The 109,566-nt window shown below is 34.0% G+C and overlaps 11 protein-coding genes across 15 annotated transcripts; 4 read left to right on the top strand and 7 right to left on the bottom strand.

Moving 5' to 3' along the window:
* Window positions 1-11,474: 11,474 nt before the first annotated feature.
* LOC146951725 (uncharacterized) lies at window positions 11,475-15,583 on the top strand. 4 transcript variants are annotated; one of them, XM_085754569.1, is made up of 8 exons: window positions 11,475-12,191; window positions 12,916-13,013; window positions 13,142-13,235; window positions 13,420-13,551; window positions 14,632-14,750; window positions 14,842-15,018; window positions 15,105-15,173; window positions 15,270-15,583. In XM_085754569.1, exons 4-8 carry the CDS (start codon window positions 13,491-13,493, stop codon window positions 15,333-15,335), a joined length of 492 nt encoding a protein of 163 aa, XP_085610695.1. In that variant the 5' UTR covers window positions 11,475-12,191; window positions 12,916-13,013; window positions 13,142-13,235; window positions 13,420-13,490; the 3' UTR covers window positions 15,336-15,583. The 4 variants fall into 4 exon arrangements, 3 of the variants coding, with proteins under 3 accessions (XP_085610695.1, XP_085610708.1, XP_085610702.1); XM_085754582.1 differs by having other exon boundaries at window positions 15,256-15,583; XR_015032172.1 differs by having other exon boundaries at window positions 14,847-15,018; window positions 15,105-15,583.
* Window positions 15,584-24,284: 8,701 nt separating this feature from the next.
* LOC146951724 (uncharacterized) lies at window positions 24,285-25,856 on the top strand. Its single transcript, XM_085741436.1, has one exon. It carries the CDS (start codon window positions 24,285-24,287, stop codon window positions 25,854-25,856), a length of 1,572 nt encoding a protein of 523 aa, XP_085597562.1.
* A 17,706-nt stretch (window positions 25,857-43,562) lies between these two features.
* Window positions 43,563-49,665, bottom strand: LOC146951723 (Transcription elongation factor (TFIIS) family protein). The gene is made up of 2 exons (XM_085754559.1): window positions 49,366-49,665; window positions 43,563-47,232 (listed from the first exon to the last, which is right to left on the bottom strand). The coding sequence occupies exon 2, from the start codon at window positions 47,113-47,115 to the stop codon at window positions 44,053-44,055; it is 3,063 nt and encodes a 1,020-aa protein (XP_085610685.1). The 5' UTR covers window positions 47,116-47,232; window positions 49,366-49,665; the 3' UTR covers window positions 43,563-44,052.
* A 4,398-nt stretch (window positions 49,666-54,063) lies between these two features.
* On the bottom strand, window positions 54,064-55,074 carry LOC146951722 (uncharacterized). The gene is made up of 2 exons (XM_085741434.1): window positions 55,070-55,074; window positions 54,064-54,469 (listed from the first exon to the last, which is right to left on the bottom strand). Exons 1-2 carry the CDS (start codon window positions 55,072-55,074, stop codon window positions 54,064-54,066), a joined length of 411 nt encoding a protein of 136 aa, XP_085597560.1.
* Window positions 55,075-56,624: 1,550 nt separating this feature from the next.
* Window positions 56,625-60,517, bottom strand: LOC146951721 (synaptotagmin-2-like). The gene is made up of 12 exons (XM_085754549.1): window positions 60,271-60,517; window positions 59,884-59,982; window positions 59,746-59,796; window positions 59,524-59,647; window positions 59,308-59,426; window positions 59,087-59,188; window positions 58,922-58,996; window positions 58,587-58,663; window positions 58,244-58,490; window positions 57,572-57,913; window positions 57,016-57,147; window positions 56,625-56,934 (listed from the first exon to the last, which is right to left on the bottom strand). The coding sequence occupies exons 1-12, from the start codon at window positions 60,379-60,381 to the stop codon at window positions 56,806-56,808; spliced, it is 1,608 nt and encodes a 535-aa protein (XP_085610675.1). The 5' UTR covers window positions 60,382-60,517; the 3' UTR covers window positions 56,625-56,805.
* A 2,446-nt stretch (window positions 60,518-62,963) lies between these two features.
* On the top strand, window positions 62,964-68,810 carry LOC146951720 (ABC transporter B family member 13-like). Its single transcript, XM_085754536.1, has 9 exons — window positions 62,964-63,261; window positions 63,530-63,584; window positions 63,909-64,084; window positions 64,208-64,668; window positions 65,089-65,402; window positions 65,637-65,860; window positions 65,963-66,713; window positions 66,959-67,200; window positions 67,323-68,810. Exons 1-9 carry the CDS (start codon window positions 62,965-62,967, stop codon window positions 68,544-68,546), a joined length of 3,744 nt encoding a protein of 1,247 aa, XP_085610662.1. The 5' UTR covers window position 62,964; the 3' UTR covers window positions 68,547-68,810.
* A 247-nt stretch (window positions 68,811-69,057) lies between these two features.
* LOC146951719 (uncharacterized) lies at window positions 69,058-71,860 on the bottom strand. The gene is made up of 3 exons (XM_085741433.1): window positions 71,768-71,860; window positions 70,070-70,219; window positions 69,058-69,525 (listed from the first exon to the last, which is right to left on the bottom strand). Exons 1-3 carry the CDS (start codon window positions 71,858-71,860, stop codon window positions 69,355-69,357), a joined length of 414 nt encoding a protein of 137 aa, XP_085597559.1. The 3' UTR covers window positions 69,058-69,354.
* Window positions 71,861-72,141: 281 nt separating this feature from the next.
* On the bottom strand, window positions 72,142-74,138 carry LOC146951718 (uncharacterized). Its single transcript, XM_085754520.1, has 3 exons — window positions 73,087-74,138; window positions 72,705-72,833; window positions 72,142-72,553 (listed from the first exon to the last, which is right to left on the bottom strand). Exons 1-3 carry the CDS (start codon window positions 73,159-73,161, stop codon window positions 72,281-72,283), a joined length of 477 nt encoding a protein of 158 aa, XP_085610646.1. The 5' UTR covers window positions 73,162-74,138; the 3' UTR covers window positions 72,142-72,280.
* A 1,616-nt stretch (window positions 74,139-75,754) lies between these two features.
* On the bottom strand, window positions 75,755-85,119 carry LOC146951717 (vacuolar protein sorting-associated protein 35B-like). Of its 2 annotated transcripts, none has more exons than XM_085754498.1 (22): window positions 84,911-85,119; window positions 84,715-84,811; window positions 84,068-84,191; window positions 83,286-83,474; window positions 82,966-83,056; window positions 82,703-82,759; window positions 82,520-82,609; window positions 82,299-82,421; window positions 81,359-81,433; window positions 81,232-81,291; window positions 80,580-80,696; window positions 80,233-80,472; window positions 80,095-80,160; window positions 79,798-79,887; window positions 79,619-79,708; window positions 79,061-79,150; window positions 78,759-78,827; window positions 77,458-77,538; window positions 77,264-77,371; window positions 76,746-76,849; window positions 76,377-76,490; window positions 75,755-76,295 (listed from the first exon to the last, which is right to left on the bottom strand). In XM_085754498.1, exons 1-22 carry the CDS (start codon window positions 85,001-85,003, stop codon window positions 76,085-76,087), a joined length of 2,379 nt encoding a protein of 792 aa, XP_085610624.1. In that variant the 5' UTR covers window positions 85,004-85,119; the 3' UTR covers window positions 75,755-76,084. The 2 variants fall into 2 exon arrangements, with proteins under 2 accessions (XP_085610624.1, XP_085610632.1); XM_085754506.1 differs by having other exon boundaries at window positions 82,966-83,053.
* Window positions 85,120-86,672: 1,553 nt separating this feature from the next.
* LOC146951716 (uncharacterized) lies at window positions 86,673-89,117 on the bottom strand. The gene is made up of 3 exons (XM_085754485.1): window positions 88,907-89,117; window positions 87,516-87,930; window positions 86,673-87,425 (listed from the first exon to the last, which is right to left on the bottom strand). The coding sequence occupies exons 1-3, from the start codon at window positions 88,982-88,984 to the stop codon at window positions 86,827-86,829; spliced, it is 1,092 nt and encodes a 363-aa protein (XP_085610611.1). The 5' UTR covers window positions 88,985-89,117; the 3' UTR covers window positions 86,673-86,826.
* Window positions 89,118-105,316: 16,199 nt separating this feature from the next.
* On the top strand, window positions 105,317-109,251 carry LOC146951715 (uncharacterized). Its single transcript, XM_085752058.1, has 6 exons — window positions 105,317-105,529; window positions 107,687-107,786; window positions 107,963-108,074; window positions 108,302-108,402; window positions 108,742-108,806; window positions 108,919-109,251. The coding sequence occupies exons 1-6, from the start codon at window positions 105,369-105,371 to the stop codon at window positions 108,998-109,000; spliced, it is 621 nt and encodes a 206-aa protein (XP_085608184.1). The 5' UTR covers window positions 105,317-105,368; the 3' UTR covers window positions 109,001-109,251.
* The last annotated feature ends 315 nt before the right edge of the window (window positions 109,252-109,566 follow it).

The raw sequence follows: 109,566 nt of genomic DNA, 5'->3' as shown, positions 1-109,566 counted from the left end.
TAACTTAGAATATAGATATCAAAGAACCAGAGAACAGAAAAAAGAAGAACTATATTTTGTGATTGTTGTGTACTCGTATCAAAAGTGCTACTATTTATATAGAAAAATAGTACCATAACAGTTAATATCAATTAATTAATAATTTGACCGTTTTAAAATTAATATTATCAACGTCGTTAATATTATAAAATGTGCATTAAATGATTAAATTATATTTCATGTAACCTAAAAAAATTAACTTTGTAACATTTGAAATTTAATAATATCTTATTAATATTAAGTAATATAATTTTGTAACGAATAAAAATTAATTATATAACCTTAAAAACTAATTACTACAATTAAATTTTTAATTAGTAGGTTAATGTCATAGTGTAACGGACCAAAATTCAAAATATAATTTATTCAAGTTATTTATTATAATTTTGTAACCTAACAAATTTTTAATGTACCGTATAAATGTTAATCTAATAATAATTATATTAATAATTATTTGATTGTAACATACCAATTTTTTAATGTAAGATATAAATTTTAATTGAAACAATAATTATATTAATAATTATTTGATTGTAACCAACTATGTATTTTATGTACAATTTAATGTTAAATAAAAAATGGTTTTTAATAATAATTATAATTATTAAGCTTGTATTAAAAATTAGGAGAGATTTTTGGAACAAATGCCAAGTAGGAATATGATGATGTGGACATCTTTAGAGGAGAGGATTTTGGAATAGGCTATTTCTAAAAACTCTAAATCTTATATAATAAAGCTTAACCCCTATAGCTATTTCTAACCCTAATATTTTCCCCCTATTTTTCCCCCCACTTTTCTGAGCCATTGGATCTTGCACATTTAGGCGTCATTCAATTTTAGTCATTGATCATCTTACTTAATTAATGTCAGCCGAATTTTGTTATCAAGTTTGCTATAATTTTGGCCAGCCGAATCCTTATTTTTTAACCTAACAAATTTCATTCATATCCTCCTTTTTTTTTTGGATCAAATATTTTCTACACATTTAGGTTTGCAATTATTTAACATAACAAATTCCATCTAGCATCGCACCAATTTTATTCCTATCCTCTTGCCTTTTTTTTATGAAGCAAATATCTTAATTACTAAAGCTTAACCCTTCAAGCTATTGTTGCCCTAATATTTTCCCCCCATTTTTCCCTCCACTTTTTTGAGCCATTGGATCTTGCACATTTAGGCTGACTTTTGTTATTCAAACTATACCTTAAACAATTTTGTTTGTTACATTTGAAATTCATAAATATTTATGCTTATAATTTTAATCTATATAAACTTTTTTATATAAAATATCGTTCATAATCTATATGTGTTAGCGTAATAAAAAAACGAAAAGACGGCTATGTGAATGCCCGTCTTTCCACACGTTGACATAATGTAAATCAATATTTTTTTAAATTAAAAATAAATCAAATTATTACGTGGTATATCCCGTGAAAATAAAACTATATATTTTCAAAATATATTTTTTAAAAATTGTTTTGCAAGGAATTGAACCAACTACCTATAACAACACCTTAGAGCTTTTACCACTAGACCACTAACATTTTTATTGAAATATAGTTGCTTCTAAAATGGATATGTAATCTTAAAGACCTTTTTTTTAAGCCACTAACACTCATTTTTATTGTGTTTATTTTCATGTTTGATTAATTTCACATTATTTAATTTATGACTTTTATTCCATGTTCATTTTTGTTGATGCAAACTAATGTTATAATTTTATTTTTTGAGATTTTGCATGTCGATCACTCTCAAACATCACTTAATTTCATTGTTTCTATTACTTTGAATGTAACTCTAAAATTAATAATATAGTCACTTTGATGCTTATATAAAAAACTCTACAAAACCCGTACATCGTACGGGTTAGAGTCTAGTTGTTAGTATAAAGATGTCTTATCGGCCATGTTCATCTTGTGGAGAGATTTAGTTATTAATAGATATTTAGTATATCATAAGGCAATAATGTGATTGGTTGAACTTAAATGCTTAATGAGTTTCATTAAGAATTGAGTATCCATGGTTGATCTCTAACAAAATTAGTTATTTATCAAACTTTACTTATCTTTAAATTGAACTCTCCATGACATTATGAACATCAATTTTGTGGGAATTTTGGTTTAAGGCCAACAAATTATGTATGGAGGTATATGTACTTTGTTGTCAATGGGTTTTTATACATTGTCTAAGAAACTACAAGACTTGAGTTCATACTACAACATTCATACTACAATATTTTATTTTTTTGAGAGAATTCATACTACAATATTTATAATGTCGTATGACATGAATTGAATTCATACCAAATAGATCATACTATATATGTGAAGTATATTTACAAAAGATTATGATAATTTTAAATAATTTATAAAAGGCTAAAATGTGTATTTGGTCCATGCAAATATGATTCGTTTGAGTTTTGGTCCATCCAAAAAAATACTTTTGAAAAACATCCTTGACTCAGGTCCTGGATAGGACTCTTAATAATTAATAACTAACCAGTAATAATAGATAGACAGCAAGGTTTATTGGTGTGATCCATTCACATTTTAGAACAGAAAAGTAGTGATATCAAGCAAAAGCAACACCTGATCAAGGAACAAATAAAAACTGGTATGCTTCCATAAACAATCATTTTAATATTGGTGGATTCTTATTTTCGTGATAAACCTATGGATTAAATATTAAATGTTTTTTTACTTCAATGTGACTAATTCTTGGTCATCTTTATGTTGTTTCATCAAAAAGTCTTGCATTGTGGCAAGGTTTATTTTGTCATAAAATGGTGATGTTACACTCTCCCCGCCTTTTAAAAATTTTGTCCTCAAAATTTGCATACTCCTCTTAAAGTAAGAGGACATATGAATACCTCAAAAACATATATAAATCTAACGGTGCAAGCAACAACTACTTGAGCAAGACTAGAGGAATATCATTATATCAAAACAACAATCAATTTAAATCAAGAATAAACAATACTCAAGTGAAAAATATTTTGAGGCATTATCAAAAACAATACTCAAAATATTTTATTTTGTCATTCAATAAAAAAAATTATATATTATTGATCTTATTGAAAAAGATAAAAATAATTTATTACATTATAAAATGTAAAAATATCTAAACTTATAATTTAATCAAAATTAAAATAATTTTAATCAAAATTTTATAAAAACTAGTTTATACGAACTAGCTTATAAACATTAGTAATAAATAGAGAGGTTCCCTGTCTATACTATGCAAGTGTTGAGCCTTAGAAATTTTATATAACCAACAAAAAAATCGTTACCAAAAAAAAGCGCAGTAAAAGCGTTGGACGCAAGTTGAGGTTTGAAATAAAGTATGGAGGAAAGAACATCAACAACAGAGAGAAAGGACGATGATGTTTGGTGCAGAGAAACAGGGTAATATAGGAAGATATATTACTCATTGTTTTTGTTAATATAGGAAGATGTATTATCATGATTAGAAAAGAACAAATAGTAACAATAAGGTTGATTTTGACATTTATGATTGAAATGTTTCTACCAACTGAACTTATATATGTTCATGATATCTACTACATTCCTTTAGCAAGCAAAACACCTAAACACATTCTTAAAATATAAGACATGTGTGAGTAATTTCAAATATAGGATCTCCAAACTCATTCAAGGACAAGTAGCAACAAGAAAGCGGATTTAATTACAACACACCATATATGTTGTGCAGAGATATACTGCGTAATGGGTTCGTCCTCATAATCAATTCAAAAATATAAAAACACTAAGATTTATAGTTAAAATCATAAAATAAATTGTCACAAGCAGACCTATCAAATCTTATTTTTAAGACATATATTCATAATATCAACAGACATTGCACTCAGCCAAAGCACTCCCAAATTGTCAACACATATGCTCGGAACAACTTGACAGCCACCACTTCCTAGAAACCTCTCCAATTGTAGGCAGCAGCATTATGCAAAAGCAAAACCCCTCCCTACATGATAGAACCATAGCTACACAACAAAGGGCCGAGAACTACGTCAAAATTAGAAGCTAAACACCATTATTGATTTCATTATTAATTTTCAAATAGTGGTTAAAATGACCAAATCTGTAGAAGGAAAGACATTACCTTTCAGGTTCTTCCGGGTCCAATTCCCTTTGTGTTGGTTGCATCTCAACTTCTCCAACCCTTTCAGGTGTACCCTCTATTAGCTTAAAGATGCAGAATACGACAATTGAAAACAGAAGCCCACAAATCTCTTCAGCAACATTAATCACCAACCAGTACTTCAACTTACTAATAATCCTGAGAATAAAAGGCATGATTATGGAAAAAAAACCCATATATGACATAACCATTATTCCAAACAACATTAATCTGTTCTTGAGGTTTCCAAAAAACTTATAGGCCAAAATACAATGCACATTATAGCACCGCAACACAGAATATCAATAGACACAAACACCATATATTATATTTCTTACAATTGGTAAATAATGTCTATATTAAATATTTTTTCAACACACATGACGCACGCGCACACACACATATATATTAAAAAGGTCACACACTAAACCATGCACACTCCTACCCCTTGTTCACCAGATCAAATAAATATTTAACCCAGTCAACTAGGTTAGGCACGTTAATCTTCACTCAACCTAAACACCACTTCTTTATGTACGCGTTATCAGTCTCAAGGGTCGTTAGCTTTTCAAAATAAATTTAGAGAACTATCTCAAAATGAAGAGATTTTATACAATATTTTGTTAAGGTTAATTAAATTTATTTTTCACTCTATAAAATGTGAATATCAAGGTTGTGAGTCTAATATTTTCAAATTATACAAATAATCTTATATATATGTTTCAATTTTACTTTACATCTTAGTACTTATTTACTTTACAAATTAGTCCCTGTATTTTAAGAAAATCACAAATTAATCTTATACATTTTGAAGTTTGCATGGAAAGAATTCTTGAACAGTCATGATAAAAAAAATTGGGACAGGCATGAGCTATCCATCAAAGAGGTCTCATGAGGTTTTGGCTGCATTTCTAAAGACATTCGCAAAGGATGATGATTTGAAGGTAAATACTTTTTCAATGTAATTTAGATGGGGTTTTCTGGAAAATGGATCCAATGGATTATGATGTGTGTAGAAACAGTTGATTATTCTGTCATCTTGAACAAAGAGATGGTAGGACCTATCATTCCAGGTCGTGGGTTAAGGCAAGGTGATCCGTTGTCACCATACTTATTTATTCTTTGTGCTGAAGGTTTATCGGCGCTAATCAGAAATGCGGAAGCTAGTGGGGTTCTTCATGGTGTACGTGTTTGTCGTATGGCCCCGAGAGTATCCCATTTACTCTTTGTTGATGATTGTTTCTTGTTCTTTCAAGCAGAGGAAAGTCAGGCAATTGTGATGAAGCAGATTCTAAACCAGTACGAGGAAGCGTCTGGTCAAGCTATTAGCCTCCCTAAATCTGAAACGTTCAAGAACCGCTACAGCAAGCTATCACTAACATCCTAGGTGTGCGTGCTGTATTAGGTACTGGTAAGTATCTTGGTTTACCATCTATGGTTGGTCGCAGCAAAAAGGCGACTTTTAGTTTCATTAAGGATAGGGTGTGACAGAAGATTAGCAGTTGGAGCAGTAAGTGTAAATCCAAAGCAGGAAGGGAGGTCATGATCAAATCGGTTCTTCAAGCAATCCCTTCATATGTTATGAGCATATTCAGGTTACCTAACTCACTCCTGGACGAAATTGAAAAGATGATGAACGCCTTCTGGTGGGGTCATGGAGGCACTAGTAACAAAGGCTTGCATTGGTTATCTTGGGAGCAACTTTCTGTTCACAAAAATCATGGAGGAATGGGTTTCAAAGATCTGGCGGCTTTTAATGTAGCAATGCTTGGCAAACAAGGATGGCAACTTCAAACGAATGTGGATAGTCTTGTTTCAAGAATTTTTAAAGCTCGGTATTACCCGAATAGCAGTTACCTGGATGCTAAGTTGGGACATAATCCAAGCTTCGTCTGGCGTAGTATCTTTAGCGCCAAGGTGGTTGTTCGACAAGGTGCTCGATGGAAAATTGGTTCTGGTTTCAACATTCCTATTGTTAGTGAGCCTTGGATTGGGTCAGGATCTAGTCTCTCTCCGGCTGAGCCTGACATGATGGCTCTCCAAAATTATTCTGTGGGACATCTTATTGATCAAAATGAGAAAGTCTGGAATGAGCAGCTGATTCATCAGATCTTTGCAAATGAAACAACCCAAAATATTATAAACACTCCTCTACACAAGCAGGTTGAGATGGATAAGTTAGTCTGGAAGGCGGAGAAGAATGGGTGTTACTCTGTCAGGAGTGCTTATCGTATCTGCATTGAAGATGTTATAAACGATGATCACTTGCGCAAACCTGGTTATTGGAGTGGGATTTGGAGACTCAAAGTGCCTCCTAAAGTCAAGAATTTAGTGTGGAGAATATGCAGAGATTGCTTTCCGACGCGAGTAAAGTTGCGAAGCAGGGGTGTTAACTGTCCACCAAATTGTGTTATGTGTGATGACCCTCATGAGGATAGCTACCACATCCTCTTTCACTGTCCGACAACCATTGATGTCTGGACCGCAGCAAATGTGTGGCATCTGATTTCTCCGTCACTGAGTGAGTTTGATAATGCTCCAGATATCATTTTCAACTTACTACAGAAATTGTCCTCAGCACAGATTGAAATCATCGTCACTATAATGTGGAGTATCTGGGAAGCTAGAAATTTCAAGCTTTGGCAACAGGTATCATATACGAGTATTACAGTTCTAGAAAGAGCTAAACACATGTTAGAAGAGTGGAGGAATGCGAATCGCAAGCAAAATCCCACAAGTCAAAGTAATCTTCTTGGTTTGCCAAGCACTTCCCACAGTAATAGGGATGAAAATCTCAAATGGAGGAAACCCAGGAGGGGAAGATACAAATGTTGTTGATGCCTCTTTCTCATGTTCTAACAATAAGGTGGGATTTGGAATGTGTATTCGAGATTCAGATGGGAACCATGTCCGCTCTAAAACAATGTGGTTTAATCCAGTTTGATCTGTCGATGTTGGGGAGGCACTGGGTTTATATCATGCAATTCGGTGGATACATGAACTTCAACTTACAAATGTTGATTTCGAGGTTGACTCAAAAAGAGTAGCTGATTATTTCAACAAAGGTCGTGGAGATGTCACCGAATTTGGTTCTATTAAGGATTGTAGCATCCAGTTATGTAGAAATTATTTAACAAACTCTCATGTCGAGTTTATTAGGAGGCAAGCGAATGAGGTTGCACATGTATTAGCTAGGGCAGCCACTTCTAGTACTAGCTTCCACGTCTTTGATGATGTTCCAGCATGTATCACTGATTTAATTCTTAATGAAATGATATAAGTTATTTCCTCTCAAAAAAAGTTTGACAAAAATATTAGGTTAGTAAGTTTTTTAAATTTTAAATAGGCTTTTTTAAGTTTTAAATAGACCCTTTAAATGATTTTTAAGATTCAAATATAATGACATATTTAAAACTCAAAAAACTTAAAAACTAACCTCGCATTTTTGTCGAACATAAATGGCTTTTGCCTTTATATCCTTTCCTAAAGATGAAACTAATATCCCTCAAGAGGAGTCTTAACCATTTTCTTCTTGTGCTCAGTTTTGTAACATTGCGGTAATTATATAAAAAATAATTAAATTGTTAATATTATTAAATGTTTAAAGATACTAAATGAAAATTATCAGTATTAATATAATGTTTCTATTAAATAGTTGGAAAATGCTAACAAGTGCCCTAAGAGCATTGTTTAAGCATCTAAAAGTGGCAATTTTTGCGTTGAAAATTGTACGGTTATGACTTTTAAAAGTGTTTGACTTGTATTTTCAAGACAGGCACGGATCTAGTGTGGGGGCAATGGGGTCAAGCGACCCCACTTGCCTCCACACGTGTATTGTATTTTTAACCCAAATTTAAATATATACCTAGTTTGACCCCTCTTTATATAATATTATTGTCTTTACATACTCTATTTATTACATATAAAATATTACAAAACTAAGAAGGATCCTAACGAGTGTTCTAAGAGCACTAGTTAATAAATCATAATAAGTAGTTTTTTTTATAAAAAGTTGTTATAATTATTATATCAATACAAATAATGCTTATTTTTAAGATAAAATTTTCTTTTATGAAATCTTTAACCAATTATCTCAGAGCATATAGTTAGCAAGACCATACAACTATTATTATAATATAAACTATTCTTATATTTGTTGAAAAAGGTTGTGACTGACGCTACGTTGATGGTGAAAAAATAATTAATTATGGTTATATTATTTAAACCCTGCTAGAAATGGACAAATATTTTAAAAAAATCAACATTTTAGGGCAATTATAAATATAACTTGTATAATTTTCGCACGCTTACGCGTTTATAAATTTTTTATGATATAACTTGACCCCACTTATCAAAATTTCTGGATCCGTCACTGTTTCAAGACATAGTTTCTTTTTTTGGGTTCCTTAAACAATTCCCTTAGGGCACTTGTTAGCAAGACCCTAAATAGTTTTATCTTATAGATACAAAAATTTATTAAATAATTTAATCACGTCATTTGTAGATTTTATTTAGTTATATATGCGAAAACAAATTAAGAAAAAAAACATTATAAAATTTTGTTGGATTTTGATTTTTATATAATGCTAGTAGACATTATTCAAATCAATACACGTTTCATGATTCGTGCAGGTATGTTTTCATAATGATTGTTCTGCTGAAGATTAGGATGATTTTTGCACCGAAACCTTCTTTTCTAGATTCGATTTTACCATGATTGACTTAAATATTTTTTGAAGAGGACCATTGACTTAAATATTGATAAGCATTTTATTATATTTTTGTATTTTATTTTATGAGTAAATTACACTCCATTCCCTTCAAAGATGTTTGAATTACCTTCAATTTCATTTCTCTCTTATGTTAAAATATACATTTTTCTCCTCTCTTGTTCAAAACATATTAGAAAATATTTCACTCCCCTCCTTTGAGAGAAGTTTGAATTACATTCCCCTCCCCTCTTATATTAAAATCTACGTTTTTTTCCCTAAATAATTATTTTTTTATTTTTAATAATAGAGCAAAAAAATAATCTAACACACTTCGAAGAAAAATAGTATTGCGGATCCATTTTTATATAATCAAATTTTGAATACATATTTTTCACTATTTTTTATTCACTATTCCATTAAGATGTAGTTTTAAACCCTATTATAAAATATGAGACAACCCAAAATAAAATTAAAATATATGAAAAATTACTAAAGTCGATAAAGTAGGGTTATTTAAAAGTGAATTTTATACTCCAAATTATAAAATTAATAAAAAAATATTTAAATTTAATTATTGTTAACAATTAAATTATAAAGAAACGAATTTATTTTTTCTAAATGGTGATTCAAAATTAGTATATATTATAAAAATATTTATTTATGTTAAAATAAATTAAAAGGTAGGGCATATTTAATTATTAAGGGGGGATTGTCATTCAAGCATCTCATAGAGGAGCGAGTATACATTCTACTTTTTAAAGAAGTGAAGTGTATATTTCAACATAAAAGGGGAGATGAGTGCAATTCAAACTTCTTTTAGAATAGAGGGTGTAATTTACTCTTATTTATTAAGGACTTATTTATTTTTCTTCCCATTAAAGCGGCTGCAGGTGTCTTTGGCTCTCCTCAACCATTTTGTCCTTAAGTAATTTAACATTTTATGAAATTTATAATGGCTCTCACATCTTTATTACTTTTTTAAAAATACTATTTACCTGTACCTTATGCATTATTTTTAAAAAATACTAGTTCCATTGTTATATAATTTTACGATTTTTTGCTTTCCTGCCATATAAAAATTGACTTACACGTTGAATATGTCTTCTTGCTGCAACACTTTGAATATAGAACCTAAAATTGAAGAGACTACAACTTATGATTCTCTAGACATGTTGTGAACTGCGAATTAGTAGTTGCGTACCGATATGTAGTACTCTTGTGAATTGGTTAACACAAATTCCTTTTTAATCCGTGGAAACCTTCAAAGATGATATATCATATCAATGCAAAATTACTTAATTCATTGTCTAAAGAGAACATTCAGTTAGTTATACAAAGGAGTTGATAAGTTTTGTTGAGGCTGATAAAAGGTTTTCACTTGTCCTAACATCGTAAGTTTTTTAATGAAGCTTAAAAATCCTATTATGGATACTAACGAAAAACATACCTTCTTTTTATTGTGCTAACGTTTTCAAGAACGTTTTTTTTTTTTTTATGAAAATTTGATTTTGAAAGAAATAAAAAAATTATCATAAACATTTTGGATTATATTTTTATATGACATAAACAATTTCAAATTAGATTTGGATGCCTTAAGCAACAAACAACGAAGGATAGAGGCAGAAAAGACAGTGCAGGACTTGTCCTCTGTAGCTCAGAATAGTGCTGTAAGCAAATTGTAATTTGTAAATAAAGTTTTGTTGTAGCATATCAGAACAAATTTATTCATATTTGGCAAGCGTTTTTAAGCTTTTATAAAAAATGGGACTAGGCAGAGCTGGTCTTGCACCGCACTATGATAACATTATCAATCAGATTAATAACATGAATGAATTGTAAATTTGGTTAGAAATGATGTAATAGCATTAGCAGAATGAAGCATGCAACGTAAGTTTATTGAAATTTGAATAGAAAACAGAAAGACTTAATAAAAGAAACAAAGCAATCATCTATCTAACCATGATCTTCTTGTTTTTAATAATGTAGTCATATGCCGAACCACAAAATCTGCCGTAATCGCCGTCATTAAAAACATCTGCGTGCAGCGCTAGGTTTAGGTTGTGTAAATAACATTCGAGTAGAGTTGGTTTTGGTATGTGTTCATTTAAACATCCAGCGTGATCATGTTGGATCACAGGGCCTTTGTCTGTTGCGAAGGTTGCTACTATGGCATCGGCGATCTGGAAGAAGGGAATTAACAGTAGTGGTGTGTTGATGGCGATGACCAATAAGAGAACTAACCTCATGCGACGATGATCTCGATCCATGGATTGACAGAAAGAAAGAAAGAAAGAAAGTGAATCAATCAATGGTAGTATGAAGAATACATATTGGAGGATTCTGATGATGATGATATATAGGTGTTGGTTTGTTAGGGTCATGAAGTTGGGTCGGGTATTTTTTTAGCGGAATATAATATAAAATGATTGCCCTGCCCAGCCCAACTTTCAATTTGCATGGACTTAACTAACATTAAAAAACACATAACATTTCTTTTTAGCCCCCTATCTCTAACACCCCTTCGATTTTCCCTTATTCACACGTCCGATAGATACATACTGGATAGTTATCTATCGGATTATCCTTTATATCTAATCCTAGCAAACATGCTTACCCTAATTTTCAAACCTAAACCTACTTTTTTGGCTCCAATCTATCCAGACCGTTAGATCATTGTAATTAGGGGAGGTTAGCACATCAGCCGTTGATCAAATCTCACTCCTTGAAAATTGATAGGGAAACAAAACAGCTGCTCATAACAAAACACAACACACGCGTTTTCTCTTTCCCAACACAAGCACACGTTTCTTCTTCTTTCTCTTATCATCATCACCACCGCCAACCCTCTACCCCCATCCATCGGAGACCAAGCATCTCACCATCTCCTCTTCACACTCCACCCAAACAGATTCCTTCACCGCCTCCTCTTCACCCAAAACTGCTTCGGCTTCTTCACACAACCCTCTAATTGTTATCATCCTCTCTCTCTGCGTGTAATAGCTTCTTCGCTCAGCTTCTTCTTCGTCGCTTTCAGATTCCATTGGTTTTGTAGCCGACGACGGTGACGGAATTATATATTGGAATTTTTATGGTGGTTGCTGGTTACGGAGGTGGTGCCGAAGCCGGAAGTGGAACTATGGCAGATGGTCGGTGGTTATGGTGGTGGTCGGCAGTTACGGTGGTTACGGAAGTAGAGAATGACTGCATTCCTCTATTTTATCTATATTGAAATCTGATTGTGTACCTTTATAGCTCTACTGCCACCATTACGCTTTGATTCTAAACCCTAAGATGATATCTAGGTAACCAATGATTCTAAACCCTAAGTTGAAATCTGAGTTTTATTTTTTGTTTTGCTTCATATTTTATGAGTCTTACTAACCTAATTTGAATTCCATTGGTTTTGCTTCAATTTTATTTCAATTTTGCATTGTTTATCTGGCAAAAATTCATTGATTTTATTACCCTTCAACAAAAAATTTGACTTTGCAACTCCATGTACACTTTTTTTTTTTTTTTTTTTTTATGTTTGTAAAACTCAATTTCCTTTGTGTAATGATTAAAGCATATGTACTCTGAAGAGCATTCTTAGTATTCAAGAGCCATGTCAATTAATTCATTTCAAGTCATGTATTTTTTTTTTCAAACATCCAATTTGCAGATATGGATTTTTTTCCTTGATTTTTTTTTTAACATCCAATTTGTATTTCAATAGATTACATGTAAATGTCATCTTTTGTCTATGTGCATGCTACTGTGAAGCTGCTTCGTCTTCTAGGTGTTCTGTCATATCACAGTTCAATGACATCTCTTTTATGTACTTCAAACCTTTTATACTTAAGTGTTATTTGGATGCTCCCATTCTTCTTCTCCTACTTAATATATCAGTTTGTTTTTATAATTGAAATTTTGAAATCTATCCCAATTGATATGGTATTTTTGTTCTTTTTCTGATCGATTTTATAAAAATAAAAGGCATGATTTTAATGTATGACGAAACTGAACAATTTGATATTTTTTTTTTAGTTATAATCAAATGAGATTGGAGGCCTATTAGGACAAATTAAAGGCGAGTTATTATTTTAACCGTGTATACCAGTAACTCTATATTTAATGGTTTAAAGGTGAGTTAGGATGATTTAAATCTAATTTGGATAAGACTAACTGTATTCTATATTGAATGGTTTTATATTGTGTAGTCAGATTTATATAAACTGCATTTTGATTTTTCACATTGATTTTTTCATCATAGTGTTAAAAATGGATATCTATAAACTATCAGCAAGGCAGCTATATGTAGTGCAACGAGAATATAGAAGACTGTGATGTCCTTGATAATAACCATGGTATGTATTCGCATCCTTGCACTTTTTATTTCATCTGAATGGTATGTCTTTTTGGTAAATAGTTGGATTACATCTGAAAAAAATACTCCTATTCTATAAGTTGTTTGCTAAAAAAATTCATGCTAGATATATTTGCTTCACTTGAAGTTTTTCTTCTAATTCTGTTCTTTTTCCATGTGATTAGGACCATAATATTGGGAACATGCCGAAACCCCAGTGTAGCCATGAAAGAAGTCAGCAAAAACAGTAGGGGAAATGCACAAACTAGAAATAGAACCAGCCTCTGCAGAGCTTGAAAAAACAACATCTGAAACAGGTATGCAGCTACAATCAAAGATGTTGCATTCGAAAAACCATTGATGAAACAACCACAAAAATAAAAACCAACCATTTTGATTAACATTAATTTTGAGAAGTTTGATTAGTTATATATTTCTATTTTGTTATTTGAAGTGTTCTTCTAATCATGTCTTATTTTACATGGTGTTTTGCATTGAAAATTAAATATTCATGTATGCTTTGATGTTGTTGGTTGCTATAAGCTAATTAGCATTGTCTTAAGTTTACGTAAGTATTAAACAACACTGTCATTGTTGAAGTTAAAGCATATTTCTCATGAATCATTGAATTCTTCTGCTTACAAATAGGTTTAATTATAGAGGAAAAAAAAGTTTTATTTGTAGTCAAAAAAAGTTTTATTGAAGGATCTATTGCAATCAAGAATGACAATGGCAAAGCTGGATGATAATAACAGATACTCTGCATATATGTACTATGTAGGTCTTTACTGCTAAATAGACTTTGATGAAGTGGCTTATAAATTGCTTTTTTTAGGGGTGTTATTTATTGCTAGGAAAAAATTAGGGTAATAATAATGAACTTTTAAAATTTCGGCCTTTAAATCAAAATCTCTAAACTTAGTTAACACTGGAAGCTTAAGTAAAGGAATGTAGTGCATTACTAATGTGTAGGATTCACCAAAAGTTCTTGCTCTTTGTTATTAAAGATATGCAACCCCTAAAAGTTTTGAAAGTGTGCATCTCTTTTTTATCTATCCTGATTCAACAAAAAATTGAAAAAGTCATGCTCAAAATAAATATAGCCTGTTCCATTAGCATGCTCAGCGCAGGTTTCTAAAGCAAGTGAACTGTGACACATATTTCAGCTCTATATATAAAGTACATAAGTCAAATTTTTGGACAAATAATTGTTACAAATGCTCCTGTGCTACTCTTAATTGTTGCGGTTTCAATTGCATTTTGCAGTCAGACTTTCTGTCTGTGTTTTACTGCACAATAACATTTTCTGGCAATGCAAATTTCTGCATATTTGATATTTCAATTTTGCATTGTTTATCTGCGTTTATACTTCAATTTTGCATTGTTTATCTGTCTAGACAACACTAGCTACATCTTCAGCAAGCTAACATCGTTGTGTAAAGTTGCTGGCACACTTGGTTTATGCTTTGATGTCTACAAACCTTTGTCTACTAAGCTAATTGATGCTCAGGGGCAGGTGATATAACTAAACAAATTTGATCATGTATTAACCTTGCCAGTTCGTGGTATGGTTTTTGAGCTCTGATGATTATCTGCTTACACTACAGGCCAGCAATTCTCTTGGTTACACCAAAGAACTGGGGCTGTTGGTTGGTAAACAGATGTTGTTTAAAGTTGAGATCACTGATTGGAATTTGGTACACAATTGGAAAAATTATGGTGTCAAGAGGACTTCGGATGATGCTGACTTGATTAAAAGGTTTATTGAGAAACATAATATTAAGGTGGTAATTTTTTATAAGACTCTATTACGTAAATTAAATTAGATCATTCACTTTAAGATTAAAAAATCAAAATGTATTGTTTTCAGATTGCTGAAGAGGATGATTCTTGCAATAACAATGTTCCGCTAACACAAATTGGTGAAACACAATTGGAGGTATAAACGGTTCAGATTGCACTTTTTAAACGTTTTTTTAAATATTTTGAACCATGGGAAACATTAAATCTGGAGGGAAAAGGTCTGCTGATGCAGAGGATTCTGCTATACTTAGCACCGAAGAGATTGGAGAAAGATCAGTTAACAAGCCGCAGAAGATGATATGTGTCAAGGTTGAGAAACTGAACTAATGGGGAGGATAAAGTCCATAATTTTAAATTTATGTTTTGTCTGATACCAGATTCTGTGTTGGTGCTGGATCAATATGTTACGTTTATTTGCTTTAGACTATTTCCCATTTTGGTGTAATGTTTTTTGAACCTTAGGCCTTACAGCCTTTTGCCCGTTTATCTTTCTGTCAACTGTTTTGTCTGAATCAATCCAATTATTTCCTCCTATTGATGTTTCAATTGTTTGAGGTTTTACATTTATCAGTCTAAGTATTTTAGATACGTAATGTGTTTATTCTGGCTGTTTTTGTAAGCCTATTAGCTTAAACACATGTTATTTTTTTTGAAGACAAAACACGTGATATTATTACAAAGCTATTTGTGCAGATGTTTCTGAATTTCATCTTTTTACCATATGCACATGATATTTGAGATGAATTTTGGCAATTTGTTAATAGTTTTTAGCAAATTGTTATGTTTGGTTACGTTTCAAGCATACTTTTGGCCCGTCAGTTTGTGAATGGTCATCTCCAATGATCACAAATAATCATTTTGATAAATGGAACCTTGCATTTTGAAAAATATTAAATTAGTTTATCTAGGTCCATTAACTGATTTTTTTTTTTTAGAGTTTATGACCATATATTATAAGTATTTCATAATTTATATAGTCATTTATATGACAATTATAAATTGATAAACATTTGACAACACGTTTTTTTTTTGAAGGAATTTGACAACACGTTAAAAATCATTATATTCCTAAATTAAATCATTCTACATAAGTATAAAAATGTTAAGGACTATATACTTAATATTATCATATAGTGGTTAGGTAAAAAAAGTTTTGATCAAAGTATGATAACTTACAACTTCAATATTAATGTATATTAAATATACTTTGATTACTGTCACATGATAAACTATAGTTTGGGAAGCCTTAAGGACCTCCATGGATTGTAGAGGCTAAGCATGTAAACTACAAGTTGTATATGAGAGCGTCTAATTAAGCTGTATATGGATTGTTAATACAAATTAGTCTGCTTAAATGCAACAGGACACATGTTTGGCGTTTTTAAATTTCTTGCTGAGTTATTGTGCTTCATCAAGCGAATTTATTTAAAAGCAATGTATCCAATACCTCCGCGTCTTGATCGTACTTTTATCAAACTCAACGTTAAAATAATTGTGTTCTGTTATAAAAAACAATCACTGTCGTTTATATTTCATCAAATTACGTTTTTAACTATATATGACCCGTGCGGCAGCACGGGTAGACGATCTAGTCCATTTTAAATTATCATAAACAAGTGATTGTATTGAAATGACAAAAACTTATGTAAAAATGTTTCTATTCAATTGAAGAATTTCTCTGTATCTTTGCAATGATGATTATATAGCTATACAAAAGAGAGGGGAAGTCATTTAAATCTAATTGACTATACAATCAAATAAAGTAAACCAAAATAAATCAGAATAACTCCAATTCATTGACACAATCTGCCACAAATGAACAGTAAATCTTACACAATAAAATACAGCTCATTACTCTCCCTCAAGTTGGAGATTGAGGATGATGAGATCCCAACTTGATTGATAGTTCTCGAAATTGTTTTGTTCACAAAGATTTTGTGAAGATGTCTGCTTGTTGTGATTTTGTTGGTATGTGCACAGTAGAAATAACTTCCTTTACAACAAATTTTCTAATGAAGTGACAATCTACTTTAATGTGTTTTGTTCTTTTAAGGAAAACCGGATTCAAAGCTAAATGTATAGCAGCATGATTGTCGCAATGTAGAACTGTAGGAGAATCACATCTTACTTGTAAGTGCGCAAGTAATCTTCGTAACCATATGACTTCACTTGTGGCGTGAGCCATTTCTCTGTACTCTGCTTCACTTGAGGACATTGATACAATAGTTTTCTTTTTTGGTGTTCTTTCGGTGGACCGGAGGTTGCGTGGTGGTGGAAGCAGATTGATTTTTGGAAAATGAGTTTCTTCAAATGTGGCTTGGTGTTGGTGATGAGAACTGGTTTCTTTACAAGGGTGTTCTTTTGAGGTGAGTAATGGCGACGAGTGTTATGGATGTCGTTTTTTCAGTGGTCGGTAAGTATATGAGTCAGGTTTAGGGGGTGATGTTTATTTTGGTGGGTGTTGCCCTTATGGGGTGTTGATCTCATGGTGTCTTTGTTGGTAATTGTTTTCGGGTGTTCCGCATATATACGACGCCTTTAGTTTGTACTTTCTGTAACACCGATCTCTGTTCATCTTATGCAGAGACCTGGTTTTTAATACAATTTTGCTGATTCAAAAAAAAAAAAAGAAGTTTGCTTCTTGGTTTTCCATGATATGGGAGTTGCTCCCAACTTCATTACATAGCCTGATATTGATCTCCGGGTTACTGGACATGACGCATAATCTGAATCACAATGTGCAACTAGTCTGAGATCATTATCTCTTGGAATGATAATTTCCTGCCCCGGTGAAGACTTCAAGTACCTCAAAACAAGCATGGTTGCATCCCAATGTCCCTGGTGAGGTTCCTGCATAAACTAACTTAGAATACGGACAATATACATTAATTCTAGTCTAGTGATTGTAAGGTAAATAGGTCGTCCTACCAACCCACGGTACTGTGAAGGATTTTCATATAAAGGACTTGATTAATCCAATGTTAACTTATGGTTTAGTTCAAGAGGAATGGATGAAGGCTTGCAAGCTAGCATTCCACATTCATTTAGAATGTCCAAAGCATACTTTCTTTGACATACAAATAGTCAAGATGAGCCACGGGCCAATTCTAGACCAAGAAAATATTTCAACTCTCCCAAGTCCTTCATGTGAAAACACTTGTTCAGATATTGCTTGAATTTTACACATGACTCTGCATCATTCCCAGTCACAACTAGATCATTGAACCATGTGAGTATGTAAACAAACTATGATCAGCCTCACATTCTTGGAAGTGATATTTTACCAATGCTTGGGACAATTTTGAATACCAATTCCGTGAGGCTTGCCTAAGACCATATAATGACTTCCTTAGGTGACACACCATCTCTTATAGGAAACTTTGTAACCTGATGGACCTCCATATATACTTCCTCATCTAATTCTCCGTGTAGGAAAGCATTACTTACATCCATTTGGTGAAAGTTCTCATCCTTTGGCCACTGCAACAGTAAGCAAACACCTCACGATGGTCATTTTTGCAACGGGTGCAAAGGTTTCATAGAAGTCATCTGTAACACCCCAAATTAAGCTGTGACAATTACCCCAAAAAAAAGTAGGGTTAATTAAGTTTTTAGTCCCTATAAATATTCACTGTTTTGTTTTTAGTCCCTACAAAATAAAATTACACTTTTTAGTCCCTATAAAATTTTTCATCAGACAAGTGAGAATAAAAACTGAGATGGGTCGGGATCGGCTTCGGCGTCGGCGTCAATGGCATGTCATGTGGTTACTTCTCTTCTTGGTCATCGTCACCGCCATACCAATATTGTTAATGGGATTCTTCATGATCGCCGATGCCATAGTAGCAACCGCCGCAACAGACGACGGCCCTGTGATCCCACAAGTAGTAGTAAGCGATCACGCTGGATGTCTAAGTTCTGATCCATTCATACCGCCACCAACTCTACTCGAATGTTATTTACACACCCTAAACCTAGCGCTTCACGCAGATGTTTTTAAGGAAGGCCATTACCGCGAACCGTGTGGTCCGGCATATGACCACATTAAAAAGAAAATTCTTCTCCCCAAGATCAGACCTCTTCTCTTGCGCCTTCCTCTCGACCAATGACTATTCTTTTTTTGGTTTGTAAGAAATTTCTTTATAGTAGAATTTTATTGAGTGTGCCAATAATTACATTGTTATTGTATTTGCATTCATTGCAATTTGCTTATGTCTGTTTTCATGTTGCATTAGATTGCTTTTCAATCTCATTTGAATGTTTAGATTGCTATTTGTCTTTGAATCTTTCATGGAAAGAAATAATGAATGAATCAAGTTATTAATTAAGGAACAAGAGAATTTTAGATATAGAAATCTTTTTGGTTGTGAGTATTGTTATATAATATGGTTAATGATAATTTGAAATGGTAAATGGAGTTCTTAAAGGGAAAAGATGTAAGAGGATGGCAGAGCCCAAAAAGTTCTTAAACAAAATATGACAATTTTTCACCAGATTAGCCGATTCATCCATTGAATATACCGAAAAGTTACAAATGATTTCATCGAATTTAATTTCTTCAACCCTTGCTGTGAACATTACTACTTCGACACATCTTTTAAGTCCCCATAGAAATGTCTAAGGAGTGTAAAAGTGTGTTGAAGCTTAAAAAAATATTAAAAAAATTGGGACACTTGTCTTGTCTGACAACGTGTCGTACGGGTATCGGACACCGGACACACCTAATGTAAGAGATGTCTATGGTTCAGAGATGTATACAAAAATAAGTTGTGGATCCTTTACGCTTAAAGTCTCATTCATACTGAATACACCATCAAAGAAAGGTTAGAAAGTCATGAGCATTGACTTCTGCAAGACATCTTCAAACAAAAAAGACAATGGCTAGAGGTACACTATTTAACTGCTTTTTTGCTTGTGCTACTGCATAAGTGAAATTTAGATCATTTGGAAGGAAAATTAGAAGACAGTCAAGTAAATAATAAATGATAGTAATAGGTATATACACATCAGTAATAAATGATAAAACCTTGCTCTGCTCCAATCTCATGGAAAAACAAAGAAACTAGTGAGCTGAATGCAATGGCTCATGCTACTAGTGAAATACTTTGGCCGCACAATCTGTTTGCAAGTCTTCAAGTCCCTTGCACTAAATCCACACTTTTGCATTGTGATAATCAAACAGCTCTTCATTTTGCCGCAAACCCAATTCCACGAAAGAACTGAACACATTGTAGTCGATTGTCATTTCATCAGTGAGCATATACATTCAGGGACCATAACCACAACTTACTTGCCAACCAAGCAACATCAAGCTGACATTTGGGCGTTCATAAGTCATAACCCTCCCCCTCCAACTTGAGGGGGAGTATTAGAGAATATGATCAGAGATAGAGTTTCTTAGTAGTTTTCCCTATTATTTACCTCTATCTCCAATTTTGTTACATAATGTGATCAGAGATAGAGTTTCTTAGTAGTTTTCCCTATTATTTAGCTATTAGAAATTTTCCATTCACTTTCTGTTATCAACATTACAAGGTCTTCATTCAAACTCCCTAAATTCTAATCCCCTTTTGAAATTCATATCCGAAAAATCGAAATTTCTGACCTGATCAATTGATAAGGATTTTCTGTTATTTCAAAACTTTGCAGAAGCGTGTTCTTGAAGGATAACACTTCAAATTTGAAAGTTTTATGATTTAAATATTAAATGAATAAAAATTAATTTATAGAGGTTATAAAATGTTATCTGCTATACATTATAGCCAAAACACCCTCACTGTTTACTGATTTGATTCCACTGTATAATTACTGCAATGAAATTTTGTGTCTGTTGTAACTTGTAATGATGAAAGGATGAAATTGAAAAGGAGAGGCAAACTCTTACACATATTTCCCCTCACCTGCATTCTTTGTCAATCTGCAGGCATGCTTTATAGTTTATACATATTTATGTTTAACCAGTCCTTCAAAAGTAGATTGATATGATGTCATCAAGAACTGAAGACAAGAAGTAATATTTGTTACACTTTTTGTTGTAAAAGAATTTGCATTTATTTGTGTCAGTGTTGTTTCACTATGGAAAAAGAGACGCAACGAAGTAAAAGATTGAAAGAAAAAACTGCTCCAAGTTTTTTAAGAAAATAGTTCAGTAGAGTAAAAGAAATCAAGGCAAGTTTCAGGACTTGCTCATTACACATTACAGTTAATGCATGCAACGTATAACAAGTTCAAAGTAGAGAAACAAACAAGTTATTATACGGACCATATATTTCTCGAAGGCATCTCTCAAATTCATTCTTCTACACCAATTTAGGTATTTGAACACATGGCTTATCAAATGGACGGTCACCTGATTCTTCTTCTACACCAACTCAATGAAACCTTTCTTCCTGATTCTTTCCATAAATTCTTCTCCAAGACGATCCTCAAGCCTGCCTTCAGATCATAGCGGGTAGAGAGGTCGGCGACTGTTTTCATGTCATGATACTTTAAAGCATAAAATATTCAGATCAGTTTCAACATAGCTACATACTTTCTAAGAAATATATGGACATTATTATTGTCCTTTGCATACTTGAATCCCTGCTGCCCATTTTATAGTGAAGTCCGAAAAAAGCATGCATGATCAATAGAAGATCTTCCCAAGTTTTAGAAAGGGAAGAAATAGTGTTACACTTACACCTTAACAAAAATATGCAGAACTTAACAAGTGTTCAGTCTGTCTCATATTGAGTGATACTTTAAGTTATTTCACATAGATTAAAAAAAGTTAGTTCTCTTCTTCGTCATCGCCAATGTAAAACAAAATTTATCAAGATATCTAGTCCAATGCAGGACAATCCTAATCTTTTACTAAATAATTCTAACATGTAAATAATTAAAACTTGATAAGAAATTAAGTACGAAAACCTTACAATAATCGCAAGAAGTTCATGAGAAATTGATGATTTTGTTAGGACTTGTGCAAGAACTGATGCCATCATCTTCATGATTTCATCCTTTGTCTTGTTCTCATTTTTCAATTTATCAATTTCATTTTTAATATCTTGAATAACACATGGTTCATTGGTAAAAGTAGAAATATAGAATCGCAAGTTGCTCGATTCAAACACCTGGTTCATCTTAGGTTGTCTAGGTTTATCTATTCCCATGTGTTAGTTTTGCTAGAGTCAGTTTGCTTTCTTTATTCTCTAGTACCTAAAAAATCCTTTTTATTCTCATGTTTATGGATTAAATTGTGGAAGATGGTAAAATAATGTTGGGGCGTAGCGTACCAACATCCAAAGTTGGTACAATTGTTTTTATTTTTTAATTTGAAAAGTGAACTTAATTACATACACAATCCTTTGTTTACGCTTAAACCATGACATAAACATATCACCACCCGGATTTATTACATAGAATGAGCCCACAAACATGTGTTGATATAAGTGATGAGGAATCAACAATGGATCGAACCAAGTGTTAAGGGATTTATACTTCTTAAATATCTTGCAAGAGTTTCGATCTCTAACTCTTGTGTGTGAAAAAAATTATTAGCTGGAATGAGAGAAACTCTTATAACACAATAACCCAAATAAATAAAAACGATGAAGATACTTCTAGATTTAGCGCAAATGATTGATGTGTATGATTGTAAATTTTGAGATATTAAATTCAATTCCTATCAATAAACAAAATATATGGGATGAAACAAGGCCGACCCAAGGACCTAGCAAACCACCAAACTAAGATTTTAAGGTTCAAAATTTTGGATAAGAAAAAGGCTCATTTTATTTTTTATTTATTTATAAGCGTGTGTGGTTATAGATATTTTTCCAACACAGTTAGTCAAATTAAAATAATAATCTTATATATTTTTGACATAAGTTTGAATCTTGAACTCAACAAAACTAGATTTTATCTTTATAAACCTTGTGTTATCTCGTTGTAGAATTTGCTTTAAGCTTCTAAATATGTTGTACTGATCTACCGTAGCAAGTTTATAGTATTTCTTACCATTGGGAGAGTTTTTATCAATGTAATATATCCACTTTAACTAGACTACAACAATTAAATGTGGTAAAGAAAGAACAATATATATACACGAATGAGACAGTGTGATAGTGCCAACTAAGAAAAGACAAGGCAGCAAATATTGTTAGGCCAAATTGGTGGCGTTTACAATGGGAAAGTGGAAAACTTTCCCACCATGGTGCACTTAGATTGTGACCCGCAGGTGGCAGTCTAGCCAGTTTTATAACCATATTTTAATTTCTTCAATTGTCCAAACAAATTATAATACAATAGAATGGCATTCCTAATACACCTCCCGTTTTTCAAAATCATGTTAGCTACCGGACAAAAAACCAACACTGTTTCCATTTTCATTTTTACGTATGACTAGTGATATTTTGACAGCCATTTTGGTACAACCTTTGAGACAACTTTGTTGTTCTCTCTTCTTATTGGTCAAAAACAATAGAGAGAGAAAAAGGAAGAGAGAGAATAAAAGCATAATGTGAGTATGAGAGATAAAGTTGTACAAAAGTTGTACCAAAATGGTTGTATAAATATCATTTCTCTTTACGTATCCTAAAAAGCTACATCATCTCCGTCTCATTTTAATTGTCATTTTAAAATTGTAAGCAGTTTCTAAAAAATGATTAGTTACGTTGATTTAAAAAATAAAATTAGTATAATTTAAAATATCTTTATTAATTAGTTGGTGGAGTAGTTAACTAAAGTGAAAATTCAATAAATAATAGTATATTATTGTAAATAATAATAAATGTTGCATCAATATTCTAAAATGATAATTATTTTAAAACATTAAAAAATTCTAAAGTGACAGTTAAAATAAGACGAAGAGAACACCTTATTTCATTAATATAATAAATTATTCTAAAGTGACATTGTATTAAGGTAAAAATATAAATTATTTTAGAATTTTTTAATAATATATTAGAATTATTCTCGTTTCTATTTAGAATATATATATATATATATATAAAAATTAACAAAATCAAACTTACTGCAGAGTTAAATTTCCGTGTTTATAAAACTGGGATTAAAAAAAATTGACAAAAAAAAAACTAGAATTAAGAAAAAAATCTGGAACCAAAATATTTAGTTTGTATCGAATTTATACTGGCACTTAACAAATACATATAACCAACTATTGTGGGGCCTGTTTTTATTTTATTGTTTTAAGTGTATCAACAAAAAGTTAAGATACAACTAGTTGATCTTGAAGGGGAGCCAGAAAATGAGAGCTAGAGAGAGAAAGAGTGGCGGCTATCCTAGGGCATACCTACGACAACCGCGTCGGAGCTTTTCTCTGGCAGAGAGATACACTGGGGGGGATCGGGGTCCAGCCAGGGTGGCAGAAATTGGGGGGGATAGGGGAGATTGGTCTATGGTGCGGTCTCGGAAGAGGAAAGCGACGGAACCGGAGCTCAGAGGACAGGACAGGTTACAGGAAACGGATCGGCAAGGAGGAGCAGCAAGGGTTACGGGACAGGATCGACGACAGGGTTCAGATAGGGTTTCCATTGCATCAGAGAGGTTTCGACATCAGCATGATGGGTTCACTAACGCTAGGGCTTCCCACATTTTTGGAGGTCGTATTTCATCATCTGAATGGCATAGCTCGACTGTTGTTACATCTGAAGGTGTCAAAGGTACCAAGGCAACATTCTATGTCACAAACTTCCCTGATAACACGCCTTTGTTTCGACTTCGACAAGCTTTCGAAATGTGTGGAATGCTGACGGATGTTTATGTAGCACGGTATCGGAATGCTCGTGGACAGGAATTTGGCTTCGTTAGGTACATTAATGTAAAAAATAAGGAGAAATTCGCTCAAGCATTGAATAACGTATGGCTTGATCAATGTTGTGTTTGGGCCCGCGAAGCTAAATTCGATAGATTTGCGCATAATGACGTGGTACCTACGGGTCCTGCTAAAATGGTGAAGAAGACGGTGGTGCAGGAACAACTTGTCGTAAAGAATAGAGGTGAGGGAGAAAAACATGTGAGGTGCGGTGACAAGGTGTTCGAGGAGCAAGGTGAGGGAGGAAACACTTTGACGATAGAGAAGGTTGAGGTGCGTGTAGGCGATGAGGGAGTGAAGAAGAAGGTACGGTTGGGGGAGGGAGATGGTAGAGAGTCTGGGAGTACGGTGGGGGAAGGGAAGGGTGCAGTGGTGAAGGCAAGGGCAGTGAAGGTTGTTGAGGGAAAGAAAACTTTGATTCGAAACGCCGAAGGTTCAAAGAAAGGAACAAAACAAATGGTACAACATATACCGGTGTTTAAATCAAGGGAGGAGGATCGGGTTTGGGCTGGTTCAGGTATGGTGGCATCGGTGCTCGAGGGTGATTCGGCGTTGGCCCTTCAACAGAGAGTGGAGGACGCTGGTTTCCATCAAGTCACTGTAACTCCATTGGGAGGGGGCCGTGTGTTTTTACATTGTGATGGGGGAGAAGATATATGGCAGATTTTTAATAATGCGCTGCATTTCTTTGGCATGTTGTTTTCCAATATTCACAAGTGGACGGATGCTGATGCTAGGTACGAACGGGGAGCCTGGTTGAGAGTATACGGTGTCCCCGTTCATGCTTGGAATGAGGAATTTTTCAGGCTTTGTATGTCGGGAATTGGACGGTTTATTCGATCGGATGTTTGTACAGCTGACAAAGCTCGGTTGGACTTTGCACGCATTCTAGTATCAACAAATCAAGTGGAGATAGTGAACACGTCTGCTGCAATTTTAATAGATGGTTGTCAGTATGTTTTAAAGATTGTGGAAGAGTGGGGTTGTTGTTTGGGGGAGGACTGAAAGGGAATGGATAAGCAAAACAGAGAGAATAAGCAAAACAGAGAGAATAACAAATAACTACTAACTTTCTTGATAATGATTGTCTGCCTTTATTCATTTGATGGTAGTAATATATAGGGGAATAATACAATAGTGACTCATCCTTAAAGGACAGTCCTTGGCACTGCTACAGCTGTATCCTAACGGTCCTACAGCTGGTGGAAATACTAGAATATTCCACTAAGGCCTTATCTATTCCTAGTAGGCAAACAAGGGATCCTATGCTTACTGATCCACATAGTCTCTTAAGTATTTGGGTCTGGTGCGGTTCCTCTTGGCCCGTATGGGAGTAACATGGATCCTGTCTTCTTCCAGCTCTTCTCCTTCACTTGGGTCAGCAAGTCCAATGGGCCCAATGTTGTGATCCATAACATCCCCTTCTCCTTCAAAATTGACCTTGTCCTCAAGGTTAAGAAGGGGGTATTCCTTTGTCAGCTCAGTCAAGTCTTCCCAAGAAGTGTCTTCAGGATAAAGCCCTTTCCATTGCACCAACACCAAAGTCTTAGATGTGTCTTTGTCCTTCTTCCATCCCACAATAGCTAAAGGTTGAATCACTGGCTGATTTTCCATTGTTTCTGGAGGCAGCTCCAAACATGCAGTGTTGGACCCTTTACAAGGTTTGAGCTGGGACGCATGGAAGACGGGATGGATTCTGCTGGCCGGTGGTAATTCCAGCTCAAAAGCTACTTCCCCAATCTGTCGTAGAACTTTATAAGGTCCATAGTAGCGTTTAGACAGCTTGCGAATACGGTGACCAGCTACAGAAACTTGCCTATGAGGTCGCAATTTAACATACACCATGTCTCCCTGCTGGAAATTGTGTGCCAATCGTCGCTTATCCGCAAATTTCTTCATAGTTTCTTGAGCCTTTTTCAACTTTTTCTTGAGCTCTTCCAAAATCTCTTCTCTTCCTTTCAGTTCTGTGTCAACAGCCTCTAGTTGGCTGCGTCCTGCCACATATTGTGGAAGTGAGGGAGGGGGTTTCCCATAAACTACTTGAAACGGTGAAAGGCCGGTGGTTGAATGTACTGATGTGTTGTAATGCCATTCTGCCCAATGCAAGTATTGACCCCATGTGGAAGGTTTATGGTGCACAAAACATCGTAGATACTGCTGTAATGCCTTGTTCACAATTTCTGTTTGTCCGTCACTTTGTGGATGGTATGCTGTTGACATTCGTAACTTAGTTCCACTGATCCGAAAAAGTTCTTGCCAAAACTTGCTCAAAAATATGGGATCTCTATCGGACACGATGCTCTTGGGCATACCATGGAGCTTGCAAATCATCTTTGCGAACAAATCTGCAACTTGTACTGCAGTAAAGTTGGTTGGTAACATTCCAAAGTGAGCAGCTTTTGAAAAACGGTCTACCACAACTAGTATAACCGTGAACCTTTGGAAGGAAGGGAGCCCTGTGATGAAGTCCAAGGATATATCCTCCCATACGCCATCAGGAATGGGTAGTGGCTGCAGCAAGCCGTAAGGTAGATGTGCTGGAATTTTTGTCTGCTGACAGATTTGGCAGGAGTTGATGAACTGGACAACATCCTCTTTCATGCCGTCCTAATACACATTCTCTTTAATTCGCCCCCATGTTTTGTGTATGCCACTGTGACCCCCAAAGAGAGAAGAATGAAATTCTTCGAGTAAGCTTTGTTTCAGCGGTGAAGAGTGAGGGATGTACAGCTTCTTTTTGAAAAACAACATTCCATTGATGACTTTGAACCCTTCATGTTTTTGCGGTTCTTTCTCAACTTGTTGGATCAACTCTTGTAACTGAATATCCTCCAAAAAAGTTTGCCTCAATTTGGATATGAAATTCCAATGTGGGACAGTGATTGCCAAGTGTTGAGCTGTTATGTTATGGACACGGGACAAAGCATCAGCCACCTTATTCTGGGCTCCGGGCTTGTACACAATCTGATATGAATATCCCAATAGTTTTGCCAAATAGAATTGTTGTTCGGGAGTCTGAATAATCTGTGTCATCAATTCGCGAAGGCTCCGTTGATCAGTATGTATCACGAACTTACGACCCAACAGATACGGACGCCACTTCTTCACGGCGGAGGTTATAGCACATAATTCTCGGACATATGTGGAGGAATTGAGCAACTTGGGACAAAATTTCTTACTGTAGAAACAAATGGGATGACCTCCTTGACTTAATACCGCGCCCATTCCTAATCCAGAAGCATCAGTTTCCATAACAAAATCTTCATCAAAATTTGGAAGTGCCAAGACCGGTGCTTTAGTCATAGCGTCTTTCAGTTGAGTAAAAGCTTGATGTGCATTATCAGTCCAGTGGAAAGCATCCTTTTTGAGCAGTGCAGTGAGTGGGGCTGTAATTGTTGCGTAGTTATGTATGAACTTGCGATAGAATCCAGTTAAACCGAGAAATCCCCTCAATTGCTTGACAGATGTAGGTGGCGGCCAATTCACCATTGCCTCAATTTTCTCAGGATCAGGACCCACACCAGAAGCTGATACTATGTGACCCAAATATGAAATGGAAGGTTGGCCAATACTGCACTTGGACTTTTTGAGGAAAAATTGGTGTTTGATTAAACACTGAAACACAATCTCAAGATGCTGCAAGTGCTCTTCCCAAGTTCTGCTATAGACCAAAATATCATCAAAAAAGACGATAACAAACTTTCTCAGATACGGTTGGAATAGCCGATTCATGCCGGATTGAAATGTTGAGGGGGCGTTGCAGAGCCCAAAAGGCATCACCAGAAATTCGTAGTGTCCCAAGTGAGTGCGAAAAGCGGTTTTATGTATGTCCGCTTCGTTCATTCGAATCTGGTGGTAGCCGGATCGGAGATCTAGCTTGGAGAACCAATGCGTACCATAAAGTTCATCGAATAGTTCTTCAATGGCTGGAATTGGAAATCGGTCTTTGATCGTGATAGCGTTTAAGGCGCGATAATCGACGCAAAAACGCCAGGATCCATCCTTTTTGCGCACCAAAAGAACAGGTGATGAAAAGGCGCTGTTGCTGAGCTGAATAATACCTTGTTGGAGCATGTCACGAATCTGGGCTTCAACTTCTTTCTTTTGGAATTGTGGGTATCGGTAAGGACGTACATTAATGGGGTCAGAGTTATGGTTAAGTGGGATGCGGTGGTCTGTTTCTCTTTGAGGAGGAAGTGTCTTAGGTTCAGAGAAAAGGTCTTTATATTTGAGCATGAGTGTAGAAATTTCTGGAGGAAGTGGTGGTGTAGAGTGTGTTTCGGTTTGTGGTGGAGAAAGTAAATGTAGACTGAGGTAAGTATCAAGAGCATGTGTTTCCTCCAATCTTTTGAGTTGGTGTAGGGAAGATTCCAGTGGGCTAGGTTTGTGTTGGCCTGTTAATTGAACCAACTCTCCATTTGTAATAAACTTCATGGTTAGCTGTTCATAATCTGTGAGTACCGGACCCAATGTTTTAAGCCACTGCACCCCTAATACTAGCTCTGCGCCACTCAAAGGTAGAACAAACAAGTCAACCAAGAAGTTGTGAGAGTCCAATTGCAACGGAATTTGAGGACAATACGCGGTGCAAGGTAGCTGCTCGCCATTTCCTACCAGGACTTGGAATGAATGGGCTGTTTCAAGAGGGAGGCCCAATTGCTTGGCTACACGGTCTTGGACAAAGTTATGAGTGCTTCCACTATCTATGAGAACAGTTACTGGATGTTTTTGGATCTGGCCCAATACTTTTAATGTTTGTGGTACGGAGTGGCCCATAAGAGCATGTAGACTGATTTGGGCTGGGTTTTCTGTAGTAGTGGGCTTTGGGTCGGTTTGGTTATGTGGAGTGTCTGTAATCAGTAACTGTGTTAGGGTTTCCTCTGTAGTCTCTTCTTCATCTGGTTCAGCCACTAGAATCATGAATTGGCGGCGGCAACGGTGACCTGGGTGAAAGGTTTCGTCACAATTGTAACAAAGGTTTCGTTCGCGACGGGATTGGAGTTCGGCCGGAGAGAGCCGTTTGATAGGTGGTGAAGATTTTTGTGGTGGTTTTGGTTGTGTGGGTGTGGTGGTGATGGTTGGTCGAGGAGGAAAACGATTGAGATTTTGTGGTTCAATACGTTTCTGTGTAAGGGTAAAACGGTCCAACAATTTCTCTTCCTGAAGTTTTGCCAGACTAATAGCATGATGAAGAGATAATGGTTGAAAAGCTTGTACCTCTCGACGAATTTCTGCCTTGAGACCGGAGATGAAGCAGCTGAGGTAAAATTGGGGAGGAAGACCAATAATCCGATTTGCCAAAGATTCGAATTCTGCTTGATACTCACGAACAGTGGAAGTTTGACACAGCTTAAAGAGGGCACCTTGAGGGTCTTCATACTTTGATGGTGCAAATTGAAGCTCCAGCGCGTGCAGAAAGGTAGCCCATGAGAGGAGTTGGCCGTTGGAGAACATCCATTGATACCAAGCTAATGCATCGCCTTCCATGTAGAAGGAGGCAATTTGAAGGCGTTGTTCTTCAGGAGTTTGATGGAATGCAAAAAATTGGTTGATCTTGAAGATCCAACCTAATGGGTCAGTGCCGTCAAAGCGTGGTATGTCAAGTTTGATGGCTGTGTTGGTAAAAGCATGTGGGTTGGAGGAGTTAGCATATGCCGATGAAAACCCAGGGGGTGGAATTCGAGTTTTCAAACTACTCACCTCTGAAGAAAGGTTATTGAGATCATTCTGATAAGTTTGTTGGTTTTGTAGGATTTGTTGTAAGGTTGCTGCTATATCAGGTGAATCGTTTGAGCTCATGGTAGCAAACAAATGAAAGCACCAGTGAAAGGGAATGGATAAGCAAAACAGAGAGAATAAGCAAAACAGAGAGAATAACAAATAACTACTAACTTTCTTGATAATGATTGTCTGCCTTTATTCATTTGATGGTAGTAATATATAGGGTAATAATACAATAGTGACTCATCCTTAAAGGACAGTCCTTGGCACTGCTACAGCTGTATCCTAACGGTCCTACAGCTGGTGGAAATACTAGAATATTCCACTAAGGCCTTATCTATTCCTAGTAGGCAAACAAGGGATCCTATGCTTACTGATCCACATAGTCTCTTAAGTATTTGGGTCTGGTGCGGTTCCTCTTGGCCCGTATGGGAGTAACATGGATTCTGTCTTCTTCCAGCTCTTCTCCTTCACTTGGGTCAGCAAGTCCAATGGGCCCAATGTTGTGATCCATAACAAGGACGCTTTTTTAATCGACGAAGTCACTGATTCCAGACAAGAACAGCCTGCGCCAGAAGATGTTGAAGGTTTGGAGGAGGTACAAGGGGAGTGGGAGTTGGACGACTTGGTTACCGATTTACAAAACGAGTGAAATCAACATGGACAGAAGGAGGGTCAACACATATCTGAAGCGAACAATTTTGCTGGGAAAAATAAAGCTGTCAACGTTTTGGTGCAGCAGCTGCAGCCGATTTTGGAGCCTGTAGAGCAAGCAGTCAGTGCAACTGCTATTCATGCCAGCAACGTTCAGCAACAGAAGGGTGATGATGCAAACAAACTTAAAGGAACAATACCATGGAGTCTTGATTGGCTGGCCCATTTTCATTCACGTGATACTAGTAATGATGGATCCTTGAATTGTGATAAAATTAAAGTTGTTGATTCTAATGTGCAAGTGGCAAAACGTGATGATAAATTGCCAAAGCCATCATCTCTTTCAAAGAATTCTTTACTTCCCAAGCATTCGGTTGGCTTTTTAAAAAAAGTTGCGCACATGCAGGACATTGAACGTAAACATATTTTAAAAGCTTTGAAAAGGCAAGATAGAAGTAAAAGGAAGCGTAAAGGGAAATTTATTACAAATGCAGCAGGTACTTCTAACTCTGATTCTTCTAAAAACTCAACCTCGTCAGTTAATAATGATTGGGTAAATTGGGTCTTGGCTCATGAAAAACCAAAAGCGATGGCGGAAGATGTTAAGGAGATTGGGAAGGTAGTGGGTGTGAAATTTAATTGTGACACGGAGAATAGTTTTAATTTGCTAACAAAAGAAGGGAGAAGAGAATGGAGGGCTTTCAGTGGTGGTGAGAAGGCGAGTAAGTTGTTAGGGGATGGTGAGGGTGTGGAGGAGAGGTGTTGAGGGCGTGGAGTTTGGTGACGGTGGGGAGGGTGGAAGGTTTAAATGAAGATTTTGACGTATAATGCGAGGGGGTTAGGAGGTGGTGAGAAGAGGGAGGAGGTTCGTCGGTTAGTTTGTGACAAACATCCTTCAGTGTTGTGTATACAAGAATCTAAGATGTCCGTGGTTACTGATTTATTTATTAAATCCATCTGGGGGAATTCCCCTTGTGACTATTCTTTTCAACCGTCATTGGGAGCTTCGGGAGGTTTGATTATTGTGTGGGATTGTTCTAGAGTTGTTGTTTGGTCCACTATGAGTCTTGATCATGTTCTGGTAATCAAAGGCAAATATATTCATTCAGAAGAAGAATTCGCTATTTTTAATAATTATGCACCTTGTGACTTGGCAGCTAAAAGCGATCTTTGGGCTAGACTGATACCTCTAATTGTTAGTAATAATGATTTGTGCTTATGTGCTTGCGGGGATTTCAATTCTGTCCGTGATTCAGATGAGAGGAAAGGAAGGGGTACGGTGTTCAGACAGGTGGATGTGGATGTTTTTAACAAATTTATTGATGATGGGTCTCTTGTTGATTTGCCTATTTGTGGGAGGTTGTTTACATGGTACCGCGGAGATGGTGTGTCGATGAGTAGATTGGATAGATTTTTGGTGTCGGAGAAGTGGGTCGAAGCTTGGCCTAACTGTGTTCAAGTGGCTTACCCAAGAGGCCTTTCTGATCATGTTCCTCTCATGTTATATGTTGATAACGCTAATTGGGGTCCTAGACCGCTTCACATGTTAAAATGTTGGGCGGATTATCCAGGTTACGAAGACTTTGTCCGTGAAAAGTGGGCCTCATTCAATGTTACCGGATGGGGCGGTTTTGTTCTTAGGCTGAAATTGAAGTTGATGAAAGAAAGTTTAAAGGAGTGGCATGTTCAACATTCTCAGAATTTAGATGGTAAAATTATGGACATTAAAAATCGAATGGCTTTTTTGGATGACAAAGGTGAGACTGGGGCGCTACTGGAGGTTGAGGTGGAGGAGATTCATGAATTATCTGTTAAATTACATTCCTTGGCTCGAGTTCAAAATGGTATCAATTGGCAAAAGTCGAGAATGCATTGGTTACAGGAAGGCGACGCCAATTCAAAATTCTTCCATGAAGCTATGTCTAGTCGTCGGCATCATAATGCGATTAACATGGTGCATGTTGGGGGTATTAATGTTGAAGGGGTACAAAACATCTGTGCAGCAGTTTACAATCATTTTTCCACTCATTTTCAACCTTTATGTGCTGCTCAACCTTGCTTGGAGGGCCAACATTTTCGCAAGTTATCTTATGGTGAGGCTGGTAATTTGACTAAACCCTTTTCTCTTGAGGAAGTAAAGCAAGCGGTTTAGGACTGTGATAGTTTCAAGATCCCGGGACCGGATGGAATTAGTTTTGATTTTATTAAAAGGTTTTGGGATTTACTAAAGAATGATTTCATTAGATTTTTAGCGGAATTTCATCGCAATGGGAAGTTGTCTAAAGGAGTGAATTCTACATTCATTGCATTGATTCCAAAGGTGACTAGTCCTCAACGTCTTCATGATTTTCGGCCTATCTCTCTGGTGGGGTGCTTGTATAAGGTTTTAGAAAAGGTTTTAGCTAATAGGCTGCGCGGTGTGATTGGTAGTGTGGTTTCTGATTCACAGTCGGCTTTTGTTAAAGGAAAACAAATCTTAGACGGTATATTAATAGCTAATGAAGCGGTTGATGAAGCGAGACGTATGGGTAAGGAACTTCTTTTGTTTAAAGTTGATTTCGAAAAGGCCTATGACTCCGTCGACTTTAAATACCTTGACTCGGTGATGGTAAATATGAATTTCCCTACTATTTGGCGAAAGTGGATCTATGAATGTATTGGGACAGCAACATCATCGGTTCTTGTCAATGGTAGTCCAACAGAAGAGTTTCCTATTGGGAGGGGTCTTCGCCAAGGGGATCCGCTCTCGCCTTTCTTATTTTTGTTGGCAGCTGAAGGCTTTTACATCCTAATGAATGCCATGGTGGAGGCACAATTGTTCCACGCCTTTGGTGTTGGCCGAAGAAGTGAGGTGCGGCTTTCACATCTTCAGTTCGCCGATGACACTCTAATCATTGGTGGAAAGAGTTGGCTGAATGTGCGAGCTATGAGGGCGGTGTTACTTTTGTTTAAGGAGGTGTCAGGCCTAAAGGTGAATTTCCATAAGAGTTTGTTGACAGGAGTTAATATATCTGAGTCTTGGTTAGCGGAGGCGGCATCGGTTATGAATTGTCGAAGAGGGACTATCCCGTTTGTTTATCTGGGGTTATCTATTGGTGGGGATTCGAGGAGGTTGAGTTTCTGGAAACCAGGTGTTGATCGTATAGTGGATCGCTTGTCGTCATGGAAGAATAAGTTTCTCTCAGTTGGTGGTCGATTGGTTCTTCTGAAGTCTGTCATGTCCTCGCTTCCGGTTTACTTTCTTTCCTTTTTCAAAGCCCCTGCAGGTATAATTTCTTCTATCGAATCTATTTTTAAAAAATTCTTTTGGGGGGGTGGTGAGGATAATAGGAAAATTGCCTGGATTAATTGGGATTTGATTTGTTGTCCTAAGGATGAAGGGGGGTTGGGGGTTAGGAGGGTGGGAGCTTTTAATTTATCGTTGTTAGGGAAATGGTGTTGGCATCTGTTGGTGGATAGAGACGAGTTGTGGTATCGGGTGTTAAAAGCTCGATATGGTGAGGAGGGGGGCGGCTTTGTGAGGGTGGTAGACAGTCTTCGGTGTGGTGGAAGACTATATGTAATGTGCGTGAAGGTATAGGAGAGGGGGTGGGGAACTGGTTTGAAGAAAACATACGTAGGGTAGTTGGAGATGGGATGGACACTTTCTTTTGGTATGATACGTGGGTGGGAGACGTTCCGTTGAGATTAAAATATCCTCGATTGTTTGATTTGGCGATGAATAAGGAGTGTAAGGTGGCTGACATGGGGAGGTTGGGGTGGACGGTTGATGGAAGGGCGTGGGAGTGGAGACGTCGCCTGTTTGCGTGGGAAGAGGAGTGTGTGAGGGACTGTAGTGTTCTTTTAAATAATTTTGTTTTGCAGGATAACGTTGATGACAAATGGAGATGGTTGTTAGACCCTGTAAATGGTTACTCAGTAAAAGTCTTCTATAGATACATTACTTCCACATGTCATATTTCAGACAGGTCTCTGGTTGATGATGTTTGGCATAAACATATCCCGTCAAAGGTTTCTGTGTTGGTGTGGCGCCTCCTTCGCAATAGGCTTCCTACAAAAGACAACCTGGTGCATCGGGGGGTTCTTTTATCGACAAATGCAGCGTGTGTAGGTGGGTGTGGTGATTCCGAATCCGCTACACACCTCTTTTTACATTGCAACGTTTTTGGTTCACTTTGGTCTCTTGTAACAAATTGGCTTGGTATTTCATATGTGTCTTCTGCTGAGCTTCGATCACATTTTATTCAGTTTACCAAAATGGCTGGTATGCCAAGAGTTTCTCATTTATACTTCAGGATAATTTGGTTTGCAACTATTTGGGTGATTTGGAAAGAAAGGAACAACCGTATATTCCAAAATACGGTAACTGCTCCTTTGGTGCTCATTGACAAAATAAAGCTTCATTCATTCCTTTGGTTGAAATCTAAACAGGTGGATTTTGCTTATAGTTACTTAAATTGGTGGAAAAACCCGTTGCTTTGTATGGGTGTTCTTAGGTAACTGTTTTATTTTCTGGATGGTGTTTTTTATCACCAGTTGATGTAACTGTGTAAATATTTGCGGTGTTTCTTTCTTTTGCGCGCCTTGTGCGAGTGGAAACACCTTGTGGTAATATATCTCATTTTGATTTCTTCAAAAAAAACAAAAGTTAAGACCAAGTAACCAGTTTGTCATCTGAACCATTGAATTTATTTAATAATATATCAATGGTTTAAAGGTAACTTTCCCATGGTGGGAATGGATTCACCTTTCCCATGTTAAACTCCACCAAATTTAAAAGCAATAACATTTTACTCAAAACGATGCTTTCCGTTGAAGAACAATTATCAATGTGTGATAGCTACACCCTCCGGTTACTAATATAAGCAAAAGTTTGATTTCTAGATTCATTCATTAAATGACGTATGTAGTCTATAATAAAGACTACATACATCGTTTAATGAATGAATCTGAAAATCAAACTTTTGCTTATATTAGTGATCGGAAGGTGTACTTAGTATTAAATTGGAAAAGCAAGCCATCAAGAATTAATAATAACAACGGGTCTCGTACGATAAGTTTTGCACTAGCAGCCATTGACTCAATAATTGGGTCTAGCTTGTTCTCACATTGTGTCAAGGAAAATTTCTTTTCATTTAAGAGAGTCTTTAGAGTTTTGTTTTCTTCAACAAGACTTATTCTATAGGGTCTTCGAGATAATTAAGGTGTTTAATGAGTTACTTGTTGTTGCTCTTTTGCAACAAATCTAGTGTGGGGGCAATGGGGTCAAGCGACCCCACTTGCCTCCACATGTGTATTGTATTTTAACATAAAATTAGATACACCCTCCGGTCACTAATATAAGTAAAATTTTAATTTTTAGATTCATTTATTAAATGATGTATGTAGTCTTTATTAAAGACTACATACATCATTTAATGAATGAATATAAAAATCAAACTTTTGTTTATATTAGTGACCGGAGGATGTATATATCTAGTTTGACCCCTCTTTATATAGTATTATTGTCTTAACATAGTCTATTTATTACACTATTAAAAATTACAAAACTAAAAAGGATCCTAATGAGTATTCTAAGAGCACTAGTTAATAAATCAAAAGAAGTAGTTTTTTTTTTATAAAAAGTTGTTATAATTATTACATCGATACAAATAATGCTTATTTTTAAGATAAAATTTTCTTTTATGAAATCTCAAACCAATTATCTCAGAGCATATCGTTGGCAAGACCATACAACTACTATTATAATATAAATTATTCTTATATTTGTTGAAAAAGGTTGTGACTGACGCTACGTTGGTGGTGAAAAAATAATTAATTATGGTTATATTTTTATACTCTGCTAGAAATGGACAACTATTTTTAAAAAAAAAAAATCAACATTTTAAGGCAATTATAAATATAATTTGTATAATTTTCGCACGCTTACGTGTTTATAAAGTTTTATATAAATTTTTATGCTATAACTTGACCCCACTTATTAAAATTTTTGGATCCGTCACTGGGCTTCTTTTCCCTTGAATTTTGGTCTAATCTCCCAAGAAGCATTTCATATTTTCATTTTCTTTTATTAAGTTCATTAGATGTTATAAATAATAGGTGGTATTTTTAAGGTGTCAACATAATTGAAATATCATAACCTCTACACCCTCCGGTCACTAATATAAGCAAAAGTTTGATTTTTAGATTCATTCATTAAATGATGTATGTAGTCTTTATTATAGACTACATACGTCATTTAATGAATGAATCTAGAAATCAAACTTTTGCTTATAATAGTGACCGAAGGGTGTATGTTATATTTTTGCACTCTAATATGCTGTGTAATTGGTATCAAGGTAGCTCTATTAACATCGTGGAGAACTGACATAATTTTATAAAAACTACATGTAACTTTTGAAAACTATGCTAACCATGATTCTCACAAACTTAACGTGATATCAAAAATTTAAGTAATACTCCCTCCGTCCCGTTTTAAACGACCTAATTTTAAAAAGTGTACTATTTATATAACATGCCTTGACCTCATTTTTCTATTAATACATAAATACAAAATATAGCATATAAGATCTTGTTGGATTCGTCACGATGAATATTTTCAAAATATCAAATTTTCATAATTTTTTCTAATAAATTATTAAATATATTTAAGTTAAAAATTATGTATTGGCAAACGTGACATGGTCAACTATGTCACTTAATATGGGAGGGAGAGAGTAGTAATAGAAGACAATATATTATCATGTTGAGCCATTACGAAGGAACGTGAATAAGTAGTTATTATGTGTGACCGCCAATAGTGATGAATCACGCTATTTGGCGGCAAGTGTAGCAGTGTGCCCTGCCCTGCCCTGCCCTATATCACAGTTTCAACGTGACCAAACTAAACAAAAGTACACAAAAGATTTGTTTACTTGAAAAATGTCTCTCTCACCTTCTTGTGGGAGATAAAAATTATGACAGATTCACGGTATAATAATAAAAATAAAAACGTCCAACACATCATGTTATGAGACACGTGGTATTATCTCCATGGCATCACAAAGATTTGCTAGTGCATCCTATTATGAACTAATTTATTTATGCAGTGGTAGAATAAAAAAAAAAAGTTTAACTGAATCATTAAAATATACTGTGCAATGTGCATAATAAGCCTTAAACGCAAAGTGAGGTGAACTTCGGGTGTGTATTTTAAAAAAGATGAAATACATATTTTACAATTTTTATAGTATAATAAACTATTAACCGGAAGAATTATTTATTTGTCAGGACAATATAATATAATATAAGAGATGTTAACAATTCACTACCAAAAAAAAGAGAAGGTTAACAATTCCCACAGATTAGAGGTGCGAAAACTAACTAGACAAGTATAAGCAGGATAACATTAACAGACAAATTTGTTTCCAAAAATATAAGCATACAAATTAGAGGTACGTTTTGTACTATGTCACGTTAAGGAAAATTGACGTGAAAATGAAGTTCCATACCCGGTTCTAAAGACACTAAAAAATGGATCCACTAGAGTCGGTTGACTCGCAATAAAAGAGATAGTAATTGATGTTTATATTTACATATAAATTAAAAAAAATTGAGACTAAATTTGGAAAGTTTTTAAGGGAGACAATTAATTTTGAAACATTAAACACTCAAATAAAGAAAAAAAAATCAATTAATAGTAATATTTTGACTAAATTAATTTTGAATTTAAAACATTCAAAACTTGAATAAAGAAAATAAATTAGTAATATATTCTTTTGACCGAATTAATTTGGGATTTAATTGATGTGTATATTCTTCACAAAAAAAAATTGATGTGTATTATTAGTTTTAATACATTATCCATATAGCTAGTCGAAAAATATATTATCCACGTACATCTAGTTTTATACAATTTTATATATTAAATTTTAAAATATCTCCATCATAAGGTTTATTTAATGCCTATGTAATTCTATTTTTACTTTGACGCAGATACAAATGTGATTCATAAATTTTTAAAATTATATATCGATCATATTCGTTAGATCATTGATCATACTACCGTCATCGTGAGCTTAACTCAGTTGATAGGGACAGTGCAATATGTAAGGTTTGAGGTTCAAACCCCGTCTAAAAAAAACTTTAATCCTAACTACTTAAAAAAATTATACAGTAAATTATGATTTACCTTGATTTGCTCAAGGTGTAATGGTGACTAAAGTGAGTCCAAAGATAATCTCAAAGTGAAACTCCCTTGTTTTGCAAGTAAAGAAAGAAGAAGATAAGAATGATGCAGTAAGCAATTCCCTGAGATTTCAGACAACCGAGAGAAAGGAGGGGCCCACACTCACATTTTTATAAGCTATTGGGTACGCTACCATTTAATATTAAAATCCTAAACATTCCAAACACAAGTCCAATAAATCCACATCTAGATAGAGTGTTTTTCTTCTCTATTTCAAGTTATAACTATAGACATAGTATACAACCTTGTTCTTTCTTGTTTTGTTCAATTTCAATATATATGGGTGTTTGTGATGTAGCAGCGAGTAACCTTACAATAATCTATGTGGCAGTTACATCGTTTGTTAAGGCTTATGAGGTTTTATATGGACGACGATTTAGTGGTGTGTTTGTGGTGACTGTGTCTACAACGTTGGTGGCTTTGATTTTGGTGGCAACTTTAATGTGGGATTTGTCTCGTAAGATTAGTAAGTGTGTTTTTGTCGACCAACATCCTCGTACTTCCCAGCACAATACCATATCTTATTGTAAAGGTGGAATTTGTTGGCACGGCGTCGCGGATCGCTCGCCGGCATCACAACTTCACTTCAAACTTCCTCTCCACCTTCCTCATATCTAAAAACATCTAGTTCATGTTGAGTTCAAGTGTGAGTGTTAGCACGTGAATGAACTAAATATTTGATATACAGGAGATGTTTTGGATAGAGATATGATCGATGTCTCTGTCTCTGTCTTGTGATCATGTTTTGGTTTGTTGTTGCTCTCCACGCTCTCTAGACTTCCTAATAGTTCTTTCTCTTGCTAATAGTTTGATATATTAACAATATTATAATTTGTATACTTTGTAATTAATTTGTAAATCTTTGCTTAGGATGATTAATTTCATGATGAAATTATATGTCATATCAGTTTCTGTTTGCCTGCTGGAGTTTCCAGGTTTAATTGCGGTTTGATGCGTTTTTCTTCTAGATATAAGAGATGAGATGAGATGAGATGATGTTTCTACTTCAAGTGTAACTTTTTCTGAACCTTCCACTACAAGTCTAGATTTTTTATTTTTATAATCGTTTGTTGGTTTGGTACATAGATGTATTAACTTTTGATAATCTTGTGCATCTTTCTTCTTTATCAACTTTTGTCCATATTGTGAATGAACTTTAATATTTTTCAATGTTATTATATTTTGATTTGATATATTGTTCCCTTCATTTGAATTAATGAATGTGGATGATAATGAGTTTTGAGTATAACTTCCGATACATTATTTGGTACGGATTAAATGAAGATTAGGAGAACACGAGGGAAGAGGGAATGATTTATATTAATGAAGGGAGGGACCAATTTGGATCAGAATGAATACATTTTGATGAAGCGAAATAAAATGACCAGTGATGGGCTAATTCGATCCAATTGAAGGGCGGGGGACTAATTTGACCCTTTTTCAGTTTAATAAAATTCGCAGAAATAATGAATATAGAACTAATTTGGTTCAAAAAGGTATTTCTTCTAGTTTTTCAGTCTTTTAATCGGATGCGATTAAAGACATGTTTCAAAATATGCGATTTTTCAAACTTCAATCTTTCACCAACAAAATCTAGTATCTTTTGAAGAAGTTAAAATGTAATATATAAACTAAACTACTTAGTCAATGCCGCACAAGAAGTGTTGAGAAAGACCAAGATTAGGGATGTCAATGGGTACCCATGGATACGGATAGTATGATATCCGTGTCCGTCCCGTTGGATAAATATGATACACGTGCCCGTCCCGTACCCTCGTGGGTACCCACTATGCAGGTACCCATGGGTATTGAGGTATCCATGGGTATTCATGGGTATCCATGGATTTTTGATTATTTTTTTGTACAAACAATAACTTTTTCTTAATTACCAAAAAACTTCAACTTTTAAACATTCATACATAATTCATTCAAAATTTCATAAATCATACATAATCCATAGGAAATTCATGATTTTTACATAATCCATATGATATGTTTTATGACGTGAATGAAGAAGAAACATGAACTTAATAAGATGAATTAAAAAGATTGAAAATAAAAATAGGTTGTTAATGAGAAATCTTAGGTGGGCGGTAAAATTTCCTTCAATAAGGTAACAACTTTAAGTAATAAGATAAGATATATAAGGATATTTTAGTGATTTACTTAATTTATTATCGGGTATGGGTACCCGTGGTTATGGGTACAATCAAATCCGTGTCTGTATCCATATAATAATGGATAGTCAAATACCCATTTATTATACCCCGTGGATACCCGTTTAGCTACCCACCTCGTGCCCGTGATGGATTTTACCCACGGATACCTGTGGGCATGAGTATTTTTGCCACCTCTAACCAAGATAAAGAAGTAACAGTTACATCAGATGTTCAAAAATTGCTTAACTAACAAAAGAGGCAAAATACAATCTCTCAAAAAGAACACAGAAATAAATTAAGTAATAACGTTCAAACACAAGAGAAGGTTAAACCACCGTATATGATAGGTAGAGGCAAAAGTTGGATGATTTCCTATAACTTAATTTTTCTATAAGATGATGTAGAGAATCTCTCTTTTGTTTAAAATCTCTTGAATTTCTTTCATGCCAATTGATCCAAACACTAGAAAGGTAAATCAAATGAAGAATATTATGAACATTCTTTTAGAAACTATATCCAAATTGAAGTAAATGATCCGAAATTTGAGTCAGGTGAACTGGAGATAAACCTAACAAGGTATAAATACCAAACCAAATTTTGCAAAAGAAGTCGCTAAGATAGAAAAAGATGTTGATATCCTCCTCATTACAGCAATCGCCCACACTTTGGTTGCACCGACAAAATCTAGTTGACACATATTGTTTGAACTTTCACTTACATGATGTGATTTGGGTTTAATAATTCTACAATTCATATATTATAGATAGATGAATATGGAAATTTAATAGTAAATCCTCGGCTGAATTGACAATTCTCCATCTAATCTAAATAAATATTTGCTGTATAAATGAAAAAAGAAAAGACGAAAGCATAGAAAATGGTGAGTAGAGCTGTGCATGTGCTCTTTGTTTTGCTGGGGAGAAATGGTGAAGGTTATAAAACGAGAGAAAGTTGGTGAAGGTGCACTACTACTTTTGGGCACGATTATAAAAAAAAAAAATATTAGTACTTGTTAAAAGAAAAAGTGACACTACAACACATGAATAATATCTTTGGACGGGCGTCTGGATTACTTTCTCGCATCTCAATGTAATATATATGTGAATTTGTAGAAGTCACAAATAGTAGAATTGGTCAAACGTTCAGCACAAACGTGGTTTCTTAGTTTTTCAAACAAACACGAAGATAAATCTAAACTCTGTCAGCCAATTTAATCGATTATATTTTCAAATAGGAAAGGCTAAATTGATGAAATTTATATAATCTAGAAACTATTTATTATACTTACATAGTTTAGGCATCAAATTGGAGGAAATATTAGTCATCGTGTATTGTCATGACATGGGAGTTGTCCACAAAGATATCAAATCTGTGAAGTCGAAGGTTTCTAGATTTTAAGAGGTAGTCCCTGGGCTATGTTTTTGAGCTGTGAAGAAGGGGATTATCAAAGCCTCATGAAAATGAGGAGTGAGTTGAATCATGAATAATTTTCTGTTATTCCAAAATTTTGTTTGTGAAAATTTGAATTAAGGAGGGGCTTTGAGAATAATTCAGATTTTAGTGTTGTTTTGTTAATAACTAATTAAAGTTAGTTAGTTTGGGTTAGTTTAGTAAGTTAAGTGGTTGTTAGTTAATCCAACTATAGTTATGGATAATAGTTTGTTAGGTTAGTGTGTATTAGTCTTAACACGGGTATAAATTAAATGATAATTTTACTCTGAGTTGTCAACGCAATGGTAAAAGCTTAAACCTCAAGAAAGACAAAGTTTAACTTTTATATTTAAATAGTAAAAGACAACTTCCTCTCATTTAGATATGGAACCAGTAGTGCACAAATAGGGGAAATTGGAGGGTAATAATTCATTCATTGGACATGAAACAACAAACAACAACAACAACAACAACCAATCATTGGATATGAAACCAAACACGCATAATTAAGATCATGAATTGTTCAGAACAACTTGTCTCAAGTTAGGTTGTATTTTATATAAGCAGAACAGTTTTGAACAAAAATCTTTCTCTTTACATGTTATTGCTTTGATAATGAAAACTCACTAAAATCAACTAAAATTGTGGCCATGGACTCAAGTACCACTGATGGGTGATAAACATGATACTATGCCTATAATTTCTTTGACATCAAAGTGAAATTACAACTACATATGACAAGCTTTATGTGCCTGCACTGATGACTTTCTATGAAACTGCATGAAAAGAAAAACAGAAATAGAGCCTAATTTTCCCCCTTTGCCAATAAACATCATGAATCGTATAACATCCATCACCCTCCACCTTTTTATTGGTTCTGATGCTTCTTTTAATAAGGGATTTCGATGAATTGACCTACTCTTCAGGACCATTTTAGGTAATAATATAAACTTCAATTGGTAGGCTATATCTATGAACAGATCAGAAGAGACAAAAACATATATTAGAGCTACTTCCACGGAGGTTGTTGCTGATGTTTGTAGCCAAATGGATATGTTTCCCAACCGCTACCATCTGGTTCTTTTCTTTTGCCACCAACCCCTGAACTTGAGGATTGTTGAAGGGTCCTATCTTCCATAGCTCTGTTCTGACCAGGAAAGAAAAACGGCCTTGCAGTCAATGCATCTCTATTCCCGCCATCAATCATGAAACCCGAGTTAAGATCAAAGTTGGGACGGGAAGGTCCAACACCGTTTAAACCAAGCTGTGTACCAGCCATGCTCATAATATATGGGGGCTGAGCGTAAGATGATAGGACATTTGAGGAAGATCCCCCAACTTGAGGTACTACCGGAGCTCCTCTTGAGTCCACCATGTAAGGAACTGTACCACCTGATCCATACGCGGCTGGCGAAAAAGACAAAGGGGGCATTGATGTCAGTTCATTATATCCCAAAAAAGTTGAATGATTGTAGGATACCGCAGGGCCCATCCCTGAAACGCCACCAGCTCCTGGCATCATTGTAAGATCTACTGCAGGCTCAACAGCCTTGCCATTTGGCAAAGACCAAATTTGAGGAACATGCTCTTTTCTACCGATTTCCACCTTGGCCCCCAAAATCGATATTGCAGGAGCATCTGATTTGGAAAGTCCATATACTTCAATACTTGAAGAAGATTTGGTAGGCCCTTGGTCCAGTAAATCAGTTTGAAAGTACGGTCTATCATTCAAATCAATGTTTCGAACTGACGGCTGCATTGACGACGATGATGATGCAGGTGATGGGCTCCAATAGCCATTTCTTCCAAAGAAGAGCTGCCCCTCCGTCCTCTGATCTGAAGGTTGGGTATCACCATCATCACCAATACTATTCAAATCTAATTCAAATCTCTTTGATCTTTTAGGGCTATGTTCCACTGATGATTGCCCAGAAGGCAAGCCTGAAGATTCACCAATTTGTTTTGCCAGTTCATCTTCACCCCCAGCCACATTCAGATCAAAATCAAGAAAATCTTGCCTTTGTTTGGAAATATCAGAGTTCCCACCAGCAGAAACATTCTTCTGATTATCAGCATTTTTACGAGGTGATGCAGGACGAAAGGCACTGGTGGCAGCGGACCCTTTCCATCCAAGCGTTCCTTCAAACTGTAGAGGGGCTGTTGGCAATCCTGAAGTCTGTGCAGGTTTTGAAGCAGAGACAACAGGTATCGGTGTTGTAGATATGGTATTTGCAGAAACATTCATATCATCAGAACCATATTCTTCATTAAGATCAAAGGTGCAAAGGCTTTTCTCTGAATTACCTCCTGGATCTTGAGCTGCTTCAGTCAACTGCGAAAACTCCAAGTCAGGGATGCATTCTGGCTCAGCTACAACATCATCTGAAACACTCATATGCCTTTCCTCAGGACATGCTTCAGCGGAGTTGCTTTGTCTGGATGACACCTCGGGTAGGGCACATGCAAGGTCATCATTTTTACCAACAGATTCCGCGCTGCCAGCTTGCCTCGTTCCACCTTCTGAGCTTTTCTCTGAAGAAGAGTTATTGATTTCTCTCTCAACTTCCTCAGCAACTTGTCGAGCGACTTGTAAAGCATCAACCATACCATAGTCAAGTTCAATTTCAGAATTCTTGGTCACAATGTTAGCGCTTCTGGAAACTTTGCTCTGTTTGAAGGAATCAGAACTATTTGAGGTATCATTATCTTGATCAGAAACTTGAGTAACTTCCTCAGCAACTTGTCGAGCAACATCTAAAGCATCAACAATACCATAATCAAGTTCCATGTCAGAACTCTTGTCAATAATGTTGGGGCTTGTCGGATCTTTTCTTTGTTTAAAAGAATCAGAGCCATTTGAGGTATCGTCGCCGTGATTAGAAACTTGGCTGTTGCCTTCTTCCTCCACTGAAGCTTTAGATAGTTGTGGATTGCTAGAATCCGTGGCTCTGGCACCATCCACCACACTCATTTTATCAGAGGCAGATGTTTTCATGCTACCAGAAACTATTACTTTATCACAAATACCAACTTCACTGCTTTTGACATCATGTTCCAAAGAAGATTCAGGCACTATTGGTGCAGGCACAGGCTTAACTTGTGCTTCACTAGCACCAACAGAAACAGATTCAGGCTTAGGATTTATTGGTGCTCCTAATTTCTCTGGAGGGCCTTTATCATTTAGTTCCTGCTCCTCCTTCATTGATAAGTCATTTAACTGTAAATCATCAGGCTGATCTTTGAAACTTCCTTGTTTCGGTACAGGTAAGTTGCAGATCCCAGACGATGTCAATTCACTTTCACTTGAGGAAACATTTTCTTGAACAGAAGTCAAAACAGTAGTAAGATGGTTTGATCTCTCTTTGAGCTCTTCACAATTCAAACTTGCAGAGGACTGATGTGCATTGTCAGAACTCTCTTTCTTAACATTAGCAGCCTTATCTGGTATCTGAGTATCTGAGCTTCTCAGTATAGACTTCTCACCCCCTTCAAGTCGCAACACATGAACATTGTCATTACTAGCCCCGTTCACTGAAGACAACTGGCCTTCCTCCTTGAGATTCTTATCAATCATATGGTTTCTTTGACCAGTATCCATATCATGAGACTTAGCATCTCCATTTCCAACTTCTTTCCACTTGTCAAATAGTGCTCTTGCTCTATCTTGAACCTTGGAGCTGTGATGACCAAGAAGGTTACTTACAGTGGCCCACATTCCTGATGAAATTAGCTTCTCACTGTTTTGATATAGCTTTTCAACTGCTCGTAACATTGCAGTAATTGACTCTTCCATGACACTATCATTTGTACCACCACCCAATTTTTGAGCGTCATTTAACCATCTATCAATGAACCACGGTCCTTCTAATTGAATTAAAAGGTCAAGGCAATCTTTATTCTCTGTAGCAGCAATAGTGCTTGCAACAGTAGCCCATTGTCTTATTGCATCGCCAGTGTTCTTCACAATACTGTCTTGCTCCTTCTTCATCACAGAGACCAACTCCTGCACTCGAGAAGGGGTTGTGAGCCCATCTTTCATCTCAGTCAAAGTAAAGAAGTCTTCAAGAGTCATATTGTTTCACATAAGCTATCTCAACGTGTCAAAGTTGTCTTTTTGGTACGCCAGAACTTTTTCCTGTATTAATAAATATTTGGGATTTAAGAGGAAAAAAAATTCCAAAAGCGTGCACTGCAAAAAATACGATAACAAAGTAAGTATGCCTGTTAGCACATTATTCTCAACAAGCAGTTTAATGTCATTTAAAGAAAGTATTGAGGAAATTTACTTCACACAGATTTGTAACATAGAATCAAGTTCCAAATTACAGTAACAGTAAGCAAAGTATCATTTAAGGAATATATGCACCAAAACTTTCAGTCACACTCTGCCTTTTGCAAAAGATCGACTACACATAACATTGTCGATAGTCTTTAGACACCAGAAATAGCTAGACAGTAGTGAATAATAAAGGGTAAACAACAACTACAGCTATGGCTTATAGAACATCATTGGAACAAAAAAGAGAAACAAAAAATTCAAAGTGAAGGATTATAGCCACAAAACAAGATAAAAGAAGAGCATTCCAGTGTCCAGACCCAACAAATTATTCCTATCGTATAGCATGTCAAAAATATCAAATAAATCCTTGCCTCTTAAACCTAGTCCATAAGCCTACATGACCAATGCCTTTCTTTGTTTTGAAGCGGTAGAAAAAGGGATATTTATTGAAAACAATTGTTAACTATAAATATTTGCAGATTCAGTAATGCAAATCATTTACTAAAATCAGCTACTCTAGCTCATTGTATAAATATAGTTTTCTGTCAGTATTGTTTTAAATGGTAACGGTTACGGTACCAACTGGCATTTGGCTGCAACCTAATCGTAAATTAGTCACAGCTTATATTGAGAAAATCAAGTTCTCTTAAGATGTCAGAAAGAAAATGTAAGAACAGTATGTCTGATATGATAAATATAAGGGATGGTTTGATCCTACTATTTGATGGTTTGATCAATAAAAGATTATAGCAAAATGTAGTAACTTTTGCTACAGTATGATGAAAATTTATAGTTTGGACAGTTCACAACCCTATAATTGGAAAAAGAAAACATAGGTCTGTGGTTACTCCTAATTTAAATCTATATAATTCTAAACAAAAAAATCACAAAAATCAGCCTTTTGCAATGACAGAAGAGAAGCATACCAAATCTATATTGACAAAATCGAAACTGAAGGAATGTCAACTGCAGAATCTTAGTTCTAATTAGCATATATAATAATAATTGAACCCCATATGCAATTGCAGAGATTTCCCCATCATTGCAATTTCCAATAAAATCAAATGTTCAACATGGAAACATAGTTTTACATTTATTTCAATTGAATATAAATTTCTACTTCCACCCGAAAATTCTCTGTTTTGTAACTTCTTTGATTCAAACAGGTTTTGAATCAACACAAGTGGAATTAATGAGCACAAGTTCAGTTCATGTAAAATGTTTCATATTTGAACATGGTTTTGAATTCTACGAGGCAAACAAAGAAAAATATATTATTTTTGTAATATTCACAAAGTAACTTATATAAATTGAATTACCGCCAAAAGAAGCGTTACGCGCCAGAACTAAACAATCTAGAATTGTTTTCAGAATTACTTAAAACAAGGACAACCAATTCAGGGAAATATTTTAAGCAGATTCAGCAATCACTCAGAAACTACATAACATCCAACAACATCGAAAAAATCAAGTAGAATGTTGATGCGTGATAAAGTTAACTAAACCTAAATAAATCTATGAACAATAATAAGATTAGCAATCACTTCAATAGCAGGTATCAAGTCACACTTAAAAAAGCAATATTAATGAAAAGTTACTAACTTTCAATTCACATCAACATTAATTCATCATTGCAAGTTTGTAACAGCCAAATCAGAATCAAAATCATAATCCCTAACAAAAAAAAAAAGTTTTTTAACCTAATTTAATTAAACAAATAAATCATGATTAAGAACAAATTCAGAACCAAAAATAGCGAATAAACCTAATTTCAATCCTTAATTTTGAACCAAGAGTAATATATAATAAATTCAAGGGGAAAAATTGCAAAACCCTAAATTCACTAAAAATCCCAAAAATAACAAAAAATAAATTCATTGTTGTATCTAAATGTAAAAATTAAATGAAGTTAATACGTTACGAGAAAATCTAAGATGCGTTACGAGAAACACGAATCTTAAAAAAAAAAAACATGAATTAAGAATAAGTACGAGAAAAAAAAAAGTAAGAACAAAAATTGGAGAATGTTCTGTTGAGTATTACCTCGGTGAAACAAATCGAAACCCTAGTTAGGAGCAGAATTGGACAGTCTTAGGTTTATGGAGAATTTATCTAGAATGTTGTTTTTTGGGGTTTTTGTGTTGGAATTAATTGTTGTGTTTTGGAAGAATGTTGAAAGAAGAAATTGAATGAATGAGAAGAAGAAAGAACGTTTTTAGTTGTTATTGAATTTTGTTGATTTTGATGTTGGAAAAGAAAATATACTAAGTAAGAAGTGAAGAATAATAATAATGATATTCGGATTTTATTTTTTGATTTTGATTTTTGATTTCTTGTTTATGTGAGTTTCCTCTTTGGTTTGTAAAGTTAGAGTTGGGCATTAACACGTGCGACTTCATAAGTTGTTTGTTCATATTTGATGTGATGTGAGCTTGCGTGTTAATCTATGAAATTCATTTCATTTCACCCCTTTTCTTCATAAACTTACATACATATGTATCTATTTAGTTTCTTAGTTTGAGATTTAAAGAACAAATAAATTATATTCTTACAAACATAGTAGTAGTGTGACATTTGATAAAAAAAAAAAAAAAAATAGTGTGACTTAAGTGGTAAATATTTAGATTTCTTAATCATTACTCCCTCCGGTCACTATTATAAGCAAAACTTCATTTTTTAGATACATTCAATAATTAATGTATCCAGTCTTTATTATATACTAGATACATTAATTATTGAATGTATCTAAAAAGTGAAGTTTTGCTTATAATAATGACCGGAGGGAGTAGTTTCTTATGGTGGCTTAAAGCCCATAATGTCAATTTTGTTTATGGTAATCATAACGGGTGGTCGAACCCATTACTGTGTTTGGGTATTGACTGACCTCTCTGATGTAAATATGACTTGATTGGTTGTTTCCTTGTGGGATGGCTTCTTAAGTACACCTTGTGCTTAAGAGGTTTCATTGCCGGTTGTTAATATATTTCATTTTTGTTTCTTCAAAAAAAAAATTAGTTTAGGGTTTGATTTTTTATTGATGTGTTTGAAATTTTTTTTGTTATGAGAAGTTAACTATTTAAATAAATAAATCTCAGTTACCTCAAAAGAATTAGTCTTTTGCAGTTGCGTGTAGATGATATTTTGGTTTGAGGTTTGATAGTTTAATTGGTTTGAGCTAATGGATAAAGAGTTAGAGATTTTGAAAGAATGGGAAAAAAATTAATCTAACAACTAATTAATAACATTTTGCGTGAAAATGGAGGCAAAGGTTATTGGCTTCGGAGGAGGATGAGGTTAGGGAGTGTAGAGTGATTTTAGCTAATATTGTTTTGCGGCTTAATCTTCCTGACAAGTGGCTTTGACAATTACATGTTTCCAAAAATTACGATCTCTCAAGTGCTTACAATTACTTGATGTCATCGAACAACACTTCACCAACTGATAACAATGTCTCAATTTGGAACAAGGAGGTTCCTCTCAAAGTCAGTTTATTTGCTTGATGTCTTATGTGTAATTGATTACCTACAACAGTCAACTTAATTAGGAGACACATCATTCAACCAAATGTTCATCTTTGTGTGGGTAGGTGTGGTATAATGGAGGATATTAATCACTTAATCCTCCTATACAATTTTTTTGGGAAAATTTAGTACGACGTAACTAGCTAGCTTGCTATCGTTACAATTCACCCTGCTCATTTATCAGATCATTTAGTTCAGTTTGAGACTTTATGTGGCTTTCTAAAGGGTATTCGCTTAGCTCTTAATCTCATTTGACTCCATTGTGGGTGACTTCATTTTCAAATCTTCTTACATGTTCAAATCTAGCCAAATCAAAAATTTGATTGTCAGCTTATGTGATTAAGCAAGGCTAAGGTTGGGCCAGTGGCGAAGCCAGAAAAAATAGTTTGGGTGGACCATTACAAGTTTGATTAAAAAGCTTGGGTACTTTAAAAAAATAAATTACATAGTTTACTACTGCTATAAATTACGATTTTTTTATATAATACGACTGTTAATTGGAGAAATTTTCAGTTGACAAGACAATACAAAGAAGATTTGAAACCCCAAAAAATTAGAAGGTAATTTGTAAACCTCCGCTACCCAACCAAGTATAAGTATAACAAAAATCACATGTTACTTTTAGAACCGCCAAAAACTCGAAACCGCTGAAAAATTGTTTAAAAACTCGTAAAATAGACCTATGACTTTTAATTTTTTTTAGTTGGGTCAGTACACCAATTAGTGGGAATTTAGATCTTTCGAACACTAAAACCGCATCAAAATTATTTAAAATCTCGCAAAATAGACATACGGTCGTTAATTTTTTAATTTTTTTGGGTGGGTCGTGGCCCACCCCAGCCCATGAAGGGCTCTGCCCCTGGTTGGGGCAGCATTATGACAAGCCAGCCAAATCAAAAATTTTATTTTTTTCAGGGACATTAATTCTCCAAATCCAATTCCAAGAAACACCAATTTGATTGTCAGCTTCATGGTGGGAGAGTAACCAATTATATCCACTTTTTGTAGTGTAGACTCCATTTTTATTATGCGGCCAAATGAAGACATCCACAATTGAAGGATTGAAGCTTAACTGAGTGTTGTTGATGGCGGCGGGTTAGGCTGTGGAGAGGATGTTGTTGATTGAAGTAACCAATTATATCTGCATCTAAAAATTCTTAATGAATTGTTTTATTTGTTTTAAATAAATGATAATAGATTTCTCCCGACATAACTAGAAGATCTGGTTCGAATTTAGTTTAGGGAATGCAACAATGTTAAATTTTTTAAAAAGAGAATTTTTACTCATTTTTCTCATTAGCAATTTGAGGGATTGGTCTTTGCAATTGCGTACAAAGGATAAATGGTTCACACCGAAAAACAATGTTAAAAAGATCTACAAAAGATAGATGTTGATGTACAAATAGCATTTGTAGTTTATTCAAAGAAGAAAATGGGTCTAGACAATACATGAAAAACAAGCAAATGGGTGACTACATTTTCAAATCTTCCTACATGTCCAAATCTAAAGGCATTGATAATTGCACCTCTTATTTATAATACATAATGTATAATAATATATTTTTTACACACAAAAAAAGTGTATATATGACTATTTATTATAAACAAATCATTCTTTTTCCCGAAAGAAATTATACAAAAATCTTGAAAGTGGGATTAGAGATAGCATATATAGTTGTAGCCCAATTCACTACCAAACAAAACCTGATACTTTAACTTACTTCAAAATTTTATCTGGTTATAGAAGATTTTTTTTTGAGCTGCAAAGTATCAACATATACAAAGTGAAAGTAAGTACAAATGGTACTATCTTTTGAACAGCAAAGTATCAATATATTCAAATTAGAAGTTGGAAATAAGTACAAATGGTTCTCTTCTTGACTCTACTCCCCAAAAAGCCAATGGCTACAAAATAAAACCCAACAGAACAGTACTCAAAACAGTGGGCAACAGTTCTTATCTTAAGATGTTAGTGTACTATACGACCTCGTATTTGAGAAGGCACTAAATGTTTAAAAATAATTATAAGTTGATCAAACATCTCAAGCAAAAGCAACCCTGTTAAATAAACATTAGTATTGATCCTTAATTCAAACCAACCGCCAGCCACTAAATTTGTATTATTTCCATGACTATTTGCAACCCATTGAGCCCTCCAATTAGTCACTTCTTGAACCAGAACCATATACCAAATTTTTACAAAATAAAAATTGGTATAACAATGTTTGAAACCTCAAACTTAATTTTTGCCATATTAGAGACTACCCTTGTTCTTCATTCTAGAAAAATGAAGAAACGAGCTAGTTATATATATTTTTTTGAAAAAGTCAAATTAGTCAACCGAAAATGAGCCAGTTATATATAAAAAGGTACCAAATTTTCGTGCAACTTTTTTCTTCTAAATTTTATCCTTCATTTAACATCCTCTTCTATTTACAATTTTAAACTAATTTGCGTAATCAAATAATTGAATTTAATCCTAATATCAAATTTGAATCACATCAGATTTGACCATATCCAAATTTAATTTTAAATCAAATCAATACTAATTTTAATTCAAATTTGAATTAAAAACATAGTAAGTTATACTTATATATAAAGAGAAAAAACATAGTAAGCTATACTAATATATAAAGAGAAAGTATCAAATATTGGTGTAATTTTATTCTTTCAATTTAATCCTTCGTCAAAACTATAATCTATTTACAATTGCATTCTTATTTACATAATCAAATAATTGAAGTGAATATTAATTTTAGATTTGAATCAAATCAAATTTGACCTAATATTAGTTTAAACTTTAAATAGATTCTAATATAATTCTATGATCAATCTTAACAAATCAAATATAAACTAATTTTAAATCAAAATTTAAATAGAAATATAGTTTTTAAAATAAAAATAACAATATTAAATGATAGAAATTTGCCAACAATTACAAGCTTAACTTTTGTCACGAATGGAGGCCAACATTGGTCTTTATTGAGAAAAGTAATGCTAATAGAAGAGAACATCAATATTCGTCTTCACCCTAGTAAAAATAGAAATAAAACTTATAAACTTTAATTTAAATCAAATTTAATTGGGTTAAATATCTTTTTAATTCCTACAATATTCTAGATTTTTAAAATTTATTTTCAAATAAAAAAATACACCTCTTTTTTATAAGAATTAAAAGCATATTCAACCCAATCAAAATTAATTTAATCCTAATTTAAAATTACTCTTGAGCAACATGACTTTTATCACCGCCGACCTCTTCAAAATCACCTGATGGAGTATAAGTTGAACGCTTTGGTCGAACTTCCTTAGGTGTTGGTTGCAACTTTGGAGGGAGTACTTCAAGTTGAGCTCCTTGCTTTCCCAAAGCCCAATCAGCAGAATCAAAATAAGCACGATTCTTGGATATTAGGGGAGGCTTCTTTGGCAACCTACCGTACTTTTTCTTAGCACCATCTTCTTCATGTTGAGTCGAAGGCTTTGATTTTTCATTAGTTGTATCTTGATCACACACTTTGTTAAGAGAATCCTCATGAAGTTCATGTTTCTTCACATCATCCTCAACCTTAACATCATCTTCCTCATGTTGAGTTGAAGGCTTTGATTTTTCATTAGTTGTATTGTATCTTGATCACGCACTTTCTTAAGAGTTGAAGGCTTTGATCTTCCTCAACCTGACATTGCTTACTCTCGTAGTGCAAGAAAATAAGTTTGAACTTAGGAGATTTAAGGTTGAGTGAAACAAGAAATAAATCTGATTGCTTTGTGAGTGAGTATTATAGTACTCTATATATAAAGGGAAAATAAGTTTTGATGTAATTTTTAATCAAATCAAATTTGATCTAATACAAATTTAAAGCAAATCTAGCGTGTGTATATATATTGATCAATAAATTATGTCAAAAAATATATTTTTGGTTACAAAAAGTTTAGGTGGGTTCGGCTCCGGTCACCACCAGGGTCAGGGCACGCCTCCGGGCCCAAAGGGCACTTATAGAGGTACTTACAGATCACCCACCAACATTGTCCTCACATCGGCAGAGGGAATCGAACACACAACCTTCTGCAAGGAAGTGGCCCGTTCCTTACCAACTGAGCCAACGTGTGTTGGTCTATTAATCAATAATATCTCTTCTAATTTTTTTTTCAATGGTTATTGTTATTTAGTTTATTAATAAAAAAAGATATTTTGATAATAAGTACCACAAGTGGAAAATAAAAAGTACGTCATTGTTTATTTAATATCTTGATGGTATATTCAAATAATTTGTCCATATCTTTAAAAAAAATCCATATATTTTCAAGTTCACTGATGTTCATCAATAATATTTCTTCTAATAATATAAGCTGCTTAATTTATATTCCCGTCAATATATATACAATTATTTTTTGTAGGTTTTAGATCCTATTAATGAAAATACAATTATTACGAAAACAATTATTTTTTTTTATCAATATTACTAATTTTTGTTAAAATAAAAATCAATCTATTCCTTGACCGAAAGAAAAAAAAAATCAATCTTTTCAACAAAAAGATGTAAAATATAAATAGAAAGGCAAAGAATAAAACCTAGGTATATATATATTAGCATTGCAAGGTAACACATACCGTGGTGGCTGCAATCCTATTATCTTTTGCAATGGCCGAAAAACAAAACAACATGCTGAACAAGAACTATGGTGTGAATCAAGATGATGCAACTCTAGTGTCTGAATTTATCTCCAAAGATTTGCATCAAAGGCATCTTCGAAACGAGTCTTCTTTATCAGAAGTTGCGAAAGGTATAGCCTATATTCGTTTAGCGAATTTATTACGTCTTCTTAAGAATGAAAAAGTGTTAGATATACTTGACAAAAAATGGAACTCTGAGGGAATCTATATAGTGAATGATCTACGTCAATTATCTTTTGAAGGTTCGTGGCTTGATTCAATAGAAAAATTATTTGCTAATAATTTACACAATGATGTTAATTCCTTGGCTAAGTTGGAAGATTATGAAAATCAATTGTGTAATGAACATATGTTTCTGAATGGGAAGGTGATATATTGGTCGTGCCAGTTGAAATATTCAGAGGCTGAATTTGTTGGAATCACCAATCGTCTCCCCATGGATGAAGAAAACCGTCGAATGTTGGAAATTAAGAATATACGTCAAACAATGGAAACCTTCATACAACAACGTGAAGCTAAACAAATAGAGATTGAACAAGTTTTTATGAAGAAGATGGATGCGTTGAAGGGTAGAGCTCAATTAGATGCTTTAGAGGTGGATTTTTCCTGTCCCACTCTTTTTAGAAATAAAATATAGTAGTTATCACAAATTACATTGGAGAGAATAGAGTAGTTTAGTATTCTATCATGTTATTTTAGGTTTACTATTGCATTAATATTATGTTATTGCTTTTTTTAAGAGAATTATTATGTTATTTTAGGTTTATATTATTATTTGCTATATTTTGAATCTACAAAAACTGTTTTTGTTGCTTTAGTTTGATTTCTTTTTATTTGATAATGCTTAGAATATTATTAGTAATTTATATATAAATTTGTTTTGAATGAATGGATAAATCCAAACCTTCTTAATTAAACATAGGTAATTGTTTTTTCTCCTAAAATTTGACCCTGGAGTTTTCATATTAAATTATGATTTGGAAGTCCTCGTGAGCTTAACTCAGTTGGTAGGGATAATGCATAATATATGCAAGATCTGGGGTTCGAATCCCCGACACCAAAAAAAATTATGATTTGGAATGAAGAACTTGAAGATTGCATACATAGTATTTATGTGTCAATAGAATTTGAAAGTTTCCTTTTATCTTTTTTCATGAGTACTTTTTGCAAATGCAACGATATAATAACAAAATACCACATTTTCAAACAAAGCTCCAAACTTCCATGTTACATGCATAGGAGTACAAACTTACAATGGCACCATCCTATTTACTACTGACCAATCATTCATTATGGGGTTCTCCACTGAAGCTCAATTTGAATCTTTCCATTTTTGGAGTCAATAAGATGATACTTCTCATTGATTCTTTTGTTGCTAACAACATCAGATAAATTTATATCCACATATCCAAGAGTTTCCTGATTCAAAACAAGGTATTAATAATAATGTTTGAAAACCATAAGACATAAAACTATGTATGAATTGATCTTTAGTGTTACCTTTGGATGCAGCAGGCCTAACTTTGAGGATGCACTTATCACTTCAACATAAAGTCTCTCATTGATGGGGGGTTCCTCTAGCGTAAATTGAAATGTTTCACCCCATCTTGGATCTCTATTTTTCCTTACATGCTGCACAATTGCCATAAAACAATGGTTAAATCTCATTGAAAGGCTAAACAATATTCAAACAAACTCTAAAACACCGGACGCGGCAATGAATTTGAGTCCTCTAAAGTAAGTATAGATTAAAAGGAAGAAATCAATAGTTGGAATTGAATATATTTGTAACTTGCCGCACAAGTAAACTGGTATCTATTGTCGATTTATCCATCAATGATCCAAAGCAGTTACATATTTTAGAAAAGTCGAACTATGTTATAACGATATTTCAATGATGATATTTCTTCATACTAAGAAATAGATGACAAGTGGATAATCCTGATAGCAATAAATCGAAAGTCAACAAATCATAATCGGCACATAATATATAGAAGAATTAGATGGTTAATAGATATCATATCTGATAATATCGTTTGATCTGATAAAATAATACCTTGGTTTTTCTTTCCTCGCCTTTAAATATAAGCCGCGCAAACGGATTTGTGTGGTGTTTTCCTTCAACATCTTCAGCTTCATGGATGCTAATCAAAAGCAAACCACCACTAGCAGGTGTTCCTTCCGGAGCCTTTTCTGTGTCTTCTGAATTCTTAGATAACTCATCATCCTTAAAAGGTTTGTACATAACTTCCACAATAAGCTCTCCACGTGACTTCTCATTCTCAGGATCATTAGGTACAAGTGTCTTGAGTAATTTAAGAGTAAGTAGTTTTGGTTCATTTGGTGTAAGCTCTTTCAATGGAATTACATTCATACCCATCTTCTCAGCCTTTCCAAACTAGTTAACCACCATAGGAAATAAGTAACATGCTTGAAAATATGTTATAGGAAACTGTTTTGCAATGAAATATAAATTGCTTGATTAACATTCTAAGGGTGTGTTTGGATGAAATTTAAAATTTGCAGACTGGTCTCTTAAGTTTTCAAAATTGCAAACTGGCCCCTCAACTTTTTTAAAATTTTTGAATTTGACCAAAAACATTTAAAATCTCTTCTGGAACCATTTTTAACCAAAACATTCACGCCATCCAAACACACTCTAAAAGTTTCCTGCTGATAATCTTACATCCAACTTTAGTCTAAATTTGCATGTGAAGAAACTAATTACCTGTTCCCAATCATAAACATTAAGCATTAAGTTTTGAGATTCTGGATCTTTAATCACCACATTAAACTCTTCATTCCATTCTGGATTCAAGTTCTTGTACTTCACAGTTGTTTTCTTTGAAGCAAGTTTATCATCTTTGAGTTTAAGTTTCACATAAGGGTCTGCTCCTCCCATTATATCTTTCTTTCTAAGCTTCACTGCTTTCAGAATCTTCACATGAAGAATTCCAACTGGTTTTTTCATGGCCCTGACAAATTAACCAAGTAAAATTAGTCAATCTAATTAACACCTAATTATAATGTTATGTTATAAACTCATAAAGGGAAAAAACAATGATACATACTGTGATGGATCCATTATTTGCACCTGTAAGGCCTTAGGCCACAAATACATTTTTGCAACCTGATCTTTTATAATTTCCTGAAAACAAGTGAGAGGATATCAATGCTAAAACTTTATACAAAATTTTAGTATTTTGAGATCAATTTAGTGAGTGAAATATTTGTGTCTCTAGAGACTGATTTTGTGTCCGATTTGAAAAATATCGCTAAATAACTAGTTGCTAATATTAGTGACCAATTTGTCAATTTTGGTCTATAAACCGATCACTAAATCTTTTTTGTAGTTTTGCAAGAATAATATTAATGACATGGAAGTGCTAGCTATAGTATATGCTACCTGGACAATCCTGTAAAGACCAGGAATAGACATTGCATCTGCTCCAAGTAGTTTTAATCCAAAATCAACATGTGGCTGCAATCAAAGAATCAAAATGAGATGTAATGCTAATATATCATTTGTTCATCACAATGTTAGGTATTAAGAAATAGACATCATATATACCTTTTCCATGAGAGACACATAAATATTGGCGAAACAAGGAAAACTAGGAACCAAAGGCTTCAACATTATGCGCGGAGAAGCAAATACTTGCAAATCAACAACCTGCAATCATTTAAAGACTTTTCAAAACATTTTCATTTTCTGTTGTTAAAAAGGTGCATCGATTACGGTCCGCTAAATATGGCCGCTTTTTTTGTTTATATTTGAGTCCGGAGAAATACCTGAACTGTTGCTCGCAATCCAAATGCTTTAACTGCAACTATAATGTTAGGATTCCCAGCCCATTTCATTGATAATTCCATAATCAATTCCTTTTCATCAGTGCTATACACTTTCATTCCTGCAACCATATTATATATTTGGATCAACACAATTAGCATATATCAGTCTAAAGTCTAAACTCATGTTACTATATTTTTGCTCATAGCTATATATACCTTGAAAAGTTGGTGGCAGAGAGCCCAAGTTAAGTTCTTCAAATTCAACTGAATCAATTTTGTACTTTGGAATTTGTTCAGCAATAATAGGCTTTGCTATAGTTCTTGCAGTTTTGCAAATTGCCTATAACAACATTCAACCAAAATAGTTGTACTAACCATACAAAATCTCATAGATGCCAATAAAATTTTGAAAATCAATAAAATGTGTGCATACCATACCTTGTTCAAATAAGGCCACATACACTCAACAAATTTATTAAGCCAATCAAGCTGCAAACAAGAAAATATTAATTAATCAACTATACTACTTTTTTAGAGGGCTTAGAATTTTAAAGAATAATAATAATAATAACATACACGGTCATAGTCTGGATTTTTTATCCATAAGGGTATTTCTGGAAGCAATTGTTGCACAGTTTTAGCTTCTTGCTCAACCAAAGGAGTAAATGTAGGATCCTGAAATCATAACAAACATGCCATATTTTTAATATATCAAGAAAAAAAACTAAAATATAAGGTAATAGAACATGCTTTAATTTGCATAATAATTATATTTTTTTCTTTGAAGAAAAACTGTTTACTACATTTACTATTTAGCAGAAGTCTATAGTTAAATAAAAAATATATCAAAATTCAAATTGAGAATTCAATTTGTGATCCTTTTTACAGATCACAACTTTACATACTACAAAAAGAAGTCAATATCAATAAAAAGAATTGAAAAAGTGAGAAATAGAAACTAACCTTGACATCTATTGATTGAAAGTATATAAATATATAGTATCCAATCAACAATCCAAGTGAAGTTCCAATTCCAAATCCTAAAAAACTAGCTATAGTACTTAAAATACTCATTTCAACTTCAATATCAATGTCTAGGGTACCTACTACTAGTACTAACTAAGTTTCTTTCATATCAAAAGTGGAAACTTTCCAAACTAAACCAGAGTAGTACTTCTTGTGTGGATGATTGAATGAATGAATTAACTTTCTGAAATTAGGAAAGAAAAGACAAGGAACATATAGTACTGTATATTATTGTTATTATTATTATTTTGTTTGAAAGTGAAATAAAAGAAGCATTTAATTTGTTGGCCACTCTTTACCTTACATTAAGGCAACTTGACATCCACATAAACAGTTGACAACGAATTTTGCTATGACACTTGTTAGTGTCGGCAAGGTCTATTTTTTCTTGTAAATATTTAAATATTAGTTTTGGCTTTCAGTTTTGTAGTTGTTGAGTATATATTCCACGTGGAAGAGTTTCACATAATTAACTCAGTCACTTAATTAATTAGTCTAAATTAGTGACAGCATAGCTACACGAATGGATAAAATTCTTGGCCTAGTTGTTGGTTATTTGTCGTCATAAATTAATAGAGTCAAAATTCTTGGCCAAATTTATATTTTAAAATACATTTATTGGAGTTTAAATTTGAGTAATTTTTAAGCTAAATGCATGATTATCTTAAGATAATGATCCATCCAAGTATGAAATAATGTTGATATTTTAAAGGATAGAATGAATAAAAGAGAGGTACACTGTGCTTTCTCTTTTGTCTTTTTTGGGTTTTGGCATTTTATTATTCTTTTTTTGGCCCGACTTTGGCCCTCCATGTGTCCTTAGCAATAATGAAAAACAGACAAACTTTATGGTAAAATACAGCGTTATTATATATACAGTATATATTTTTTTTTTTTTGATCAAACAGTATATAATAATTTTGTGCTTGTGATAAAAAGTTTGACCACACCACCATGTATGGAATGGGGCATTCCCCACAGGTGTGGGAAGGGAACCAATAATAGTCTTATCTGCCTGATCCAGCTCATGAGGAGCATCATTACAAGCAGGACTAACTAACTTAACTGAACAACCAACTAACTTAATATCTTACCATATTTGTAAAAGAAACAGAAATCGCAAAACAATGGAACACATGTTTCGTTACGAAATTCAGTCAAGTGTGTCTACATCTCTGACTATAGAGTAACTGTAATTTCGGATTATTGATCGTAAAAAAAATGAATTAGAATTTATAATGTTACAAGTTTTATTAGATAATACCTACCTCTAAATTGTATTAGGGGCTATCGCCCCCACAACTCGTTGCCCCTCCCGAACAAATTGTTGGACCGAATTCAAGAACTTAACATTGCAAATGAGCCATACTCAATCATTCCCCAACCTAACTGAAAAGGGACATGCCTCATTTTTCTCTTATTCTCTCTCTTTCTTTATTTAGTAGATTTAGAGATGAAAAATAAGGGATTGGATGACACAATTAGAAGACAATTTCAAAATCAACATAGCTATTCATGATCTATAACACAGTCACTATCTAGAGAGATGTGAGATTTGAGATAGGCTATTATTGTAAAGTATAAAACTTAGCGCAAACATAATATGAGTTTAGGCCGCAATGCTCACAATGTACATAACAACAACCACAATTTGAAATCATGATGAATGTATTTCAACAAACTCCAGTAATGAGGGGGGTAAGAAACAATGATACAACAAGTAATTTTGGGACATCATCAATGTTCCTTGATTTAAAAGTGAACTTACCGTTAATGAATCCGTTGATTTAAAACACTACATGAAAGTATCAAGTAAGTATAACTAGTTGGTAATTGCAAGGACTGATATATAGAAACCTAGATTTAAACTTGAGATTTTCCACTTCTTCACATTAAAGTATGCGAGACTAACTACTAGACTATTTAAAAAAAAAAAACACTACATGTGAATAAAACAAATCCGCGTGGAGTACCGGAAAAAAAAAACATCAATTTCATTATTCTTATTTGTTTTAGAGTAAAGTTACCAACCATTATGTTGGAGAGTCCGGGGAGCGTCGGAAGTGACAATAAACTAAACGTCCACGATCTTTAAGAGACTTTGACACCACATCTCTATCCAAAATCTTAAGGCGTCAAGTATATGGCTCACCTTTCTTATAGATCCAACATTTTCTTCATTTTTAATCAATGTGTGACTTAATCACCACTACCACTTGAAACCCAACACATTCATTAAAAAAGGAAGGTAAAGTTCAACAAAAAAAAAAGAATCAAGTTAGCATAGTTGAATCAAGTTAGCCACACATGAAATTAAAATGAATCACACTATGTGCAATAAATCAAGTTGAATTATGAAGGTGATTGAAGTATGAGTTCACAAAGTGGTCGTTGGATTTTAATAACTAAACGTAATTAATCGTAACACTTCCACTAATATTTAAGCATTAACAATTTACTACCATACTAATATTCTTCCAAAATTGTAGTTGTGAAACCCATTTGTTAGTTAGCATAGTTAATCTTAACTACATTATACTATATTAATTAGTTATAAATTATAACTAACCAAACCCATTTGTTTCTGAAATCAATCAACTTTGTACTTTGTGGAAGGAAAATAAATTCAATATGGATGAATTGGAGCTAGCTTGTGAGTCTAACTTGAAATGCAAGAAAACCAAAGAAGAAGAAGAAGAAGAAGAAAAAGGAACGTCGAAAAAACAAAGTAAAGTGGAGAGTGTTCCGTTTTTTGGATTGTTTGGTGCAGCTGATAGAACTGATTATGTGTTAATGTTCCTTGGAAGTGTTGGTTCTTTTGTTCATGGCGCTGCTCTTCCTGTTTCCTTTGTTTTGTTTGGTTGTATCATTGATTCTCTCGGACACCTTTCTAGCAATCCTCACAAATTTTCCTCACAAATTTCTCAGGTAAAAAAAACAGCACTAAATATACTTATTTCTTTGGTTATAAAAAGCCTAGTGGCGAAAGTCACACACACTAAGGTTGTGAAGTGAGGAATTACGGATTTGAACTCACGCCATGAAATGTCCCTACAACCTTTTACCGTCTAATGACTCTAAACTAAACTATCATGATTCTGGGATCTTCAACCAAACTCCTCTAACATGCATGTATTAGACTATATATGCAAATATGTAATAATGAAAGTGTTAATTAATTCCTTTTCCATTGCAGCATGTTTTGAACTTGGTCTATCTTGGAGTAGTTGTTCTTGTTTCTGCGTGGATAGGTACATATAACCTCTACCTTGTCTCTTTATTTGTAAATTAATAGTTATATTAAGGATGAATTTTTTTCAATATTCACCATATACTAGCAGCTTTGAACATAATAGTAGTCGAGATTAAAGGAAATTATAGGATATACACTATCCGTGTAAACTGACAATCAATCACAACTCGTCAACGCAACAAAAAATTAGATAACTGCTTTTATGTGGCTAATTCAAGAGTTGTGACTGGATGTCACTGTAAAATAACTTTACACTGTTAGTGCATATCCCTTGACCCTTAATTGCATAAGAATGATGATCATAACTACTACTATTTTTCAGGTGTAGGATTCTGGATGCAAACAGGCGAAAGACAAACGGCTCGGTTAAGGTTAAAATATTTGCAGTCAGTACTAAAGAAGGATATTCATTTCTTTGACAATGAAGCAAGGGATGCCAATATCATTTCTCACATCTCGAGTGATGCAATTTTGGTACAAGATGCAATTGGTGACAAAGTATATACCGATTTTACTCTTCTAATATAAATATAATCAACTCAGTTTAACATTTCCGTACGATCATAATTTGTTACGCATGTGCACATAACATCAACAAACATCTGGTTCATTGTTATGCAGACCGGGCATGCAATACGTTACCTTTCTCAATTCATTGTTGGATTTGGCCTTGGATTGACATCAGTGTGGCAGCTGACACTACTCACCTTGGCTGTTGTTTCATTCATAGCTATAGCAGGCCGAACTTACTTAACTATTATATCTACTTTATCGGAAAAAGGCGAAGCAGCTTATGCCGAAGCAGAAAAAGTTGCTGAAGAAGTAATTTCTCAAGTGCGTACAGTTTACTCATTTGCAGGAGAAGAAAAAGCTGTTGGTTCATACTCAAAGTCACTTGATAAGGCTTTGAAGCTTGGAAAGAAGAGTGGTTTTGCAAAAGGGGTTGGAGTTGGTTTTACATATGGGATGTTATTCTGTGCTTGGGCATTGCTTCTTTGGTATGCAAGCATACTTGTGATACATCATAAAACAAATGGAGGGAAAGCATTCACAACAATCATCAATGCCATCTTTAGTGGATTGTAAGTCTATCAAAACAATATATTTGCATACATAGGTATACAAGATGTCATGCAACATATTTTTTTTGTTTTAACTTTCCCGTTTCTAGAAAAAGGCTCTGATAATTTGGAGTTTGGTAGATAGGTATGTAAAGTATGGCAGATGATTGTTCCAGTTAGAATTCAAACTAGGTTTTTCCTGAACGATTTGTCCTTAATTGAAGTTCATTAAGAGTTTGAGCTCAATCACTTGGTTAAACACATATTTCATTTACATTGATTTCTTAAAACTGTTACTCCTAAAAACCATAAATACTTCAATCTAGAGATATATGCATGATGCAAAAAACACTAAGAATATTAAAAAGTTGCATTAGAAAAACAACGAATATTATATTTTAGTAACGACTATACTGATATAATTGTTCTGTTTTATAATAGTGCCCTTGGTCAAGCTGCTCCAAACATTGGTTCCATTGCTAAAGGGCGTACAGCTGCAGCCAATATCATGAACATGATTGCATCTGTTTCAGAATCATCTAAAATGTTGGATGATGGCTTTGTGTTGTCACAAGTAGCAGGGAAAATAGATTTTTGTGAGGTCTGTTTTACTTGCCCCTCAAGAAGCAAAATGATCTTTGAGAATTTGAGCTTCTCAGTGAGTGCTGGGAAGACCGTAGCCGTTGTTGGTTCAAGTAGTTCTGGAAAGAGCACAATCATTTCCCTTATTCAAAGGTTCTATGACCCCACTTCAGGTAATTACTCAGACACAGTGCTAGCAATACCTACTCTTAACACTTTCTTTTTAACACTCACTCTTTTAATGGACGAAGTTCATATAGCTCCTACTACTTTATGTTATGCGATTCATTAATGAATAAAGACACTGATTAACATTTGCCTTAATTTAATTAGTACTTAGCAAGTTTTGTATGTCAACATATAGTTCTTTATTTGGGAGGAGAGGATAATGCAATAATTTTCACTAGGTAAGGTCCTATTGGATGGATATGACTTAAAGAATTTTAAACTGAGATGGTTGAGAAAACAAATGGGATTGGTGAGTCAAGAACCAGCACTATTTGCCACAACAATAGCTGGAAACATTTTATTTGGAAACGAAGATGCAAACATGAATAAAATTATACATGCTGCCAAGATTGCAAATGCTCATTCTTTCATTACAGGATTACCTCAAGGTTATAATACTCAGGTGAATTATTAGTTGTTGGACATAAAAACCATATCTTTAAAACAAAGAAGATTGTGAATTTGTGTCATCATACAAGTAATTTTCATTTTGTTTTCAATTCAGGTTGGAGAAGGTGGCTTACATCTTTCAAGGGGACAAAAGCAAAGAATTGCTATAGCGAGAGCAGTGCTCAGAAACCCGAAAATATTGCTTTTAGATGAGGCCACCAGTGCACTGGATGCTGAATCAGAACTCATTGTGCAGCAGGCATTGGAAAAAATAATGTTAGACCGGACAACAATAATTGTTGCACATCGATTATCCACCGTACGCAATGTAGATACAATTATTGTGTTGAAGAATGGTCAGGTTGCTGAAAGTGGGACTCATTTAGAATTGATGTCTAAAAATGGCGAGTATGTTAGTTTACAGGCATCACAAAACTTCACAAGCTCTAGCTCATTATCTTGCTTGGGAAGTTCGAGAAATTATAGTTGTCAAGAACTTCCAACCAACATGAACAATGAGGAGGTGCAATCAAGTGATCAAGGATTGACATCAAACACTACTTCCATTCCATCAATTTTGGATCTACTGAAACTGAATGCTCCAGAATGGCCCTACGCCATTCTTGGGTCAGTAGGTGCAGTTTTGGCTGGCATGGAAGCTCCTTTCTTTGCCCTTGGAATCACACACACTTTGACTACATTCTACTCTGCTCAAAGTCCCAAGATCAAGCATGAAGTTGATCATGTAGCTCTTATATTTATCGTCGTGGCTGTTGTAACCATACCTATTTATCTATTGAAACACTACTTTTATTCATTAATGGGAGACCGTCTCACCGCCCGTGTACGTTTATTAATGCTCTCAGGTATTCCAAAGCTGCAAAAGCATTCTTTTAGAATCATAAAGCATTCTTTTAGAATCATACTATGCTTTAAATTATCTTAAGCTAATGTTGGTTTCCAGAAAAGTAAACTTCAATTTTCCCCGAGGAACACAAACCTGCCTTAATGTTGGTTCACACCAACCACTTGCGATTCCTATAGACATCCTTTGGCATGTTCTTGATTTATTTTCGCATCACTAAATCATTATATTTAATTTGGCACGCAGCTATTCTTACCAACGAGGTCGCATGGTTTGATATCAATGAGAACAATACCGCCTCACTAACAGCAATGCAAGCAGCTGATGCTACATTAGTAAGAAGTGCTCTAGCTGACAGACTCTCAACGCTTGTTCAAAACATAGCTCTCACCATAACAGCATTTGTTATTGCCTTCACAATGAGTTGGAAACTAACATTAGTTGTTGCAGCTTGCCTACCCTTTCTCATAGGAGCTTACATCACAGAGGTTAATCACATAATAAAACCACTTCACTATTCATACTTCTAGCTTTGGTGCATTATTCATGTCCTCAATCTTCACTGCATAATAACCTATAGAATAACTGAAAGTTAAAATTGTTTATGCAGCAACTATTTCTCAAGGGATTTGATGGAGATTACAGTCATGCTTACTCCAAAGCAAATTCTTTGGCTCGTGATGCTATTGTGAACATACGTATTGTCACTGCTTTTGGTGCAGAAGATCGAATGTCAACCCAATTCGCATATGAACTGAATAAACCTAACAAGCAGTCACTTCTGAGAGGCCACATATCAGGTTTTGGTTACGGCTTGACACAACTGTTTACTTTCTGCTCCTATGCACTTGTACTTTGGTATGCATCCATATTAATCAAGAAGAAAGAGTCAAATTTCGGAGATCTCATGAAATCTGTTATGGTCTTAATCATCACTGCTATTGCAATAACAGAAACGTTAGCCCTTACCCCAGATATTGTGAAAGGGACACAAGCACTGAGATCGGTTTTCAGCATCCTCCATAGGAAAACATCCATCAACCCAAATGATCCGAATAGCAAAATGATAAGTGAAGTCAAAGGAGAGGTTAAGTTTCAAAATGTGTGCTTCAAGTACCCAATGAGACCTGATATCACCATATTTCAGAACTTGAACCTCAGAGTCTTGGCAGGAAAATGTCTTGCAGTAGTAGGCCATAGCGGCTCTGGGAAGAGCACTATGATTGCTCTTGTAATGAGATTTTACGACCCTACATCCGGGTCGGTTCTGATAGACGAATGTGATATGAAAAGCCTAAACTTGAGATCATTAAGGCAGAGAATAGGATTGGTTCAGCAAGAACCAGCTTTGTTCTCTACGACAGTTTACGAAAACATCAAGTATGGAAAAGAGGAAGCAACAGAAATTGAGGTAATGAAGGCAGCCAAAGCTGCAAATGCTCATGAATTCATCAGCACAATGGCGGAAGGGTACAAAACTAAGGTTGGTGAGAGAGGAGTGCAGTTATCAAGAGGACAAAAACAAAGAGTAGCGATCGCTAGAGCAATTCTGAAAGATCCATCCATTCTTTTGTTGGATGAAGCAACAAGTGCACTGGATACAATATCAGAGAGACTTGTCCAAGAAGCTATTGATAAGCTTATGGAAGGTCGAACGATGATTTTGGTAGCTCACAGGCTCTCGACTGTTCGCGATGCAGACAGCATTGCAGTGCTGCAACATGGGAAGGTTGCAGAAATGGGAAATCATGAGAAGCTGATGGCTAAACCTGGAAGCATCTATAAGCAACTGGTTAGTCTACAGCAAGAAAAGCATAAACAAGAAGACAAGTAGTGTATTCATTTGGAGTTCACCGAGTAAATATAGAATTATAGGTTCAAACCATACTTGCAGTTTGCAACTTGGATTTAGGTAAGGCTTTAAGAGCATCTGTGATGACTATTCCAACCATGAAAGATGTTTTCATACATACTGTTTATATACACAAATGCTACCATATAATCTAAAGCCTATAATTGGCTGTTGCAGAATGTGTTTTGTCATATCATGTTGAACAAGATTATGAACAATACTCATGGCCGATTTATTGTCACAAAACAGTTTCATAACATTGTATTTTCAAATCAAATCTTCTGGCACAAGTTTCATCCATAAGATTAAAAAAAAAAAAAAATCTTGTGTGGTTAATTACATTAATTTCTTGTACTTGTATCAAAAGCATATTAAACATATTTTTAGCTTACTTGTTCATTAATTAACTGAATTTCCACTTTCCAAGTTAATTGATTCTATTTGTTATGTTGGGAGACTACGAACCAAGCAACTCATTTGAATTAACAAAACGTTAGGGGAAAAAACTAATCAAAGCATTATTTTGCAATGTTTTCCATCAGACGGGAATCTACATCAAATCTACCACTTGATTGTTCTACCAAGTCATTTAAAAAATTGCAGCAAGGTTTGTAATTCAGGCTTAATTCCTTCAAAATTCGAAGAAAAAAAATCAACCAACTAAAGACTTATGTTCATGCTTTTTCATGCAACTTGTGTAGAACAACAACTAAGCTCAAAGATAAGTTGTAGCAACTACAACATTGGACTAAATTCTGCTAATCAGTAGAGATATGAAACTGCATGGGGATCAAAGATATGTTGTAGCAATTACAACATTCGTGATTTCCTTCTCGAGTTCGGCTTCATCAACCCACAGTGAACTTCGTTTATGCAATAATTCTTTCTTTTCAGCCTTCTTCTCTTCATGCTTTTTGGCTTGCGTTCTCCAAATTTCAAGTTTCTCTGCTCTCTCTTTTAACTGATTCAGGAACAAAAGAAAAATATCAATAACACTAAGCAAAATCTATAATAAAAGAAATATATCAATAACAGATATTTGTAGAACAGCAACAAAAGATTGATTAGCTTGCCTTAGAAATTTTTTAACAAATAATGTATTTCTTAGAAGATGAAATCTAGTTAACTGTAAGGTATAAATACAGCACAGTCACACAGGTGCTTAATTTATGATTGCACAACTAGTCTTTAAAGTTCATCGACTCTACAATCCTGCAGATTATCAAAGTGAAATCCACCTTAACTACGATAAAAGTAGGTCCATATAAGTATTAAATCAAAAAGGCATATTGAAGATTTAAAATGTTTTCACTTCTCACATTTTTTTTAGAGGACATGATAAATGTATTCAGGGGTTAGTTACAGGACATGAAATAGCTTAATCCAGTTGTTTAAATGCTTAAATAAGTTGTTTAACCAAACAGGGCTTAATCCAAATTGTAAATCAATTCATTTCAAAAAAAATCCTGAGATTCATTCACAGCATGCAATATATAGAGACTAACAAGGGTTTCTTGAAACTGTTGTCTAGCAATGTTACGTTCCTGAGCTCTAAGTTCTGCAGCCTGAGCCTTAAGTTTCTTACGCTCTTCATTAGCGATTCTAAGTGATTCCCTCCGAGCCTCGTCCTTGCGTTGCTTCTCCAACTCATTAATCTTTAAATATCATTTGATAAGTTGTCTTATAGTTAGTTTTTCTAGGTCTTCCTTTGCCCCTAACCACATAAGCCTAGTTTCCCCAAGTCCCAACTCTCTCTGTCTGGCACATTATAAACATAAGTTGACAGTGACGACGATGCATTGAAATATTCACCTTAAATGTGAAATTCTATCCGTTAAGATATTCGACCAAAAAAAAAAAAAAAACACTTAAACATAAATTACATGATTGCAGATTTTGATCGAAATGTAAAAAGGAATGAAGCTAAGAAAAATGAGATGTGAAAGTTATATTATATATACCTTGGGCTTGGTGAAACAAATCGAAAACCAATCTATGTATATGTATGCTTCAGCTGCCAAAAGGATGATGAATGTTCTGAGCGGTGCGGAGCGTCTTTCACTTTTTCGGAATTTTTATTTGAGGACAATTTTAAAATTCTCAAATGCTCTCTAAATTATTTTTCTTTTCACCACAAAAAAATAATAATTATTATTTTACTTTTTTTTTCTCCAATTTTGTTCATAAACTAAACAAGTATAATATCTATTTTTGATCGGGTTTAACTTATAACATTTTAATAACATATAATAGATTTATAGATATTATATAGTTTAGGGAATATTTATTATATTTAATGACCTAAGGGACTAAATTGACGGTTTATTCTAAACAAATTTGGATTAATTGCACTTTTAGACCTCCTAATTTATAAAACTTGTGAAAGTAGTCTTTTTCTAGTCCTCTACTTTCGTATTTGACGCTAAAATTGTGAATTTTTGTCTTTGAATTCAAAATTGGGACAATAAATCACTTTTTTTTTGCGCTAAAACTCACCATTTTAGGAGAAAAATATATGGGTTTAGACCAAAATTTCAGTAAGTGTGAAAATAGAGTAACCAAAAAATTCGATTTTAAAAATGAAGGATTATTTTCTTTAATTATAGTGAATATGATCCAGCTTATATAGGGGATGGGTACAAAAGGGGAAAATGTTGATGATTTCCAACTTGAAGATGAAAGTGGAGAAAGCATGACCATGGAGAGAGCCAATTGTGAATATGCATGCAACTTGGTTTGGTTTTACTGATGAAAAAACAAGTTAACAATAGAATTTGCATGAATAAGCTGTACTAAATTGTTTGAAAATGAATAAAGATAATGAAGCAGTAACATGTATGAATTGAGCCTTAAGGCAACAACTGAAAAAAATGGCTTTCAAACAAATAATAAAAGGGAAAAAATTGGATATTTTGTTTCATAATTTTACTCTTTCCTCTAGCTCAGTTAAATTTTACAAATTGTGTATACCTGTGAATTTTGCTAGCTATAGCTATCTTTCAAATAAAAGGAATTATAAGACACATTATGAGTGTGGTGAGTTTATTTTGATAAAGGCATTCATTATCAAGACAAAATTTGAAGAGTAGGTGATAACTGTGAATTCCTTTATCTCTCAACAACTTTTGAACACAAACAAGAACATATATCCTTTATCTAACAGAACTCATACCATGAACTTATGCCAAACAAGACCAACCAACCATATACTTGTCATGACTCCTAATGAAGCTCGGAAATTTTTCAAGAATCTCTTCTCTACGCCAACCCGTAATGCTGCCACTCAAATCCTGCATTTGTAGAATTTGCCTTGTTTTGATTATGATCAAGCTACTTGTGATAATTTCATTGCTTTGGAGGAGGTTATTGATTTTATGCATAAATCTAAAAAGAAGAAAGGTGATAAATTCATTTCCATGCAAAATTTACAACTTACAGTAACACCTTTAGCAAGTAAGTTCCTGTTCTAACTTCTAACAGGTTTTCACTTCCAAACATCATACGTTTCTTTTTCACTTCTAATTGTTGACAATTTAACTAATTGAACTTTTAGCAACATACAGATCAATATTCTCATGATCATATAAAAACCAATCAATATTTTCTCCCCAAAACGCTTTAGTAGACAATAGAGTTTAACTTGCTACATAAGAACAGTGTCTAGGTGGAGTTACCTATAAATTCTAGCATACTATAATACCACTTGCTTCTTTAAACTATTCATATGAAAATTCAACAACAACAGAATTGAAATTAAGTAAGTACAGTTTCTCCTTAAATTCTTGCATCATCTCATATTTGTCCAGGATTTGACTATCAGCAGAGAAACACATCCTCTCCAAGATCATACCATTTTCCATAAAAAATTTAGCTAAAAATAACTCATGATCGTCTCCATTAACTTCTTCAAATTTCACAACATGGGGAGAAGCCAAAAAATCGGGCACAACAGCAGAACTCAGAAGCTCTTCCGCAAATGTACGTATTCCCTGACAATTAAACATCAAAGAAAGAAAGTCCAAATAAGGCTCTTAAAGAGAAAATATATAAATTAGATAAAGAAAAAAAAAAAAACAGCAAGAAGTTACAAGAGAATATATTGCAGCAAAATGTATTTAGTAAATACTAGTGATTACCAACCTTAAGAACTAGTGTATTGAGAACCAGCGTCTTTTGAAGTAAGGCTAACAGAATATTAACACTAACTAAACCAACCTCCAAATCGGTCAACATTGGAAATACACATAGTTTCTGTGGTTGCCTCAGAACCTGGAATGAATGACACAATGAAACTGATTTATATTGCAATAAAAGGATTAAACTTAGATATCAATTGAGAAAAAACTTATTACTCCTTCCGTTTCAAAATGAGTGTCGCTACACATGACACAAATTTAGAACAAGTATTTTATACAAAATATATTTATGAGTGGTAGCTACGATATAAACCAACCAATTTTCACAAGTTATAAAGTATTCAAGAAAGGTATACATTGTTAAAAAGGCTAACTTATATGCATACCTTTGATACCTCGAATTTGATAGACTTCGCATGACTGAAATTTCTGAGAAGAGAAAAAACCTCGAAATCTACCATATAACCTTGGCCGGGCCCTCATGTAAAATGATTTTTGCAGACGTGTGGCATGGGGACCGTGTTAAAATGATCAGTGGTATATCATAACCACAGTAACTGAATTCGTTTTGATACAAACAACTAGAGAAAAAGATAGAAGGATTGATAATGTTATAAGGCACATCAACGTCATGTTCGATGGAAATGCTTTCAAGTAGAGGAGCATCTATAGAGACCCAAGTTGCATCAACAAACCAAGCACAGTTTTTGGTCTCAAATTTTTTTAGAAGTGGGAAACTAAGCTTAAGTTGAATATAGTTAGGGGATTTGGGCGAGTGAGTGTTAAAGGAGATTCCACACAACTTGAGAAGTTTTAGGTTTTGAAAACGAATAGATTTGGTGGGACTTGGTGCATTAGCGAGGGAAACTGAATTAGTGAGCAATTCAAATTCTTCAATAGACATGGGAACTTTAATATGGGAAATAGAATTAGTGAGCAATTCGAATTCTTCCAATAACAGAGAGTTTTTAAATAGAGAATCAGAAGCAAGAACGGAGAATGAGAGTTGAAACTGTGAATGGATTCAAAGATTTTTAACTCTACTGTTGAAGATGTTAGAGAACCATATATCTAGAAGGGATGAATCATGGAGAGGAAAAGAGAAAAGCTATCCATGGTTAAACCGCGATTAAGAATAAGTGCTCTATTAACAAACCTAATAAAGTTATGTTTTCTTGAATTTGAACCATAGTGATGATCGTGAGTTTAGTGAGGGAAGACCAACGGGTTTTCCATCTTTTCGATAAAAGAGAAGTACGAACAGCATCTTCCGTCGGAAGAAAATAGAGAATGTGAGTTATTAGTTGTTCAGGGAGCTTGTTGTAGAATATGGCATCTTCATCTGCAGTTGCATTTGCGATCTTGGTACTCTTGTGACGCTTTCCATTTCGTGTGGTTAAATCGGACGCCATGTTTGATTGCTTGCTTCCTTCGTCTTCTGAGGAAGAGAGTTGGGGAGATGAGTAGAAGAAATAGGGTTGAGTGAAGGAGGGGTTAGGGGAGTTGAGAGTTCAGCGAAAGAAATAGGGTTTTGGTGAATCAAGTGTATTTTTTTTTTTTTGAAGGAATCAAGTGTATGTTTATCTTTTTTTTTTTTTTTGAAGGGAGTGTATGTTTATCTTTTGTTATTTAAGCAAATATAACAAATTCTCCTAAAAAACAATATAGCAAATCAACTATATATTTAAGAAAATATCACACAACACGTAAAATATCAAACTAACTCAATTTAAAAATTAGGGATAATTTTTTTCAAAAAGACTACACTATTCCTAATTTTACTGGCATTAATATAGGCATTCTCATTTCCGTTTGTTTCTCTTTTTATTGCGCTAATGCATATAAATTTTTTTAAGGGCAAATATGAATAAATTATGAATATTTGTAAAAAAAAAGAATAAATTATGAATAGTAAAAATTATAGGTATAGATATGTTTGTGAATTTCAAATCATAATAGATGATGCGTATTCTTTGTAAAAAAAAACCAATGATTTTGGGGTGGTTTTTTCACTTTCAGTTATACCTTTAAATAAATTTGCAATATTTGCGGTGTCATTTTAAAAAATAAAAATTTATATTATATTTGTTATATTTTTTATGGCATGATATGTATAGTCATAGAGTTATGTATCTGTCCAAAAAAAAAGGTACAAAGATATGTAAAGATTGCACAAAATCTTATTCTTATTTGAAAGTCACCTTTTTGCAACAAACATCTTTTAACAATCACTCCCTTTTTTTTTTCCTCTTTCTCATTTTTTATCAAACACTCTCAACTTCCATTTCTTTACTATTTATATTTTTTAATTAAAAAAAAAAATCTTCTCACATATTCTTCCTTTAACTTCATTTTTACTCTTTTCATTTATTTTCACTAAGCTTTTACTCTATTTTATTTTACTCTTATATACTCCCTCTATCTCTTATTATATTTGACCAATTTCAACATATTAAAAAAAGTTGACAGTGTGGTTATTACGTTTATTTTGTGTGTGAATATACTAAAATGTTCTTTCCTTATGTGTGTATTTAATTTGTATAGGGACTTATATTCGGAGAAAAGACATTTTTGGAAGGGTGCTTGTAATTAGGGATGGAAGGAGTAAAAAAATATGAAACCAATGTTTATCACTAATGCATAAAAAAAAATATGGCATCACTAGCTGTCATTGATAAATAAATAAATAAATATGGTATAAATGTTTGTCACTAGTATATAAAAAAATCTGGATAAATATATATAAAAATGTATAAAATAAAAAAACAGGACAAATATTTTTTGCTGATGAATAAGTTAAATGTATTATTATTTTGCTATCTTCTAAATAAAAATGAGAATAATTGTAATTTATAAAAACAACAACAACAACCAAGCATTATCATGCAAAGTAGGGTTGGCTAGAAGCTTTATTAACGAGCTTCGGCTTAAGATAATAAAGCGTTGTCATAAACCACCACTAGTAGTTTTCAAGCAGTTTTCTCACAAGACTTTGTAAAATCAATCAGTTCTTTAAACTAAATGAATTGTGCAATATTATCAATCGAACCAAACTTTGATGAGTGAACTGAAAATGTTCAATTAAACGGTAAATGTCAGTTATGCTGTAAAGATGCTCTATTGTCACCGCGAACATCTTAATGCACGGTCAGGGAACATTCAATTTACATGGCTTTAATATGAAACATCACACTGCATATGCATTATGCATACAGTACTTTAGAAATGACCTTGATAACACTGCAATTATAATGCATAAGTGATGAACATTGATTAACCTTTTGTAATGTTGGATGAAGATGAACACGGATTAAATACATGAACATTTTCTGCATAACTGTACATTTGAGGATCTCAAATAAGCAAGTCCAGCAAAGAAGTGATTTAGACCTTGATAGAATCGTATTTTTCACCCAGTATACCACCCTTCTGTTTTTGAAATTGTATGTACCTCAGTGTGCTAGCAAAGAAAGGATCTGAAGCTGGAAGAGCTGATGCAGAGTCACTCTGCATCTCAGTCTTGATTAATTCTATAAGCCCCTGGATAGTAGCACTTGTGATCTGTGGATTTCCTTTCTCAAAATAGTAAATGTACCTGGAACATACTTATCCGTTAGCAAAAAGGCCATGAAAACAGTAAACAAACTAAACAGTTTTATAGCTTAAGGTGACTAACTTATTCAGTATTTCAACAAAAAGCGTAACTGGACCACTGCTACCCCTGGCTACATTGGCCATTTGCTGAGCAGCATTTGCGATCCTCAAAGCACGCTTGAGGCAAAGCAACACCCTGTAATAAAACTGTCAATAACCCATCTCCAAGAGAAAAACCAGAAGACAAGAAAGGTGGGAATTTATAAGTCTGTACGTCAATGATGCAGTGACATAATTACATTTGATAAATCATGCAGATGCATAAATGGTTAAAGAACCTTGATGCTATATTGAGGATGGGACATAATTACATCAGAAAATACATATGGCATCATGCATGAAATCAATCAAGTCATCCCAATTAAACCTACTCTAGTGTTTACCAGCATACCTTTCTCCATCCTTAATACCATCTTGATCATCAACCCAAAAGAGATGTGAGCATGCATAAACAGCTCGACACTGATCAGGCTTCTTCAAAAGTTTTGCAGAATACTGCAGAAAGATAGAACGTCATCTTAGGTTGTGCATGAATACATTAAAAAGCTGAATAATTGTGAATGAATACATTAAAAGACTGAATAACAATTGCCACAAACCATTTGTCTAATGGCCATCCCCCTGAGAAAATTCATCACAACTTTTATTTTTGATGAATTTTAATCCACATGCATGAATGATTAAGGAAGGAATGTATTGGGTTTACTAGAAGTGTAATATTTCAATATAGTCCTTTATTATTTTAAGAAGCTGGGTTTGAGGGAGAATTGGAATAAAGCCCTAATGCTTGATCCCCCAAAAAAGAGGAATTACTCCCACTCTCGTCCCCTTTAATCACCATCGTTATCCCTAATCCAGGCTCTTTTAAGGAAAAAGAGAAGAGAGATGAAAACAAGTACAGTTACATACCCCTGTGGCCTTGTGTGTTAAAGTATCCCTGTTCTCAACGCCAAAGATGCTCATTCTCTGGAGAGTCCCGATAATTAAATGTATTGCAGTTACCTGGGCTTTAGAGTCCTAAATTATTATCAACAGATAGATTAGAAAAGGCCGCCTTAGTCACATAAAGAAAATCATAAAAGAAATGATGTATTAGCAAGTACCGCAATTTCTTCTTCGTATAATACAAATGCCTGAGTGAAAAATTCATAAGCAACCGGCTCGAGGTCACAGTCATTAGCAGCCTAATAATCACAGAGAAAACAGGTACAGAAAAGTCACAAACAATTTTGCAAAATGACAGACTTTATTGTAATCACTAATCAGGATAAAGAACCATAATAACGTTTGGAAAACATTAAAGCTAATAGTAATGTGATCATGGAAAAGAACATAAAATCACCATAAATACTGTGCCTTTTACATATAGGCACCTTGAACTTTTGCTTCATCCCAATTAATCCTTAACCCAACTATTTTTAACAAAAGATTTTATTGCAACAATATAATAGATTAGTTAGTGAGGGGTAACCTTAACGCAACTGGTAAAGTTGTTGCCATGTGACTGAAAGGTCACGGGTTCAAGTCCTGGAAATAGCCTCTTGTGTAAAAAACATGGTAAGGCTATGTACAATACACCAAATGGTAGGACCCCTTCTCGGACCCTGCGTATGCGGGGGCTTTAGTGCACCGGGTTGCCTTTTTTTATAATAGATTAGTTAGTAACTTAGTTTAGAGGGTAGTTAAAAGACTTAGTTTGCTGGGTTGAGTTAGTTGGAAGGAATAAACCAGGCATGTAGCCTTTGTAAAACGTGGGTTGAGATGGAGAGGGAGAATTTAGTAAGTTTAGAATTGGGAGAGTCTGGATCTCTTGAGAATCCAGGAGTTTGTGTCCTTGCTGTTCATTCTTTTTTTCCGAATTAGGATATAAGTAAAACCTAATCAATAATTGTTCCAGCCAAAGATCGTGCTCAAGCACTCCTGATCAATTCAATCTTAGTTAACGCTCATTAATCACTTAAGTTCAACCACTTGATTTCTACTCATAATATAATAGTAATACATTCTTTTCATTCCCAATCTGATTCATTTCCTGTCAACTCAAGGCTGACCAGAAAGGTTTAGTAAAGTGTCTTAGACCACCGTGACGTTGGTTCTCAGGGGCGGTGCTAGGATAGAGACTTGGGTATTGTGAGGTGTCTAAGTCCCAAATCTAATAGTATGGGATGCTTGGTGGAGTATTTAAGTAGCTTGGTTCTTCCCCATTGATAGCTAGACTTTAAGGAGAGGAAAAATGCATGCCAATAAAAATATGTTTGGGTGACAGGCGTAGAAAATCAGTTTTCAAGCTCCAACTTAATATGTAGTCCCTTTCTCTTTGTATTCTGATGGCTGCCTGAGAGTGTGAAGGGGGACACAAAAGCGAAACAAATATGACCATTTAAGTTTGTAAGGTCAAGCATACCTCAGCACAGTGTAGATACAGTCTCAGGGCCAGTTCAGGAGATGATACAGAAGATAGAACTTCGATGGTCTGAAACAAAAATTCAAAATACTGTTATTTCTCTATCACATGATGAAGAAAATATATGGTGCATAAAACATATAATCAGATATGACTTGGTAGTTGGTACACTGCACTCTATGCCGGTAAATTTAAAAAAAAATGTTTCAAGATAGTTTAATGAATAATATTTTGGAGTTGTAGGAAAGTATGGGCTTGTGAAGCGAAACTACATTATTCTTCGAAGTACATTCTCAATTCACCTCGTTTAAAAGCTGAAATATTTTTCTGGGTGTTGCAGGTTCTTCTTCTCCTGCTATGTCTCCACCTTGGCCTTGCAATTGCCTGATCAACTGCAGTGATGAAGCATAATTCAAAAAAAGAAAATTAAGACAGAGAACGAGCTGAACTCTTCACGTGTGATAAGCAAACCCACTTACACAGGGACACATACAATTTAATGAATATGATGACCAATATTTGTCGCAGTAAAAACCACCACAAGGTTAAAATAATTTGAGGCTTGACCATTAAATCACAAATATAAAACCTCGAGACTCTAAAGTTGAATTATTTCCATGGTACAACATTTTGTAAATGTTTACAAAGTGCTTCCACAAGCTTAACTTACGGGTTTGATTAAAGGAGCCACCTATAATCAATTGATGGATTTATTATTCAATATGGACCTGATAATACCTGGCAGCTCAATTCAAATAATTTACAACCCACCACAATGTAGAGTTCTGCTCAAGAAGCATGCTAAATATAGTAGACAATAAAAACATTGAAAGAATAGTAAAATAAAGGAAGAAAGATACCTTCAGTGCAGAAAATATAAGAGAAGGAACAGTGAAAGGTAGGCGCCTTGGTCCTCCAATCATAATATGTTTCCTTACGGTACATATTATCTGAAGTACAGCGAGCACAAGTTAGTTGGAGGAGTTGATAGAGAAACGCCACAGGAATTCAGTAAGACTCTTGATACACTTGTAATTACCTTGAACATTTCCTCTGGGTCATTATTATGAAGCATGTTTATGAGGCGGGCAACAGAGTTTTGTTCCTCACTGAAATCTTCTTCATCGATCTAAGGGTAAGAAAAAAATATTGTATTAAAATTGGGTTGAGGTTCAGAAAATACTATTCTTATTTAAGAAATGAGCATAGATATAGTTAGCAAATTTGGTTTGGTCATATAAAGAATTTTTAATAAACATTTTAAAATGTACAGGTTACATATAGCAATTGTACCTTAGAAGCAAAAGGTAAAAAACAATAATAGTATCAGGCATACCTCATCCTCAGATGTTCCGTCCAAATCTATTATGAGCCCTTTTATTAATTCAAATAAAACTTCAACCTACAAAAGCACAAAGAACATTTTTACATTCTGTTAAAATTATTATAATTAACCAACAGCAAGGTAACGCACCTTATCGGCAGTAGATATGTAAGTGTTATTCTTCATAATGCTTTGGATAATAACCAGAGCCATGAGCTTATTTGTCACGTTATCAAGATGATCCATAACACGAGGATAATTGGAAAGTGTCAGTGCAGTCACAACATCATTGTATTTATCAAGTGGGGCGCTTAAAAGTGCAACAACTTGCTTTGTTGCTCTATTGTCATCAAGCTTTGGTTTTCCAGACAGCTTATTGACACATGATCCCTGCATAAATTCCAGAAAAAAGACAGCTAATATGAAAATCATATCCACACAATGCCATATGAAAATAGCAGATCAAGATGGTGTGATGTTTGAAAAAGGTAACATACCAGTACTTGATCCACGTAATCAAGTCGATCTGGATGAACACGAAGAGTAAATGTAAGAAGAGAGACATGCAAAGCTATTGCACCCACAATAGGCATGTCAACCTGTGCTTCGATCACCTGCAGTTAAATGCAGGTTATGGTCTTGGATTACAAACCCACAGCCCACAGAATAAAAAGCATAATTAGCATGCACAAAGAACTGACACTGTTTCTTTCTTTGATTTCTTTTCCTTTATTTAGGGGGTTGGTTCAAGGAGAATATGGTCTAGTCCTATAAAATCAAATGACTATAATATGGCACCAAATGAAACCAGGATGACAACATTGTATAGCATTGGCTTATTCCAACAATGCGCTGCCAACCCGAACAACTTCTAAACATACAAGTTCAAAAATATTTTGAAACAAGAAATATAAATAATAGTACAGAAACCCATTGCTTCAGGAATTCTAGAGGTACCATTATATGAATAGTTTTGGTTTAAGGAACTACTGCAAAACATTAATCATGAAGGGGTGAAAAATCATTGGACATAATCACCATGTTGGTTTCTTCATAGTTTGTACTGTAGTTGTGTCGATGGAACTTTTTCTTTAGTTGTCATAGAACAAGTTTAAGTAAAAGTTTCAAACTCGAGAAAGCTCAGCTTACCCTGCTTATTGCAGTGCTTAGTTTGGTAAATGCTTCCACTTGCAAAAATTCGGGTAATACCTGAGACATAAATGATATCAGCAAACAATTAAGAGCTTAACTTATGACAAAGGTGCACAAGACTTACTTCAGTACTTGAGGCAGCATAATTGGACAACCTGTCCATTAGCTGAGATAACACTGTCTTGATGTCTACTGTGGGCTGCAGATACAATCCAGACAGTCAGCGCAGAGAAAATATTTTCAACTTTAAGAAAGACATAAAAAGAACATTTGCACTGCCTTCACTCTTCACTTATCAGAGAATCCCTACATGCATATTCTAAATGAAAGTCACATGGATGATCACCTACTGCATCCAGTAAAATTCTTGACCATCTATGCAGGGAAACCAACTACAAGTAGAGCACATTAAAGAAACAAAAATAAAAAACAATTGTTTTGGATTGAAAATGCTATAATTTCAAATTTTAATACAGAAAATTGAATTTCATTAATTTAATTTTCTTCAAAAAAATTCAGTTTTTGGATAATTAGAAGTGATAAATGAAATTTCCTCCATAAACAAGATTGCAAGCAGCAACAAAGATTTCATTCCTCACACACACATCAATTATTATTGTCCTTAAACCTTCTTATCCGAACATAATGTATTTTTTATGTAATCATATATTGTACAACATTGCCATAAAATTCAAGGTGTTGTCAAAATTGAATTCAACAGAGTCGTAGAAGTAGTAGTCACCATTCCAATTGACTATATTCACGACCAATCAAACGCATGATCAACTATTTATAATTCAAAGGACTTTACATGCTTTTTAACCTCTAAGATGCAATTATAATCTAAATCACACTAGGACTCCTAAAACAAAACCCTTACTACATGTTTCCATTATGAAGGGACTCAACATATAATAATTACAGAGTTAAAAAATTGACAATTAGTTACAGAGTTAAAATAATATTATATTATGTCTCTACAAAGATGACCAGTCACCACTAAAATGTCTTTCAAAACACAAACACATAAAGGGCACATATTTCCAATATAATCAGTTGCTTACCTGCAATTGGGGGCAAGCACCTAAGAGTGTCTCAAGTGTCTGCAAGTGGTATTCATCTGGAAAAACCTGGATTATGCACTCCATGAGATAAAATTGGGCAAGCTCATCTTTACAGTTGACAACCTGCTCAAACCAATTTAGACACTTGAGAGCCATCATAAAATCCAGGATAATAATGGAAGAAAAAATACTTTATGGGGAGAAAAAGTACTTTAAAAGACCTGCTCTAGAATACTTGGAAGGACGGTGTCTTTGTACATCTCAAGGTCTACACCATCTATCTGACTCAGAACGTGGAGGTTTTTCCCGACCTAATAATTTGAAAATAGGAAAACGTGTAACCTATATGTACAAAGGTATAGCACATGGCTTCATAAGGAGATAGTATGATATTTTTGTATTACGAGATCGCGAAGCTCGTTCCTTTCTTTATCTTTCTTCTCTTTTACCCGACCGGCTCCCTGCAGACCAGAAAGCCCAATTGAAGTCCTGAGCTCAGAATCGCCATAGATTAAGCATAATTCACAAGCACCATAACACCTGCATGGCCAGAAATCATGTTCTCATGATTTATTTTTACCTCTATGGCTATGGCATGCAAGTACTGTGGTGCTATGCATCTCATAAGACAAGATTAGATAAGAAAGAGATAAGAAACTCAAAGAACCTGATGTTGCAATCGAACCCAGAGCTTATTCATTTCTGAGAAATTCTCTAGAACAAATTCAACTGCATCCTTTACACTGCCATAATCCCTGCTGGCAAAAACATTCATACTGAATCCCTATTCATTTAATTCTTGTTCACCAAAACATAACACCAAAGATATAAATTATCCCAGATTTGAAATTGAAACTAAAGATATGGTTACATGTAAGAGGGTAGTACAAATTTTATGGATCTAGGGGAAGTACAAACTTTTTTGAATAACTAGCACAAGAAACTCAAAAACTACCAATGCATTAAACCAAGTAAAAATGGCCTCACCTATCCTCGTATTCAGAGCCAATATCAGGCAACTTGTCTCTACTGACTTGAGAAAGATAACTCCTCAAAAACAGACCACGAATCGGATGCTGAACACCGCGACACATTTCCACTAGGTCTTTAAGAACGTCCCTTACAGGAGTATCCTTACATCTAAGGTAGACAGATCCAACCGTGCAAAGAAGATACCTGGCAGTAAATTAACAACAATAGCATAAAACTCATTCAGAACCATGATGATAGGTAGAATCCTTGAGACCAAAAGAATAACGACTCAACAAGTTTACTCTCAAAGGATCTTTTAGGCCTATTATGTAGCTAATTTGGTAACACTACTATTGTGTGGATGATGTAGCTATCTAAATGTATGTGTGCATCAGCTTATATAAGCATTGTATGGTCTCATAATTTGGAATCAACAACAAACAAATTTTATCGCACTAAGTGGGAACGCATTAATCTCTAGATCTTTTTTAATAGCTTCTCTTATAGTTTTTCTAGGTCTTCCTCTACCATTAGGTTTAGGGCCATATCAATGAAATATATAATCAATCAATTTCCTTTATTTTAGTTCTAGCTTCTGTCTCTGAATTCTGGAGTGTGACCCTACTTGAATTGGGTTTTGAGACTTATCACACAATCAAGTTTCTTTTCATCTAAGCCATTCATAAATAACCGCATGACTATAATCGAAATCACATAACTATTCAAGTTCAAATAAGTACAACTACAAGAAATGGTTGAAAGTAGCAATAATAACGTTGATTGCGAAAACCACTTACAATCTAGGCAATATATTCCCAGCATGTTGAACAAGCTCATACAAATCAACAATCGAAACACCATGTCTACTTTCATCTTTAAAGAACATCTCCAACCTCCGTAACTCATCAAAAGCTCTCATATCTTAAACAAAACAAAGAAAACACCAAATAGACATGAACAGCTGAATCAAACCCTATGAAGCACCAACACATACACCAAACACGACACTGACATGTTGACTCAATCATAATTTGAGAAAATGACATAATTGAATGTAATCACAAGTGTTACTGAGACGTGACAAACACTGGACACACCTTCTGTCAGAAGCGTCGGTGCTACAGAGATCAACACTTATGAACCACTTACAGAGACACCAACACACTGACACTCATCATAATTTGACAAAATGATATAATTGAACGTAATCACAAGTGTTGGTGGCGTACTGGACACACCTCCTATCACAAGTGTAAGTGCTACATAGATCAAACCCTATGAAGCACACACGACGCTGACACTCATCATAATTTGATAAAATGACATAATTGAATGTAAATCACAGGTGCCATGTACACATGTCGGACACAGGACATGCCTTATATAACATAAGCAAAAATGCAAAATATGAATAATAATAATAATAAGAGAAGAAGAATTATACACAGTTCATAATATTTATGAGGAGAGAGTCTAGAAGTTCGAAGTTCAGATAGCATCTGTGCTGAGTATTTGAGTGAATCTCTGAGATTGTTATCATCCTGCAAACGCGATTCAATTCAATTTAAGCAATTAATTTAAAAGGGAATTGTGAATTAAGCGAATTAAAGAGAAAAAAGGTTATGAAAGTGATTTAGTACAAGAGCGCGATGCATGAAGAAAGCGTTGTGTTGAATAGAAGCGATTCCTTCGGCGAGCCATTTCTCTTCGTCGTTGAAGTCTTTTGCTATCATTTTTTTCTGTTCCAATGAGTGAGATCGGTTTCAGAAGAATGAAGAGTTGAATTGTTGAATCTAAGGAGAAGATCGTTGACGACGTGTGTGTCACGGTGAATGAATGTGAAGCCCACACCTACTTACGCTCAAGGACGGGGACAAAACTAATGGGACAAAAGTGCTTTGTGTTTTCTTTTTTTTATTTCACACCGGTTTCCGACCCACCAAAGGTAGGCAACTAATCCAGCTCATACGCATGCGTAGAGGCATGCGCACTGCCTAAGCGTTGTTCCACTTGGGAATCGAACCCGGTATTCCCCCGGGTACGTCCTTGGAATGAGCTCCTTGCCACAGGAGCCCAATCAACTTGGTTAAGCGCTTTGTGTTTAAGTTGTTGTAGATTACTCAAGTGCATGTGTAAATCCACAATTAAATATCGATTTTTTTTTTAAGGAAAATATCGATTATCAATTGCTTCTTCTTTTGTTGGTAATCCACTATTAATTGTTGTACGTTGTGGGAGTATTTACTAGGACTCGTTTTCAAAGTGGTACATTACATTTTGTACTAATGTTAAGTTGGTTCGAGAAATGGACTTGAATCTCTTTTCGAGTTTGAGTCTTGCCGTTGTAGATGGAAAGAACGTAGTTGAGAGGAGATACCTACTAAATGTGTTAATCAAATTTCTTGATACTTCACACCAATCAAATTTGGAACCTAAGACTCGGTACTCATGGCTTGTTAGAATGGATTTACATTTTAGGCTCGATGATTAGGAGTTGAGTATGGTACCTTATTTTTGGGAACTAAAAGAACTCTATTAGAGGAGTGAGGTAATCATTGACCAGGTGAATTAGAGAAATTTCAATTGTAGAATAAGTGGACATATGACTAATCCATACCATTACCAGATGCTAAGACGAGGCACCCTTTTATTTGAAGCTGAGATTTGGTAGGGTGGCAGTTTCTACAAACCCTCCATGAGAACATCTTAATTCAGAAAGCAATGCGTAGTTTTCATGTCAGATTCCAAACTCATTTGAGTTGAGATTATTACAGTTCACTAAGTTGGTCATGAAGAAGTTGTAAATTGCTTTAAATGAGTAGAGAAAATGTACCATGGAGTGAAGACGAAAGACACTGGTCATCTACCATGGAGAGGGTACAAAGGATCACCCAAGACTTTCAAATTGCTTCTTTGAGCAAAGCTTCGATAATCTTGGGTCAAGATAGATAATAATCTCATGGCGAGGGGAAAAAAAAATTAGGAATTAAAAAATGCAACAGATGTGGATCCCCCTTATAATATAGGAATGAAAAAAATGCAACAGATGTGGATCCCCCTTATAGTATGTTTTTAAGTTGGATCATGTTAACCAGTGCCCTTAAAGCACTAGTTAAGTAACTAAAAATGGCAAGAAAAGACAAAATTAGAATTAAAAGCAACACTTTTTCAAGACTTTATTTGTCGACTGTTGTTTTCATTCATTACTCTTATCTGTTAAAGGAATTGATCCTTATGTTTGGTAATAAATCCTATCAGTGAAGTGATAATGATTGAAAAGTTCATCAATCCCATATAAAAAAATAGCATTATTAGTTATTAGTATTAGTATATAGTACATTCATCGGATACAACAGCTGGTGTCTGGTATCGAAGTCAAAATTACATCAATCCACAATCATGTTGAACAAAAAATGTATCTCATTATCTGTCACAATGAAATGTTGGTACATGTTTATTATCCTCTGTAAAAAATTAATGCACAGGTTCTTTCAATATTGCAGAACACTGTCCCCTGCTAAAAGCTACACCTACTGTCTACAAAAATTCCAAAAAATCAAAATGGAACTGTGTATGGTAATGCATATATGTCAGCCTCAGGCATATATTGAGCCCGAGGTTGCAATAGAGATTTTGAGCACTGAACGGCATCAATCTTCTGTTTCTTTGAGACGGGCATTGTTTGTTTTGGTACCGAACAAAATAACCAATCTTGATCCAATGGACCCAATTCATATGTTATTGGCTGAATGTGAAGTAAGGATTTATACAATGATTCCATCCTTCGACTTTCATCATCAACTGTCTCATTTGCTGCTGCTACAGCATCAACAGGAACCACATTCGGCAATGGTTTACAGACTTTGGGAGCAGAATTTCCATGGAGCTGACTTGGGGTCTCGGCTTTCTTAATACTGGGCAATGGACGTTCAGTTCTGCTAGTATCCCGAGCAAGCAAATCTGCAACACCAACACTTCTTGACGGTGTCTCGACTTTCTTGATACTTAGCAGCGGACGTTCAATTCTGCTAGTATCCCGAGCAAGCAAATCTGCAACTCCAACACTTCTCGAACATGACCCCAATTGAAATCCTTGTTTGGATTCCTCAGGTTCGCGATGTTTCCTCAATGGAAGCCGGATTCGAATGGCAGGTCCTGTTTCACATAAGAATACATATTAGATATTAAACAAGGTTAAACAACATTAATGAACAATGTAATTGACTTGTTTCTAAGCTTTCTCACCATGATCTTGGCTAGGTAACTCAATGCCCCGTTTCCTCTTACTGCTTTGAGAACTATCAGAGGAGTAGGGCTCTTGAGGAGAACAAACAGGTTGCTCAAGTTCCTCGGTAATGCCACTCCTTTCAAGTTGTTCATTCTCATAATCTTCAACCTTACGCAACTTCGCACTGTCTTTGTGCTCCTTTACTTCATTATTGAGCTTGAACTTTATACCACTAACACTTGCATGAGAAGTTGTTGAATCTTTTAGTTTCTCTTCTTTTTCCCTTCTCCTTTTTTCCTTCTTCTCCTTCTTCTCCTTCTTCTCCCTCCTCCTCTCCTTCCTCTCTTTCTTGGCCGCTTTCTCAGCGGCTTTCCTGTCCTTCTTGTCCTTCTCCTCTCTTTCTTTCTGGAGCTTCTCCAAATCCAAACGGATCTTTAAAGCACCATAACAACATTTTCAAATAGCGGATACGGAAGACCAAAGAATCAAACATTGCAAGCATTTGAATCTTGCTTACATACCAGTTATAAAATCAAGTAATCACATCTTGTTTACAACTATCATGCCACAAAAATTGCAACAGAAAAACAAAAATCAAAGTTCAACTTTCATTACAACTAGTGATGTTTTACACTTACACGCAAATAATCACATTGATCATAAGCAACCACACATCAATCGCACATTAAGCCTAACTAACTCACATAACAATAACCTAACTCTAAATTGGTTCAAGATTGTGTAAAAATTACTCTGATTTTAATTCAAAAAAGCTTCAGGTCATTGAAACACCAATATTAAAAGAGTTCTTAACTCACCTAAATGAGCTATAATCATCTACGATCAAATATTAAAAAATTCTTAATCCACCTTCATTCAAAACAACTATCACTATCGATGGTTTACTCTTATTAATAAATAAATAAACTAACACTACCATGTAACAGAAAAAATTGGTGCATCATTGGGACAAAATTACTTGATTTAACTTATAAAACGTTCTAGGTTTACAAAACATAAATTAAAATCACATGGGTCAGAAACACCCACCAAGAAATAATTAATAAATATTTTTTATTTAATTCTTTCAAAAAAAAAAAGTACATATCATCAAACCCTAATTTGTTATCTTGTTACAAAATATTTTCTTACAAAAAAGATTTCAATAAACCATAAAAACAAAAACCCTAATTGGTATAATCCAGATCTATTCTAATTCCCAAGAAAATCACAAATTAGGTTAAAAAATTGGGATCGGAAACTTGTTTTTGGGTTTGTTTCAAATTAATCAACACTAATCGCAATAATCAAAGTTCAATCGCATGTCATGTATATACATACACGAAATTCAATCAAGATCACACAGGAAGTTGAGCACAAAAGCAAAATCGAAACTGGCTCAACAAACCTTAATCGAATCGTCGATCAAGGAAGAATCGGTATGCTTGATATACCCTGGAGGTGGAAAAGGGAAGCAACGAGACATGGTGAAGAGAGAGAGATCTGAATCCTTAGAGAGAGAAAGTTAGGGTTTGATTTTTGATTGATTTGTAGAAATTTTCTTCTCTGGCGGCTAGAGAGAGAAACAAAACCTAAGATATGAATCGCACAAAGCAAATAGAGAGAAGTACTAAGGGGTTGGGTTGTATTTATAGGCTGAGTAACCGACTTAATGGGTCACACGGAACTGTCTGTCATATCACACGCTTATTTCTCTTTTTGTTGTTTTACTATATTGCCCTCGACTATTATTGAGAATTCCTTTCTTTAAAGGTTATAATTGAGATTTTCTTTTATTCACTTTTTGTTTTATTTTTTTATTAAAAATATTTAGATGACTTGGATATTGTAGCTGACCTAGTTGGGTTGCATGAGTCAATTGTTTGCCAACTTTTTTGTGTTAACCTCCAATTTGGGAAGGAGACTTTGATAAGTTGGAGTTTAATCGAGACATAAGTAAAACTCAATTTGTTCAGAATACTTTAAACTTGACTATCTGTTTCTTTTATTAACAGTGATTTTTATAAAATTTTAATTAAAAATAAAAATTATAGATATGTATATTTTGCACTTTTATATTATAACAAACTATACTTATGTTTTTCAATGACATCAACAATATAACAACTAAAATATACTTCCTCCGTCTTTTAATGTAACCTCCCTTTGCTTTTTTCACATTTCTTAAAAAAAACTGTCAGTGTAATTATTATGTCTGTTTTGTGTGTTAATATTACCATATTGTCCTTTGTTTGTATATGTATTAAATTTGACTTTTTAAATTTCAAGATAAGTTAGTAGTATTAATTAGGGGTATATTTAGGAAAATAAATCAATGCATATAGTAATTTGAAAAGGGGTTTAGATTTAGGGACAAAAATAAAGTCAAATGGGTGGTTAGATATAGGGACGGAGAGAGTAAATTCTTATATTTTTGAATGACAACAACAATATAACATTCTTATAGACAAATTTCAAATTGTAACAAACTATATTTTTTTTATACTTAGTTTTTTCAATGACACCAACAATATAATATAAATATTATTTTTTTGAATGACGCCAACAATATAAACATCTCTATAAGAAAATTAGTATAAGGGTTTAATCGGTATGAAAAAATCAACATAAAATCATGTAATTTCTTTATGTAATCCATTCATGCTATTATATTGACGAATTATCAACTATATCTATATTTTTATACTATACATAAAGAAAATAGCATGTTTTGACTTTTTTGGATTGTTTTCTCTTTTTAAAATTACCCTCAACTTTCAATACATATAGCACATATAACAAATAGATAAGAGTAAATTCAAATATTAAAATAAAAGTTTAACAAACAATATATGAGTATATATAAATCCAACGTTTTTTTTATCCTTTAAAAAATATAACAAACTAGATGGGTATATTCATACTTACTTTTTCATTATGTCAATTATACCCTTAAATAATTTTTTCTATATTAATGATTGTTGTTGATGTCATTTAAAAAAAATAAAAATTTAGATTATATATTTTTGTTATATTGTTAGTGTCATTGAAATAGATAATCATGGTTAGTTTATTTTGTTATAATTTGAAAGCAAAAAACATTTTATTTTTACTTTTAATCAAAATCAAAATTTCATAGAGAAAAACACCGTCCATAATTTTCAAACGTTAGCGCAATAAAAAGAGCAAAAAGACAGACATGTAAGTGTTCGTCTTTTTCGCTAGTTATATATAAAGAAATTATAATGTTTTAGGTTTACTTTTTTCATCCTAGTTACACTCTTAAGCAAATTTGACTATAAGAATGTTATTTGTTGGTGTCATTCAAAAAGATAGAAATTTATATTATAATACTAGCAAAAAAACTGACACTCACGTACCTGTCTTTCCGCTCTTTATATTGCGTCAACGTTTGAAAATTATGAGCATTGTTTTTTTATGAAATTTTGATTTTGATTAAAGATATAAATATATATGTTTGTTGTTTTCATATTATAACAAACCAAACTAATCATGACTATCTATTTCAATGACACCAACGATATACAAAAAAATATAATCTAAATTATATTTTTTTAATAACACCAACAACAATCTTTATTTAAGAAAAAGTTGGTTAAATGTATAACTGCGATGATGAAAAAGTAAGTATAGATATACTCATCTAATTTGTTACACTTTTTTAATGATAAATGAAAAAATTGGACATATATATACTCATATCGTGTTTGTTACATTTTTTAAAATATTTGAATTTACTCTTATCTATTTGTTATATGTGCTATTTATATTGAAAACTGATGGCAATTTTGAAAGGAGAAAAGGTCAGGAGGCAAAAGAGACTATTTTCTTTATATATAGCATAGATTTGTACTATATATAAAGAAAACACGTGAGTTTGGGCTGTCTTTTTTATTACATATTTTACCCTTCATTTAAACTATTTTATTTATTAATTTATCCTTTAATAATATTATTTTAAACTTTAGTTAAAAAAATTAAATCTCGTTAAAATATAAAATATTTTACTAGAATAGAAACAATATTATTTGCACTATATATGAAGATGATAAGGATTTATACTATCTCACTTCAATTATACCAAGCAAATTTTTCTATATTGATGTTATATTGTTGCTGGTATTAAAAAAGATAAGGATTTATATTATACTTATACTACCCCTCAAAAAATGAATACATATTATATTTGTAATATTGTTTATGTAATTCAAAATTTAAACATAGTTTTTTACAATTTGAAGTCACAAATATTTATACCTATAATTTTAATCAAAATTTAAATAATTTTAATTAAAATTTCAAAACAAAATATTGTTTATCATTTACACTCATTAGTGCAGTGAAAATAATAGACATAAGGGCATAGATTGTCCATATTAACGCTAGTATTTAATTAAAATAATCTGATAAATCTATAACAACATATAAACGATATATATCTTTTCAGGTAAGCTTTTTTATTTGAATTGACCCTTCATTTATACTATTTTATCATTTATATAATATTACTTATATTATTAATTAAAAAAGATAAATCTCATTGCAATAGGAACAGCACCACAACAATAAGAACTTAAATTAATAATTAATAAAATAGTTAAATAAAGGATAAAATATTTAAACAACATTAAAATATGAACAACAAACAACATTAGACACTCTAAGAGTTTATTGAATCTTATTTGTCAATAATATTTGATGTGACCCAAATTGATATCACTTTCTAAAGATAAAAGCATACAGACGATCACGTTTGTACTTTTCTAAACGTTAGTCTAATTATAACAAGAACAATATTGGGTATTTGTGTAACTTTTTTTATGTAACAATAAAGAGAACTTATTTGATCTTATTTATCAAAATCATATGATTGTTTTGTATAGTTGATAAATGCTTTTCTTTTTCCCTTTTTAAATAATTATATAATTGACTGTTGTATATAAAGTATGGTTGGGCACATTAAAAAAGAGGACATATGTTCATGCTAGTTATTGTCATTCCGCTAGTTTATGTAGAACATGAATATCGGGTATTTGTGTAACTTTTTTTTTATTTCAATTTCACCCTATATTCAAATTATTTAATTTACATTTTATTCTTCTTAATATATATATATTTAAATGTATATTTCTCTCATTTTTCAATATATATATGTATGTATGTATGTATGTATGTATAAAAAAATGAGAGAAGTTATCAAATTCATGTGGCAATTTAGAGAATCAAGAAAAATCCAATACAATGAATCCAAATCCCAAAATAACAAGATTTTAAAATAATGCTAAGTATTGTAAAAAGAAATAATTGAAATTATAAATATATTTATATATTTTAAACAATCCAACGTGCTTTTAAATTATTGCAATTATAAAAAAATCATTCATATATTTTAAACAATTCAACATGTTTTTAAATTACTGTAATATATAAGTATATTTATAAAAACTTTCTAAATTAATGGTAAACTATAATTAAATTATCATATTTTAGAATATTTTTTTGTAATATTTTGTAAAATAAAATCATTTATTTCATTCACATTTTAAAATATAAAATTATTTTCAAAGTTAATAAGTTTTTTTCTAAAAATAATTTAATAATTTTTTTATTTCATACTCAAAACACATTCTTTGTGCAAAATAAAAACATGGCTAATATAGATAAATATTTAATTTATATTTACCTTTTATGAAGAAACAAAAGAATGCTTTTAGACCTTATCTTTCATTAAAATATGTAAAAAAAAATTATCTCTTTCCATATGGACTAAAATCACTCAACGTTTGTGTAATATAAGGATTAAAAATGGTCAAAAAGTTTATTGGGACTAAACTTGAAAGATTCAACTTCCCTTAGGATGAATCTATCATGAGAATTTGATTTCGATTTCTTCTTGGAGTAATTTTTAGTTAGACTTTATTTGCTTTTCGGTTGAACTCTAAGTTACTAGGGCCCATTTCCACGATCAAAGGGCTGCACCATAAAAACTTGAAAAATCTACAATTTTATACGGATGAAAAGAAAACCTTTTTAATATCTATTAATTTACTTTAAAACTATAAATATTATTTTTAAAACTCTTAACTATACATATATCCTTCAAAAAAAAACTATACATGCATACATACATACATACATACATACATACATACATACATACATACATACATACATAGATATATATATATATATATATATATATATATATATATATATATATATATATATATTGATATTTCTGCTCATCCGAGCGGTGTTAGTAGTGGTTAAGACATTGAGTGGACGAAACTGACATATGGTAGATATAAATGCAATATTGATGCTTCATTCTCCGATCCTTTAAATATAGTAGGTGTTGGCATATGCATTTGTGATGTTCAGGGTGAGTTTGTCATGGCCAAGACAGACTGTTCTTTCCTCTTTGTGATGTTGATGTCGGCGAGGCTGTTGGCCTTCACACGGCGCTGCAGTGGTTTGATGAGTCAATAATTAGTGTTTTTAATATATTATTTGAGTCTATTTTATTTAGATTTTATATGTTTTTATTTCCTTTTTAGAACTATTTTACTTCAATTGCAAATTATTTAATTTCAAGAACAAATATTTGAAAGATTGAGTCTTGGAGCAAAAGAAATGAGATTTGGAGCTGATTCGGGTCAAAAATATGAAGATTCTGCGCAAAAATATCAGGCATGGCCGCGCCAAACAGCGGCGTGGCCACGCCATCAAAGTTTGAAGGCAAATGACCAAGTCAGAGAGTTGGCACGACCCGTGCCACCAGCCACACAGTCGTGCCAACACCACAACATCCCCTTTTGCTGTTTTTGCTTCCTCGACAAGCTGCCTATTTAGTTTATTTCTGACCTAAAACCCATAGTTTCTTGTGGAACATTCTACTGATGTATTTCTTGGGGCTTAAGTAGTTGTAGACTATAAATAGAATAGCTAGCAAACATATCAAATCATCTTTTGTTCTTGGAAATTAATAAGTGACAATTGTTTCTTTGAATAAAAGTTCTCCTTTTTATTTTCTTATTTTCTTTCATGTTCTTCTTCTTCTCTTCTATGTCTACAATGAACATGTGTGAGTAGACTCTTCTTGTCTTGGGATTGTTTGATGAGTCTAATGACCTAATCACTATCAAACCAAGCCTCGAACCCTAATTTTATGTAAATTTATATTCTAATCTATTTCACCGTTTTTATAATGAATTAACAAGTATCAAATCAATAAAACGAAAGTGGAGGGTTAATACTTGTTAATTCATAATCACAAATATCAAGCGAAGTATCGAAAGTTGAAGTTTTGATATTGGAACAAGTGAAAATAGACAAGGATTGCGAAACATGAGAATAGTCTAGCAAACCTGAGACAATAAAGTTTCGTGCTTCAAGGATTTCAATAGCAATCAACCATGAGAATAGGCTTGGTTGCTAGAGAAGCACACTCACTGAAACCGAAAGGAGATGTGATAGGCTAAAGAGAAACTTGTCTGTAGAAAATAGGTCCAACATATAGTTCTAGGTTTAGGGTTTGGTATGTGAAGGATTTGTCACCATGACGAACCAATAATCCCAAGGCGATTTTCATTATTATTTTCAAACCGTTAAAAATCCCAACTTTTCAACTAAACTCTCTTCTAATCATTCAAAGTTAATTGAATTCAACAACTCTCTGTTTTATTACTACATCGGTAAACCTTGCACTTGCGGATTTACCCCATCATGGTTGGCTACTCTTCACCATGATCATGTAGATTTTTTTTGGATTCCAAGTCTGTTGTAGATCGTTTTAATTCAAACCTAAAGTATAGTAGTGAACTAGGTTGCATTATTCAGGCTTGTAGGCAGTTGTTTGCTTGTAATTTTCAGAACTATCATGTCGAGTTAAATAGGAGGCAATTGATAGATAGGGTTGCCCCATTTCATGCTAGCTCCCACATTTATGATGATGTACCGTCGTATATTAGACAATTGATAGCTAATGAAAAACAATGAATTTCTTTCCTAAAAAAAAAGGAATATCGACCTAAAAAAAGGAATATTGAGTTTTTTTGTACCTATTTTATTTCAACGTAATCGTTTATTAATACTCTAATTAAAATTTCATTCTTCTTTACTTATTTAAATAGTCAAATTTAATCCTAATTTTACTTTTAATCAAATTTTATCAACTCTAAATTAAATTTTAAATCAATTATAAGCGATAAATATAACCTAATCATAATTAAATTTTAAATAAAAAATAAAGTACACTATACTTATATATAAAGAAAATATAAAGTTTTGCTACGATCATTTTCTTCCTATTTTACTCATCATTCAAAACCTTTTATTTTTATCTAATCAAATAAATGAACACCAAGTGAGGAACTTTATCTCTCAGTTGTGGGTTCCATATCTTCTTCAGTAATGTGTTAGGTGCGATTATTTTGGCTTTTTTTGGTGGTGGCTGGGGTTCGAACCCCAGACCTTACATATATTATGCATTGTACATACCAACTGAGCTAAGCTCACGAGAACTATTTTAGCAACACTAAAAAGTGAATAAAAGAGATAAAAATAGCGAAATAAGCTTCATGTTTTATTGAATGTTTTCATTTACAATGTACAACCCGGGGATTTATATGCAAAAGTTATGCTTATTAGCCAAACGGTGTGGTCTATAGTGTCAAACCTCTGTTTGACTAATTTTGTGGATAATGCGTGATTTTCCCTTGTTGAGGGAATCGTGGTACCCCAAGTTCGACTACGGGTGTCCTCCTTTACGACAATATTTATTGAAACATTCTTGGTGCACAACTTTGACACGTGTGTGCTTCTTCCAACATACCTCTTTATGGCTAGTGGCGCTACAAAAATATAATGTTAGTTTTGTGTGTCATTGTCCATCCCCATTTAACTTGACTTAGTTCGAGGCTTTAATGACCCAGGTACTCAGTTGGTGGACTTGAGAAAGAATCAACTTCCTTTGACCAATTGTAACAGACAACGAAGCCCAATGTGCAAACAATAAGATGATGAAGCTTCAGGAAGATCACGAGATAAAAAATACTTCCCTTTCGGGAATATCCATGAACGAACAACCAAATGGAGTCATCTAACAGATCTCTCCTCAGGGGACTCAAAAGAAGATTGGAGGATTCAAAGGGCATTTATGTTAAAGAACCCCATCACGTCCTTTGGGAACACATATCAGCTCATTATTCGTCCACCAAGCAAACATTATTCATGATCGCCTAAGGTTCTGAAGCAGCAATACTTATAGAAATCATAGAAATAAACTGGAGGACCACACACCCCTCGCACAAACAATGGAATTCACTATAGATTCAAGAAGAGTTCGATTTCCTACACGAAGCGCGACATTTTTCCACACTCACTGAAGACATGATAAAACAAGCTACTGCCACAAAATATAACAACAAGGTAAGAGCCCCGAGACTTCTGAGTTGGAGACCTTGTGTTGTGAATATGCGACGTAGGTGGGAAAAATGCCAAAGAAGGCAAGTTATCCCCCAAAATAGGAAGGCACACACAAAACAATGAGAAGCACGATCAAAGGAGCGTACACTCTCGAAAAACTCTAAGGGAGGTTAGTACTACGAAAATGGAATGTAGAGAGGATGAAACACTATTATATCTAAGTTCTAGCCTTATATACGTGGGAAATTCCGTTGTAAATACGTTTTCCATTAATTGAATAAAGCAAAGCGATGTGGCACCCTGGAATACACTATTATTTGTTTGTGAATGGCAAGATCTATAACACCTTACCAGCTAGAGACTAAACTAATTTCAAAGACTCCTAGATGGCATATTGTGCTCAAGCAAACATGAAGAAGTTAAATACTCACAGACGACATATAATTCTCGAGCAAATGTGGAGAAATCAAAGACTCCTAGCTAGCACATTGTGCTCAAGTGAACATGGAGATGTCAAAGAATCATAGCTGGCACATAGCGCTCAAGCGGACATGGAGAAGTTAAAGAACCCTAGACAACACGTGGTGCTCGAGTGAACATGGAGAATTCGAAGACTCTCGGTCTACACACCAACCTTCATGGAATCGAAAAAGTTGGTTAGACAAAGAAGGGATAAAGAATTAAAACCTTCCTTGTTGACACCATCAATAAAAAAAATAAAATAGGGGCACAATGTTTAGGCAAAATGGAAGGAGAAAAGTAAGCCAAACACCGACCCCTCTCCACGCTTATCCGCTGAAGAGTTGAGAGTGTCGGTTGAAAGGGTCAACCCCGAAACAAATCTTTGATTAGGGGAAGAGGAATGGAAGTTCAACCTTAGTCGGTCATGCTTTCCAATAACGCCTCAGTGGCGAAGTGATGGAAGACTGATAAACTCAAGATTATGAACCTGATCCATGATAAAAGTATGATTTGAATGATTCACCGACCAACTCATCACAAAACAAAACCAATCATTTCTTGTATGAAATAAAGCAAAGAAATAGATTTGTCAAAATCATAAACTTTAAACCACAAATGTTCATACGTTAAATTGAAAAGCTCCCAACGACAAACTACATAAGAGCAAAATACAACATAATGGGAATGACAAAATGACTTGCACATACAAAAAAAAAAGGCAAGAAAGCTACGACTCAACATCGTTCTTTTTGGTCCTAAAGGGAACAATTTCCCACTCTAGCAACCTCTAACAGAAGTAAATCTGTTCACGATTAGTTTCTACATCGAGGTGGAAGTGCTCCACCTGATCCAAAGCATTGGCAAAGGAATCGTCCACCACTTGGAATGTCTCTTCTACTATCTTGGTTCTTTCTCTAGGAAGCATCCAAGGCAACCTACAACGCCTCAAGATCATTGTTTTGACCTTGGACAACTTTCTCCAATAGCCAACCTTCACGTTTAAATTAGAAGGCACACTAGATCTTAGTAAGAAATCTCTTTAATTTTTGCCATCGTGGTGACAGGAGACCTGGTCAGAAAGCTCTTTGACTTCCGCCTCTAAATCATGGCGATTCTTTTTAGAGACAATAAGTGTCTCCTTCAACTTCTCTTCCCTGCCTTCTGCGAGAGAAATGTCACTCTTCATCTTCTTAGTGCACTTCTCATGTCGGTCCTAAACTTACTTGTGCTCATCCTTAATCTTTGTTGACCGCTTCTTCATGGAGTCCTCTTCTTCAATCACATAGGGAATGCAAAAAATGGATACAACATACATCTTTTACGATTGGGAAAGAAGAGTTGGCAATTAAGTCATTTGAAAGGAAGGTTAGTGGAACACCAGCACCTGAGTTAAAGATGGGTTTGCCATCCTCCACAAGGTTTCTTTTCTTCCATCTCACAAGAGGCCCACTGTCCACCAAATCATCTACTGCCTTTTGTCGAGGGGAGCATCATGGTCCCCTGTTGACCCCCCTCGACCAAACACTCCTTCTTGACTTCATGATAAACGCTCCTTCTCGATTTCATGATTATGGACGAGGACATTCTTCCCCGCTCTGAAACATTAGTAGCATCAAAGAGTTTGATATGTACTTCTAATACATTTGTGTATCCTTTTGCTCTTTTTTCCTTTTTTGTCCACATCTCATTTTTTTTTCTTTTTAAAAAAGAAATTAATATATATATATATATATATATATATATATTAAAACCTAGGATTTGTTCACATCATATATTTTTAATTCCTCAAAAAAAAATTTAATTTTTTAAATAATGTACGATGACCGTATCATATTATGAATTTTAAAAATTTTCGGTATCGCTTTATCGGTATCTTATATATATATATATATATATATATATATATATATTGACAAAAGTTATCGGTATCATATATGTATCGTCCATTGTTACCAAAAAAATATATATGTATCGTCCAAGACTTCATAGCATAGCAGGTCGGGTGTTCTGTTTCAAATTCAACAATCTAAATAGTAAATACACACTGCTTGCTGTGATACTCTCTATTGGAACAACACGTTTTTTTTCCATTAACTACTAGATTAATCTATATCATAATTCCTTCTTTATAAAAAAGAAAATCTTTATCATAATTCCTAAAAATAAAATCTGTATCATAATTAATTAGTAATTAAGATCACACGTTTATAGTGAGTGATTTGTGGCTAAATCCCATACAATACAATACGTTCAAGAGAATCGTAAATTTTAAACTGAAAGGGAATGTAATATAACTGACTGACGAAGATTCTAGAACTTGAAACTGGGGAGAACTCTAGAAAAATAAAAATAAACAAAATCAGAAGAGAACATTCCATAATTTATAACATTATTTTTTATGCTAGAACTTGAAATTGGGGAGAAATCTAAAAAAATAAAAAATAAACAAACTCAGAAGAGAACATCCATAATTTATACATTATTTTTTATGCAAATAGTACTAGTAAAAGACATATAAAACATAATAATAATAATAATATAAGAAAAATGCTAACATGTTTCTATTCTAGAGAGACCATGCCCATACTCTATTCTGTTTTATTTCTAAAAAGTGTGAGAGAGGAAAAGTCGACCTCTAAAGCATCTAATCGGACTCTGTCCTTTAACACAACTTTCATCTTCGATTTGTATAGCTTTACCTCGTTGTATGAACGTTTCTATCATTTGACGATTTTTTTGAATCTCGATTATTCCACTTATATAGCTTGACGTTGTTGTATGAAGCTTTCCTTTATTGATTGCAGCAAGATCAATTGTTCCAGCTTGCACGTCCAAAACTCAACCCTCTTATTCAAAAACCTATGTTCCTTACACAGTTGATTTTCATGATCTTCCAACTTAACCAATGAATTAATATCATTGTATAGATTATTAACAAATAATTTTTCTATTGAATCAAGCCATGTACCTTCAAAAGAAAATTGACGTAGATCATTCACCATATACCTTACCTCAGAATTCCATTTTTTGTCAAGTATATCTAACACCTTTTCATCCTTAATCAGTCGTAATAAATCAGCTAGGCGATTATAAGCTATACTTGTTGCAAAATCTGATAAAGATTTGTTTCGAAGACGTCTATGATTCAAATCTTGCGAGATAAATTCCCACACTAGATCTGCATCATCTTCAATTTTCTTGTTCACCATGTTGTATTGATTTTTGGCCATTGTAAAAGAGAAAATGAATTGGAAGTTTGGAACCACCACACTTTGTGTGAGGCTCCGATATATATATCTACCGAAGGTTTTATTATTCCTACCTAAAATATATTTTATTTATTTATATCTTATTTAAGGAAAATATTGATTTCACTTTTAACAAAATATAATGTTAAGAAAATATTCGTTCCGTAATAATTTCATATTTTCCATCAATTAATGGAAAATGTTAGGGTTAATAATCATCGAACTCATAAAAAGTATGGAGGTGGACTCTAGACCCTTCTAATGGGTACTCAGTTAGGAGTGCTTACCGCTATCTTACTGATTCAGGAGACCCGGTGGTCAGAAATCATGACGTCAACGTTTGGCATAATCATATTCCGTCTAAAGTATCATTATTTGCTTGGAGGCTTCTTCGTAATAGGTTGCCAACTAAAGACAACTTGGTGCGTCGGAGTGTCCTTTCTCCAGCTAATGCGGTGTGTGTTTCGGGGTGTGGCCATACAGAAACGGCTAAACATTTATTTATTGACTGTGTGTTTTTCGGTTCTATCTGGTATCAGGTTTGGAATTGGTTAGGTATCTCTTTTGTCAGTCCTGGAGATATTAGACATCACTTATATCAATTTATTAATATGCCAGGGTTACCTAGAGTTACTCTGTTGTTCCTGAAAATTATATGGTTTGCATCTGTGTGGGTAATATGGAAGGAAAGGAATAATCAGGTCTTTCAACAGGTGGCCTCTACTCCTTCTGTTCTACTTGACAAGGTGAAATTAAACTCTTTTATGTGGATTAAAGCCAAACAGGTTTCTTTCGCCTATAGTTTTCACGATTGGTGTAAGAATCCGTTCCCTTGTATGGGCGTTATCTTGTAATTTCTTTTGGTGTTGTTGTTGCTTGTTTTTGGCTCGTGCTTTGCGGCTGCTAGCACCTTGACATTGTAAATTTTTGTGGGTGGTTTTCCTTTTGCACACCTTGTGCAGGGTGAACCATTGTTATTATTATATCATTTTAGTTTCTCCAAAAAAAAAAAAGAATAAAATTAATAGCATAAAATAATAAAGTAATCTACTAAATTCATGAATAAGTTAAAGCTACGGGAACAAATAATTATAGGTAGGTTCATCTTTCATGAACTAATTAACCTATAGAGGATTTAACTACTAATAATTTCTAAACCGTTGATGATTCATTGGCTTCAAAATGGCTCCGGTTGCTCTAATCCTTCTAAAATTGCGTTTCTGTCTTCGTTTACTTGTCAAAAGGTGTTTTCTACTAACCTAGGGGTTCAATATTTATGGGCGTCCATTTTCCTAAAGTTTAGGGAATTTGGTTTGTGACGCGAGCCTAATCCTCGCGATCCGAGGTAGGCAATGAGCATCTATTATGGTCTTAATGCTCTATCTCACGATGCAGGGATCATAGCCCGCAGTGCAAGATAAACAACAATGATCTCCTTGATTTCCATCATATTCTCATGATGCGGAGCTCATAGCTTACGATGCAAGTTACGCAGAAGCTGACTCTTTGATCTTTTCATTCTTGCTCTATTTCTTCTCATCAGGACATCTGTAACGACTATACCCAAACTTAATTAATGATAAACTTGTAAAAATCCTTTCCTATAAGTTTTTATTTTTGTTTTATGGGGTTTGCTGCTTTATCTCCACAAAAAATTATTTGCATTTTAGGAGAGATCATTATAATTATAAAAAAGAATCAATTCATTGAGTAGCATACTAATTTTTTTTTTTTTTTACATTTTATCTTAAACAAAATTCAATATTCAGTATTATGATAGAAAATATTAAACTTTATTTCGCTGACAATCTTCGTAAAAAATATCTAATTATAATTTCTTAAACGATATTAAATCTCATTTAGCTATTAATTTTAAGATCAAATATATTGGTACATTTTTTTATTTATTAAATATCGTTACATTTTATTTTTTTTTTAAGGAAAAATATATTGGTATGCGACTAATTGCAATCCTATCGAGTAATTACCCAACTTCGTCCTTGAATTTTCAAAAACCAGCCAAATTCGTCCTCAAATTTTGCGAAATGTCTATTTCATCCCTGAATTTCACAAACGTCCATCAAAATGGTCCCTCCGTCCAAAAGCTCTGTTACTGATGATGATGTGTCCTCTTGCATGCTATGTTGTCCGATACACGTGTTAACAAGGAAGACACGTGTACAAGGACCAATTTGATGGAAATGGTAAAAATTGTTGTTTTAACTTTTTAGTTGTCATTTTTTATGTGTTTTCAATTATACCCCTCTATTAGGGATCAATTTGATACTTATTGTGATAGTTTAAGGACTGGTTTGATGGATAGTGTTATAATTTAAGGTCTTATTTGATTGATTTTATTTCAGTGAATGAATACAAGGAGATATGGCATGAGAGGACCAGTGATTTCAAATGACAGGCATAAACAAACACCAGTGAGGGGTCCTGCTCCACAAAATCCAACTACTCCTGGAGTTATTAGAGTTCCATATCCAAGTTACGGGCCATCCGCTTCTACTCAACCCCAATGCATGGAGTTTATCCCAACCCTAGGATTTCCAAAGCATTGATGCTTTTTTAAATTATGCTTTTGGACTTGTTTAAATTATGCTTTTTGGACTTGTTTAATTTATGCTTTTTGGCTATGTAATGACTTATGAACATCAAATGTAAGACTTATAACTTGATGGCTATGTAATGTTCTTTTTTGGCTCTGTAATGACTTATGAACATCAAATGTATGACTTATGATGATATTTTCAACAATCAAAGTGTATGTCTTTTCACTTTTTACTTTGTTCAGCAAATATATGCACCAATGATCACATTTATATATGTTGTGATAATTCAAGGACTTATTTGATGGTATTTTTCACTAATTTAGGGATCGATTTGATGCATAGACAAACAATAGAAGGATCAATTTGATGGAAAGAATTTAACAGAAGGGTTGAATTCATTCATTGACAACCTCTTTTCATTACAACATTACAACATTACACACACTTGACACAATACAATAACATTTTAAACAACTCAATCAAACAAATTACTCCTATCAATATCTTAATCAACTTAAGCTCATTTCCTACACAATCAACTTTATCCATCAATGTTGCCCTCCAAACCTCTTCTCTACCACTATCATTAGGCTTCTCCATCAACCTTGCATTTCTTCCATGACCATCACCATTGTTTTTAAAATAACCTAGTTCTTCAGCTTCATTAACCCAGACAAAAAATTGACAATTTTCACCATCATCCTATACAAAGAAAATTCAAAATCAGTACAATTTAAACAAACCATTCACACATCACATAACCATTGTTAAACAAACCTTTGGCAAAGGGAAGACATAGAAAAGCCTTCCTGGGTTATTGACAGTGTTGGCTTTTCTTACAACACAAATTCTATGATAACAACATTCAAGCACTCTCACATCACCATTGCACATAGAGCTTGAAGATGAAGACCGACTGTTATAACTGTTTTTGGCCATACGCCCACCACCCATCATTTCTGAACACCAAAGCTTGAACAATTTTTGGGGATTTTTGGATTTCGAATTCAATCAAAAAAATTAGGTTTTTAAGTTTTTTAAATTGGGGAAGAACACTTTGTCATCAATTAATGGAAGAAATTTTGGGGATTTTGAACTCTAGGCGACAAATTATAAAATTAGGGTTTCAAATTTATATATTTGGGCAAGAAAGAGACGTTGAGAAGAAAGAGACGTTGGGAAAAAGAGACGTTGGGGATTTTGCAATTTTCTGTAAATCAATCAATTTGGTCCTTGATAATTTCATCATTTTCAGTCGAATTAGTCTCTGCTTACGTGACATCTGACGTGGTAAGCAGTGGCGGAGGGACCATGGGGGCCAGGGGTGGCAGTGGTCCCCCCCCCCCCCCCCCCCAATTTTTCTAATTTTTTTTACTATTATATATTCTGCTATTTACACTTGGTCATGAATATGGTCCCCCCATTATTAGCATTTGTGTCATTTTTTATGTTGGGCCTTTGTTTTTTACGGCAAAAAAATCGTTCAACTTTTAAAAAAAGCCCATTATGTAAGCTTGTTTGCTAAATTATACTACCTTTTAAGACTTGGTCCCCCCAATGTTTAAAACCTTGCTCCGCCCCTGGTGGTAAGCCTTGTAAGAAGTTAACAGTACACGTCACCTCCGTTAACATACCAACTTAACGGAGGGACTAATTTGATTGACATTTTGTAAATACGGGGACTAAATAGATATTTCGCAAAATTTGAGGACGAATTTGGCTGGTTTTTGAAAATTGAAGGACGAAGTTGGGTAATTACTCCAATCATATCCTTCTTTCAAAACAAATCTAAAGATCCTCTAAAAAAAATATTCTATAATAAAGGAAAAAAAAAAAGAGTTTTTAGGGAACAAATTAGAGACTATTGCGGAATTTATTTAACCAGCTAACGTGGTGCTACGTAGCACTTATAGTAACAGAAATATTATCCTTCTTCTAATTAGTCTCACGTTGATTTCCAATTAGTCTCAAAAGTCAAAACCTATTTAAATCTTCTCAAAAGAAAACCTATGTATTTAAGCCAATATCCTCGCTAATTTTTTGCATCTTTCTCAAGCAAATATTATCGGAATATTAAGCCTTAACCTAATTGAAACCAAAAACCTCACTAATTGTTTCCATCTTCCTCACTTAAGATTGAAGCAAACAAGCGTTAATGGTTAAAGGAGATTTGAGGCAGCGACGCCAGCCACCACACAACAGCAGTTACGCTCCCAAGAAGTCACCTACCAAGCTTGCGATGAAGTACAGTCCTGGAATATCCTTCAATAATTGGACCCGTGAAGAAGATCTCGCTCTTAAAGAAGGACTTGCTATGTGAGTTATTCTTCTCTCTTAACTATTCTTTCTCTTGTTTAACAACTTGTTGTTTGTTCTTGATCATGTTTGGGGTGGTTGCGAGTTAAGTCAGTTTCAAAACGAAATCTTTCAGGGTAAAATTTGGTTTATCTAGATTTTTACTTATTCTCAAGAAAGGTTCCCAGTGACTCAAAAAATATAGGTTTTTTGCTTTGGATTTTAAGTTTACACAAAAATAGGTTTCGTTGCTCTACGTGTCTTTGCTTCATCTTCCTCCATGCCATACAAAGAAATAGGTTCCCTCTTTTTTTTAACAACAAACTATATTAAAGCAAAACCCAACGCAAGAAGTGAAAAGAGCAGCCAAGGAAGATACAAGCAAAAAGGCACGGCACACTCAAAGAGAACCTACGCTACACACAACAACAGGCTCTAACCGAGGAACAGCCACAACAAAACAACACAGAAAAAACAGCAGACAAAAAACAGAAATAAAAACACAGGCAGCAGGGATCCGAAACAACGAAGGCACAAAAAACAACTCCCAAGAGTTAGCGCATGATACAGTTCCAACATCATTCATAAAACAAACAAGTTGGATTCTTCAACCTATTCAAACTCCATTGCTTGTCAAAATCCCGACTTAAATCCGAAAATCCAGGATTTTGCGACTTTCTTCACCTTCAACGACCTAAATCCATTTTAGAATCCTGACAAAATCCATCGATTTTGATTGCGATTTTACGATTTCTTATAAACTAAGTCATTTATGACTATATACCATTTATAACATATATTTATTATTATTATTTTTTGGTAAAGTCCATCGATTTTGATTGCGATTTTACAGTTTCTTATACCGATTCTACAAAAGTCCTTGAGTAAAATCCTTCGATTTTGATTGCGATTTTACGAGTCTCGATTTTGCTATTCCCTTTCGACCTGAAGTAAAGTCCCGATTTTGACAACCTTGGTTAAACAACACCTTTATTTCCTCAACCAAATCATTAACTCCTTGGATTTCATTACTAAAAATCCTTTTGTTCCTCACATTCCAAATTACCCAAATTGTCGCGTGCCAGATTAGCCACAAGCCCTTTAAAAACTTATTGTTATTTCCTTCAGAACTCCAGCACTCGAAATGGACAAACATGTTTTGCGGAGTAATGAAATTAAAACCAATCCACGTCATCACATTGTACCAAATAAGACACACCGCTTCACAATGGAGGAAAAGATGATTAACCGTTTCCGGTGCTACATTATTACAAAAAACACAAGACTCCGGAGCATCCGTCGGTAAAATTCTTCTCGTAGCAAGATTTACCCTTGTCGGAATCCGATCAAGCAATAGTTGCTAAGAGAAAGCAATAACTTTGGACGGTGCCGGACTTTCCCAAATTTTGCCAAACACGTTCTTCTCTAAAGAACTCTCATTATCATCCAACAACATCAATTCCTCCAACACCGTATAAGTGGACCTAACCGAAAAAAAAACCCTTCCTCCGGACGCCAACACCAACAATTCTCTTCTTGCGAAAGAACAAAACCATCCAATGCCTCCACCAATTCTTCAAGTAATTCCTCCTCCCACTCAAACAAAGGTCTACGCCAAGAAAAAATCAACGAAGACACCCCTTCAACCAAAACCCACAACTTACTCACCTTTGCTTCTAGATTATCTCTCCAAGCATCATTCCAAAAACTCGAGTTTCTCCCATTTCCGATTTTCCTATTGAACCAATCAACTCCAACCGTATCCTCTAGAGACAAAAGATCCTTCCACCACGAAGAGGCAAAACTAGGCCAATGTTCTGTTTAATAGCCGTTGTCGATCCTTGACACAGCTGTCATCCTTGCTTACTCGTGATGTACCGTCCCTGATTTTGTTTCAATGATTTTCTTTATTTCAATTATAGCAATACTTATAGTCAACTAAATAATGATTTCAAAATTTATTTATCTTTTTCTCTTCCCAGAGTGAGCGTTGTTTGTTGAATGATGCTAGCAATTTTGGTTTTTAAAAATTTCAAAACATAAAACAAACAGAAAACTATCCTGAACGGGTCCACCATTAATAATTTGTTTTACAAAAAAAAAATATTAATAATTTGAGTGATAAATAATTAACCTGCATCAATGATAACTTGTAAATTTTCAATTTTTTTTATGTAGGTTTGCATCATTTCATGGTCTAAAACTCTATGCAAAGATAGCAATGAAGATAGGGACTAAGGAAATACGAGATGTAGCCCTGCGAGTCAAGTGGATGAATGTAAGCTACATACCTGTTTGTTTGTTGCTTTCTTAAGATATTTATGCCATTTTACAGAAAAAAATACTAACAAAAAATATGTCAAAAAAGAATGCAATGCTGGACTGTTCTTTGTTTATATTATTATATATATATTTGTTCAGTTGGGGGCTTAAATGTTTAACGAATTTTTTCAGGAAAGAGGTGCTGATCTTGCAATCAAGTCGGACTCAGCTGCTCAAACAAACATTCTCCCACATTCTTCACAAGAGTCATGGATATACAACGATGATGCCATCTATTTGAAAGGTTGGTTCCTTTCATAGCTTTAAATATGTTTGCATACATGATTTATAATATTTTTTTTATTGGACATCTCGTGTAAAGGTCGATCTAATATGGATCTTTGAAAAATACCTTACCATTTTTAGTTCAAAAAATGAATTTTATTATCATAAAATTTACTAAACATAGCAAGATCTACCTTTAAACTGTGTCCATCATAGTAGCTGAAATTTGAACTTTGCATTTTGCAGCAATTGGAGGTACCACAGGTGCGCTAGTGGAACAGAACAAACAAGCCCTAGGTTTAATCGAGGAAAATCTTGCTGCTTTTGGTGCTCTAAATTTAATGCAGGTAAATCATGCTGTGTTTTGTAGCTGAAATAATTTAATTCAACTTGCAGTACATGAAAATAATCCTTTACTCGTTCGACTAACACAATTTCTTACATGTTTATGTCCTCTTAATGATTTTCCTCCCTTTATGATTTTGTTGTCATATTTCTGCGAAACTGTAAATTGTCAACAACACTAGCATACTTATAATGTCTCTTATAGCTGTAATGTTGTTTATTCAATGTTCTATTGGTTTTCATTTTATATTCATTATTTGCATTCTTTGCCCATTCTTGGTTGGCCATAATGCTGACTGCTGAGCTATATTTTTATATGTTCCTTTCGTTTTTGTTACCAGTTGCAGAACGACAACATCAATCTTTTCCGCCTAATCAAAGACAATGTTAACAAAGTTTTGAATGAGTAAGTTGTAATAAACTGTTTTCAGTTGTTAATATATATTTGTCTATTATACAAGTGATCATATATGTTCATTAAATGTAACGCATTTCCTTTTTTTTATTTGTTTTTGCAGTACAAATATCGGAATGCCACCTCTTCCTATTAGTTTGACTGAAATGACAGACAGTCTCATACATACTTCCAACAACAAATAACCGTATATTCACAAAAAGAAGATGAAATAGTTAGCAAGCATCCAATTGTATATATTTTTTTCATACGTGTTTCCCCTACAAAATATTATGGAATTTAGATAATACCTTGTTGTCTGTGGTAATTTTTTGTTGTACATTTTATTTTCTATGTTACAACAAAGAACAAACTGTGAATTTGTATGACACAAAATCCCCCGATTTATCGATGTTACTAATACTTGATATAAAGTATAGAAGCGATAAATATTATTGTGAGAACCATTATGATTGCTTTTGTACAATTTGATCATCTTCATCTATTGAATACATTCTATTTTCCATCGTATTATCTCTTTCTTTACTTAATTTATGTTTCTCCATCAATTTTCCTTCTACGGTTTATCTTTCATTTGGTTGTGTAAGGGATTTTTCTCAATTCCATTCAATAAACATTATTTCCAAAGTTCGTGATTTTGCGGGTTCTATGAAGTAGCATTTAATAGTAGCTATAACGGCCTGAACACATGCCATTAAAAGAATGCTTACTAGAAATTATGGTTGGACCTAACATAATCCCACAACCGATT

The sequence above is a fragment of the Medicago sativa genome, chromosome 1 (genome assembly GCF_051527215.1).
Source record: "Medicago sativa cultivar Bolivia chromosome 1, Bolivia_mono, whole genome shotgun sequence".
Lineage (NCBI taxonomy): Eukaryota > Viridiplantae > Streptophyta > Magnoliopsida > Fabales > Fabaceae > Medicago > Medicago sativa.
This window is presented reverse-complemented; position numbering and strand designations above follow the sequence as displayed.

Bases quoted from the DNA above. Each gene is read 5' to 3' on its own strand.
- LOC146951724 (XM_085741436.1), top strand. From the start codon at position 24,285: ATGAGAGCTAGAGAGAGAAAGAGTGGCGGCTATCCTAGGGCATACCTA.
- LOC146951717 (XM_085754498.1), bottom strand. From the start codon at position 85,003: ATGATAGCAAAAGACTTCAACGACGAAGAGAAATGGCTCGCCGAAGGA. The intron at 82,422-82,519 runs GTCTTTTAAAGT...TGGTTTGAGCAG, and splicing joins TTCCAAGTATTCTAGAGCAG to GTTGTCAACTGTAAAGATGA. The intron at 78,828-79,060 runs GTGAATTGAGAA...TTTTTGTTTCAG, and splicing joins TATTTCAGCTTTTAAACGAG to ACCATCGAAGTTCTATCTTC.
- LOC146951723 (XM_085754559.1), bottom strand. From the start codon at position 47,115: ATGACTCTTGAAGACTTCTTTACTTTGACTGAGATGAAAGATGGGCTC.
- LOC146951721 (XM_085754549.1), bottom strand. From the start codon at position 60,381: ATGAGTATTTTAAGTACTATAGCTAGTTTTTTAGGATTTGGAATTGGA. The intron at 59,189-59,307 runs GTATTTCTCCGG...AAATGATTGCAG, and splicing joins GATTGCGAGCAACAGTTCAG to GTTGTTGATTTGCAAGTATT. The intron at 56,935-57,015 runs GTAACACTAAAG...GTTTTGAATCAG, and splicing joins TAGGCCTGCTGCATCCAAAG to GAAACTCTTGGATATGTGGA.
- LOC146951725 (XM_085754576.1), top strand. From the start codon at position 13,491: ATGCACAAACTAGAAATAGAACCAGCCTCTGCAGAGCTTGAAAAAACA. The intron at 13,552-14,631 runs GTATGCAGCTAC...TTATCTGTCTAG, and splicing joins AAAAACAACATCTGAAACAG to ACAACACTAGCTACATCTTC. The intron at 14,751-14,841 runs GTGATATAACTA...CTTACACTACAG, and splicing joins TAATTGATGCTCAGGGGCAG to GCCAGCAATTCTCTTGGTTA.
- LOC146951715 (XM_085752058.1), top strand. From the start codon at position 105,369: ATGGTTAAAGGAGATTTGAGGCAGCGACGCCAGCCACCACACAACAGC. The intron at 107,787-107,962 runs GTAAGCTACATA...GAATTTTTTCAG, and splicing joins TGCGAGTCAAGTGGATGAAT to GAAAGAGGTGCTGATCTTGC. The intron at 108,403-108,741 runs GTAAATCATGCT...TTTTGTTACCAG, and splicing joins GTGCTCTAAATTTAATGCAG to TTGCAGAACGACAACATCAA.
- LOC146951716 (XM_085754485.1), bottom strand. From the start codon at position 88,984: ATGTCTCGTTGCTTCCCTTTTCCACCTCCAGGGTATATCAAGCATACC. The intron at 87,931-88,906 runs GTTTGTTGAGCC...GGTGCTTTAAAG, and splicing joins TGATCGACGATTCGATTAAG to ATCCGTTTGGATTTGGAGAA. The intron at 87,426-87,515 runs GTGAGAAAGCTT...TATGTGAAACAG, and splicing joins GTTACCTAGCCAAGATCATG to GACCTGCCATTCGAATCCGG.
- LOC146951719 (XM_085741433.1), bottom strand. From the start codon at position 71,860: ATGCAGGATTTGAGTGGCAGCATTACGGGTTGGCGTAGAGAAGAGATT. The intron at 70,220-71,767 runs GTTGGTTGGTCT...TGATATTTAAAG, and splicing joins GGAGTCATGACAAGTATATG to ATTAATGAGTTGGAGAAGCA. The intron at 69,526-70,069 runs GTTAGTCTCTAT...TTCCTGAATCAG, and splicing joins AACAGTTTCAAGAAACCCTT to TTAAAAGAGAGAGCAGAGAA.
- LOC146951718 (XM_085754520.1), bottom strand. From the start codon at position 73,161: ATGGTAGATTTCGAGGTTTTTTCTCTTCTCAGAAATTTCAGTCATGCG. The intron at 72,834-73,086 runs GTATGCATATAA...CATTCATTCCAG, and splicing joins TCAAATTCGAGGTATCAAAG to GTTCTGAGGCAACCACAGAA. The intron at 72,554-72,704 runs GTTGGTAATCAC...TTTAATTGTCAG, and splicing joins TCAATACACTAGTTCTTAAG to GGAATACGTACATTTGCGGA.
- LOC146951720 (XM_085754536.1), top strand. From the start codon at position 62,965: ATGGATGAATTGGAGCTAGCTTGTGAGTCTAACTTGAAATGCAAGAAA. The intron at 66,714-66,958 runs GTATTCCAAAGC...TTTGGCACGCAG, and splicing joins ACGTTTATTAATGCTCTCAG to CTATTCTTACCAACGAGGTC. The intron at 67,201-67,322 runs GTTAATCACATA...TTGTTTATGCAG, and splicing joins TAGGAGCTTACATCACAGAG to CAACTATTTCTCAAGGGATT.